The sequence below is a fragment of the Rattus rattus genome, chromosome 6, assembly GCF_011064425.1.
Source record: "Rattus rattus isolate New Zealand chromosome 6, Rrattus_CSIRO_v1, whole genome shotgun sequence".
In the NCBI taxonomy this organism is placed as follows: Eukaryota; Metazoa; Chordata; class Mammalia; order Rodentia; family Muridae; genus Rattus; species Rattus rattus.
Window position 1 is genome coordinate 11,355,305 of NC_046159.1, and position 121,896 is coordinate 11,477,200.

The window sequence follows — 121,896 nt, forward strand, 5'->3', positions numbered from 1 at the left end:
CTCTCTTTTTCCCTCTCCCTCCCTCCCTCCCTCTCCCTCTCCCTTCCTCCCTCTCCCTCCCCCTCCCCCTCCCTCTCCCCTCTCCCTCCCCCCTCTCTGTCTCTCTCTCTCTCCTCTCTGTCTTTCTCTCCCTCCCTCCTCCCTCTGTCTCTCTATCTCTCTCTGTCTATCTCTGTCTCTGTCTCTCTCCCTCCTCTTTGTCTTCTCTCTCTCTCTCTCTCTCTCTCTCTCTCTCTCTCTCTCATTCTCTCTCCTCACTCCCTCTCATCCATCCCCTTTTTCACTCAGATCCTAGCTTCACTTCTCCCTCATTTGTTAATGGTCCATAGCATTCTGGTGACAGTTTCTATTTCAACAACAGAAAACGCTCGTTCTAAACACTGGACTTAAACAAGGCAGGAGAGACCCTTCAGGACCCAGAGCCTCCAAGCCGTTGCCTCCGATGGCACACCATAGCCAGGCCCATGGATAAATGCAGCCTCAGCCAGGAAAGGATAAATGATAGATGATTTGGAAGAAATAAATGACAGGGTTGTTAAAATGTTTTAGGGCAAGGGACATTCGAATAAATGCTACAGGGTGATTTATTTTCCAGAAGGTGTTCCATTCGCTGCTGAAACACACCTATGCTGGAAACATGGCTATAAAAAAAATCTGTGTATAAAAAATTTACACAGCAGCAAGCTGATCCAAGCCTTTCATTTACTGACTCCACCACCCTAGTTCCAAGGGCACACATTTCTACATCCTTTCAGAATGTCAGCATCTGGATGCCCAGAGCTACCTGAGTTCGGGAGGACTCTGGGTCCACACACTAACCTGTTCTGCGTGGGTTAGTATCCTCCTCCAAACTGAATACAGAAATCTTCTCCCAGGCAGTATTGTACAGCTACCAACCACTCTTCATGAGGGCTCCTGGAGTCAAACCTTCAAAGACACTCAATGACAGTATCTTAGCCAGGGTGATGTGGACATCAGAGTTCAGTGTAAAGCGCGAGTACTAACACCTTGCTGAGAAGAGCGGGGTCGAATAAAGCTGAGGAAGGGAGGAAGCGAAGTATGAGCTCATATGCTGCTGAAATGGCCGCAGCCTTGCTAGGAAGCTCAGGCAACGACTCTTCCTACTAGACAGTCTTCCCACAAGACTCTGCTCAGGAAAACAGAAGAAAAGCAGCAGATCTGGTGATGCTGTCCATTCTATCTCATGAGGACCATGAAGCCCCACCTGCCCAGCTTGGTTTCCTGTCCCCCTCTCAGTTGCCAATGGAGAAGATGGAGGCTTTAACTGCCCACTCAGGCTGGTCATCAGTGATGAGCTCCTGTGGCTTCCTAAGGCAGTGGGGCACAAGCTATTCTGGTATGTAGGCTTTGATTCTTCAAAACCTACTTAAATAAGGCTTCCTCCCTGCTAGCCCAAGGACCAAATGTAGGGGAGAAAGATAGCCAGTAGGACAAGGCAGATGTGGACGTGTTTAGAAGTAGTTCTCTGAGGGTCACCAATCGTTACTGTCAGGATACCAGCAGATCAGCTCAGTCCCCAACATTCATGTTGGTGAGCTCACAATGGCTCGCACACCAACTCCAGGGAGACTCAACGCATCTACAGACTCCTCTTCTTCTGCACCCACATCTCACTACAGGCACATACAAAGATAGGTAGTAAAAACATAATAAAATAAATATAATAAAATAAAAGTATAGGCATATTTAACACATCTTCCCTATGTGCCATCAGAGTAGGTGATAGAGGCTTAATACTTTAGCTTCTTGGGTGGCTGAAGCAGGAGGATTGTAGCAGCAATAATAAACAAGTGGGGAGTGGTTCCGGTCACCATGCCACATTAGTGCCAGCTACTCTTGGGTTGCCGGCGGTCTCTCAGCCTCCATGGCTAGCCCCACCAGTGGCCACTCATCTAGTTCCCATGGCAGGTCGCTGCCATGCCAGTCCCATGAAGAGACTGCCTACATCGAAGCTTTTGCTGCTCCCATTCCTAGCAGCCCGGTAAAATCAAAACTCTTGTCATTTATCAGTCAATTTATATCAGTAAATGCCCACCCCACGAAACGTCCACACAATGAACTCAGAGCCAACTGATATTGGTATAAACTGCCCCTCTATATCGAACAAATTTTCCTGTAATTATCCAGCCCTTATAAGATATTCACAGCTACCTATGGCCATTTAAAGCCACACAGATCCGGGTCGTCCTTCTCCTCCTCCATCTTGGTTCTTATCCCTCCTCCCCCTATCTCTCTTGCCTCCCCAAAACTCTGCGCCTGCCTCTCCTTTTCTCTGCCCAATCACAGGTCTTATCTTATCTTGTGCCTGCCCTCACCTGTATATAAACAACAACCCACAGAGGATCATCGTGTTCAGATTCCCCAGGGCTTTAGAATAAGTTCAAGGGCAGCTTAGACAAGCTAGTGAAAACCATTCTCAATCAATCAATCAATCAATCAATCAATCAATAAGAGATTAAAAAAAAGAGCTAGTGATATAGCCAGTAGACTTCCTACCATGCCTCAGGCCCCACATTCCATCTCTACTGATTGAGAGAAAAAGTCATAGTATTTCAGAAGTGTTGAATTCCAGATGTAAATCCATGGGAATAAAAATTCATATGGAACCAACCAAAGGGAAGCTAGAAGTGTCCGAATGCACTGACATTTAGGTACTCACTTTCATCCAGGATTTTAGAGGCCACCTAGCTGACCTATCAGCTCTACTGGAAATGACTTCCAGGTGTCTGGAGCCACAACCATCATGGCTCTCTAAACTGCTTCCAAGAACGCAAAGGGGGTGCAAACTGATTTGAAACCACCAACCCACCACCCACGCCTGTGCGAGTGTCCAGTGACAGACACTCATACTTTGAATACCAAAATGTCCTCCACAGAATATGCTGACTCCAGGCTTTCAGAGTGTGGTTGCTATGAAGGGCCACAGAGACCATTCCCAAAGCTGACACCAGTCTTGTTTTCTCTCACTTGTAAGTTCATTTCCCTTCACCTCATATCATCCTTTTTCTTTACCCCACAATCCCCCTTCGTCCTCCATCCTCAGGAAGCAGGAGTGGAGACTGGCTCTCTCACCCCACATGAATTAGCTCTCTGTCCTTTACTTATCTCACTGTTCTGTGATTGGCTTTCTTGGGCAGAGCAGGCCTGGTGCTGTAACAACAATTAGCCCTAGACAAGCCCTAGCGTCTCCTTAGACAAGTCATTAGATGCCTACTGTGTGCACCAAGGGACCCAGAGTGCTTTGGGTAGGATGAGGAGTGTGTCAGACTCCAAAAGAAGTGGCTGCCCCATTTGCATATAAAAACGCAACTTTACATAGACCTGATGGGGGGATATAAAACTGCCACTTTAGGCTCATCATTTTCTGGGCCTCCTTACGCACGTTCATATTAGTCTCCAGCTCTTTCGATCAAAAAGTAATAGACCAAAAACAAACTAAGAATGCAAGCAATATTTAGATTGCTGTAGAGTGCCTCCATCCTCCTCTCAGTTAATTGACTGAACCAGGAAGCCTAATTAGGACCCCAATCACTTCACACTGGAAAGCAGCCCCTGTACATTAGGACAACCTCATGCTAACTAACACTGCACATTAAGCCTAGATCATGCTCACTAGCAAGAAAATCATTTTTAATGGAAAGAACTTCGTTTTAATGTTCTGTAAATGGGCCATTTATTGGTATACAGAAGGGTCAGAAGAACTAATTAGCGACGGCTTAAGCACATGTAAGTGATGTGGTTTTCCCAGGTTGGCAATTGTGATCCCAAATCCCCAAGCAGAAAACTAAGATGTTGGTGGATAGCAGATCCCAGAGAGCCTGTGGGATTATCCACGGGTTCACGTGCCCCTAAACTCAACTTAAATACCACACTGTGAAAATTAGCTTCGGTAAAGCAAGTTTAGGTCATATTTGTCCTTTTGGTTTCTATGGGATCCTAGAGGCTGAAAGGCTGCTTACTTTTTGAAAATGGGCTCCTCGATATCCTTTCTTCACTTTGTGACCTTCAGGATGAATGCCAGAAAGCAAAATCTTTCCTCTTTAAAAAAAACAAAACATTATCCAGACTTCATGGACAGTCATTATCTGGAGTGATTAATCCATGCTATTCTGTTACTGTTTTCTTGTAACACACTTTACCAAAATTTCTTCACCATGAGACCATCCTAAGCATTTATTTTCTTTCCCCCTACAGTGTTATGAGCAAAGGGAGTAATTTTAGAACTTGAGAGCAAAGCCCCTGAAGACATTAAAAACTAGCTCAAAAATATTGTACAATTGCTTCCGGCAAGTAAGATTTACACCAGTTATAAACATCTGGCTTGCAACTGTATTTACATAATGAACTCACCCTCTGTATTTACCTCCAGAGCACCCTTCCTTCTCCCTCAGGGAGGTTCCAGAGTATAGCTGAGCCATCCAGCCAATATAGGCCATCTGGTCGACCTTTCGGCCTCCCCTCACTTCATGCAAATGGGAAGGGATCTGTTTGCTCCTTAAATCAATCTTTCATGACTGTCATTTTCATTGTTTCCATATAAAGTTATTTCTTTTCTCCAAAATGTATAGGATGCATATGCATATTCTTTAAACAAGATGGTCAGGTTCACCACAGGAAACCCCACTTCTGGCATCAATCTCTATTTCCCTTATGTTGCTGGGATGGGACAGTTTCACCAAAGGCAATTTAGGTTAGGGAAAGATTTATTTCATCTCACACTTCCAGGTAACAGCCCGTCGTTGAGGGACGTGAAGGCAGGAACCACGGAGGAACACCAGTGGTTGGCTTCCTGGTTGTCCCATGCTCAGATAGCTTTTGTATCTCTTTGTTAAAAAAAATGGTACTTCCAACAGAGGCCAGAGTGCCTCCCACATCAGTTATCAAACAATACAGTTGCTCACAGACTTGCCGTCTGGGCAGCTCTTCATCTGAGGTTCTCTCCTCCCACGTGACTCTAGCTTCCACCAGGCTGACAATTACTAAGCAGCCCCACTAGTAGAGAAAAGAGGCAGAGGAAGAAATGACATTTTGTGTCATGTCCCTTGCCTGGCAGACACCAGGCCAAGGACTGTGGCAAATATGAATTAAGAGGTGGCTTGAACCTACAGGATACATTCCATGAGCGCTGGATGACAAATTTGAAGAGATACCAGATCAAGCCCTCTGAAGCCCGGAAAATAAGAGCAAGTCCAAGATACTGAACATTAGCCTACATAATTTAATTTACACTGTTGGGTTATGACTCTGCTTAAGTCTGAGTGTTTTCTTATGCTGGTTCCTCTTTTGGAATATGGAAAATATGTGTCTTTGTTTTTTTAATTTTACAGGAGCCCACAGTTGTAATACCAACATGAGGAATTAGCACAGGGAAGGAAAGGTTATTATAGTTTAACAAGGATGTGTTTATTTGTCAACTCAATGAGAGGTGGACTGTATGCCCAGTTTTCATTGTCAACTTGACACAACCTAGGGTCATCTAGAAGAAGAAACCTCAATTGAGCAATTGCCTAGATCATATCGGCTGACACCCGAGGTTGACCTTCTGCCTCCCCGTACACATGCACATAAGTGCACATGCACACCCTTATGCACACATCCCACATGAGCGTGTGCACGCGCGCGCACACACACACACACACACACACACACACACACACACGTGTATCCTGTAATGGGACAGTATATTATTAGCATTACCCAAGCAGAATAAAGGACAAACGTTGAATTCTAAAATAATCTCAGGCAAATAATTTGGAGCAGAAAGTAGAGATCAGTGGAGGGGTCGGAACAGTTTAACCCTAGTCTCCTTGTCCCCTGCCCTTCGGCTCTGAAGAGTATAACTGCGTATCTACAAGGCAATAAACAGGTTTAATGCTCAACCCTTATCACGTACAAAAATCAGTTACCAGTTTTAGATGTAGGACACACACGAAAGGTCAAGTTAAGCAACCATAGGATAAGGTACAGACGGCCTTTCAAACCTCTAAGTACAGAAAGAAAATGTTAGCAACAAAACCCAAGCCCCATGATGTGAAGTTGCTTCACCATACACAAACTGAAGACTGACTTGGGCTTCTAAACACAACAGGTCTGCTACGCGTATGAAGTCACAGAGACCGTTAGCATGCACAAGACATGCTCGAGTTCAAACCAGACAAGACCCCAGCCCTGTGAAGGGGAAAGGGACAGTAAGTCCCACCTCTACCAAAGAAACTATCATAACTGATACCTGCTGGGAGACGAAAAAATCAGTTTTCTCCAGTAACTTCCACGAGAGGTATCAACCACACTCCAGGGCAGGCCCCAAGCCCAGGGACAGTTAGGCAACACAGAATGTGTGCACTTTTTGTTTTGTTTCCTTTCCTTTTGTTTTGTTTTTATTTTGATTATCAGAATAATTTAATTATAAGGATAATTTTCTTTCTTTTTTGTTACATTTGATTTTCATTTTGTTGTTGTTTTGTGGGGTTATTTGTGGTTGTTTTTGTTTTTTAAGACACAGATAACTAACAAAGTTAGGTGGTAGGGAAGTTCTTGGAAGCATTAGGGAATATAATTAAAATATACTATATGAAAAAAATAAATAAAAGTAGGAATAATAGCTGGTGTTTATTTAAAAACACCTTACTTAAAAGAAGCTATAATTCATCTCAAAATACACAGTTAATAAGACAAATAAAAGAATGCTATCATTTGCCATATGTATTTCTTGAAAGCAATGCTACACAGAGTCAATCAGAGGAAGAAAAAAAAAACCCAACTCAACAGAAACATGACTAAAATGTCATCTTTCGGGGCTGGAGATGCGGCTTGTCAGGTACACAGGCTTAAGGACCCGAGGGCGAATCCACAAAACTCATGTGAAAATCCACGTATGATGTCAGTACCAGCGCTGTGGCCTGTGGAGACAGAGGCCACGCCGAGGTTAGCTGGCTGCCAGCCTAGCTCCAGTGAGAGGCGTGTGTGTGTGTGAGAGGGATAGAGCAGACACTGGCACCCTCTTCTGACCTCTGCACATGTATGTGCACACACATGGGAACACATACCACAGGCACATGCACACATGCATGTGCATCCAATTTCATAAAATAGGAAACACGGGCATCTCGTAGCTGACCTCGAGTGACCCTGTTGATGTAAAAAAAGCTGCCTATCCTTGTGGTGATCAGAAAAAAGGAAAACAAACTCACAAAATTAAAAACCGCCAGGAAATTAGTTTATGAAAAATTTAAATGGCAGTGCCAAAATATGTCGACCTCTTGCACACTGCTGGCAACAATGTAGATTGTTGCAGATCAGGGTGAGAGTTTAGCTTGACGTTAGGAAGGGTGGTGGTATAGAGACAGACACCACACTGAAGCTGAACAGCCCCTAACCACTGTCTAAATTCCCTAAAGAAACTAACCTTCGAGGGAAGGGATTGTACACAAGGCGGTCCCTAACAGCCTCACACAGAAAGTGACCTCACTGCCCCTTAGCGTAGCAATAAATAAGCTGCGATATATTTATGCTGGCTAGCTTTATGTCAACTCGGCACAAGCTAGAGTTATCGGAGAGGAAGAAACTTCAGAGAAGAAAATGCCTCCGTAATATTGGCCTATCCCCAAGCCTGTGGCATATTTCCTTGATGGCTGGGGTGGGAGGGTCTGACCTACTGTAGGTGGTGTGATTCCTGGGTTGGTCTTCCTGAGCTGTGTAAGAAAGCAGACCTAGCAAGCTCTGAAGAGCAAGGCAATAAACACTACTCCTCCATGGCTTTGCTGTGGCCGCTGCCTCCAGGTGAGGTCTTGCCCTGACTTCTCTCAGTGACAGCGTGTAGTTGAGACATGTAAGCTGAAAGGGGTCCCGACCCACACACACCCCAGGGAGACTCTTGTCATGGTGTTTATCACAGCAATAGAAACCCTAAGACCATGTTCACTTGACTAAAATAAAACACAAGAGTAAACATTAATTGACCACTGCCACATAAGCCGATACATGAATCTAACGGTATTGATGACTGGGAAGGCGTATGAGAGAAAATGAGGCCGGGAGGATCCTAAGTCTCATCACCTCTCACTTCTTCCTCCCTCCGGGCCTCTGTGCTGTTCGTTTTCCTCGTTCTTCTTTATTCGGATGACTTTCACTCACTTTTGTGTGCTGTGCATTTCTCAATAACCAAATACCTTCTTAAGGAATCAGAACAAACTTTAAGACTCTTGAAAGAAGAAAAAAAAATCCCAGAAGTACTCTTCAAATACCTCAGTCTGAATTGTTTTAATTGGGTTGAGCCACTGGATATCAGTGCCCCTCGGCAGCGTTCTTTCAACTCAAGTTAAGCGAGGAATAAAAACAGAATCTGGGTTGGGGAAAGCTCTGTGGTTAAGTCCTTCCAAGTGTGAGGAGGAAGCTCCGCATTCCCAGAACCCAACCGGGTGGGGCGGCGAGCCTGAAAGTCCAACCTTACAAGGTGAAACTTTGAGACAGGGGATCCCAAGAGGAAGCAGGCTAGTAAACTAGCCCCACCAATGACCTCTGGATTTGCCTGAGAGATCTTGCTGCCCTCGTCAAATAAGCAGGAAACACAATTAGGATGATTCTAGCGTCATCCCCAGGACTCCACATGTGTGTGTGTACACATGCACTCATACTCACACTGTGTGCCTACTCACAAGCATGTACACATACATACCTACCCGTGACTGTTTGGATATGCTCGGCCCAGGGAGTGGCACTATTAGAAGGTGTGGCCCTGTTGGGGTAGGTGTGGCCCTGTTGGAGTAGGTATGTCACTGTGGGTGTGGGCTTTAAGACCCTCACCCTAGCTGCCCGGATGCCAGTATTCTGCTAGCAGCCTTCATCTGAAGACATAGAATTCTCAGCTCCTCCTGCACCATGTCTGCCTGGATGCTGCCATGTTCCTGCCTCGATGATAATGGACTGAACCTCTGCTCCTGTAAGCCAGCCCCATTAAATGTTGTCCTCTGTAAGACTTGCATTAGTCATGGTGTCTGTTCACAGCAATAAAACCCTAACTAAGAAACCACCCCAGACACATGCATATACACATGCATACATGCACATGCACACTGGGAAGGGACACACAGCATGTTCACTGGCAAGTTCAGATTCAGAGATTTTTAGGAGCAAAAACATGCTCCAGCAGAATCAGTACCGCATCTGCCTGCTTACGACCATGCCCCTCATACTCCATGCATACTACAGTGCATAATAGATATCCAATAAATATCTGCTCAGTGGATGGATGAGATGAACAAACCATGGGACAATAGGCCAAGCTTTCAAATTCCATTTAGATGACCTTCGTGGGCTGAGGGTTGAGACTAGACTACCAGCCGTTCAGCCAGATGCTGGCACACAGGAGAAGGGATGGGAGAACTAAAAACAGTTTCCTGTAAAGAAACGGAATGTCACACTTGAATCACATCACCTTGGCAAGAATGTATTCATGTGACCATGCATAGCTGCAAGGGAGGCTGGGAAAAAAAAAACTCATCTCCAGGTATCCGTGAGTCCTTGTAAACTGACGTGACGTTTTCTGTTCCTCACTGAGAAAGGCAGTGATAGAAAAGTGCAGAACAGAAACACTTCTCTTCCACCTACCCCTAGCCAGCTATTTTCTTTTTACTGTCTCCCTAAGATGCCTTACAATGTGAATTCGCTATTCATGATCTTTCATAAAATTTACTAGCTTTATATTTTAATCTTTCCATACGTGGTGCCATTCTGGATTCTTCATCAGCCTGAAAGCTCCTCTTTTCCCCATTAAACATTTTGAAACCCTTTTCCTGGTTAATACATTCATCGACTTCACTTAATTTAGCCGCGGCTGGACAGTGCTCGTTATGTGGGTGTCATGCAAGCTGCTTATTAATTTCTTCCAAGTTTTTTTTTTCTGAAATCTTGAACTCCGAAAACAGAGACATGGACAAAGGGTGCTGTGCTCCGAGCTGAGATCTGTACTAAGAAATAACAGACTTGGGAGAAGGAAAGCTGAGTTTTAAACTCCTTTATAGATAGTTCTTCCAGATAAATTTCATTTTCCCCCAACGTGTTGTCCTTCCTTGTTTTGCATTTTCTCCCTATGTATTGTCATATGTAGATGTGTGGTCATCCAAGCAGCATCTGCAAACCCAATCCCACCCTCTGTTTCCCTCACAGTTGTAAGCAATTGCTGTTCTTCTTTCTTCCTTCCCTCTTTCTGGTATTTGTTTGTTTGTTTGATTGGTTGGTTGGTTGGTTGGTTGGTTGGTTTTTTTTGTGACTCTCTGGCAACAAATCCCACCACCACCACTGACTCTTCAACTCCCTGTCTCCACTGAATGGTGTGGTTTGTTTGTTTGTTTGTTTGTTTGTTTGTTTGTTTGTTTTTAAGATCGGGACATATCTGAAAACATGGCTGCAATTGTGAAGGAGAAGCTATATGGAATGTTGGTTGAACTCTGTGCTTTGAACCTCACATTTGCTGTTACCTATGACAGGGCGCTTTATGCATGGAGCATGAGGGCGGGGGTTGTGATAGAATCGGATGCTGAACAGCCACGCTTCCTGTTTCAAATGTAAAGAGATCTATAGCTGACATTCCCCTTCTTGTGTGAGGTTCTGGAAACTTCCCCTGTGCCTCTCCTCTAAGCATGGATAAACCCTGATTGACTTATACACTTATGTGATTCAGCCATTTTCACACTTTCCACGACAAGCTTGAATAAAGTTGACAGAGGGAGCACTAATTAGTTAATGATATTTAATTTTGCATATCTGGAGAAGGGCTTCATGGATATTAATGCAAATGTATGTAAAAGTAACCAAATTAATACTGCTGTGATTCTTCTTTTAAAGGGACCAGAGCCAGCCTGTGTGGGAGAACTCTTGTCTTTGTAATCAGTTAACTAAGCCCTCTTACTGCGCAGGCGCACTCCTGGAACCATGGGAGCACCACGTGGAGGACATGCGAGGCTAAGGAAGGAAGATTGCCGTGACTTTAATGGTAGCCTGAGTTACATGGAGATACCCCCTGAAAATAATACTAATTAGCTTTTGATCTTCTGTATAGAGTTGATGAAAGAATTACATACGTGTACAGCAGTGAGAAGCAAAAGACGAAAGCTGTCAACATGCGTGCAGGGAATTATGGGAGATCAGAGGGGGTAACTGAGAGAAGCTGGAGGGAGAAGGAGAGAGAGTGATGTCATCCTATCCTAATTAAAAACATTTTAAAATAAGAATTAGGATGTTTTAAAACATAAACACAAAGATGACACCAAGCCGACAATGTTTTTTTAAAGAACAAATTTTTGAAAAGAGGGCTCATTAGCCCAGAATTACAATGCATCTTGAAACACCTCCAGGATCATGAGGACTGCTTTTGTATCAGGCTCTAGTACAGGAACCACCTCCACCCTACGTTTCCCACAAGACTTGGTCAGCCTGACTTCCTGCGGGCCTAGTTTATACCAGGTTATGTGCACTGAGCCTTCCTGCCCCCACCATCGTCTACCAGATCTACATCCTAAATCCTCAGACTCAGTTACCTCTGATGGTTTGCATAACAAAGAGGGGTAGAAAGGAGTATAAACCAAATAAAGAAGCTTCCGAGAGATCCCAAAAGGCAGCTTGGATAATTTATGATTTATATGGTAATTTATTTAAACATATCCTTCTTGCTAGACAAATAGATTGTTTTCAGAGTGGTTTCTATTACAAAAAAAATAATAATAATGCCGTGTGCTTATGTAAGCACGTGTATTTACCTAAGAGAAATACTTTTTTAAACTGGAGAAGATAGCATCCTGGAGAATGATGTGAATCTGAGAGACTGGATCCGGGCAGATGGAATTACATTTCGGCAGCCTTCTGCTCAACACTCATGTCCCTTCCACACGCACGCACTTCGGTTGCTCTGAGAACTTAATTAATGATGTTGATCGATTAACTGCAAGCAAGAGGGGAGGCAAAAGCCACAAGAACGTCTGGGATACGGTTAGACATTTGCATATTCTTCGCCCAGCAGGGACAGTTGAGGCGCCTCAGGTAATGCTCCAAGAATATAGTTATGTGCGTTAAGAAAAAAAGTCTGAACGGCTTTACAGGTCAAGAGGAGGCCGATGAAAGGGTCTAACAGATTAATAGGCAATAGTATTAGTAGCAGCAAGTGTAGATGGGACTTATGTAGAACTTCCTGTTTAATGTCATCTATAGTAATTTATTGATAATTAAATGTACTTTGGTTTCCTATTAAGTTTACCTTACATGTTCACATATATTTCCAATCTGCCCACATTGATTTGTCCAGTACAGTAGTCTTCTTGGTAAAAAGAAAAACAAATATGTATGAATTTTTCTGAGTGTGTACAGTGCACCAAGACATAATACACATCAGACAAGTTAATCCCCCACACACAACAGTCATGTGAGTATCACATAACCACTTCCCATTCAATAAATGAGAAATCAGAGATTTGGAAATGCCAAGAAACGTCTCAGATATTTCCCATGTAAAAAGCCGGAGATTAGATTTTGAATTAGAGTCCAATTGGCTTCAATTCTTAGCAAACCTTCTTGCTTTTCTTAGTGCTAAAAGTCCCCCCCACCACCACCCCTTACCCAATTGCACGTCGACTCTGCTGTAAGGAGGAGACTAAAGAAAACGTATCTCCAGGCCAGGCCAGTTGAACTTTGAGGGTTATCTTAATGGAGAATACTGACATCAACCCAGGGAGCAAACTGGGAATGAAAGCCACGGGGACCGCCCGGGAATAGCAATCTCAGTAATTAACCATGCAGCACCCTCTGCTTCCTCCTATGAAGTCATTCCCAGGCAAAGCCTTCGGTTGGAATGTGGCAGATTGCAAGTGACTGCCAAATCCAAACACATATTTTAAGTCTATTTAATAGATCAATATAGTAATTCACTCCCAGACCCCAGAAACCACTTGTTGGGACCTGGTGCCTATATAGTCAGATTGAGGTGTACACATTAACCTGGGCAGGAATTATACATACACACACACACACACACACACACACACACACACATGAAAAACAAATGACTTGCATTAAGGATGTTTTAAGGATGTTAAGCCAACTTAAGTTTTTTTTAAGCCAACTTAGATTGTGTGAAAAAAGGAATTACTCATTTCCAAACGATTAGTATTAAATGAGTCATTAGAAAGGCTATGTCTTCAAGGGCTGTCACAAAGGAAAATGTCCCTTCCTCTGCAGAATACACTTCAGCATGTGTAGACACTTCAGAATTCAGCCAGGCAGAGACTATAAGGAAAACCTAATATAAACCAGAGCAAGTCTTTCCTTCTCCTTTTTTCTAAAAACCACTTGTATTTGACAGCGGAAGGATCTCCCAGAGGAAATAGTGGAGAACCTGTTGGTTCTTCACTTAAAGTCGGTGGACGAAACACCCGAAGGGAACAATTTTGCCCCAACTCCCTAGAGAAGCAGACTCAATGGGAAACTAATAATTATTTTCTATCTCTAACTTTGACGACACGAAAACCAAAGTTACGTGCTTATTGGGTCCAACGTTGAATCGGACCGAAGTCTGCTAATTATGTGTTCTGGGACAGCAGCCAAGAGGCCATTACCACAATCCAAAGGGAATTTTTTAAGAAAACGTTTTAGCACGGATCCTCGGGAGCAGGGCCTTGGCACTGTATGGAAATTTTCATTATAGCTGAGAAGAGTGTTGGAGCACTGGGGTAGAAGGCTTCCCACTTGAGATGAGAGATGAGAGGAAGGCGAGCCTGCAGCTTTAATGCTTCACAGTGAAGCCCTGCACAGTCATTCACGTTCATGTCACCGGCCACTCAGTCAACAGTGCGTTATTACCAAGGCCCCTTTTAGATGCTGTCTATCCAATGAGGAAGACGTAGCTCAGGCATGAAAAACGGGAGGAGGGGGAAGAAGGGAAAAACACACAAATAGATCATAATGAGGTACCAAAACCCCACCATTATGCTACAGAAAGTGAGAGGAGGCACACATCACCTGCCATTGACAGGGCTACCGGGATCCCCAGCACATAGTAGAAACATGGGGCCTGGTGGCACATGCCTGTAATCTTGTCACCAGCACAGTGGCATCAGAAAGGTCTCTGAGACTTGTTGCCCAGCCAGTTGGACAGGATTGCTGATTCCAGCTTCAATGAGAGACACCGTCTCAGAAAATGTGGTGGTGCATGATTGAGGGAGATACAGGACACACACACACACACACACACAAACACAATACCAAGCAAACTGACCATGCAACTCTCATCATGACCTAGAGAGAGTGACAAGCACTGTATTCATGACTTCACGTCGTTGGCCTAACATCCTCACTTCCTCGATTTGATGTCATTTAATAACCTGTCTGCTATATTTCTTTGCCGGTGCTGGCTTTTCCACTCCATAGTTGTATCTGTGTGCCCTAAGTAGAAATGGCTGAGCACGGTTTGGCCTGCCGTATTTTGCTCTCAGTCTGCAGGTGCCCACTGTGCTGTGCCTCCTGTAAAGCCAGCCACCATACCAGTTCCAACACACTCTCCAGCCCATCATTTTCTGTTTCTGTGTTTCTATCAGCATCTTCAACAGCCAGCAACAGGACTGGATGAGCTCATCCAATCTGATTCCCCCACAGGACCATTCCGATACGAATCAGCATTTTCATTACCTAAATCTCAACCTTCTGCCCAAACTGCTTGTGCGTATAAGACAATGCATTTCCTGCTGTTTGGAATCCCTGACTCACGCAGGTTGCCTGTGAGCATGTGAAGAAGATAAGGATCAAGACATAATTTTGGTAGCTATTTGGACAGACGGGACAATGTCAACATGGCCTTTCTGTTCTCATTTTTACTAATCTGCCCTGACATATAGATTTTTTTTCTGCTCATTTAACAAATACTCGTTGAGATTTATTTGTGGGCCTTAGGAATCCTGCTGTGGGGATAGGGGAATGTAAGAAAAACACAAAACAGAAGTGTACTGTTGTGGGATGTGATTCAGTTCAGTTAAATAAAGGGGGTGGGTGGGTGAGTGGGTGGGGGGGTGGATGGATGGGTGGATAGACAGATAGATGATAGATGTCAGAGTATATGTGTGTGGTTGGATGTATGGACGAACAGACAGGTGAATGGATAGAAAGGATGGGTAGAATCTTTGAGACTACTAAGAGATCACATTCATTGCAGGCCATAGGTGTGGAATTTTCAGTATTAGAATAGAAGACTGCCCACAAGCTAAGGAAAACTGGTCACCCTTGAATAGGAAGTAGGGATGTGGTCGGCTATTTTTAAAGCAATTCAGTGAAAGGAGTCTCTCAATAAAGTCTTGGTGGAAAGTGGAAAAAGAGCTAGGCATGTTGACACCTGGGAGTGGAGCCTTCTGAACATCAGGGCATGAGAAGGGAAAGACCTCAGTAGACCTGGATTACAGGTGGACTCTACCTGATCGCACAAAACAAAGTGATGTGTGTGTACTCGTGGTAGAGCTGCCAGTCAACGGTGAGGTGCGAGTCCAAGAGAATTCAAATCCGCACTCCTCTGCTTCCAGTCTTCTCTTATGGTACCTCACAGACTCTCCAAGGACATAGCCACCCGTCCTCAGAAAATAAAAATACAAGGACATAGCCACCCGTCCTCAGAAAATAAAAGTAAGAGGCTCAAATCAAACGGAAACACGTACAATAAAACTATACTTACGGTGAACATCTAGAAAAGCAACAGTGAAAGGTAAAAAGAAAATTTAGAGTCAAATTTCATTGCGGGATTTTTCTGTATCCTTTGAGCTTTGGCTCATATCGCTTAAGCTTTGGCAATAATCACGAGCCCCAAATGAAACCAATCAGTGTGATTTCCCTCATGCACAGCCCTGGCACTTAGGACAGTCAGCGGATACTCCGCATGGCCTCAGCGAGGCTGCCTCAAGATTAAGTCAGTGTTTCCCAAGAAAAATAAAAACGAGCAACTTTTCTCGTCGTTTTCAACCTTGTTGACAGTGATCTTGATAATTCACGCCAATGGAAACTTTTAGCCCAAGGAGGGCTGGGCATGAATTAATAGAGCGATTGTTTCAGTGAGCTTTGCAGTCATATTGAATCTATGTTCGTTTCATATGATGTTAGGCAGAATCTACGTGTTTGGCTGGAGTGAATAGCTAAGGTCAGAGGACAAGGCCAGCTCTGTTTCTCTTGGTCATTTTTCTGCTCAAGGAAACATTGTAGCCCTAATGTGTACCAAGTTTCAACAGAAGTCCCTTTTCTTCCTTCCTTTCTTCTTTTAAAACCCTATCCTAAGCAATCCCTCCAAGGACTTCCTCAGAGTTATCTGTAGACGGGAAAGGCAATTCACAATGCAATAAAATTTATAGCTCATAAAATTATGAGTAAGCCGAACGTAAAAAAAGAAAAGTTAAACTAGGTTTAAAATGATTTTTATAATAGCAACCACATGAATTGACACAGAAAATGAGTCGCAAATGTGAGGAACGCAACAGCTAAATGGGTACGTGTCGTCCGGGTGTTAAATGGAGACGTCAGCACGGCCGAAGAGATTCTTGGGAAATAGTCTCTGATTTGTCTCAGCAGAAATGGCCGAAGTGAGGTCAGGGTGGATTTTTTTTGAAACATATTAGCTGGATATTCCTGCAAATAAACAAGCAAGTGTTCTTTTAAAAAATAAAAATGGAAGTGTCTAGAAACTAGAAGGTGAGCTCATGGGAGTCAGCAGCTCAGTCACAGCTGCTTTCGTATCAGAAAAAAAAAAATACAGCAAATAAAAAATTAAACAAAGCCGGGTGGGGGAGGTACATACCTTTAACGCTGGCACTCAGGAGGCAGAGGCCAGCCTGGTCTACGGAGCTAGTTCTAGGATAGCCAAAACCGCACGAGGAAATCGTGCCTCAAAAATAATTAAATGGGCCGGAGGGATAGTTCAGGGGTTATAAACACTTGCTGCTCTTCCAGAGTTCAGAGCTGGGTTCTGACACCCAGTTTCTGCAGCTCACAATTGCCTGTAACTCAAACACCGAGGGACTCCACTCTTTCTTTCCAATTCTATGGGCAGTCAGACAACATGTCGTATTTGCTCACCCGGATGCATACATCTAAGCACACACACACACAAACACACACACACACCCCTTAAAATAAACCTTAAAGAGAAATAAACCATATAAACTTCTTCAGGTTTTAAAAGCAGTAGAGTTCTTTGTGTTCCATGTGTCTGTGCCTCTGTAGACTGACAGAGTTCAGCTGTTACTCCTTGACCACCACCACCAACAACAGCCCCCTGCCCCTTTGCTTGTCATTCCTCACTGGCCTGAAGCTCACTTAGCAGGCTCGGACGGTTGACCAGAAAGCTCTAGGAATCTTCCTGTCTTTGGCTCAAGTGCTTGAACTTCAAAACCATGCCATCATACCTGACTTTTCTTTACTTGGGTTCTGCGGACCACTCAGACTCTCAAGCTTACAAGGCAAGCCCTTTACCCACTGAGCTATGGCCTTACCCCCACAATGCTCACTCGTATAGAGTCGCTAGTATTTACGTCACGTTAGAAGAGCTGTTGGCTTTCCGTTCCTTGCCTACTTATTCTATGTCTGAACCAGTTAGTTTGAAATCACCATAACTATGTTTCTAGGGAAACAACCAGAAGAAGCATAATAGTTACTTTTCTGTAGAGATGAAAAAAAAGAATGCCCTGACAAAAATCAACTTAGAGGAGGAAGGACTGATTTGGGCTCCCTGTTCCAGAGTACCTGGAGCCCATCACAGGGGCAAGGGCACAGAACAGGAAGCTAACAAGTCATATTTTTATACACACGGGAAGCAAGGATATAGAACAGGAAATGGGATGAGGCTCACCAAAGCCCATCCTCGCTGACGTACTTCCTCCTACCAGACTCTGTCTTTTAAAGTTTCTGCAAATGGTGCCACCCACTGGGGGAGATTTGGTCAAACACGTGAGCTAGTGGGTGCTATTTCTCATCCACACCAGCACAACGGGGAAAGGTTTATTTTTGCCTTCTGGTTTCAGAGGTTTCCATAGAGAGCTTGCCCCATTGCTTTAGACTGAGAGGAAGGAAAACAGTGTGAGATGAGGAACATGGGATGTAGTAATTGGCTGCCAACCTCAGGGCAGACGGGGCACAGAAAGAAATAAGAAAGGGGCAGAGACAAGCTGTATTTTGTCACTTCCTGTGACCCTACTCCCTCCAGCTAAGGCCCAACTCCTGATAATCTCTTCCCCCGTGAACATCCATAGGATCTGTGAGGTAAACATGATGCCTATGATCCAATCACATCTCGGCACCTTGAGCTAGGGAGCAACCCCTCAACACATGACCTTGTGAGGGCACTGCCTACCTAAACCATCGAACCATGGATAGAACTAGCTATCACTCCCTCAGAATATAGACTGGTATCTTAGTCGCTGTTCTATTGCTGTGAAAAGACACTATAATCACAGCGAATCTTATAAAGCACATCTTTTAACTGCAGCTGGCTTGTGGCTTCAGTGGTGTAGTTCCCTTTCCTCACTGTGGAGAGCATGGTGGTGCACAGGCAAACATGGAGCTGGAGAGGTAGCTGGGAAATCTACATTTGGATCCATAGGCAGCAGGAAGAGAGAGGCACTGGGCCTGGCTTAGACCTTTGAGAGTCCAAAGCCTACTCCAGTAACACATCCTACAACAAAACTACAAAACAAGGTCACATCTCCCAGTCCTTTCAAGCGGTACCACTCCCTGGTGACCAAGCATACCAGTATATGAGCCTATGGTGGCCATTCTTATTCAGACTGTCACCAAAGGCTAAGGAATATGGAAATCCTATCCAGAACTTTCTGTCTGCCGAGGGGTTTTGCCCCTGATAGGATCCTTGTCTGACTGCACACACTTTTCCAGAATGACCTCAACTGTTCCATTGGCTTTCCTGATCAGCTGGATATTAATGATTCCCAAATGAAGATCATTACCATTCATGTTCTTGTGCCCCGGGCCAAGATATCTATCACTATTTCATCTTCCCATTGGAAACTTTGAGTAGAACATCCAAATTCAAACTAAACATTCAACCACAGCCTGCTTTTTCTTCTAAACTCCCCAACCCTGTTAAAAAATCCTTCCCCAAATCTATGTGGGCCGGGGGAGAGGCCGCAGGAAGTTGAAGTTAGCATTTGTAAATCCCTCTGGTCCAATCCTAGTAAGTTGACATAATTTATACAGCAACATCTACATGTATGGGACGTTTATCTCTCCATTTTGGGCATTTCTGGGTCTCAAGTTCAGTTCTGTTATTTCCTCCATTTTTTTCCTTTTGTTTGAAGTGTGAACTCTTATTTCTAAAGCCCCTCGAAGAAGAAGAGATGAATGGGTAAGGGGGCTTCAGAAACCCACTCCTTTCTTCCTCACTCCGATCCACAAACACCTGAGAGGAAAATCCTCAGCTTGGTGAAAAAGAGGACCATTTTTCAGACACAGAGCCAGACCAGCGTCCCACAGTTATCAGCTTCTAGGTTCAGGTCTTGACGTCGCTGTAAGTGGGATTCCTGGCTTAACCTTTCCCACCTGGCAGACGCTCGTGCTCGTTTAGGCTCGGGTTAAACACCACGTGTCTATGTCCTCAGTCTCAGAACTTATCCTTCTCCAGTCCTGAGCTCTTCGGAAACACCTTCAGCACGGCAGAGGCTATCAGGGAAACCGCTCCTCATGAAGGACCCCGGAACCGTGGTTATCAGTGGGTAAATCAAGCCACTGCACCTCCATCTGACCAACGCGAAGCACGGGCTTTCTGGTCCTTGCAAACCATTCTATCCGGAGCACTTATTTCCCCTATGCTTCCCCATAAGCAACGCTGCTTTCTGTCTTAAAAACCATAACCCCCCTTCCAGTTTCCCTTTGTCACTCACTCTCCACCACTTCCGGCCCCGCCCCTCTCACTCGATCTCCGCCCCCAGCCACCCACTCCCCACCCCACATGGCCACAGCCACTCATAGCTCCTTCTCCACTGGGCAAAGGGCAGCTGTGTCTGATTTTCTGGCCCAGCTGCATCTCATCGTCAGACGTGAAACTTGAAGATGCCTCTTTCTTCCTCCCATCCCCCGATTGTCACTTCGAGGGTCTCAGCACGACGCCTCTTCTGAGCCTCTTGCATACATTTCCAAAGTACTAGACACGGTGAATGTGTCCCCACACCCAGTTTATGTGACACTGGGAATGGAAACCTGGGCTTTGTACATACTAGGTAAGCCCTCTACCAACTGAACTACATCCCCGGCCCTGGAGGTAATCTTACCGCAACTACTCCTGTGTATATAACTTCTTACTGTCCGGCAGAGTGCCTGACACGGGGCAGGCGCTCTCTGCGTGTTGAATTCCGATTCACTCTAAATGGTCTAAACTGAGTGGTTTGTTACCTAAGTTCACGGTGTATGCACGCCAGCCTTATGCTCTCTCGTCTTATACCAAGTTATTACGTAAGGTGCTTGAGGATCTGTTTTATAAAAGGTAACTATGAAAAGCTTCAAGTCTGCATTTTGAGCAGTTGTAGGTCTCCGGAGTAGTCTATATCTATTACAAAAGGAAGCTTATAACTAAGGCTCAGGACAAATCACGGGAGAGGAATCCGGAAGACCGAAAAAGCCAGACGCTTGGGACGCTTGTTGCTAGGTGGTGTCTACTTGACAGGGCAAATGTGCCATGAAATCTCAACGGTATGGTTGCCTGAACAAGGCCAGCATAATGTCCATGTAGAGATGCCAACATGGACAGGGGACATGCTACATGACCCCGCCCTACAAGAAGAGCAGCGGTGCTCAATGGTTCCTGAGAGAGGAAGGATACCTTTTCTTCAGAGAGCACCTTTCACACAGGCAGCCCAATCTTCAGTGGCCAGCCCTAGAAACACGTACAATGCTTAGCGGATGTGGTAGGCCACGTCAACCATGCTAAATGTTGCTGTGGGAGGAGGGGACTCGAAGTTCCTTGATAATTTTGTGATATAAATGTACGCATACAACTCTATGCACACTTGCTATAAATCCATCACAGGGGCCAGAAACGCAGAGCCTTACCAGGCCTGTGAAGCAAATCTCTGTCGCTCCCATAGTCCCCCAGCCGCAGAGAAGACACTGCACCTACTTGTGCATGTCACTTTCCGGTACAAAAGTCTATTTCTGAAATCTGTGTCAGGAGCTAGGCAAGGAGTTATCGAGAGACGCCACGCTCCCCGTTCTAATTTTCTCATTAGTGAAGACGACATCATCGAAAGACTGTCTGCCAACAATCTGATACAAAAAAAAAAAAAGTACATGTGTCCTAAAAAATAATTGCTGTTCGATTGCCACCGAATTATAAGGCTGCCACACAGGTGCACTAATGCGGACCCGGAAGTGTGGGAAACCGCAAGGCTTAGGTAATTATGTGTATTTCAATAAAGACCCTGGAATAAAATCTTCAGAGTTTAAAGAGACAATAAAACCAGGACCAAAGAGCTATTTATAACCATGTATTTTTAAATTTCCTATTCTTTCTTCTATATTTATATATTTTGAAAAGCCGGGAATATTTTTTTTTAACTCCGGCCTCCAGGAAGATAGAGAAGTAATATCTCTTCTTCTGCTTACGACTGTACCCACGGGGGAAGTATGGAAAAGACAGTCAACTAGACAGAACTATGATAATTGCATTTTAAAAAAATAGTTAAATCTTACTTATGCCCTGTGCTTAGTTTATGAATATGAAGACTAGAATTTATAGGCAGATGGGTCTATCAGGACTGTGGGAAAAAAAGATATATTTCTTATAAATTCCCAGTCTTTAGCAAGGGAAATTAGATTCAGATAGTGAATCTTAAATACCATCCAGTCCACAGTCTCTACTCACCGCAGGGAGCAGAGCGCCCTATGAAGTGAGGTTTTATAGCTCAGATTGTAACCGCTGCCGTACAACAAGCTAAAACCGGGTTTCCACAACACTGCATTTGACTAGTTCTGAGTTCGGTTGGTGGACTACAATTTTTATTTTTATTTTTGTAGTCAAATGGCAAGGCCCCTGTGATAGACTTTCACCCTGTTACTGTTGGAATAGAGGCTGTTGAAATAAAAATTGGGCTCACCAAAAAGGGGCCTGGATTTTATTGCCGGGGGGGGGGAGGTTCTAATTAATTCAATTTGTTTAGATCTGTCACCACCCACTTGTCCCAGTTTTATTTCTTTTGCTGTGACAAAAACCTTGACCATCAGCAGCTTAGGGGAAGGAATGGTTTATTTGGCTTATACCTCCACATTAGTCCATCCTTGAGGGAAGTTGGGGCAGGAACTTTAAGCAGAAACATGAAGGAGAGATGCAGGGGGAACTCTGCTGGCTGGCTCGCTCTCTGACTTGCGATCTGGTCTATACTGCGGCTTGTTTTCTGGCTTATTCATTCTCTCTCTCTCCTCTCTCTTCTCTCTCTCTCCTCTCTCTTCTCTCTCTCTTCTCTCTCTCTTCTCTCTCTCTCCTATCTCTCTTCTCTCTCTCTTCTCTCTCTCTTCTCTCTTTGTCTCTCTCTCCTCTCTCTGTCTCTCTCTCTCTCTCTCTCTCTTCTCTCTCTCTTCTCTCTCTCTCTCCCCTCTCTCTCTTCTCTCTCTCTCTCCTGTCTCTCTCTCCCTCCCTCCTCTCCCTCTCTCTCTCTCTCTCTCTCTCTCTCTCCTCTCTCTCTCTCTCTCTCTCTCTCTCTCTCTCTCTCTCTCTCTCTCTCTCTCCCTCCCTCCCTCCCTCCCCTCTCTCTCTCTCTCTTTCCTCTCTCTCTTCTCTCTCTCTCTTCTCTCTGTCTCTTCTCTCTTCTCTCTCTCTCTCCACACATGCTCTTATTTAGCTAACTTTGATACTTAGCCCAGAACCACATTCCTCAGGAATGGTACTGCCCACAATTGGACCCTCCTGGACCAATTAATATTCAAGACACTCGCTCCCAGACATGCCAGTAGGCCACTCTGACCTAAGCCATTCCTTAACCAAGAGTTTAAATATCATTTCAAGACTTTTTAAAGAATATGGCTGAGACTGAGGCTGAGGCTGGGGCTGTGGTTGTGGCTAAGCCTGTGTCTGTGGCTGAGGTTGTGGCTATGTGTAGGTATTTACACGAAAGTGTAGGCGCCTTCAGATTCATAAGGCATCCAAGATCCCCTTGGAGCTGGAGTTATGACCATTGTGAGCTACTGAACATGGGTGCTGGCTACCAAAGTTGGGTCCTTCTCAAAGCAGGGCATATTATTTACTGAAGAGCCATCTTTCTAGCCTCTACATTGTCCTCGTCTACAGCTTCTCCTCCTCCTCCTCTTCCTCCTCCTCCTCCTCCTCCTCCTTACCCTCCTCCTCCTCCTTCTTTTAAGGACTGTTTCCTGAGGGTTGAACTCACACATACTAGGAGAGCACTCCACCTCTGATCTATCTCCTTATCCCTTTATCTGCTTTTTATTTTGAGACAAGAGTCTCACTCCATTGCTCACGTAGGTGTAAAACTCATTCTGGAGCACAGACAAAATTTGCAATCCTACTGCCTCGGGTTACTAGGTAGATTAGACTACAGACTGAAACACCAGTCCAGCGGTATGCTAAATGTTCAAGTGTCTGGTTACGTCACACAGTCCTGCTATCCTAAGGCACTTGACACATAGTGACATTGCTGATAAAATCCAGGGTCAGGCCAAAGCAGAAAACCAGCAGAGATAAGTATGGAATTGTCTCAAATTTCAAAGAACTCATGGTTAACAACATGCACGCACACGAATGGATAATAATGTGTTATGCATTAAATTACAGAATTGCACACAATGCCTTAAGAATAGAAAAGGATAGATTCTCCCTCCCAGCGGCTCCCAGCTGCTCCCAGCTGCCCATAGCCTAAGCTATAAGTGGGATTTGATGCTCTGCTCCCTTCTCTGTGCTGCAGTGTTGTCTGCCTGGAGCTTGTGTGGGTCTTGTGCATGCAGTCACGGCTACTGTGAAGTCATGTCCGGCTGCCCTGTTGTGTGCAGAAGATACTGCTTTTATGTAGTCGTCCACCATCTCTGGCTCTTAAACGCATTCCAGGTCCCCTTCTTCGATGATCGCTGAGTCTTGGGAAGGGAAGGGTATGGTACAACGTCTCACTCAGAGCTGAGTCTTCAGCAGTATGCAGATCCTGGCTGGTCTACCATGCTCCAGTTGGTGGCCACGAACCCCAGGGTAGCATGTGGGTATCAGAATTGTAATTAGCGATGCCTTTTTGTTTTGCTTTTATATATATATATATGTGTGTGTGTGTGTGTGTGTGTGTGTGTGTGTGTGTGTGTGTGTGTATGTGGGGGCACAAAGTTGGATGGAGAGAGAAGAGGGGTGGAGCTAGGAAGGTTTGGGAAAGTGGAAAAGGATATAATCAATACGTACTGCACGGAACTCTCAATCATAAAATAAGAAAAATTTTAAAACATGGAGAGGATCTTAGCAGGACTGGGAGGAAGCACAGCTGTGGTACATACAGCTGTGGCTATTAATGTAACCATAAAAGGCTAACAGCGATTTCATAATCTTCTTAAAACGTACAAGTCCTCACTCCGCACATGTATTTCTGTGGATATGTGCAGGTGACTATCTTATCCCTTACCTAGGAGGTCAGAAGCCAGCTCTGGACACTGGACATTGCTCTCCACCTTGTGACTTCCACACAGGGTCCAAAGACCCAGACATGGTTCCCAGGATTGTATGCTAAGGATCCCTTTCACACTGAGTCATGTCCCCAGTGTTCTCGAATGATTTTATCCATAAAGACGGTGACATACACAATACCCTGCTAAGCATCACTCTCGAGGGCACCTGACACCTGTCATTTGAGCTCACTCAGAACTGAGAACTGGTAAGAAGAGCTGGAGAGAAGTCTCAGTGGTTAAGAGCACTTTCTGCTCTTGCAGAGGACATGGGGGTTTGTTCCCAACACCCATAGTAAAGCTTACAACCGTCTTTAACTCTAGTCTTACGGGATCTAATCTAATGCTCTCTTTTGGGCTCCATTAGCAGTAAAAGTATACATGGTACAAATATATGTAGAAAAATACTCGTATACATAAAATAGATAATTGATGATTGATAGATAGATAGATAGATAGATAGATAGATAGATAGATAGATAATGGATGGATGGATAGATGATAGATAGATAGATAGATAGATAGATAGATAGATAGATAGATAGATAGATGATGGATGGATGGATGTCAGGTGAATAAATAAGGGGGTAGCAGTGGCAGGAAAGGCACACGCAAAGGTGTTTTTCATTATGTCAGTTCTACTTAGCATTCTCCAGCATCCCGATTTGTCTTCTGTGCAAACAGGACCTAGAAAGTTGCTCCAAATTTCCAAAACATCCACCACTTAGAGTCGCTGGGAAATATAGCTACGTCAGCACAAGCCATGACAAGGGCATTTTTGTGTGACACCCATGACATCTCCTCAGACATTCTTATGCTAAACTTCCTCTGTGACTTTCCAAGACTGGCTTTATAAACAACCAGTGTAGCAGACTTCCAAAGAAAAGGTCAGAGCACGGCTCTCACTTAACTCATCCCCCAGTTGTGCAAATGTCCTTTTGCTAATTACTTTGTCTTCAACCCAATAGTGTCATCATCAGACTTCCCTCTGTACCAAAATTCCAGGAAGCCTCATTTCAGAGGAAGTGGTTCTCTTGGCCCTCTTGGAGCTTGTTGAAGTAGGCGGCCTCTGTTGTTCCCATGAAAAATGGGACTTTTTCCAAAGCAAAAGTTTCTACAGCCCATGGTCTGGTCATGGGGCAAAGAATTCCAACATGCTCACCAGAGGACCATGCGAAGGAACAGAACTGTTCTGCTTTGGAAAGGACACCTCTGACACACCTTCTTGGGAGGCAAACTATATCCCCCAGTGAGTAGCTCCTCACGGATATGGCAAACAAGAGAGAAAAGTTTCTTGGGTAGTGTAAGGTTAACTCTCTGTGGTCTCTGTAAACCACAGAAACCACAATGGTTTTAACGAATCCAACTACTTATGATTGGAACGAGCTGAATCTTTTACAGAAAGGTAAATTCATCAGGGTAGAAGCCAGGAGGCATTAAGATTTTCACCAAGGCTGTGTGGCTAGCCCTTCAGTGCCCTGCCATCCGGGTGATTTAGATTCCATACATACATTCTTGAGTCAAAACACCCAAGAATTTTAAAACTTTGTATATCATCATCATCATCATCATCATCATCATCATCATCATCATCATCACATCATCATGAGAGAGAGTGTTTATGTGTGTATGAAGCAGCTATTCAGTCATGCACACCAAGGTACCCCTTCAGAGATACAAGGACTTCTGTGGAACCAATTGTTTTATATGAGTGTTTTTGTGTGAGTTTTATCTGAGTCGTAGGGATTGAACTCAGACCACCAAGCCTGCAAGGCAAATGCCTTTACTCACTGAGCCATACCACCAACCAATGGTGCGAAGGGACAGAGAAGTTTGCATCCCAGAGGGCAGCAAGTAAAGACAATTAAATATAGGAAGGGGCCTGGACAGTACATAGCCTTCGTGGATGCCCCCTGTGGCCTGCTTACGGTAAGTAGACACAGCTCCTCTTTCGTACAGGGAGGGATTCTCTGGTTGTTAAGCTCACAGTGACCTCCTGTAACAGATGGGAGTCATTCTCCCCACAGGCTGCCCTGTGCCCTGGGCAGGCTTCATGGATATTCATTTTCCAAGAATAACCACAGAACATCACTGTTATCTCATGACAGTGCCCAAGATCAGGGGATACACTGTGTGACCATTCTACACAAGCCAAAACAGAACATGGTATCAGTTTTTCTCCCATTGCTGTGATAGAATGACCTAATAACAAGAAACCAAGGGGGAAATGGTTTGTTTTGGTTTGCAGGTCTAGAGGGCAGAGTTCATCATGGAAGGGAAGACTTGGCAACAGACAGGGAAGGCACTGTGGTATGAACAGGAAGACGGTTGGTCACATTGCGCCTGCACAGAAGAAGGAGAGAGAAAACAATACCCCAGTGTCTCCTCAAAGCCCACCCCCAGCAACCCACTTCCTCCAGAAAGGTTCCACCTCCTAAAGGTTCTATAATCTTCCCACAAGTGCAGAGTATTCAAACACATGGTAGAAATTACAACTAAGCAAGAGACAGAGGCTGGGGAGATCAGAACAATCAACCTGTCCGTGGAGACTGCTACCAGAGGTCAAATCAAAACATTTTACTCTGTCCTAATGGGGCAAGTGATAAGACCCAAAGTCCACAGCCTTGATCAATTCTTGGTTGTATACGCCAACATGAAAAGAACTCTTGCTTGTTAACGTTTTACAACCTGACCCAGTAGTTCCACCCACTCGTCTCTGGTCTCCCGGTAGCTAAACCCTCAAATGGTGAGGTGTTCTCATCCACTGCTGCATTTGTGAGCCTGATGGTGTGTTCTTGCTTTCTGACACACCGTTCTCTGGCCTGCGGGGTCAGAATCATGCTTGACTCAAGGTTCCCCAAAGCACGTGTAGTCTGGTTGCTGTGTTCCTGACTGCTGATTACTAACCAGTGAGGCGAATGGCGCCTTCTGAATCTCATTTCCTCAGAGAGGCTGTTCGACAAGTATGGGGTCAACCTAAAGGAAGCGGCGTTTATTCAATATTTTCTCCTTTCATTAGTGAGCTTAAATTACTTCCTTGTGAATTCTGCTTGTTACCTAAATGTACTAGCACTTTTGTTTCCTAATTAACTTTCTTATCAGAATCCCAACCAAAAATAACAAGAAATGTAATCGTGATAAGGTACCCTGCCCCCCTCAAAACAGATTTCCTTCTGTGCTTTATCTCTTGGCTCTGTTCTGGCTTCTTTAATTAAAATATCAGAAATTATTAGCTTCAAATTATTTCTTGATCTAGTGCTCAAATTCCCCAGAAAAAAAAAAAAACTGCTTCTTCTGCCTCCATATTTAAACCTTTATCTGCGTGAGGCAGATGAGCTCCCATACGTATGCAACTGGATTCACGTGATTCAATATAATTTTGGAAGAAGCATCTAATTTGGTCTCTAAGTAATGAGACAAACAAATCAGATGTGGCTGGGCTGAGCATTGAGTGTTTAAACTGCTCAGGTCTTCTCTCCTGGGCTTCCAGACCATCAAAATAAATAGCATTGATGTGCAAAAAGGCTCAAGAAATTTTAGCATGGAGATGTGAAATTCTAGGCGGCCATCTTATTTTTTTTTCACTAGAGGAATAGGGAAAAGAACAACAACAACCCGATTGTTGATAACTCAACAACTTGTGTGAGTCCCAGCGACTCACATGAGTAGTAGTCAAGGAAAAGCAATCATGTTCATTACAGGCTTCATCATAAATGATGAAAAAGCACCCTTACCCTTACATGGTGGCCCTGAGCGGCAGAAGACGGTGGGACATTTGGGGTGTTTCCGAGTTGGAATCTGCTCGCTTCTGGTGGAGCTGTGTGAGAGGTTCACTTTCTTCGAAGTTGTCTGCAACATGATCCCCTTCTGCACAAGGAGGCTTGGCTGCTACAACCACCAGGCAGCCATTCTCAACTTGTGCTTCATTGGAGCCTCCGTCCTTACCCCTGTGTTTATGGGATGGCTCGCGGATAGCAAGTACCTCGGGAGGAGCAAACTGGTTTGCATAGCCTTGTTTCTACATTTCCTAGGTGAGTGTCCCTTACTAACAGTGTTTGGGGGAGGGCACATAGAGGAATATGGCTTTGTTAAGAATTTTTAGTTTTGTTTCCACCCTGTCCTTAGCATAAACTATAACAAAATGTGTCATTTCAATTTATTCCATTCTTTGCATCATTTAGGCTGTTAGTGGATGTATATATTATGTTCCCCAGGGTTTTTAATACTCAGAGCATTGCGATTACTATATTTTATGCTAATTATATCTTTGCATGTCAATCTCCTCTACACCTAACGATGCCCTCACCTCTTTCTCTCTCTGCTTTAACTCAAATTTGTGGCAGACCCTATATGAAACACGGAATTCATCTGCTTCACAACCAGAAGAATTATGCCAAAAAGGTTGTTGAAGTTCGTGTAGAACAACTAAGAAGTGTTTGGCTTTCATAATTAATCATATGGTAATTAGAGTCCACATAAGATATGATTTCTGGGTTTTAAGATGCAGTGATAGATTTAAAAAGAAGTGAATTCAGACAGGACGGTAGGATTATTTACACAAAGGACAAAAAAGGTACAGAAGCTCGGGAGCGCTTGATGAGGTATATAGAGAAAGCTGGTTGATACTGTGTGTGTGTATGTGGGTGTGTGTCTGTGTGCATGTGTGTCTGTGTGTGTTTCTGTGTTTTTGTGTGTTTTTGTGTGTGTGTCTTTCTGTGTGTTTGTTTCTGTGTGTGTGTGTGTGTGTGTGTGTGTGTGTGTGTCTGTGTGTGTGTGTCTGTGTGTGTATGTGTGTGTGTGTGTGTGTGTGTCTGTGTATGTGTATATGTGTGTCTTTGTGTGTCTGTGTGTGTATGTGTCTCTCCATGTGTGTGTGTGCATCTGTGTCTGTGTGTATGTGTGCACACACACACTTGCATATAAGTCAGAGGACAACTCTTGGGAGTAGGTTTTTACCTTACATCTTGTTCTGAGGCAGAGTCTCTGTACTGGCAGGTTTTGTGTGTCAACTTGACTCAGGCTGGAGTTGTCACACAGAAAGGAGCCTCCCTTGAGGAAATGCCTCCATGAGATCCAGCTGTAAGGCATTAGTGATCAAGGAGGGAGGACCCAGCCCCTTGTGGTTGGTGCCATCCTTGGGCTGGTGGTCCTGGGTTCTATAAAAAGCAAGCTGAGTAAGCCAGGGGAAGCAAGCCAGTAAGTAATATCCCCCCATGGCCTCTGCTTCCTGACCTGCTCGAGTTCCAGTCTTGACTTCCTTTGGTGATGAACAGCAAAGTGGAAGTGTAAGCTGAATAAACCCTTTCCTCCCCACCTTGCTTCTTGGTCACGATGATTGTGCAGGAATAGAAATCCTAAGACAGTCTCTCTTGTTTCCTCTAGAGAGACACATATTCCACAGTAGCTTGCCTGTGAGCTTCCAGAGAATTCTCCCACCTCTGCCTCCTTTCTATCTTCACCTAGGAGTACAGAAACTAAGAATGTGTACTGCCACACCCAGCATTTTGCAGGGCTTTGGAATTGCAGGTTGCATAAGGAGCACATTTACCACTAACCCATCTTCCTGGCTATGGTCCATAACCACATGCCGAGCCATTGAGCCATCCTTCCTAGACAAGCATCTGCTAAGGGGAGGATGGAAATAACAGCTGTCAATCATTTGCCTCAGCAAACAGCATCACAGCCACCAAAACTGCTTAAATGGAGACCCCAACGGTCTTGGCACAGTGGTTTAACCTCCAAGGTTCTGAGCTAAAGAACCTGGGCAGTACTGTGCAGGGAGAATCTCCTGTGAAGAGGTTCTCTGTCAGTGGCAGTAAGTGGGAGACAAGTAGGCCTGGGTGAGGCGGCCCTCGCAGGCCTGCTACTGTGTGTCAAGGAGCATTCTGATAAGGAGAAAGAGAAAGCAAGATAAGGAAAGATGAATTCTCCTTGATTGGACTGCATGCCACACCACAGGTATTAGAGTTCATTTTCTTGTTCAGTGTTCTTATTTCTTGAGTCCGAACTCCTGGATAAGTCACCACACTGGGATAGAAAAAGGAGATCTTACCTTTGGAATTTTTCCAAGCAAAAAGGACTAGATCGACTCCCCCTGGGCTCTTGTTCTTAATGGGTTGGTTGGCTTTCTTCTATCTCTCTGTCTCTCTCTCTCTTGTCTCTCTGTGTCTCTCTCTGTCTCTCTCTCTCTCTCTGTCTCTCTCTCTCTCTGTCTCTCTGTCTCTCTCTCTCTCTCTCTCTCTCTGTCTCTCTCTCTGTCTCTCTCTGTCTCTCTCTCTCTCTCTCTCTCTCTCTCTCTGTGTCTCTCTCTCTCTCTCTCTCTCTCTCTCTCTCTCTCTCTCTCTCTCTCTCTCTCTCTCTGTCTCTCTCTCTCTCTCTCTCTCTCTCTCTCTCTCTCTCTCTCTCTCTCTCTCTCGTTCTCTCTGATCTCACTGTCCCACCTTGAGTATTGAAGCCAGGATCCACACATGCTACACAAACCCTCCACCACTGAGCTACATGTCCTCCCATTTTATCCTTCTTACTTTGAGAGAAGGTTTCCCCAAGCATCCCAGACTGTCTTAGAAAGCTACCGTGTGGCTGAATCAGGCCCTGAAATCACAGTCATCCTCCTTTTGCCTCACCTGGAGCTGGGTTTGGCTTTGTTTTCTTACTATGTCACATCCTGCATTTTCCACTCACAACTGCCATGACACTGTAAGCTGTTACTGCACATTAGAGATTCCCACTAATATCCATTTAGATTCTTTTATAAAAGTGAGCATTCTCCTTGACTGTGGCCTATCTGCTGGGCTACCAGCCATCTGTCCCACTCCAGCCCACATACATTTTACCAAAATGACTTCTTGAAAAAGAATGCATACGTATTGCTTCACGTTGCATCCATATTGTTCTATTGTCTAAAAATAAGCCCAAATTTAGCATATCTGAACCTTTATAATTTATATGGAATTTGCTCCCCTGGAAGGGTCTGTGCTCACCTCCAATGACACTGACATCCTCGCTACATCCCTACTTCTCCCTCTTCTATTCGTTTTCCTCTCTGCCTGAAACAGTTAACTCCTTCAAGTATTCGCCCTGTACCTGAGATTTTGAACACTCCTGCTATTTTGCCAAGACCTATGTTTGTTGCCAGTTTCTGAGTTTAGCCACGTTAGCAGACATAGCAATTGCATGGGCTGTGAAGGGAGATGGTTCAGTCAGCGATGTCTGTCATGTGAGCATGAAGAGCTCAGTTCATCCCAGAAGCAGTGTCCAAATACATGACGTGGTGGTGCCCAATTTTAGCAACACTGGGAGATGTAAAAATGCTGCCTGCTATGGTGTCAGAGGCTTTCCCTAGGAAACACTAACGCTCCACCACACACACATATATACTTATTCACTCCAGATAGAGAACCTATGACAAACCAAAGTCATAGTTGCATCAAAATCCAGTTTGGTGAACCGGTGAATTTTTATTGGGGTTACTAACAGGAATGTGGGTGAAAGATTATTTATAGGAGTGGGGATGACTCAAAATAGGGGAACCACCACCACAAAGCCCTCTACAACATGGGAAGGTCTTGAAGCCCACGTTCCTAGAGCTCTTTCCCTGACTTTCAGACAGCTCCAGGGTCAGAGACGGCCCTCTCTGCATCTCTGGTGTCTGTCTCCTCCCTCAGTACATGTTTATTGCCTCTATGACTCTGGGAATAGGACTTGGTGAATCTTCAAATTTTTATCATCCCCTGGTCATGTGAATTTAGTTTACCTCCTAGATCTCCTGACCTCCTCTCTCTCCTAGAAAGAATGTTCCAGTTCAGAGGAAACCATTACACATCACTAGCCTACGTGGCAAGCAACAGGTCACTGAGAGACCCCCATCTCCAAAGTTAAAGTGGGTGGCATCTAAGAGCTAATACCCCCAAAACCCCTGGTCTCTACGTGCAATAAATACACTGACCCTTCTGCTATGCAAGTGCTTTCTGTGTGTCTGCCTTTCTGACCTACCCACTCACTCCTGAATTGTTCCCCTGTGACCTCCCATAAGGTATGACAGCACTCCTTTTCACGAGGCTTGCAGATACAAGCAGACAACTTTTGCAGGGCACAATGTGTCTCATGAAAGAGATAAGTTCTTATCAAATGTATTGCAGATTTATTTGCATTGTTATCACATCAGTTTTTACTGGAGATAGAAGTGAGGTCTTGCTCTAATGAGATCAGAATCTTGTGACATTTTCCCCAGAGGATGGAAAGGGAACATCTTTGTGACTTATTGATACAGGAATATCATGTGGTCTGGAAGTAGATTGGCCTTAAATGGGTGATTACCACATGCACCAACTGAACTGCGCATGCCCTTGGATAACTTGGTACTGCCAAGCCTCACCTCACATTTCTGGGGAAGAAGATCAAATACTAGAGAAACATATTGTTTCACATCTGGCTGACCTTGAAAGAAAACATTTCAAAGCCAGTAACTTAAAGGGTCCACCCTCAGTAAATCAGCCCGCTGCTGAATGACAGTCAAACTCCTGCATTCGTCATTCGTCACATGGTAAAGACGTGTAGCGAAGATGTTAAATGCTGTACCCAATTTGTATTTCTGTAGAACTTCATGTGTTCTTGAGGAACTGACCGCCCATAACAACTTTGCAAAATTTCATATCAAAAATGGCAATATCAGAGTAACCGGACAGAAAAAAATGTAATCAAATGGGCTAAACAACATTAATCGTGTTAAGGAGGTAGCTCAATGTCAGAGAGCAGAATAGGACAGGCCAGAAGGGGCTCTCTGTCAACTGACATCCCGGTGTTAGTTTTGGGGGAACAGTATAGCATATGGAAATGCTTGGCAAGAAATGGACATCTGAGCAAATGATGGGGAAGCAGAGCGATTTCTATTTGAGCACAGTCATCAGCCAGGGGCCACAAGGTAAAAGTGGGGATGATACCCAGGCTTCCCTGTCATTCTGTAGCCCACCTCCTCCCGACTGGTCTGCATGACCCAGGACGCACTCCTGTTCCTACCGCACCACTCCCCGGGTTTCTCATCTCTGAGCCAGAAAGGCTCAGGAATCTGTGTGAGAAAACTGAGTAATAAGGACATACGTGCCCAAAGGGTGTCCTTCAGCTCCTGACCTTTCCTTCCCCCTGAGAGCTAGGACTACGGGTATGCTCTACTCCAGCAAATGTCTTAAGTTTTCGTACAAAACAATTCTGAATCGTTTTAACGTCGTTAAAATTGGACATCATTTCTTTATACATTTTTAGAGGAAAGATGGTTGAAACTGGAAGCAGGGGGGTGGGGAAACAATCCCAGAACCTTTGACTAGTTAAAACATGCAGTAAAGAGAATTCTTTAATATACTCTTTTATACATGAGTTGATTACAAATGAACCAAAAAAAATTTCGTAAGTTGGTTATTTAATTTTCAATTATGTGCGTGGCAGAATGGGGTATGTGCATGGGAGTAAAGCCACAAAGACCACAAGAGGGCACCCGACATCCGCACCCCAGAATTGAACTTGAGTCCCCTCACGAGGGCAGTGCCAGCTGTGAACTGCTGAGCCACTCGGGAAAATGTAAGCCATCCCTGAAATTGCAAAACCAACATCAAGCATGCTAGTAAGACACCCACACAGCCACGGACCTTCCAGAGTGAAGCGCTAATTTGCAATATGCTCTGGTGAGTTTGCATCTGTGCTACAAGCTCTCTCTCTCCTTTTCTCTCCACCAACAGGCACTGCCTTGTTATCAGTGCTTGCTTTTCCCTCGGAGGATTTCTACGGAGGCGCTTCTCCTGCGTCTAACATGCCCATGAGGAAGCGGGCCACGCTGTTTCATGTAGCGCTGCTGACCCTCTGCCTGGGCACAGGAGGAATAAGGGCCGTTGTTCGTCCGCCGGAGGCGTGTGGCCATCGGGAACAGGAGTCAAAGAAGCCAATGTCATTTTGTAACTGGTAAGTGGCATTGGTGAGGATAGAAGACAGAATTACAGCATTCAGTCCTCGTTTAGGTCTTCTCAGTTTGTCATTGGTTGGGCTGGGTGAGTGGCAGTGTGGTGACGTCTGTGATGATGGATCGGTCAGTAGTCATGGTCAAGGTTGGAGCTGTGACTCAGGAGTTTAGGATGCTCTTCTAGAGGACTGCAGTTTGGTTCCTAGCACCCAGCTCCAGCGGTTCACAGCTGCCTATAACTCCAGCTGCAGGGGATCAGTGCCCTCTTCTGACCTCCAAGGGCACATACAAGTATATGCAGATACAGGCATAGACACACACACACACACACACACACACACACACACACACACACACACTGAAACAAACACAACAAAGAAATCCTGATCAGCTATCAACCAGGATCAGCAACCTCCCAAGAAAACCCGATTAATTTCTTCTCCAAGTTGGAAGAAGACACACAGTGGGTTGTGGCAATGAATAGGATACGACCTCTGCACCGAACAGGCCTGGTGGAAGTCTCACCTCTCCTTACCATAAGCGTCTGACCTTGACCGGGTCGTCTTCTCTCTAGTCTGTTCGTGTCTGAAGGCAGTGCTCACACTTTCTCAGCTCTGACTGCTGCAGACAGAGAACTTGGTGCTATAGCTGCAGCTGCTCACCGAAGGGTAGCCATAGTCGTCCTGCTCACGTTGCTACAGATGAGACCAGCAGGGCCGGTGACTCCACAGGCTGGTGTAAAGAGGAGATAACAACGAAGAAAAGAGTGCCTCGGATGTGTTGGAAATCCATCAGGATCCTAATTTCTCCTCATATCACCCCCAACACCTGAAGAGTTGAGTTTTATGACAAGCAAACCATCTTTCTCTGACGCTTGGCAACTCGGCCTGGAGAATAAGAATGTGCGTGCAGGTATGTGTATGTGCATGTGTAGGTGTGTCTATGCACATGTGTCCCCAAGGGGAGCAGAGGCTGACCTCTAGTCTCATTCTTTGGGATCTACCGAGATTTTGAGGTATGGTCTCACATCGTTTTCTGAACCTTCCCGATTATCTAAACTGGATGGTCAGTGAGTTCCAGGAGCAGCCTTTCTGCATGCACCACCCTGGAGCTGGAAATACAAGGGTGCAGCACCACACCAGGCCTTTTACGTGCATACTAGGACTCAAACTCAGGCCCCGATGGTTCCACAGCGAGCGCTCCGCCTACTGCGCCATCTCCCCAGGCTCTGGATGTTTTTAAAGGCACCAGTTTATGTGCTGTGAAAGAGAGAGTCAAGAAACGATCAACATGAAGACACTGTTCGTAGCTTAGCATGGAGTTTCTCTTGGGTCCACACTACTCATTTGTGGGTGTCAAACGTCTATGAGCCGCTGTTAAAGTCCACATGGCACCATTTCACACCTTCCACCTAGGGGAAGGATTAGCTTGTATTTCGGAAAATGCCATTTAGATCCAAAATGTCTCCCCAAAGGCCCGCGGACGGAAGGTTTGGTCCCTGACCTACTGTACCATGGAGAACCTTTACACAGTGGGGCCTCGTAAAAACCAAGTTATGGTTTTGAAGGAGATGCTGGGATCCTGGCTTTTTCCTCATGTTCTTCTTGCTTCTGGGTGAGCACTAGGTGAGCAGCTTTGTTGGGTCATTTGGTTCCAGCCATGGCTCTAAGGTATTGCCTTGCCAGAGGCCCTAACACAATGGGTCAGCCACCAAGGACTAGCTAAAACCCTGGGAGCCTTGACATTATACTGTCCTCATTTTAAGTTGATGACTGAGTACATTTTCTTCATAACAGTTGAAAGCGAACCAGGAAGCATCGAGTTCACTCTGGGTTTGTTTGTCTGTTTGGGCTTTTTTTTGTTGTTAATTTTGGTTTGGTTTGTTTCTCTCTCTCTCTCTCTCTCTCTCTCTCTCTCTCTCTCTCTCTCTGTGTGTGTGTGTGTGTGTGCGTGCGTGTATCAGATTCCCAACACTCTCAAGAAAAGCTATCTCGTCACCACTGTTATTTCACAATAAATCATGGCAGACACCAGCACCAGACAAAAATGTTGAAAAAAAAATCTTAAAAACATTAAATGAGGGGCTGGAGAGATGGCTCGGTGGTTAAAAGTACTCGCTACTCTTCTGAAGGACTCAAGTGCAGTTGCTACCAACACCCACACATGGCTAAAAGTCAGTGATGACTCCACTTCAGGGCTCTGACACCCTCTCCTAGTCTAAGGAGGGTCCATGCAGGCACGAGGTTCATGCATACACGGAAGGAAAACACTTGCACGGTTTTAAAAACTGCACTAAAGAAAAATGTTTAGAGTCAATGTTATCTACGTGCACACAACTGTCCAAGTGAGTTCTTTCTCCTCCTTATCCCCCCCACCTCTCTCTCATATTAATATTACAAAACACTGAAGCCTGTTTTGGATTAAGTCCTAATGTCAGGAAAGGATGCAGTTTATCAAAGGGAGATAGGACGCTCGCTCCCTTGTAGCAATTTTTGCCTCCTTGACCTGCCTGAAGGAGAAAGAAATCCTTTTTCATTCTATTCAGAAGTTTTAATCCTTAATTAGCAACATCATTTTGATTAAATAAGACTCCAGAGGATTAAGACCGGAGAGCGATCAGTTGTTCTGAAAGATAGCTCCAGAGACTGTATTGTACTGTGGTTTTAGTCATTCAGGGCTGTGTTTAATCAAAGTGACATTTCTCGGTGTTGATTACAAAGGGGACATTATATGAATGAACTACTTTCTTTGGGAAACAGAGGGGACTCCCAGTGGACTTGTGCTTTAGGGGTTTGGGTAGGAGGATGGGGACTGGGGCACAATGAATTTCAGGGGGCTGGGAGGAACCAGGCCAGATTTGAGAACAACACATTTAGCAAGTGCTTTCTACTATTGTCTGATTTCATTAAAATCTCTGATGAGAGTAATCAAGCGGTATCTCTGGAGTTTGAAGACCCAGCATCTAGAGAAGTAGATGAAGCATCCTATTACTCTTAGATGTGATTAAACACTGCCTGCTGGGCTCATTTAAGGCTGGACTTCATTGTTTGCATTTTCTCACCTTCTTACTCTAAACATCAAGCTATAGCACAAGTTTGATCATCGTCTACTTAATAAAGTGTGTAGAAAAAAGAATGACACGAATGAGAAATCTGTTCTAGAACATTCTGAATGGGTTGGTGGCAAAATGGACAGACACTCTACAGGCAGTTGGGTAACTCGCTGGCAGGATCGCCTGCCGACTATCACTTGGGAGGGCTATGACTTCCAGCAAGGTGCAAATACCTCAGAGGGACCCGTTTTTGCTTATGCACAGAGTATCCTCACATACCACTGACATTTTTAATTTTAATAGCTGTTACTATTATTGAACAGTAAACACGTCATAGCTAAAAATCCTTCTCTTTTGGCTAGGAAGGAAACTCCATTTAATAGGTAGCCATCGTTAAAATGGACTTTCCGTTAGTTTAATTGTTTCCTTAAAGTCCACAAAATCATCTGTTGCACTGAGTATAGTTCAAGGGTAGAATGGTTCTCCCGATGTTCGTGAGGCCGCAGATTCAATGACCAGTGCCAGAAAAGAAAAATAAAACCCTAAACGCCGCCAACGTTAAAAAAAAGTGATTGATTTCAACAGCACCTTTCCAAAGACAACACGCCCCTTAAGCCTCTAACAACCGAAGTCTGCAGAAAGCCCTGCTTTCAGCGCAGATGTCTGATGTTCATAGCCGTGAGACCTTCAATGAGATGGGCCGTTGCTCTATACCACCCAAAGCTTCCCAGCGATCCTGGTAAGCAGGACAGACCAGAAGTTTTAGGAACTGACAACATTGATTCTGAGTAAGACTGCCAAATGCCCTGGGAAAAGCCACTGCTAGCCAACAGCGCCATCTGGACCAGTCTTCCGCTACGCTGCACCTCACCGGAAGTGCAAGGCTTAATCTCTCTGAAATCGAGATCTGCCAGCATCCTGGTGCACCTATGTACCCAGATCAGAACCCATTTATCTCAGGGATGTCTGGGTTCTGAGGCACGGAGTTCTGAGCCACCACACTGGAGATGATGTAACCGAGTGCCCCTGAGCAGGGTTTTTTTTCTCGAAGCCAAAGGATGGTGGAAAATTAAATCTGTTCATGGCCATAATTTTAAAGCCTGCCACCGTCAGCTTCAAATCGCTGGTCACATTTTTTTTCTACTCATTTTACCTGATAATTTGCATTCTATCTCTATTTCACGGCGTGACGCTTAAGGATTCCTACGGTGAATTAGGCAGAATCAAATCCCAAGCAAGTCATCGGTTCTTGAAAGGGACAGACCATGAATTTATTCCATCCCCCAAGTTTCAGAAATGCGTACCTAAATTGACCCTACATGATGTCTATCGCAGACAGAAATACTCTGAGTTGACATGGACTCAAACGCAGAATCTTTAAGAAGTGTTCTACCAGTTTTTCCAGAAACCGAACCCAAGGGATGAGTTTTACCTTTAGATGCACATTAAAGCTATCCAAGTATTCTTTTGAAATATCCCAATTCCTGGACCCCAGGGCTCTTGGTTATATCAGCTTGACAAAGGACACAAGGAAGGAAATTTGTTTTCTTCATTTTCAAACCAACAGAATCAAGTTAAAAACCACTGGTGAGTGCTTGTCCAGGGGTCAAAGACTTTCCTCGGCTACATGACAACCTAGAGGCCAGCCTAGGCATATAGAGATCTTGTCTCAAAGGAACCAATAAATAAATAAGCAAAAAGTAGGTTCTGTCTGTATTGTTTGGGGGAAACTATGTACATTTTACACTATGTACTATGTAGCAGATAAAAATGGTTATTTACAAGTTAATTATTATATATATTATATATAATTATAATATATATATATATGGAGAGAGAGAGAGAGAGAGAGAGAGAGAGAGAGAGAGAGAGATGTACATTAAGTAGAAAGATCTAGAGTTCAAGGACTGCCTTGGCCATGTACCAAGGGTGAGGTGATTCTGAGCTACACTTGAAACCTTGTTGCAATCCTTTACCAATCCCTTAAAAACGGTAATTCTCAATCCTGACCCCAAACATCCCACATTAGAGATTCCTGAACGGACGGTTGGGCGTTAGGAAAAGAAGGAGCAGGGAGGGAAAATGGAGGGCGATAAACGGAGACTAACAGCAGAGATCCGAGAAAGGGGAAGCTGCTGTTAGTTGATTACATCTACAACGGCTACCTGAGCCTTGGTGCTGACTCATCAAGATGTCCGCATCTCTGCTGGGGAAAACAACTCCCCAACAAGGGCAACAAGGAAGAGCTACAGTGTTTCTCTGTGTTCCTTGCTGCTCCAAATACACACTTGCCAGAATATTCTTTCCAGTATTTCAGGAGACTCAGGATTATGCTAGAACAGTACCACCCACCGGGAAATCAGTGTCCATGTGTTCCAGTGGCCCTTCTGCCTGCCTCTGTCCCATTTGAGGGTCACAAATCTACAAAGTCACCTTCACGTCTTCCAGGGCTGAACACAGTGCTCTCTCTGGGGTCCCCAAGTCATCCGCTCACATTAGGAAGACTGGAAACTTGCGGAAAACTGCTTCCTCGTGTCATAGCTTCTTAGGTTAGTCAAGGCCGCCTTCTAGTTATTCCTGTTAAAAATCACTTAAAGTAAATCTGTCCCTCTAACAAACAGCAAAGCAGCAGTGCGACTTTCAAGTTACCACGAAATAAATTAAGAAAATGTTTAAAACAAAGCCAAAACAACAGCCAAGATTTGTGAGGAGAAGTCCGAGGATCATAACAATATTTTTTAAAACCGCCCGCACGCGCAAGCTTACAATTATTTGCAGTTCCATTCCCATTCTTAAGCGTAGACTAAAGAACTGTGTTCCTGCCGCAGCTTGGCTTTCAATTTCCCTTAATCACGGTATTTGTTTTGCTTTGGTACTTTGCTCTCTGACTTTCAGGGTGAGAGGTGTTTTATACATTCAATTTACTGGTGAACTCTGCGGTGAAATGAGTCTTAATGGTAAGCTCTACGACTGTGGGTTTTCCTTTTCTTTATTTATTTTTTCGCCGGTGATCCACACATAATTTCACCCTTAATTATCTGCGGCTTGTCCCGTCCGTGGAGCAGCCAAGACAAATGTAGAGTGTGTCTGTGCTAACTAATTCTTTCAGAAAATTACACAATCAAATAGGTGGGATGACATTTGCTAAACTACATTTAGTGTTTTATGTGAAATCCCCTCCCACACGTAGATAATTCAGCACTGCCGTTCTTGGGGTTCCGAGCTACCTTTCCCAAGATTTAAATCGTAGGGTATTCTTTTTCATCTTTCTTGACCGTCTTTGGTGAAGTTGGGTGTTTATCAGTTTGTGGCTCTCTGAAGAGCCACTGAAAGTCTCCTTGCATTTTCTCAATTGTGCTTGCTTATCTTTGAGAGGAGACGGCGCTCTACCAAGTGAAAGAAACTCAACACTGCTCTCAGCTCCTACCTCTCAGTTGCTATAGCCACGGTTCAGGAGGACTGCCTGCCACAGCATGGGAGATTAGTCCCAGGCTGAGTGTAGGGACTCTGCCTGGCTGTCTTAGAGAATTGTAACCTGGCACCTCCCCTGTGTTATGACAAATACGTTCTTGTTCATGGGTTGCATTAACCCAATTGGGTTTTCATGGTTTGAGTTCACATTCTGCCAGCCCTTTCCCTCTGTTATCATCAGAAGTCTAATGGCCTATCTTTTTCTTGTTTGTCACATCCTCAGTCAATGTCTTCTGTATTGTCCTTTCCACGTTGTGGCTCTAGTTCTGTGCTAGGACCCTAAGGACCATAAGGACAGAGAAGTAGAGATGTGGAATAAAATGGTGTCAGTGACAATCTACACATGAGAAGCTGAACTGGCACTAGTGAAATAGGCTGTTTTCTTTGGAAGAATAGGGGCCGGAATAAGTAGAATATTTCACAGCACGGATGAGACCTGCAGTGAACTTAAAAGGCAAGACATGACAGGCCAAGGGAGATAAAAAGTCACAGACACAAAAGTGGGTGGGTGCTTCAGAGACGGTACCAGCTTGCGCCTGAGCCATACTCCTGCCCACTCATACATCTCACGCCTAACACCCAACCCCTTCCCTGTGGCACCCCTAGCCAGTTCTCTGTCAACCCATGACCCGTGCCATCTCTTATCTGTGATGCAGACTATCACAATGGCTGTGACTCCATGCCATGCCTCGTCTACAGCCATGGATCCAACACTCCTTTTAACTCCTTTAACTCCTTTTCATTTAAAGTCAGACATGATCAATCCCATGATGACTTTCACCCAAGGACTCCTCCCACCAACTATCTGAGAATAAAATCCCAATAAATTACCATGGCCAACCAAGCCCTACAGGGTCCACTTTATCTCCGGTGTTGTACCCCTTTCTTTCAGACCTGTGCCACAATTCTCGTTTCCTAAATAAGGATTAGAGGGAGAAGGAGCACAGACACTGGCTTAGCACCATATAGACAGCTATTGTTCACCCAAGTCTTTAAAATAATCTTTGTCTAAAAGGTGTGATCTTCATTTTTAAAATTACACTGAATTCCAGGGCGTGTAAGGTCAGATGGGGTATGAGTGATCATCAGAGCTAACTCCAATTCCTGTCTTCTGCCCACCATTTCAAAGAAGAAGGACAATATTTATAATTAACGAGAGCTGGAGCACGTTGATCAAATGTCAAAGCCCGGATGGATAAGGAAATAATAGTGTCATAAAACCGATAACTGCAGAATCCAGGAAAGGGCCACCAAAAGATCACCCAGCCCAGTTCCTGCTTGTAGGCTGCACAGTGACAAATGGCTTTGCTTCCTGGGCCTGAGGCACAGCTACATCAAAGCAGACGGCTCACCTCAGTCCTCCAAGGCTCAGGTCTCTTTCCTGAAGAAAAAGTGGGAAAAAACTCCAGTGAACTCGTGTTCGGCAAAGAATTTTTAGAAAGCCCATTGGAAGCTTGGCCTGTACAAGACAATTAACCTAGTAAGTGGACGCCATCCAGACCATGGCAAGACGATTAAAAGACAAGTCCCAGGCCAAAAGGAAAGAAACGGAAAACTACCTAACTGATAAAGAACTCATTTACAGACATAGAAAGGATTTAAATTCAATGTCAAGAGGAAAAGGCAAGCATTTGAATTTGTGTGTGTGTGTGCTGTGTGTGCAGGTGTACACACTCATGCGTAAGTGTGTGTGAGTGGAAGGCCAATGTGGAGTGTCTTCCTCTGTCATTCTCCGCATGGCTTTTGAAGCAAGGTCTCTTACTAAACATGGTGTTTATGCAATGTCTGCATCAGCTGGCCATCCCAGAACCATGGATCTTCCAGTCTTTGCATCCCAGAACTGGGATTATGAGGATTTGCTGTGCTGGGGTTTTACATGGGAGCTGGAACCTGAACTAGATCCCTGTGTTTGTAGAGTAACTGCATTACCCACTGAATCCTCTTCCCAGCACCAACTTTCTCTCTAGGGGGAGACATATTTGCACAAAAACTTTATCAGAGAAGATATAGAAAGCCAGAACCTACTAGAGGGAGGTGGGTATCATTGACCACAATGAGACACTGAGATAAATCTACAATCCTCAGTGTTGACCATGGTGTAAGTAGATTAGCATTTGCAAGCATGATCACAATGTAAAATGTCACAGGGTCTCAAAAACCATTTGTAAGTTTCTTATACAATTAGATATAGATGTATCATAAACCTCAGCCATTTCACTCTTAGACTTTTACCCACATAAAGTGAATGCCCAAATCTGTACAAACACTTGAACATCAATGTCTATCAACAAATAAGTGGATGCGTAAATGAGAGGTGCTTATATAAGGGACCCTATTTGGTAGGAAGGAATGTCCTGATGGGACAGGATGAGGGGGAGGTGAATGGGGGAGGTGGGGAGGAGATGGGTGTGGACAAGGGTGAGTGTGGATGGAGGAACCAACAGGAAGGCAAATTAGAACAGTGAGTAGAAGTGATTAGGAGGGCACACAGCAACAGAGGCTGGATGAGAGAAGTTAGTAGAGTGTAGATGAAGACGTACAGAAGTGTGTGTGGACATGGAGGAAACAGTGAGGACTAGGTGAGAAACGATCAGGTGTAAACGCGGGTCAGATAGCAATCAGACAGGGTGGATGGAGAAGCCTGAGGGTGGATATGGGAAGGAACAGGGCTGGATAGGACACGGATCGAGGGCTTCGTAGACATGGAGTCAGTGGATACAGAAGCAGATGGGAGGTCTATGGGGAGTGGTTGTTGGTGGGTAGTGTATGAGCGTGGTGGGTAGAAGCTGTTTGGATGGTGGGTCTCAGTGGACGGGGATAGATGAGTGTGAACAGAGGTGTATAGGGAGTGGATAAGAGAAGGTTGGGGTGGATGAGGTATGGACTGGGGCCGTTGAAGTGAGTAGGGATGAATGGAGTTCGTGAAGAACTGGTGGAAGTGGACCGAGGATGAATAGCGTATTAAAAGGATGGTTGCAGGTAGAAGGTGGGCAGATGTGGGTTTGAAGGGATATGGTTGGATTGGGTAAACAGATACTGCATTATGTTGATGGTGGATGGACAGTGGAGTAGGTGTCTGGTAGGGAGGTGTGGATGACCACGTGTGGATGAGTATTGAGGGATGTGCATGCCCAAATAGATGGCAGGTGAACAGCAGACGGGGAACAGGGTGGGATAGAAGAAGGAGGCATGAGTGAACATGGTAGAGAATAGGAAGGGTGTGGGTGGGAGGGTATGGAAAGAAGGCTGGGTGTTGGATGGGAGGTACAGCTGCATGTGCATAGGAGCTCTGCGGGGCAGATGGGCTGGATGAGGGGAATGGCAGACGGAAGGCTAGAGGGATTGTGGACGGAGGGTAAAGGGGTTTGTGAAGGACAAAGGATGATGGGTGTAGGAAACAGGTGAAGGGGAGTGGGCAGGGAGAGATGATTTGCTGGCAGGAGTGGTAGCGGAAAGAAAGTGGTGTGAAGAGAGTACGGGATATATCAGAAGAGTGTGGGGCAGCTAACGGACAGAAGGGGAAGAGAAGCTATGGAGTAGAGGTGAATGAGGTTGGGGGGGGCTTGCTGACAGGAGGTGATGAGAGGGGTGTGGATGAGTGATGGTGAAAGTGTGTGGGTGGGTGTGTTTGAAGGGGCAGATAGAGGGTGTGAATTTATGGTAAGGGTGGTAGGGGTGTGTGAAGGAAGTCTCAGGCAGGGGCATGTGGTTGAAGGGGGTACAGGAGGAAGTGGTAGAGGTATGTGGAGGGAAAGTGGATGGGAAGCTGGGAGGAGAGGGGGAGGGGAAAGGGAGTAGGAGGGATGCAGAAACGGAGAAAGGAACTGGAAAATATCATCCTGAGTGAGGTAACCCAATCACAGAAAAACAAACATGGTATGCACTCATTGATAAGTGGATATTAGCCCAAATGCTCAAATTACCCTACATGCACAGAACACATGAAACTCAAGATGGATGACCAAACTGTGGATGCTTCACTCCTTCTTTAAAAGGGGAACAAGAATACCCTAGGCAGGGAATAGGGAGGCAAAGTTTAAAACAGAGACAGAAGGAACACCCATTCAGAGCCTGCCCCACATGTGGCCCCATACATATACAGCCACCAAATTAGACAAGATGGATGAAGCAAAGAAGTGCAGGCCGACAGGAGCCGGATGTAGCTCGCTCCTGAGAGACACAGCCAGAATACAGCAAATACAGAGGCGAATGCCAGCAGCAAACCACTGAACTGAGAACAGGACCCCCATTGAAGGAATCAGAGAAAGAACTGGAAGAGCTTGAAGGGCTCAAGACCCCATATGAACAACAATGCCAACCAACCAGAGCTTCCAGGGACTAAGCCACTACCTAAAAGACTATACATGGACTGACCCTGGCTCTGACCTCATAGGTAGCAATGAATATCCTAGTAAGAGCACCAGTGGAAGGGGAAGCCCTTGGTCCTGCTAAGACTGAACCCCAGTAAACGGGATTGTTGGGGGGGAGGGTGATAATGGGGGGTGGATGGGGAGGGGAACACCCATTTAGAAAGGAGGGAGGGGTTGGGGGATATTTGCCTGGAAACTGGGAAAGGTAATAACAATTGAAATGTAAATAAGAAATACCCAATTTAATAAAGATGGTGGGAAAAAAAGAAATGGAAGATAAAGGGTGCAGAGAGATAGAGAGTGGGGTACAGAGGAGGAAAGGGAAAGGAGGAAGGGAAGAAGGGGCAGGAAGGGAAAAGAAGATACAGTAATGGGGGGTAACGCAGGGGGCGGGGAATGTGAAAAAGAGGAACCAGGGGTGGATGGGGGATGGGGAGGGGAGGTAGGGGAAGGGAGAGACAGAGAGAAAAGAAGGGCAGAAAAGTGGGAGGAGGGGGGATGGAAAGGAAGGGAGGAAGGAAGGAAAAGATCACTTGGATGTCATGGTGGGGATGCCATGAGGAACTCCCGTGGGTCACACTTCTGTGTAGAGACAAGTCCCTGAATACAGGGGCAACCTGTGACGTTCCTAAAGATGAGGACATAGCTCCTTGCGCCCCCCAATATACACCATAGCGAAGGGAAAAGGATTCTACCCAGTTAATGGGAGTCACTAACCAGTTGCTTTTTAGCTCATCACGGGGGAATTTAGTCATGGAAATGCTAAGCTTTCACTAACAAAGCAAGTATATAAAAGTGTAATTCCATTAGGATTTGCACAACTGATTAATAAATGCTCACATAATAAAAGTTCATAAATGAGGAGGATATCTGTAACTAAATGAATACATTGTATCATATCATATTGCATCATATCATACCCCAACAACAGATTTTTAACTTGGCACGGTAGGATTATAACATTGAATTCTGAGACTGTAGGCTCTGATGCTAAATGCAGATCCCGTGAAAGGTTGGGAGGTAAGAGTGTCTTCCCAGAAATATTTTCCCAAGTCCTAGGTAGGTAACTTTTGTTGATGCTTCTGTTCAAACCTCTCTCTTTTCTTTGACTCAATGCCTAACCTGGGTTTAAACGGGGTAATCCTGAAGTTTCTGTGTTTTCTTCTGTACTTAGAGATATTTTGTTCTTAAACCATAGTCGTTTTCCAGTCTCACGAGGGATCCAAGGGAACAAGGACAGGAAGGTGGTGCTCCTAGGTGTGTGAAACAATGAGGAGAGGTGATGTGTGTGGGAGGGGGGTGCTACCTGGCACCCGTTCTTAGTCCATAAGTGAAATCAGACGCACACGACTAGACTTGACCTCTGGGATTTTTCTTGTCTCTGTGCCCCAGGGCCTCGTGGTCCATGAACCTGAATACCGCTGTTGTCTTTCTGGGAGTCTCAAGCATCCAGCTCTTGGGGTCTGGGGCCGTTATGATCCTGCTTCCTTCTCTGTCCGTGTTCACGGCATCGGTCACTCTTTACATGACGTACTGCGACCTGATCTATGAGCCAGAGAACCGTGAGTCTCTTACCTTCTTAAGTTCCCCGCGATGTCTTTGAAATAACTCTCAGAGCTGCACGCACGAGTCTGCAGTTAGTACACCAGGGAACAGCAGAGCCAGACAATGTCTGCCTTTCCCTTCCCCGTGTGTGGCGACTCCAGTTCCAGTTCTCAGACACTCGCCCACTTTCACAGCCTCGCTGACCCGCTCTGGCAATCACAAAGCACAGCTGTTCTAGAGTTTCATTCATCTATGTCATGGCAAACATTTACATACAGGATACAGTAAAACACATTAAACACTATGTGAATAGTTACAGTTAATACTTTAAAAAAACCCTCTTCTCAGTGCCATCGTTGTTTATAGGTAGCAACAGGTGTTTGTAGAGAGAAAGTGAATCACTTCATCTTAATTTAAATTTGTTTCCTTTTGTTTTGCTAATACTTTTTTGTGATGACAAGTTATCTTGGTATTTTCTTTTCAAATTATTATCTCCCTTTTATTTTTCACCTTCCAACAAGAGTTTCTTCCCTCTCCACTCCTCCTAGTTCCCCTGCAACCTCCCCTTTCCTCCCAGAACCATTCCTCTTCCGAAAAGGGCAGGTCTCCAAGAGATGTCAGCCAGATAGGACAAAACAAGACCCAGTAAGGCAAAGGGAAAACCCCCATATATAGCGTCTGAACAAGGCAAGTCACTAGGAAGTAAAGAATCCCAAGAGCAGGAAAAGAGTGAGAGATGGGGCTGGAGAGATGGCTCAGTGGTTAAGAGCGCTGACCGCTCTTCCAGAGGTCCTGAGTTCGATTCCCAGCAACCACATGGTGGCTCACAGCCATCTGTAATGGGATCTGATGCCCTCTTCTGGTGAGTCTGAAGACAGCCACAATATACTCATATACATGAAAAGAGTGAGAGATACACCTGCCCCCACTGTTGGGAGTCCCACAGGAACAGCAAGCTGACAGCCATAACAGACACACGGAGGAGCTGGTGTAGACCCCTGCGAGCCCTGTGCATACAGTTTCCATCTCTGTGAGCCCATGTGAGCCCTGACTAGTTGGTTTGATTGTTCTCCTGGTGTCCTCCATCCCCTCTGAGTCCTAGAGTCTTTCCTCCTGGGTTTCCCGTTTCCGAATTCTGAGGGAAGGACAGGACAGAGATCTCCAGTTTAGACTCTTTCCACATAATTCTGGCTGTCGGTCTCTGCACCAGCCCTGCCACCCCCAATCTTCTGCCAGAGGAAGCCTCTCTGAGGTCCAGTGGGTACCCATCTATGCACACAGTAGAACACCATTAGCAATTATTTCATTGTTTTCCCCCAGGTCTCTGGGCTCTCTAGTCTCCAGTTCCTGGCCACCCAGACGGTATAGCTAATCAAACGTTGGCCCAGCACATCTTGCAGGCAGGACAGACTGTATAGATGGAGGACTTGGAAACTGGGATGGTGTCCACATTTCTCCTCCCTGATTTGTTTTCTGAGATAAGATCTCATGTTTGGCCTTGACGTCTCTGGGTATTTCATACTCATCTTAAATGCAGATTTTCACACCTCTAACTCCTGGGTACTCGAGTTAGAGGCATGTGACCCTAGGCCTGAATCTGAAATTTATTTATTTTCAAAGATTTTTAAGTTACGTATGATAGACAGACAGGCAGGCAGGCAGAAAGATAGAGACATAGATGGTAGGTTCTGGTACCTCGTGAGTGCAGTTGCCAGAAGAGGCCAGAAGGGGGCATCAGATATCAGATCCCTTGGAGCCTTACAGGCTGATGTGAAAGGCTGGGAACTGAACTCTTAACAGCAGCCAGTATTCTTAGTCACTAAACCATCTCTCAGCTTCTGAGTGTATTTTTAAATGGATACATAAAAATATAAAACATACATATTATGGTATCATGATGTTTCAATATAGATATACATATATTACCTGTAATGTTTAAGTTAGGTTAAACCCATATCATTCCATTATGGTAAAGAAACATTATAAAATTCGCTCACCTCCTACATAAACTAAAGGCAACTATAGGCTCGCAGACACCTCAGAGTCCTGCCCTTTGGAATCCTATGCCCAGAAGTAGATCTTTTACTGTGTAAGAGCATTTCCTGCTGCTTTCCTCAACACTCCTACACTCCCATCCCCAGTGCCTAGGGATTCCTCACATGCTCGCCATGTTCTGCCAGCATTGGGCTTCTTCTCTTACTATTAATTGTGGCAACACTGATGAATGTGAGGTGACCTCATCACGATTTTGGTCAGCATTTCCCAAATGATCAATCATGAAACCTTGCTGATATTTATCAGTCACTTTTATGTACTGTTTGATAAATTATAGCTTCAAATCAGGACATTTGGTTCTAGTCACCGTGAACCTGTACAGGTCTGATATTGACCTTCCTTGCACTAGATGTGTAAGTTACAGTCAGATCCTTCGTTTCACATTTTGCCTTTTTGCCTGTTTTTACACACCTCTCTCTTTTCTCTCTCTCTCTCTCTCTCTCTCTCTCTCTCTCTCTCTCTCTCTCTCTCTCTCTCTCTCTCTCTCTCTCTCTCTTCTTAGCTGTGCCTTGGATGTCATATCCAAGAAACCAAGACACAGTACAAGGTCTTTAAGGGTTTTTGGTTTTTGGTTTTTTTTTTTTTTTTTTTTTGGTTCTTTTTTTTCGGAGCTGGGGACCGAACCCAGGGCCTTGCGCTTCCTAGGCAAGCGCTCTACCACTGAGCCAAATCCCCAACCCCTAAGGTTTTTTTTAAAACTGGTTCCTCTGAGACTTTGATGGCTTTGGGTGTCTAATCTATTTTAGTTCAATTTTTTCATACAGCACGAGGTAAATGTACGAATCCATCTTCTTATCTGGATTTTCATTTTTCCTGCTTACTTTCCTTCTGTGGAACATTTGCATCCCGTCGAGGATCATTCACTGATGATTGGTTCAGGAATTTAATTTCTATTCTTGTTCCAGAACTATGCATTCTCCATCACAGTCGCTTTGTGCTGTGCTTTGAAACCAGAGAATAGTGGGCATCCAAACCTATCTTCCTTTCTCTGGACTACATTGTATCAAGGCACTCATTCTCTTCCATTGCTTTTTAAATTTTTAAATTTCCTTTAAACTTCGCTTTCACCTGACTGGGCAAATTTATTTCTAAATATAAATCATTTTTGAGTGTGTGCTGTGGTTCAAGCTACCACCTCCCTAACTTTCCTTACGAGCCGTCATTGTTAGTATCTAAGCTCACAACGTGTTTTGATCTTTTTATTTACTTTTGATCAGTGCGAGTGTGCACATGTGTGCAGACACCCACGAAGGCCAGAAGAGGGCGTTGGATCCTCTGAGGCTGGAGTTGGAGGCGCCGCTGAGCCTCCAAACACTGCTAAGAACAGAACCAGATCCTGCCCCAGAGCTCAACTGCCGAGCCGTCTCTCCAGCCTGATCATTAATCCTTAATTTTAAAGCCAAACATTTGCTAAATTTACTAATTAGCTCTCACAGGTGTGTGTGTGTGTGTGTGTGTGTGTGTGTGTGTGTGTGTCTGTGTGTGTGTCTGTGGTGTGTGCGTCTGTGTGTCTGTGTATGTAATTGTTCATTAGAATCCCTTATCCAAGAACAATGATGTTTCTACTTGTTTCCTAAAATTCTAGCTGTATTTCTTTGTTTCTTTGTTACTTACTTACTTTAAATCTAATTATGCAAAGCTAGAATGTCCCCACTGCTAATGGCAACATAGGCATCTGTATCCTGTTTCTGACCTACTAAAAAGCCTTCACTCTCCCCTCAGCTGTAAGTTTCCACATATGCTTTCACTATGCTGTGGTACTTTGCCGCTATTCGCAGACTGTCAACTGTCATCATCTTAGGGCTCTACGTTTTGTCAAAATTGCACCATTGCATTGACCATGCCTGTCCATCCGTCCTCCCTCTTTCCCTCCTTCCCTCCCTCCCTCCTCCTTCCCTTCTCCCTTCCTCCCTCCCTCCTTCCTTCTTTCCTCCTTTATCCTCTTAAGGTGATACAAGTTTTTAAGATGTCAAGCCACCCTTGCATTCAGATTTGAATCCCCATTGTTGTGGTATACAGTCTACTTATTGTATGTATTCTTGAATTTGGCTTCCTGGTACTTGCTTAGTGTTTTTGCATCAATATGCAACAGAAATTCTAAAGTGTGGTCTGGTTTTCTTGTAACACCTTTATCAGTTTGGGGCCCCAGGTTAAGGCTGCACCATGCAGAACATTTTGACATTCCTCTGTTAAATTCTTCTATAGAGTTTGCAAATTGCCATTGATTCCTCACTCATTCTTCTTTAACTGCTGGGTAGCATCCTGTAGACATGGGCTTTTCTTTACTAGGAGACTTCTGGTGTGGTCCAAACTCCTCCCTGGTGAGAAGGTTTTTCAGATTATTTATACTTTATGATTCAATCCTAATAGTTTGTGTCTTTCTAAGAGTGTTAACTGTCTGATCTCAGTTACACGATCAGTTCTTACTTGGCTGTTTGCAGTGTTCCCTACCTTGCCCTGTGATGTCACGTGTAGTGTGGATTTCCTGTGTCTTCCTCTTGCAGTTTTGAATCTGGCGCAATTTTCTCCCCCAGCCTTTCATGCTACACAGAAAGGTGTGTTGATTTTTCTGGTATTTACAGGAGCAAAGCATAGTTTCTTTGGTTTTCATTTGTTTGATTGGGTTTGGAGGGGTTCATTTCTTTCTTTGTCTATAATTGTTCTGGTCCATGGGCTCTGCGTCCCTCATCTAACACCTGCTGTAGTTTGTCCTTATTTCTTTAGATCCCTAAATTAGTACTTACTATTTTGCTGAACCTTATGAGTTTTGCCCTGCTCTATTTGTTGCCATGTGTCTCCAGACCTTTTCTAAGTTCTTTTGATTTCTTTTCTAACTGGTTATTCAAGAGAAGCTCGATGGCAGGCAGATCTCTGGGCTACAAAGTAAGTTCTCAAACAACCAGGACTACACAGTGAAACCCTAGAGAGAGAGAGAGAGAGAGAGAGAGAGAGAGAGAGAGAGAGAGAGAGAGAGAGAGAGAGAGACATAGACAGAGACACAGAGACACAGAGAGACACAGGGGTAGAGAGACAGATGGAGACAGAGACACACAGAGAGAAACAGAAAAATAGAGAGGCTTGTCTTGTAGGAACTCCTCATCAGTTCTAATATTTCAATCTTTAGTGTATGTATTTACCCATTATCTATGACAAAAATCCTGTATATTATTTCTAATGTATAATATATATTTTAATTCCATGCACAGGCTTTTGTTTTCCAAAATATAGTTGTATTATCTTTTCTAGGATTTAATGTTTACGATCAAATTCCTCTACTTGGCTCCCTGTTTTAGTAGATTCAGAGCCATGGTGAAATAGCTTTACTCCAGAGTTACACAAGAGTTCACCCATGCTCTCTCTTAGTTTTTCTATTGTGCTTTTTGCCTTTTCGCCTCTGAATCACTGGAAGTTATGTTAGAATAGACTTTAAGAATAAAAACATCTTCTGTCTATATTACTATCAAGTTATTCCAATCTCGTATTAGAAAGTCTTTGACCGTGATTTGACATGTCATCTTCACGGCATGTTCAAGTTTGGACGTCTCTATTGTCCTTTGATCAGTTTTTCCGTTCATCTTGTTCAACCCTGCCTTCTTCCCCCATCTCTACTATTCAGCTACACCAACAACCGCAACTCCATGAGCTGTTTTATTTACTAATGTCAGTCACTGGTGTCACACCACCCTTCACTGTCACTCAGCGAAATCAATGTCACTCACCCATGTGATGTCACTCATCACTGTCCCCAACTGCACCATCCTGCAGTTTATCCTACCAACGTCACTCACCATGGTCACAAACTAGCATCACCCGCAAGCAGCATCCTCCAATGTCACTCAGCACCATTGCTCAGCCATGTCACATGTCACCATTTCTACCATGTGCCTGTGTGGCAGGTGGGAATGGCAGCATTTCTGCCTTGCAGACAAAGCCCCACACACCACATCTCTGGCCCTGGTGCACCCTAAGCTCATCATTTACAGCCCATTTGCCAACTTGTTCAAACTGCCCTTTCATGGCCATAATGAGAGACCACTGTATCTCCTGACACCCAAGAGGGAAAAGGCTCGGGATTGTTATTCTTCACCAGAGGGCAGAAGCAAAGATCTATGAGGCTGAGACGGCTTTCCTATGACTAATGCCCTCCACAGAAGTGAAAACAGAACCCCTGTGTCTCAGAGCTCTGGGGTCCGTCAATCATCACTCCATGGTACACTGCCATCTTCTTAGTTTGGATTTTACTACTGTGAAGAGACACCATGACCAAAGCAACTCTTATAATGGACAACACGGGATTGGGGCTGGCTTGCAGGTTCAGAGGCTCAGTCCTTTATCATCAAGGCAGGAAACATGTCAGGCATGGTGCTGGAGGACCTGAGAATTCTACATCTTCATCCAAAGGAAGCTAGGAACAGACTGTTTCCAGGCAGCTAGGAGGAGGGCCTCCAAGCCCATCCCCACAGTGACGCACTTCATCCAACAATGCCACAGCTACTCCAACTCGGCCCCTCCCTGGACCAAGCATATTCACATCACCACACATGCCCTCCTGGTAACCAGTAAATGGTGTCCATACACAAAATTATGTCTCTGTAGACCCCAAATACCAAACAAATACCAAGCAATGCAAAGTGTAGGCTTTTGGAAATTACGTTGGCATTTTCTGGAATGCCTAATTACCAAACAATAGCAAGGTTTTACGGATATGCATTTACACACAAGTACAGATACATAGAAGAAGGGTTATCTAGGTGGTGTTGCTAGTTGCCTAAAATATACTGGGCCCTGGGTTCAACCCTCATGCACTATGACAGAGAGAAGGGGGGTAGGGAGGGAGAGAGAGAGAGAGAGAGAGAGAGAGAGAGAGAGAGAGAGAGAGAGAGAGAGAGAGAGAGAGAGAGAGAGAGGAGAGGAGGAGGAGGAGGAGGAGGAGGAGGAGGAGGAGGAGGAGGAGGAGGAGGAGGAGGAGGAGGAGACAGACAGATAACACTAACATGGGACACATTTGCTATCCCAAGATTTCAAATCCTAAGCTGACCCGTTTACACGATGAGCCTCTGACTCAAACAAACACAACAAACAAGCACACACACATATATCCCATACTTCAGTTAAACATCTTCAGAACAATTCAGCATCTGTCCGTTTACTCCCCACTACCCTACTTGAAAAATACGTTTAGCCGAATAATGTAATATGTTCCTTCAAGTTCTTACAGATCCATAAAATCAACTGCAATTCTAGCCAACTTAGTGGAGCCCACAAATTTCATATTTTATCATACGACAGGGTGATTCCTTTCTGCTTATTAAGAAGAAAACGATTTCATATGCTTCAAGAAAACAATCAGCCTAGACACTCGGTGGCTTACTCAGGAGAGCCTCTCTCTACACAACGGCTCCATGACAGTTGGGGCTTCGCTTCTTCATTGAGTGGTTTCGTCTGTGTTTTCTGCCATGCTGGTCACCCAATGAGGGTGAAGTAAAGCTCTATCCTTCCCCAGCAGAGGATATAATCCTTATTTTGGCTTCTTCCTCTCTGATGACTAAATTGGAAATCTCTCTAAGCTATAATTCAAAGCCATGGGTGACCTTAAAGAAGTGATTTTTTTTCCTATGCTACCTTTTATCTTAAGGTAACTTTTCAAAGGTAGACCATGCGTTCCGTTATGTTTCGCTGTCGAGCCCGCCCTTCATTTGCATTTCTTCCCACTGCCATAATTTTGAAAACTGGCAGGTGACCAAAGGAGAAAAAAAATATGCCTCCACCATAGAGAGTGCAATGTAGGCGGATTTTTTATTATTATAATTAAGTACCATAGATATTCATGATTAGATCAAGGTCAGAGGAGCAGAACATCAGAGCCAAGGACTTAGAGGTACAAAGAATAGAAAAATGGCTTCCTAAAAGTTTTTTTTTCCAATAGTAATAGCTGCGGTCTTTCGGTTTTGCAATAAAACATTTAAAATGGCTCATCCGATTTATTTTAGAATGTGAATCCCTGCTATGTGTGTGTGTCCTGAGCCTTTAAGCCAGAATTCTACATCTCAGCTGAATTTTCCTTCCAGACTCGTGTGTGTGTGTGTGTGTGTGTGTGTGTGTGTGTGTGTGTGTGTTGTATGTGTGCTTCTTGTTCCCCCACTCCCCAAATCCCCTTTCTCCTCTGGGTACCCAAAAACAATCTCAGAATTGTAATGACAGTGGAATTTTCTTTAAAGGTTGACTCTCTAAGGCACACAGTCATTTGGACAGTAGATGTGAGCTTTCTCTTAACCCTAATGGATTCATCCATAAAGACAGTATGTAATGTATGTGTAGGTAATTTCAGCAGGGGGACTACAGTGATGGGACCAGCTGCCAGGCCCTGGCAGACACACCCACTCACAGCTCCCTTTTCAGAATGGCCTGTTGAGACTCCCCAGCCCATTGGTTTAGGGCTCCGTCTTGCTATGTTCCTTCCCTCTTATACATACAGCACACCCTGTCTTTCACCTACATATCCTCTGTCTTATATCTACAACATATCCCTGTCTTACATCTACAGCTCATCCCTGTCTTATACCTACAGCATACCCCTGTTATAGACCTACAGTGTACCCTGTCTCATGCCTACAACACACCCTGTCTCATGCCTACAGCCTACCCTGTCTCATGCCTACAGCGTACCCTGTCTTATGCCTACAGCACACCCTGTTTGTCTCATACCTACAGCACATCCTTGCCTTTGGTTCTCCTCTTCAATTTTTCTAATCATTCCCCCACTTTGATATCCTAATGATAACAGAAGCCCAGAATTCTTTTCAAGAACCAAGTCTCTTCTTTATGCTTGTCTCTCTCTTCCAGTATCCCCAGGCCATGACTTGAGTGGTACCCATGGGCCTCTCTCCCAGCCTTGAAAAGCACATCATTCCTTTCCATTTAACTTTTGGGTTTAGTTATCCAGCATTGTCTCAAATGTTGCCCCAACTCAACTCCTAGTTCACCCAGCTACAAATGTACCTCTCTCTTCCCTCTCTCTCCCCTCTCTCTCTCTCTCTCTCTCTCTCTCTCTCTCTCTCTCTCTCTCTCTCTCTCTGCCTCTATTGTCTTTCTGTCTTTCTCTGACTCTTTCTTTCTCGTCTTACCATGTAGCCCTGGTTGGCCTGGAACTCACTATATATACTAGAGCGTCCTTGAACTCACACAGAGCCACCTCCCTTTACCTCTCAGTGCTGGAATTAAAGGCATGCGCCACCATGTCCAGCTCAGGCCAAGCTCTTTTCTCCTTCGTGATGTCACCAACACCCCACTGTTTAAAAGGAAACGTGGTCAACCTCCAGTCGACACACTTTCTCCCACGCCTTCCCTTCAGACATCAAAGATTCTGTCAATTGCTGAAAACACAGTGAGTTCTATCTGTGTCTCTTCACCTCTACTACAGTCCTGCCCACAACCCCACTCTCTCCTGTCTGGCCCCCCAGATTCCTATCTCATCCCCTGAAACCAATCACCCATTGGGTTCAAGGGTCACCCTTTCGTTTCCTGCTTATTTTTTCCGTTCTAAGAACCAAACTCAAATCCTCTTACACATCAGGTGAGCCTTCTCTGACATAGTCACAAACAGGCGACAGACTAGACTTTTACCCAATTCATTTAATTTTTTAAAAATATAACAAGATGAAAACTATCACATTGAAGTCAGAAGACCAAAAAAAAAAAAAAAAAAAAAAAAAAAAAAGAAAAGAAAAGCCCAAAAGGAATCCTATAAAAACACCAAACCAGAAGCCATAATATAAGCCTAGAAGACCTGCTGTAGACCCCGGCAAGTCTGATGCTGCCACAGTCCCTGTGGGTTCATGCAAACCTTGTTCCAGTTGCCATAGCAGGCCTTGTTTACTTGGTGTCCTTCATCCTCTCTCCCTTTCCCACCAAGCTCCCTGAGCTTTGAAGGGAGACATCCCACTTAGGGCTGAGTGTTCTAAGGTCCTAGAGTCACTTCCCATTACTGTATACTTTTCCACTTACAACCTCTTAATGGCTTCCAACACTCCTGGGAGGGACTGTACGTTTCTCCCCTGCTCTGTGTACTGTGGTCTCTGGCCATACTTCAGCCCTTACCTTCTCACCAGGTTCTTCTCGTCAGTTCCTCCTACCTCAGAGCCTTTATGGCTGCTCACATCGTTCCAGCTCACAGCTACTTCATGCTCTGCCTCACTGCGCCCTCCAGGTCCTGTTATTGGCTCCCAGCCACCATTCCTCAGCACGTTCACCTCAGGAGACCTCTGCGAGCCTATAGCACTGGATACTTTGTATCCACTGCATTTTCTTCTTCCAAGAAAGTTTCCCGCTTGCAATGTCTCCAAGACCACAAAGACGACTTGGGGGTTTGTAAGCCTTGCTCTCTGCCACGATGCCAGAGACAAAGACAGCCCCTGACTCACAGTAAATATGTTGAATCGATGGCCATTTCCTCATGTCTTGGCATGCATTGGGCACTTTTCTGTGTCAGCAGGACGGTTAGAAATTACTGTCAGTTATTCATTTGATGTATGCTGGGCCACTTGGGTTTCATGTTTTGTCTCACTGTGTCAGATATAGTTTCCTTGCACTGAACTTAGTTTTCAAAATACCTCACAACCCGGTCCACAGAACGACACTGCTGGCCTGAGGATTGTTGCTGCTATGCAAGAAAAGGAGTACAGAAGTCGCTATGTGCAGAAAATTATAGAACGTTACATTGATGTCTGATAGAGCTAACAATAAGCCATCAGGTTATACCTTCTGATGTCTTTTTTATATTTACTTTTTTAGCGTATTTCACAAACATGTGGTAGTCATACTAGAGCTTTTTCTCTGCTTTCTAAAATAGGATCTCATAAACCTGCTTCTACCTTCGAAGTGCAGGGATTAAGGGGATCTAGGCGAATTTTTTAAAACTGATTTGTTAAAGATTAGTTTATTTTTTAATTTTGTCTAAACATGTGTGGGGATGGGATATGCACACGTGTGTGCAGGTGCCCTCAGACACCAGAAGAGGGCAGCAGACTCTGTAGAACTGGAGTCACATGCAGTTCTGAGTCACTCGTGAGTGCTGGGGACTTAACTCAGGTCCTCTGGAAGAACACTAAGTGCGCTTAACCCTTGAACCATCTCTCTATTCCCCAAACTGATTTCTGACAACATTTAGGAAGCACCAATCTAAGCTAACTTTCCTTAGAAATAACATTGTAGCAGCGTTTAATTGTTTGTGAAGATTGCAAGTATATAGCACATATTAGAAGCAAATTCAACTTTCTCTCTCCACAAACCATGCCTCCTTCACAGTAAAGTCATAGTGTGTGTAATACAGATATTAATACAAGACCCTGAATTTATAAATATGAAGAAAATGTCTTTAGGAACTAATGGCTAGCCTCCTATACGTAATCGTTCTTTAATGGTAAACCCAGAGTGATTTGGATCAAAGTAAATCATAGCTCTGCTTTCTACATAGCACTGTTTGTCCCCCAAGAGTTGATCAGTGTTTTAGTTGCCATTCCTGCTCCTGTGAGAAAACCCCCATGGCCAAAAGCAAATTGAGGAAGAAATGGTTTGTCTCAGTTTCCAGGCCACCATAACACGACATTACTGAGAGAACTCAGGGCAGGAACCGGGAGGCAGGAACTGGAGAAGAGGCCCTGGAGGGGTGCTGCTTACTGACTTGCAACTGATGGTTTTCTTAGCTTGTTTTCTTACAGCACTTGGGATCACCAGCCCAGGGGTGATGCCACCCACAGCAAACTGGTCCCTCCCACACCAATCAAGCAATGTTCCACAGGCCAATCTAGAAGGGGCATTACCTCAGTGGAAGTTTCCTCTTCCCAGATGACTCTAGCCACCAAACACAAACCACAGCCAGCACAAGCCACCAAAAGTCTGAGCTGAGTCGAAACTCAAACAAGAATGTAAGAATATTTCAAGGTTAAGGTTAATATGGTCACCTAGCCCAGGCTTGCCCCTGTCCAACCTCTAGACTTCATCAGCACACATCCAGTTTTAGTTTGACTGAAACCAAGTAACTCACAGAAACACCTAGAAACATCTTGTGACTGAACAGCTCGCGCTATGGTAATGAAGCACTTTTTGAATCTTCTCAGCTTCACCAATCCTGGGCCTTCCTTGGCGCTTGGTAACAGTGCCAAGCAAGAGTTGAGAAGGATCTGAGCCTCTCCCCTGTCAGCAATTATCCCGCTGCTCTCTTCCACGTGACCTAAAGACACTTCACAGAGGCCACCAGAGAGCCACAAGTATAATCATTCTTGGTCACTACCAATTTAGGCTGGATTTGATTCAGTGACTTGAGGTGAAAGGGTGCATATTCAATTACCAGGCCCCCAGCTCCTCAATTAATCAAAGGCTGACATAATCAGCCTATTACAAGTCTTACGGAAAAGATCAGATGGGATCAATATCGCCAACTTTATAATCGTAGGAGGAAATGTTGATAAGTATTCCTTATTTAAATATAGCAACCAGTAGTTTGTTGCACTTAAATAATTTTTGCTTGGCATTCCTCCTACCGGGAATTTTTATGGTAAATTTGGGCACCATAAAATGACACTCGACTTATTTGAAGTGTCTCTGGATGACTTACTGAAATGCAAATGTCTTCTTCACATGTATCATACCAAATTTGGTGTCTATAATTCGTGGAAGGTTTTGGTCTGGTCAAAGGGAGTAGTGTGAAAAAGTTTCCCAATCAAGGTGGCACAGCTGGACTACACACTATGGGTGTCTTCCCTGTCACAAGAGCAGGGACTCCTAAGAGAGACAAAGAAAATGTGTAATGTCATCGTAGAAGAGGTATCAGGGAGGTTCACATAGCTGACTGGGCAGATGCTAACATCTAAGCTAACGCAACATTTCTATGATGTCCTCTATGTCAACCGGGAGGAAACTACTGGAAAAGCCAACTAACGCAGCCTGAAGTTTTAGTAACATCGTCAACATTCATAAAGACATTTAAAGAGTTAGACCTTTAATTTTATGACTGGAAATTCAGGTGTGGAATCAAAGAAAAGAACACATCTGCCTTTATCTTTGTGTCAAAATAAAAAAAAAAATCAACTGCTACCTGACAAGTAAAACGAGGATTATTTATATTTTACAGAATAGCCCTGGTTCCTGAGTAAAAGATGTAAAAGAAAGTCCAGGTTCTCTTATTCATTAATGAGCAAAGTCAGAGACTTCTAAGAGACTCTGAAATTCTCTGCGCTGGTGCCATATTTGTCACACGACTTCCTTCTAATGTGTCACCATTGATCTTACCTTTTTTCATTTTCTACATCAGCTGTCAGGCACCACCCTGGGCTGGTCATCAGGAGCCGTCCTGTCAGCAGCTCCTTTTTAATCCAACCCCTCAGGGGTGGATGCCCTCTAAGCCACTTTTACTACCCTTTGTCCTTAGGAGTCAGTTCTCTCTTCCTGTCTGCGAGGGCTGAGAGGCCACCTGTGCGCTAACATATGCCATCTCCAATGCTCTGCAGATTGTTCCCTCCTGACGGTCTCCAGGGCGTTTGCTAGGGTCCTGAAAACACGCTGCCTGCTGTACTGCCATCTTGGGCGAGCTGGATCAAGTTGGTTAGCCCGTGCCATGGCAAAACAAGGTGTTTGCCACAGTGAACTCCAGGAGGAAGAGACAGAAAATGACTTCTCGGCCCTTTTGTCTCTCTTCGGCTTCCAGCTCATATACAGAATGTGCCTTACACAGGTAAGGATGGCGGCCAACACACGACAACAACGACAGGGCAACTTTGTGTATTTCCATTTTGTAGCAGATATTTTTTTTACCGGGATAAAATACGGGACAAAAGCAACTTGAGGAGGAGGGGGTCTGTTTGGGGCTCACAGTTTGAGGGGATGCTGTCTGTGGCGGTGAGCAAGGAGCAACAGCTTGGGGGATATGGCCCTATCACAGTCCACAGACAGGAAGTGACGCTGGCCCCAGGAAACCCACCCACTCCATCAAGGCTCCACAACCTGCCCAAACACCGCCACCACCTGGACACGAAGTGTTCAAGCAGATGAGTGTTTAGAGGAGACATTCCACGTTCAAGCTACAACCTCTTTTCTGAACAATTCAGCCTCTAGTGTTAAGAGCTCAGCAGGTTCTCAGGAGCCCCTAGACAGGACCAGTTCTGCAGAACTGTCTAAGGCTGGCCAGTGGCTTGGGTTAGTGTCTCGGAGAACACAGCCCTAAGGTTTAGAATCTTCATGACAATCCCAGACCCAGAGGTGATTCCCAAGCACAGATTTCGCCTCCCCCTTCATCAAACCTTTAGAAAGCATCCCTAAGGCGCCAACTGCGTCCACCTTCAGTAACTCTTCAAGTGCGAGTACTAATGAGGACGCGATTCTCTTCCTGCTCACATACAAGCCTTCTGGGATTCAGTCCTTGCGCCGGGAGGAAATCAAAGAGAAAGCACTAAGCCCAGAGTGTCTTTTGTAGATATATGTGATTTTTTTAAAACGAATTAATGTAATTACGGTCAAGTTATTTACGGAGCAGAATGGTTATGAAAGTCTTTGAGCAAACTTAGGGACTTTCTCAATGGCTACCCCAACCCCATCTTAGAACTTAGAAAGCTAATGAGTGAGTCGTGCGCCTCAATCACGGGACGATAGAGATGGAGAAAAAATAGCTTGTCTAACCCCAGCTTCGTGTGCTGAAGAAGAGATGTGCACAGAAAGTTAAACGACTTAAGGATAAGACGCTAAGGTGACCTGTCAGCTAACAGCCATGAGAGAAAATGAAAGAGGCCCGCCACTCTCAAAATAGCCCATGCCTGTCCCTAGAAACCCCGGGTGAAGAGGTAAATAAGAAAAGTCCCCGGTAGGCTCGTGTGTTTGAACATTTGGTCCCCGGGGAAGACAGTGTCTGTGGAGTCAGCCTTGCTGGAGGAATTACGTCACTGGAGACAGGTTTTGAGGGTTCACAGCCTCATTCCACTTTCCTGTGTGTGGGTGAACCTGTGGTCAGACAGCTTCCTGCTCCTTCCACCATGCCTGGATTCCTAGCCCTCGATGACTGTTACAGACAGTGCCTCTGGAGTCCTAAGTTAAAATAAACCTTCTCTTTCTAAGATAACTTTTGCTCCTGGTGTTTTACCACAGCAAAAGTTAAGTTTAAAAAAAATGGACCTAGCAAACTTCTGCCTCCAAGCCAGGCTCAGCCCATGACCTATGACTAAAATATGTATTATTATTGCGTGTGCACGAGCGCATGGTGTAGGAGGGGATACAGGGTGGCTCGGTGCTCTTCCAGAAGTCAGAGGACAACCGAAGTCGGCTTTGTTCTTCCCCCTTTATTTGGGATCTGGGGCTCGAACTCAGGTCACTAGATTTGTGCGGCAAGCACCTCTATCCTTAGAACCATCTCTTGGTTCTCTTTTCATTTTCGTGTGGAGAGCAAGTTATGATGGTTTGAATATTTTGCCTCATTGGGGAGATAACAAGAGAGGTCTGTGCTGCTTGAAGAGCATATGGAAGTTAACGTTTAATGTCCACAAAAAGTTGCGTCAGAGCACCGCCGTGCCCGCTGGTTTGCCGTGTCTGGGGCTGCTCATATTTAAAGGTGGCAGAACTGAAAAGCTCTCAATGAACCCTGTGTGGACCTGATCCACGTCCACTGATCCCTTACAGAAAGGTTTCCTCACTCCTGCTCCAAACAGTGCATGGAAGCTATGCAGGCTGGGAATCCTCCTGATTGTACCCCTAGGAGCAAGCACCAGAACGAGACTCAGCAGAGCCCCCTGCATGTACAGGGGCATTGCTAGAAAGGCCCCTAGACATGAGAAAATAATGGTGACCAACTTCCTAGCTCTAGACCAAGTCACTCATCGGTCCATAGTTGCTTTTAAAGTGTTCTGTGCCAAGAGCACAGGCTCCAAACTCTTTGTCTCCCTGGTGAAGTGGTATTGTATTTCTCTCCACTTGGTGTGGACCTTTTTTGCATTTCAGTAAACTCTATCATATATATATATATATATATATATATATATATATATATATCCACACTTTATGTTACCTGCTCTTGTCCCCTCCCATCTGCCTCTGACTCCCTCTTCCCATCTAGTGCTCATCTCCTTTTCTCTTTCTCGCTCTACACACACACACACACACACACACAGACTCACACTCACACACAACATACACACATGCACACACTCACATACAACACACAAACATGTACACACTCTCACATGCCCATACACACATTCATACATAGACACAGACACACACACACACACACACACACACAAACACGTACACACATAAACATACAGACACAGACTCAAACACACACACCACACACAGACACACATACACCTAATGCACACACACACACACATATATATAAATACTCTCACACACCCATACACATACTCATCACATACTCACACATGCACACAGACACACATACATACACACACAGCATACATACTCACACATGCACACAGACACACAAGTAGAGAAAAATTTGCTAAGCTAAATTGTAAGGAAACAGTTGCCCAATTTAATGAAGAAAAATACCTCAAGTATTTAATGTTCACCAGAGCTTCTTAAAGATGACTTCCAAATATCTACATTGATTTGATGCAGGGAGATGGGCGCCTGCCATGGCCTGTGTTTGGAGGTCAAAGACACCACCCAGGAGTCAGTTGTTACCACATAGATTTCAGTCGAGCCATCTCACCAACTTACCTTCTGAATATCTACTCTAATCTTCACAGAGAGAGTGCACAGCCACTGGGATTGTCACAAGCCAGAGGCTTAGAACCTCAGTGTAATGGCACATGGCACACTGGGGAGGCTGAAGCACGAGGATTACTGTGGGTTCAATGCCAGCCTGGGCTACAGAGTGAACGCAAGGCTAGCCTGGATACCTGCATACTTTGAGACCTTGTCGTTAAAATTAATAAACGTCTAAGGTCCTGGTGAATAGAAGATTAAGTAACTGTGAACTGATTAGCATCTGAGAGCATGGTTGCCCACACTCAAGGCTGGTAGCAAAACCCTTCGCCATTATCCACAACACCTCCCTTACACTTGACTGAGTACCCTTGATACAGACTCCGTAGGTACCAAGATTATATGGAACGGTGTTTTGCTGGAAATTAAAAGAAAATGCTAGAGCATACTTCTCCAGATTGGCCAAGGAAATCCCCACCAGGACAGGTTGAGGCAAGACTTTTTCCGCCAGGTGAAATAATCATTAATACAAAAGGAATCAAAGCGCCAGGAATAAAACATCCCAGAATTCCATGTTTTAGATTTAGTAGCAATAATTGACCTTCAGGTCCACGCCATATATTTAAAATATGTTGATATTAAGGCCGACAAGGTTGCCGTTTGACATTCGAGCCTCTCAAAGGTGAGAATGAATCCCTATTGACAGCAGTTACTGCTGAACACTCAGAGGCCTGCGGGAAATAAAAGGATTTAAAGTTTTAGAAGGGGGAGGATTTCAGAACTTGAGGCAGGAACGACTTCAAGCTTTCAGGGCACCACAGCCTTTCCCTGGATTAGGCAATATATTAATATCGCTTCACTAAAGATTAATGACACATTTGCAACATTATTAAGTTAACAGGTTCCGGTGTCTGTGATTCATGCCTTCATGCCGATAATAACTTAATTCTGATTAACAATAATTCTCATTCGAAATCGTAACAGGAACCTGCTCTGATGCTGGGCTTACACTTAAACTTACTCCACTGCCAGCACTTTTTAAACAGCATATTGTTCGTTTTCCCTCTGATAGCCTCTCTCTCTCTCTCTCTCTCTCTCTCTCTCTCTCTCTCTCTCTCTCTGTGTGTGTGTGTGTGTGTGTGTGTGTGTGTGTGTGTGTGTGTGTGTGTGATAATTTTGTGGAAGCAAAGCAGAAATAGCTAACACACCCTTTTATCCTCACCTTCTGTATTGGACTAAAGCAACCCTTGTTTATTATCCTAAGGATTACATTAAAGAGCAAGACAAACGACCAATGGGGTGTGTTTTTTGTAGACAAGGTGAGCTATGTGAAAACGTGATTCAGCCCTATGTCTGAGCAGATGGCATAGCAAGAAATGCCTTTTGTCATTGGTCAGCGTGTTAACAGCTGCCCAGACTCTGTTGCTCTGCCTTGGAGCCTCCCGGTTTGTACAGCCAACTAGAGAGACGAGGTCGGCGTGAAGCCATGTGGGTGTTGGAGCAGAGTGACTCCCCCGGGATGCTGGGAAAGCATCTCTCCCCTCGGCTCTAGTACTGTATGAAAAGCAGTGTGTAAAATGCATCCCCTGAGGAAGAGACGTGTGAGTCTTTGCCCTGTGCCTCTCTCGGTGGCTTTGTGTGCTCTTGGGGCCCAAAGGCATCTTATGTGCCACTAAGGCCACTTAGAATCATGAAGCGATGTCCCTGTCATGTGTGATGAGTATGTCTTGGTTCTGATCTGTCGACCCACTGGAGGCTTGTCCTACAGGAAGAGACCAGAAGTTGGTGTGATAGATGTGGTTAGCATGAATATTTCCTTAAATACGGAAAAGTCGTCGCGGTCCATTGAGACTGTGAGGTAGAGCAAAGGACATTTTTAAAATTCTGTCATCGTTTGAGTTAACATAGAGACCTGTTCCCCACAGGTTCTGGAGAGGTTGAATAGTGCATCAGTCACCTTTCTCATCGATGTGACAAACTATCCAACACAAACCACTTAAAGGAGGAAGGGTTCGCTTTGGCTCCCAGTTCAAGAAGGGCCACAGAGTTATGACATAGACGACTTGAAGTGCTTGGTCACATCGCATCTGTAGTCAGGACACTTAGAGCAAGCAGGTAGGATACCAAACCTCAAAGCGTGCCCCATCTCTTCAGAGTTCCACAGTCACCCGCACAACACCACATACTGGGGATCAAGTGTCCAAGCACATATTCCTTGGGGGACAGGACATTACACATGGAAACCACAACTATTAGCACGTCAGAGTCAGCTTAGAAAGTAATCGATAGGGCTGAGGAGAGATGGCCCAGCTGTAAAGAGCACCGGCGGCTCCTGCAGGGTACCTGGGTTCAACTTCCGGCACCCACATGGTGCCTCCCAACCAGGATCCAGAGGGATCCTATGCCCTCTTCTGGTTTCTGTTGGTACTGCATGCACAGAGTACACAAAGCACATAAAATACACATACAACAAAGGGTTGAATAAAACCATCTAAAAGGGAGCCACAAACACTGAGAATTTGGTCCTGTTTTCCCTCTTGTTACTTAGCTGAGGTTAGAAGCAAAGCCCATGTGGGAAGCTCACGGAGATAGCCCTCAGCAGGTAATGTGTCTCCCCATCAGTCCCTTCTCAGGTAAAAAGAAAACCCTATTTTGTCACCAGACCAGATGTCCTTTAGAAATTCTAGGCTAGCCCTTCTTTTCTGCTTCCTTGGAGTGAAGAACGGACACCTTTCCTATACTCTGGTGTTTTTTGCTAGAACGTGCATGAAATCATCATCCGGGGGATCTAAGCGACTTGACTCCATACCCGTGGGCTCGCTAACAAAGCTCGAGAAACGTATGAAGGTGAACAGAAGTCAGAACCAAGTGCACATGGACAGTGGACTGGACAGAGGGGTGTATGCGGCCACAGGTCCTCTCTCAGCTCATTGTTGGATCTTGAAAAGCTGAGTGACATCTGTGTCGCTGTCTCAGAGTGTGCAGGAGAGGGGAGGCATCTGACAATGTATAGTCCCGTCAAAGTTAAGCCACTGCCTCAGTGCCTAACTCTCCTCTTCCTCAAATGCAGATTCCTTCGGGATATTATCTTCAGACCATGCATTCCAACAGGAGCTTGGGCGGAGTCCCTCTGCCAATTGCGCTAATGAACGCCATCAGCCTTCTGCCCTTATTGACTCTGGGTCCATTTATGGATTTCTTCAGCAACTGTCTACTTCCCTCTAAGAGAGACGGACCGTTCTTGTCAGCGTGCATTAGTAAGTACAACGGAGGATTCTGAGGGTCTTGTTGCAACTTAGACAACACCCATCCCCCCCCCAAAAAAAAAGACTGTTAAACTAGCTACATGCTCCCGGCTTTTCCAATTTTCAGAAAAATTTAATAATAAATGTATGAGTGGCACCATCCAGGTTTACTCAGGCATCAACGTGGTCTCTTCAATCCTTTCAGGCCTCTTCAGAAGTCAGTCATGCTCCAAATACCACTAAACAGACTTTCCTTCAGGAGGGCAGGCCTCACTCCAGAATCTGTCCCTAACGTGTTCCTAAACCAAGAAGGTGCTTAGTGAGTCTCAAAAATTAATGGTCTTAATTTCCGAACCAGTAACAAAATTTATTAAAAATTAGTACTGTGAGCACGGAGATATGGCTCTGAAGCACTCGCCGTACATGAATAAAGCCACGGGTTCTGTCTCTGGCTCTGAAAGAGAAAAATTAATTCTCTAATTCACGGCCCCCGTATAGTAATTCTTCAGATAGTAAGGAGTATAGCAATGATTTTCAGGGGTTTCTCAAAGTGAAACAATTTAAGATAGCTTCCTTAGGACACACATATTAAGCCATAAAATAAAATCATCCAGTTAATGGAGAAAAGGCAGCATAGTCGATTCTGATGGGTCTGTTCTCCAAACCCTGTATAGTAAGACACTGGCAGGGAACCACAGGGCAAGTGTAACAGTGTAGCCCGGGCATTTTCTGCCACTGAACTGAGACTGCGTGACTTTGAAAGGCACACCTGAGCTCTTCTGCCTGCACCTTGCTCACTTTGAATTTCATTGAGAGGAATAACATACGTGAATTTTGGGTTGCCTCCTCATTATATGAGACTTGGAAGCATGCGGCATGCCAGGGGTGCCCAGAATGGATACTCAGTAGAAGCCTTACAAATGTTAGTGATCCCGGGCCATTTTCAGGGCACATCACTTGTCCACTGATTGATAGATAGAAAGATAGATAGATAGATAGATAGATAGATAGATAGATAGATAGATAGATAGATAGATAGATAAGCAAGCAAGCCTAACTGGAAACTCTTGGAAAACATCACGCAAGGCAAACAAAAGTGATAGTTGATAGACACATGATTCCCTTGAAAGAGTCAAGGATCAGACTGCAGACTTCTTTTTCTGCCTGGTTGAGCTGTTCTGTCTCTCCTTAAAGACCAGAGGCTGGGGCATTCTGGCCATATACCCACCCTTCCTGATGTTTTCTGTACAGGAGGCACGGCTTCCTCCATGCTTCCTCAAACCCCTGGGCACAATCCTGTTGCAACAAAGTGTTTGGTCTCGGTTAGAACTCAAGGTGACTAAAACCATCCCTGACAGAGACCTACGGTTCACAAGTTTCCAGAATTTATTCTCCACAGGTAGGCCTGCCACTATTGCAATAGCATGAAGCAAGATACAAATCCTGAGCATTTAGCAAAATACGAATCCTAATAATTATTCTTTTTAACAATCTCTGAGTTTCAAAATGCTTCCTTGGTCTTCTAATGCAGAAATCCAAGAAAGCAGTATTATTTAGAAAATGCCCTGGATTCTCCTCTGAACTTTGGAGGCACAAATGAAAGTACATAGAACCTTGTAGGTTTGACTTTTGGGGACTCACTATTGAAACAGAATTTAAAAAAAGTCTATGTCGAGGGTCCATGGCTGTTACAAAATGTCAAAAGCCCTGGCAGTTTTATACAAGTATCATGAAACTTCCAAGGCAGAGCAACTGAATTGATACATAAAAGTTTTTCACCTGTCCTGTAGGGAAGAAGGCAAACAGCCCAGCTACAACAGCTTAATTAGAAATCCTTCCCTAGAATGAAGCCTCCTAGGTTCAGAATAAATTTGCTCAACTTTCTCTATGACGTATTTGAAGTCGTGGCCATTCTCGAGGAGAGAGGTGACATAATTGTCTAGCCCGTCATTTGATGCTGTTGGTGAGCTGAACTATTCCCCTGCCAAATGAGTAAGAGACAGATTGGGCCGGAGAAAAGAAAGCTAGACTCACTTCAAAGGAAATGAAGCTTTGCTCCGCTGGGGATGTGAATTCAGTTGTTTCCTAAGCCAGACTCCATTCATTCATTCATTTGCATACATGTTCATTCATTTACATACTTGTTCATTTATTTGCATAATGTTTTGCTCTGGGAATATAAACATATAATAATATGCATCTTTTAAACTAGATATCTGGGTGGGCTTTCCATATTCTGCTTATGATTATGGAAGATTAACAAGTTTCACCAGGACATGAAAGCCAAACCAAGGGTACTTTCTGATACAGATTTGCATAATTGAGTCCTTCTAATACTAAAATTTCCTTCCCCTTTGAACTCAAAGGCCTGAAAATATCAGTGAAGTATACAGGTATATAAATTATGAATGGGCATGTATTTATGAGTTCCTAGTTTGATCGTGGGCACCGTCATATATATATATATATATATATATATATATATATATATATATATATATATGTAAATACATTTAGATAATAAACCTTAAACATACCAAAGCTCACCCCAGCAGTGTCATCTGAATTCAGGTGTTCTAACTCTGTGGTCATTACACCATGATTATTATTGTTATCATCAGAATTATTAATATTATTCCATTATTCAGCTATGTGTGGTTGTCACAGAACACATGTTAAATTATCAGCATTAACGATTTGGAATCTTTGCTGCTGTGTTCAGTTAGCAGGGGAAAGTAAATTAACTGCTTCCCTGCTAGTGAAGTTCTTTGAAAGTGTGACAAAATATCGGACCAAAGGAGGAGGGGATTATTTTGTCTCATGCCTGGAGGGGATGTAGTCCTCTGGAACAAATAAGGTACAGTGACTGGAGAACTCGGCATCAGGTCATACAGCATCACACAAAAGCAGGGAGAAGGGATGCTGGCATTCAACTCATTTTCTTCATACTCAGCCTCCAGCCCATGGAGGGGTGTTGCCACATTAGTGTATCCCCTAGTTGTCTCTAACTGCCATCATGGCGTAGCCTGGACCACACAGGAGAAGGCTCTGATCATATCTGTCTTCTGCCTTGACTACTGATTGATGTAGGCAGGCACTGTCCACTGTGGGCAGAACCACCCTTAGGCAGGTAGTCCTGGCTTGTATAAAGAAAGCTCGCAAGGAGCAGCCTTGGCTGAGCCAGCAAGCATCATGTCCCCATGGCTTCAGCTTTGGGTTCCTTGCCCAATATCCCACAGTGAAAACCTGTGGCATGGAGTGTCAGCCATGTAAAACCCTTCCTCTACCCGATTGCTTTCGTGTGTTGTTTTTCAAAGCAACTAGAATAGGGTGGGTGTAAGACATCCATTTCAGACATGCCCAGAGATCCGTTTCCAATAAGATTTCAGATGTCGTAGAGTTGAACATTATCCCATGACTTCTCTCGCTGCTACAGTCAGTAGCTGTTTCGTGCCCCATCCTACTCCTGACAAAATTAAGTTCCTCCCACTTCAGGAACCATCATGTTCAGTCGAAGTGGATGGCAAAGACAATGACAATGTCTGGGAGGTAGGATCACAGCCCAGGCTCCTGAGAGATTGGGGAGATCTCAGCTAGCTGGTCAAACCTGAAATTTAATAAGTCATTTGCTTTACCTAGAACACATACAATGCAATGAAAACGATTTCTATTTTACAACATAAACTGTTGAATTCATCAGCAAATAAAACCATGAAGCATGTCAGTCATTAAAAATATCTCTCGGGTTGGGGATGTGGCTTAGATGGAGAGCTTGTCTGGTGTGCACAAAGCCCTGTTTTGGCCCTGAGCACATTGTAAACCAGCCATGGTTATGCCTGCCTGTAGCCCTAGAACTCAAAGGTGTAAGCAAGATAAACAATTCAAGGTCATCTTCAGCTACAGAGTGAGTTTGAGGCCAGCTTGGGGGATACATGAGAAGACACCATCAGGACAAACAAACAGCAGCAGAAGGACAGACAGACAAACAACAAAGCAAAACACCTCTATACCTTCCAGAGCTAAGCCAAGCAAAGCGCTCATGTGCTCCCAGTATTTCTAGATTCTATTCCCTAAGAGTACCTATGCACGGATGTATCTACTTAAAGGTCAACCTTAGTTTACCAAAATTCTAAAGTTGGTAATACCACCTGTCGTGTGTAGCCGTGCTTTTGATTCACGGTGCAAAGTTATTTGCACTGTGAGTATTTCTTTCCTATGCATTGACTACATAAAGTCCATTCCTATAACCTGTGGCATTCAGTATCGAGTACTGACAAACCCCAGTATTAATCTGATCAAATGAGCCCAATTAGGATTACTGACAACTCTCAGACAAAGCCCGATCACGGAATTCTCTTGGCTTTGAGGTATCATTTAAGTCAAAACGTAGTCAGACAAGATAAATTCCAATGCTCAAGTCAGGTCTACTCTAAAACAACCTGGAAATTCTGACTGTGCTGAAAGCTGGTTGTAATACAGTTCAGCAAAGCGTTGGTCCCTTTATGAATGACCAGTACCTTCCAGTGTGCCGTCTAATTGGCTGTCACATGATGTTTCCATTGCAAAGGGAATGATGGTCAACCTAAAATCAAAGTCCCAGCTCCAGTAACTTTAACTGAAAGTACAGTTAGGTCTGACAAGATTACATTTCCCCCCTCCTCCTTCCTCTCTTCTGCTTTTAAACAAGTACGTGTTATTACAGTCTTGGATGTCCTTGAACTTGTGACTTACAGCATTCCTCCCACCTCAGCCACGAGCACTGGGAATACACACATGAGAGATTATGCCTGGTTGGGCTTACTCCTTTCCATGAGGTTTTCAAAATGATGGTTTTCCCAAGAAAAATGCTACACGCCCAATGCAAATGATATAATAGAACAAACTGTGCACGTAGGTAAAGGGGTCTCTTTCATAGTCGGCCATTAATCTTCTTAGGCATTCAATTGTTTAACAAAGGCACGTTAATACCCTCAGGTCTCAATGCAACATAAAATGGGAGTTAAGTTTGGAGTGAAGTAGGTGGACACTCTGAAGCGATAACCGATGCCTCCTAGAGAGCAGTGCTTGGGCCTGCTCTGGTTAAAGCGATGATCTGTTCCACATGCAAAAACTAAGAGAGAACTGAGAGGCCCATCTCCTGAAACGAGATCAGTGGTCCAAAGAGAAACCATGCAGCGGAGGGCGGTTCCACCCAAACATGGAAGCAGGCGACAGCAAAACCAATAAAAGTTTGCAAACGCAGGCCGGTGTTTGAGAGTTTACTTTTTGCACACCACATGCTTGCAACCCTTGGAGGCCAGGAGAGGACATCGGATGCCCTGGAACAGATGGTTGTGAGCCACCATGTGGGTGCTGGGAATCGAATCCTGACCATCGGCAAGATCCAGGAGCACTGTTAAGCACTGAGTCCTCTCTCTAGCTACAACACACACCATTGTAATAGTGGGAGTATCTTCCCCCGAGGCAGCAAGCACACGACAGTGAGGCCGTTGTCAGGTTCACATTCTGTCCTGGAAAGCCGCTAGATCTGGGGACAATGTGCTAGCCTTTCCATAGAATGTCACAGCTCTGGGAAAGCACGGTGCTCGCTTCGGCAGCACATTGGAGTGAAAAGTACGGAACGTCAGACACATACATCAGACTCCCCACGGTCACTCCATAGTCCTCCTAGTGGATAAGCTCAGCCAACACCTTCAAAATACTAATACGTCCATTATTTATTGATAGATTTTTGCCTTGATGTATGACAGTAAACCAAGGGTTAATTCCGGAATGAATTCCAACTTTCTTCTATTTCACTGCGCCCTAGTTTTGAAAAGTGTCGCATGCCAAGACAGTAATGTAAATTATGAGAACCCCGAGATGCTTACGGGCTTGTCCGCAGTCACACAGCCAACATTAAGGCATAGATTATTTGGTGTCTCTTCCGGAACAGCATGCTCAATCTTCTAAATACAGATCTACAGCAACTTTAAAGTGTGCACATTCTGATCAATGACCCTCTGCTCTGGTTGTGTTGGGATCTCGCCCACATTTAATTTAAAAAAAATTAAACTCGGGTCGGAACCAAACTTTAAATTTTTTTAAGTCTTTTTTCACTGGCCTGAGTCTGAAGCAGCGAATGCAGGCTTTTAGATCCTCCGTGGACAACCACCTGTGTCCCGGATCACCTAAGCAATGTGTGTTATAGTTTAAATGGGCTCATCCTCTCTGGAAGTCGCATTTGAAATTTAACTCCCAAGGGGACAGTTTTGGGATGTACGGATGGCGACCAGTGACCGAGGCATGAACGGAATTCTATGTCCCTAATCAAGGATCCAGTGGGAGAACAGTGTCCCTTTTGCCTTCTGACTTATACTCTGTGGCGTCACAGAATTCATCTTCTTCAGAGGACGTAACTAAAATTTAAGGCCCCACCTTGGACCAAACAGCAAACTCCCTAACCTTTAAACCTGAGAAAATAAATGCCCTCTCTTTATAAAACGCCTACTGAAGGTGTTTTGCCTCAGCAGAGTACAAGGAGTTTTCGAAACTTTGAATTTTGAACGTGATTCATTAAAAGGTTGTAAAAAAATTTTTTTTCGCCTGTTACACACATTGCGGGCTGTGCGTTTATTGCGGGCCGTGCATTTATCACGGGCCGTGCATTTATTGCTGGCCATTACAGAAAACCCAAACCGCAGACCTGGCCTAACAAATTGGCAGACACACTACAAACTTTCTCAGGCAAATGATAAACCTTTTGACAGAACAACTGGTGGTCTCCCAGCCAAGGAACAGCAACCCTGCTTCCCCTGAGATGAGGTGAGGTCTGGGTGGTGTGGCTACAGACCAGACCGAGTGATACGCAGTACCCAGTGTATGCGGATTTCCGTCTAGATTGCTTAACATGAAAGGCATCTCAGAAGACACTCCTAGAAGTCGAATTCTAAACCAGGTACCTGTTGAGGTATCGCATCAAAGCGGCTCTACGCTCCTGGCCCGTGCATGCACCTCCTCTGCACCTGCCTAAGAGCTCTGGATTCACGAATGAAAGTCATATACACGCCGGCTTATTTTTAATATCCCCGTAAGCAGCACAGTGGAAGGACGTACCCAAACCTCCCCGCAGCTAACACACGATCCCCTCTGATATCTCTGGATTATTACTTGCTAACTCTATATTTTATCTTTGCTACCCTGAATCCTGCTGGGCAATCCCTTCTGGGGTCACTTTCCCCTTTGCACCTATGTTTCGGCCGTTTTTCCCTCCTGCGTGTTCCCAGCTTGGCCCATCTCCAATGCTCTGGTCATGCCGGAATCCCTCATCCCTCTCTCCTGCATTTCTTGCCGGGGAATCCTGAAAGTCCCGCCTCTGTCTCCCTGCCCAGCCATTGGCCCCTGGCAACTTAATTTCCTAGTCAGAGCGGACTGAGGGCAGGGACCCTCAGCCCAGCCTTGCAGTTCCTGGGTGATTTCCTGGGAGCTGAATTAACACAAATAGCACTGGAACCAATCCCTAACAAGTACCTACCTCTCTGTGGCGGGTCTGAACCAGGGCCTCCCACATACTAAGCCTATGTTCTACCACTGAGCGATGTCTTCAAGCTGCAAATTACAATGAGAAATCGACTCAACCCTCATTCCTATTTTAATGACTTGACCTCCTAAGAAAGAAGGCTTTGCTAAGATGTTTTAAAATTACACATTATTGCATCCTGGCAAAGAATTTTTCAACCATTATACAGTTGGTCCCGGCAAGTTCAATTAAAAAGAAATCTATTACCATTTCTTTTCTTTTATTGAAAATAGTATTTTTTTCTCACATAATGTATTCTGATTATGGCTCCCCTCCCCCTACTCCCCCCAGTTCCTCTCCGTCTCCCCTCCTATCTGGATCCATCCCCTTTCTGGATCTCGTTAGAAAAACAAAAACAAGTTCCTAAGGGACGCTAATAAAGTAAAACAAAATTAAATATAATACGATAAGCTCCATCACACCAGAACTGGACAAGACAAACAAACAGAAAAGAGCCAAAGAGAAGGCACAAAATCAAAGATCTGCTCACTCACACACTTAGGGATCGCATAAAAACACTAAGCTAGAAGGCATGATGTATACACCTGGTCCACACAAAATCAGGGGCCTGCTCACTGCCTCACCTAGGGCAGGATAAAAACACTAAGCTAGAGGCATGATGTGTACAGCTGGTCCAGGCGTTGCTTTAGGAGTCCTCCATTGTCTGCCTAAACCTCTGTCTCATTTTTCAGAGTCCTTTTCATCATGTTGGGTAGGGACTTGGAGATGTTGTTTAGAGTCCTGATTATTCCTCTGGGTTAACTTTCTGAATAATGTCTGACTTGTGACTATTAAAAAAAAAAAGAACTCATCCTTCCTTATGTTTTTCCATATTTCACTTTTGAATTGCTATTGAGCAGATAGATGTTGAACATTCCCAAGACAGTTCAGTTTGTATTTCAAAATTCTTCTTCAAGCGTCTATAGTCTTGAGATCTTTGTCTGCTTGGTTGGTTCTCAGTCGATGGATTGGTTAGTTGGCTACATGGTTAGGAAACCAGTTGGTTAGGTAGTTGGTTGGTTTCTTAGTTGGTTAGTTGGTCATTTGCCTGGCTAATGGTTGACTGGTTGAGTTTTGTTGATTTAATCCCTCCTTTACTTCCTGGTTTTCTGTCTAATGTGGATAGAGTGTGTGCGTACACAGATGACATTTATCCAATGTCATTGAATCATGGGAATTCTCACTCTCCAGAAAAGACAGGAGATGGGGAGTGGCGAGGGTATTCCACTATGGAGAGAAAACTCATTTTATGTCTTGTTTCCAGAAACCCCTAATGCTCAGAGTAAGGTATGCAGGATGGAGGGACTTGCTGTTCAGAATCCTAATATTCACTCTCATCCTTCCACCCCAAGTCCAAGGCCACCGTATGTAAATATGGAGAGTTATCCCCAGTCCCTTGTCAGAGGAAGAACGGAGACATGAGTTCTCACCTGCCCTTTATGGTAGAAATGGAACTTTGAGAAATATGGATATGTGTGTGTGTTGTGTGTGTATGTATGAATGTGGGTAATATGTATATGTATGTGTGTTGTGTATGTATGTATGTGTGTATTACATATATGTGTATAGTATGTATGTGTGTGATATGTCTATGTATCTAGTATGTATATGTATGTATGTGGTGTGTATAGTATATATATGCATGTGTGTTGTGTGTATATGTATGGGTATAATATGTACATGTGTGGTATATAATATATATGTATGTATTGTGTATATGTATGTGTATAATATGTATGTGTGTGGTGTGTGTAGGATGTATATGTATATGTGTGGTGTGTGTAGTATGTATATGTATGAGTGGTATGTACATGTATATATATAGTTATTATATGTTCGTGTGTTGTGTGTGTATGTCTGTGTATAATATATATGTGTGTGTGTGTATGGAGCATATACATCTGTGTGTGGTGGAGTATACACCCATGCGTGTACATGTGGAGGCCACAGTCGTGTATCATGTGGTTTAGTCAGTCAATCTCCGTCCCATTTGTTGCATTGCTGAAGAATTTCACACAATTGTGCAATGCATAGCGATCCAATCGACCTCCATTTTCTAATTCTTCCTCTAAGCAGGGTCACAACTTTTCAGTCCAAATTTCATGTGCCTTTCTGTTTAAACCCAGAGTCCACTTACTGATGTTTGTATAGATTGTGGGGCCATCTAATGGAGCACGGATCGTTTCTCCAGAGCTGCAGGACTGAAGAAAACTGACTTTCCATAAAATAAAATGAAATAAAATAAAATAAACAACAATGCTGGTGTGGCTGAAGGAGAGGGAAACAATTTTTGCCATTGGTACAGGCACGACAGTAGTAGGTATGAAGAATCCTCAAAAAGTTAAAGATTCATCACCCATGTGACCACAAGCTAGGCCACACGTTGGCATACACCCAAAGGACTCTCTGCCCTGCTGCAGACATACTTTCTCAGCTCTGTCCGTCCTTCTCCTGTTCACCATATCCATGAAATGGAAACTTCCTGCACGCCCTTCAAGTGAAGGATGGATAACGAGAATTCGGTACATATACGACATGGAATATTACACAGCTATAAAGGAAACCTAAATGAGGCTGGGTCTCTCTGAATCAGAAGCTTGTGGGTTTGTGGGCTGAAGTCTGTTGAACCATGTTGACTAGGTTGGGCAGCCAATGAGCTCACAGTGTCTGTCTGTCACCTCAAATGCTGGGGACACACTTACACATGACCAGGTTCCACTTTTCAGGGGATCCTGGGGACTCAATCTCGGGTCCTTTGCTTTCATGGCAAATGCTAAGCCACCTACCTACCCTTCTTTACCTTTTTCATTAGCAGTTTCTAGTCCTCAATTCCATATTGAGGTGCAAAGACCAGAAACATCTTTTGGAACTTATCTATGACTCTGCATTTGGGATACTGAGGCAGGAATTCCCACAAATTTGATGCCAGTCTGGGTACAGTGTGAAAGTTTGTTTCTTAATAAATAATGGGAAGTTACCTTTAACTAGGATTCTATGTATGGATTAAAAAGTCTATTGCAATGACTTCCGAAATCATCACCATTTGTGACCCAGCGTCTTTATAATGTTAACAGGACAATAGCTTGTGTAAATGTCCCTACAAAGTTAGCATTTCTGGGCCTTGCAGCTCAGGACGATAAGCTTAAGCAGCAAACGTAAGGCCCAGGAAAGAGTGGACTGAGCAAAATGGAGTGACTTCAGCCCTTCTGGAAGCACCCAGAAAGTCAAGGAATAAGGAATGTGTGTGACTAGTTGTTAGTGTGTGTTCGTTAGTGTGTGTCCGTGTGCTTTAGTGTGTGACCAAGCCTCTTTTCATTTTCTTCTCTCCTGCAGTTGCTGGTAACATTTGTGCAGCTTTCTCTGTGGCAGTGGCTGGCTTCCTAGAAATACACAGAAAACTTGACCAGGAGCAGTCTCCTTCAGGCAAACTTTCCTCTGTTTCCTCCATGGCCTGCGTCTACCTGGTTCCACAGTACGTGCTGCTTGGAGTGTCTGAGGTCCTGGTAAACCCAGCGGGTGAGTAGCATTATCAGTGAATGCTTTGAGAGGAGCACCACCCCTGGTCTGCATCCCCAAAGATGCTCAAGAAAGCTGTTTTCACCCTCATTAAAACATGTCTCAATTTTCTTTGTTCTTCTACTTATAATCAACTATTCTGTCTGGATATAGAAAAAGGGACTCCCAGTGAATGTGATTGTTGGGGGGAGGGCAGCAATGGGGGGAGGATGGGGAGGGGAACATGCATAAAGAAGGGGAGGGGGAGGGATTAGGGGGATGTTTGCCCGGAAACTGGGAAAGGGAATAACACTCGAAATGTAAATAACAAATACTCAAGTTAATGAAAAAAAAAAAAGTCATCCCCTGACCTCCACAATCATGCCCCCTTACGTATCTGTGTATGTTGTGTATATGCATGCTATGTATATTGGTTTTGTCAGGGCAGAAAATGTGTGTTACTGCCAACACGTTATTTCTTGATGAGTTTAATGTAGGCAAACATTTTGGGATAGAGAAACAAAGGACTTACAACAATTTTCATGAGTTGGTAGCACCCGAATCATGAAAATAATTGCCATGCTCTGTTAAGGACTTTTTTGGGGTAGTTTTTAGTTCAGCTATTAAGAGGCACTGTATCACTTTAAAAGAGATGAAGAAAGTACAATCTTTCCTGACATTGATCTTTTTGTTTTCTCTAAATTTCTACTGGGTTCTCCATGGCTTAAACACAACAAGAGAATGGACCATGTGCAAAAGTGAGAGAATTTTGAGCAGTCAGCCTTTTCCCCCTTGGGAATAGCTAGGTTTATTATTAATGCACCATCTATGGACATAAATCCAAACAGCCCCCTGCCACAAGAGGAAAGTTGAAAAAACATGAACAAAAAGAGCCTATGCTATGGAGTCAGAAATCCTGTGCCATGCCATCTGTGCTTTGGTACCCAGAAGGGAGTATGAGACTCTTCAAGGTTTTCAAAGCTTAGTGGGGAGTCCAGGGTCATTTTGCGAGGACTCCAGTGTTCTTTTTGGTAGAAACTATGGATATGGAGTACATTTCTCAATCCCTGTGCCAGAGATATATTAAACTAACTCTTGAGTTCCATCTCATGACTTCAATAAAGGAACAAAATCCTAAAAAAAAAAAAGAAAAGAAAGAAAAGAAAAGGGACTCAAGCTAACCTGATTAAAGCCAAGACCCCTTTGGTCAGACAGAAAAGAACCTGGAAGACCATGAACTGTATAGACCACTATGTGAAAATTCACACTCCATAACCCCTCCCTCCCTCCTTCTCTCCCTCCCTCCCTCCCTCCCTCTAACTCAAGCACACTCACAACTGCACCCCTCCAGAAGTGGTTCATGGACTTGGAGAGTGTATAAACATGCAAATGAGATGAGAATTTGATGCAATTTACCTAATAACTCAATGTCTTCAAATTAAATTACCCTAGATTAAGTGTAATCACCAGTATTTCATAAGGCATGTTAAATTATGTTTATTAAATATCAGAAGTTTCTAGATTATCTTGATTGCTTATATTGATTAGACTATTTGCCTCATACTGTATCATAATATTTCAAGAACTCCCTGCAATGTAGTCATGTGTGTCCTTGTGTGTCTGCACACTGACCAGAGTTACCTGGAAAGCACATCTAGAGTTTGACCTTCCTCGTGGTTCCTCACAAAGTGATAGCTACATGGAAGCTAACCCACATTACACTTTACTGAGGATATTTTTACATGCTTTAATTAAAGAAATATATGTGTTATGATTTTCCAGGTATGCTTGCCTATGTATGTGCACTGTGTGCATGCAATGTCTTTGGGTGCCAGAAGAGGGCATCTGATCCCCTAGAACCAGGGCTACAAATGGCTGTGAGCCACCATGTGGTACAGGAAATCAAACCCCGGTACTCTAGAGAACTACCAGTATCCTTAACCACTGAGCCATCTCTCCAGTCCCAGTCACTATCTTCATATATCCAATGTCACCTGCTTAGCACCATTTTATACCTAAATATCCTAAATTAAAATCCCAATAATTTCATTTTGCCTAAAATCTTTAACAAGTCTGTGTTATTTCAAACTTGTTTAGGTATATATTTAGTAAATTTATGTCCACACGCATGCAATGTGCACACACATGAATCCAGAGCACTTAACTTAAAAAGTTTAAATAAATTAACGGAATGTGTCTAACCGGAGTCATGAACATATTCACATTTCTTTTCCATTCTGTTAAAGCATTTTTTGTAGTTAATGCCTATAAATTTGGAATGAATAATTTTATATTTAATATATTTAGCATATTGAAACATATATCACTAATAAATATTCACCAAAACAATGATTTATGCATTTTATTTCATTAGGTTGCAGTTAAAGTCTATTCACGACAAGAACTTGATTGGAGTCCTGCGTTATGAGGGACTGAGGAGATTCTAAAAAGAATGGGTTAACTCCTGTGATCATATTTAATTATCTATATGCATGAATATTTAAAAATTAAAGAAGTGAGAAAAACTACTAAAATATAAAACTAGAGTTTTTACTTCTTTTTAATTTGAAGTTTGAGATAGATGAAAATATTGAATTTCAGAGGGTTTTACTGAGCAAATGATGACATTCAGTGACAGGAAATATTGGATTTTTTGGTTTGTGTTTTTGTTTGACTTTTAATTGCTTATTTTATTCATTCATATTTCAAATGTTATGGCACTTCCCGGTTTCCCTTCCATGAACCCACGATCCCCTCCCCTTCCCCCTGCCTCTATGATAGTGCTTTCCCACCTGCCTACCCTCTCCTCCCTCAGAGCCCTAGCATTCCCCCACCCTGGATAATCCAGTCTCCACAGGACCTAGGGGCTCCCCTCCCCGTGATGCCCAATAAGGCAATCCTCTGTTACGTATCTAACTGGAGTCATGGGTCCATGGTTGGTGGTTTAGTCTCTGGGAGCTTTGGGGTGTCTGGTTGGTTGGTATGGTTGTTCTTCCTATGGGGTTGCAAACCTCTTCAGCTCCTAACTATTCCATTGGGGTCCCCATGCTCAGTCTGATGGCTGGCTGCATGCATCCACATCCGTATTGGTCAAGCTCTGGCAGAGCCTCTCAGGGGTCAGGTATGCCAGTTTCCTCTAGGCAAGCACTTCTTGGTATCAGCCATAGTGTCTGGGTTTGGTATCTGCAAATGGGATGGCTCACTCCACAGACATCAGGGGAGTTCTTCTGCCCTACAAAGATATGTGGTGCCCTGGGGATGTCCTTCCAGACAAAGGTAGGGAAAAGAACACTTTCAAACCGGGTTTTAATGGTAGCAGTATCTTCTCCAGATAACTTACATGCCTAAAAACTTTTGAGTCACCACCAATAAGGAAAGCACAAAAAGGAAGTCAAGACAAAAACATATCAAAACAGTGTGATTGTGGAACTCACAGCTTTGTGAGTTGTTCAGGAGTAGAAAGAAAGCAGGAGAGATAGAGGGTGGAGGGGAGCACACAGAGGGGACTGTAACACAACTGCAGTCACTAAGTCAGGGTGTGGTCAGGAAACCTTTTATAAAGTGGCCACTAGATAGCTTGCAGTCCAATCTCTATATTAGTTGATCAAGTATTTATTGTGGTACATATTAAGCTATAGACAACGTACCATGAAGGATATGCCCATGCCTTAATACAACTTGATATACATGGGTGCCAACCTGGACACTTTGCCACCATAACTCTCCTATCCCTAGATGGGTTCAAGGCATGGCATGAACGAATTGGAAATTAATACAGCATGGAAGACATCAGCGGGGAACGGACAAAGAAACCGCGATTTGGGAGAATCGAAGTACAGCTGCCAAGGGCTAACGCAAGTGGTTCTGCAGACAGCGAGGGTGGGAATAACGAACACGATTGGCAGGTGACAGCATTCAGGAGAAGTCGCGGTTAGCGCGATACCATGAGATTCCAGGGCGAAATCTTCAGGGATAAGGACAGAAGGATGCTCTACGGGTCCAACGGTGTAAGCTCCATTTCGGGGATTGTGGTCTTTTTATACATTCCGAACTGATTCTCATCAAACACAATAAACACATTTTCAACTGCTCCAGAAAAACTGGAGTAAAAATAAAGAATTCCAGCAATGAGTTCCCAGTCGCAGGTGCCTCAGGAAGGTGGCTATGTCTCCATATGCTACAGGAGCACACGCGCTGCAAGCGTCGTCGCAAACCATCGCCCGCGGCTCTCCGGAGACACGGTTTTAGCTCTCGTTGGCAAGAAGACCAGTTTCTGTGCACACTTTGAGTATTTTGTTTTAAACTGGGTCTCCCTAGTACAGTGGTTATTTTGGAGAAGTGGCTGACTTGTTGATAATATCTGCACCATAATGGGCTACAAGAAGCATCTTGGAGCCCGAAAGCGTAAGTTGATGATCGCTAACATTGAGCAAGATCAGAACGTGCAATTAGGCACCCGAGGTTTGGAGATCTGAAGGCTTGAAACGCTAAGTCCTATAAAAGGGAACTGGAGGCTTTCGGGGAAAAAATGAGTAAAACGACACCAAAGAAAGATTAACCAGCAGGCAGAGAGCTGGCAAAGTGCGCTCATGAATTATACACCACACCAGAAGCTCTAGCAAGAGAAAAGCACGGGATTAATAATTAAGTAGCAGAGTGATCATGGTCTCCCGCGCCGTGCTTCTTCCCAGGGAAAAGGGATCAGCCCACTTATTCTTCCGGGATTCGTCTCCCAGTGTTCATGGAGAGCAGGAGTTCAGAAGCCATTGTAACTGAAATCAATTCTCTCCAGAGCTCCATACACACATGGGAACCTTCCTAAAAGTGCGAGAAGGATCCTGATGGTGACTCGTACTGCACACAACATCGGGAGAGCCTGGACTTCTTATTAGCTGCAGTTTGCTATATACCAACGTCATTGTCCTCATCCCCAGCCAGTGTCTGTTCAGGTGAGGGCCGGGGTAACTTCGTACATTCTGCTGTCAGCCCTCGTGGAGCTTAAATCAGAGAAGGAAGGGACACCTCTTCTCATCTCATGCCCACCTTCCAGTAGCTTTCTTGGAGCGTAGACAGGAGCTGCCCTAAATGTTTATTGGATGAAGAAATAAAGGCAAGTGGGAGACACACAGTAAATAAACCGGAAATGTTGTGCATTAGTAAGTTCATTCGAGGCGCTGGACAAGAGCTGCCAAGGTGGTTCTGCAGGTGAACGTCCTAGCCAAGCCTGACGACCCAGTTCAATCTTGCCAGCTAAGGGGAGGAGGAAGGAACTGAGCCCAGAAAGCTGTCCTCTGATGTCCACACAAATGCCGTGGCCCCTGTGCCCACTGATACATATTAAGGATGATTATACAGTTGGGGGTGGGGGGTGCTGTGCTGGGCACATACGTGGTTTTTCTAGGGAAGAATACATGTAAGCCAGTTGTGGGCATTTCTCAAGAGGCCATAAAAAACATGACTTTCTTCTCATCGACAAGACAAGGAAGTGTTCAGCTTTCCTAGTTCTTTCATTGTCTATTATCTTTTCATTTTAAAATGAGTTTTAATATTAATTGATGTTCTCACTGTAGGAAAACTCTCAAAGCACAGAAGGAGAACAAGAAGAAAACGTAGAAACCCAATAGTTCAACCACTGAGTGTTAAGTTGGTTAATGTCATCTTACGTATTGTTTTTATCTGCTGAGTAAAAACAGTAGACTTTAGCAAGATGGGCTCCATGCTGCAGCCTCAACAAATACAACCGGGTCAAATGTCCCATATCTGCTCTGGTTTCTATGCCGTCTCCCTTCCTCTGATGTAATTTTGAGGCAACTCTCAGATACCATTGTGTAGCAAATATCAAATGTTTTATCAAGAATAATTTAACACAGCTATAATAGTCCTATATAATATATATTTAGATGTTATGTATTTACAAATATTATATGTATTTACATAACAAATACATATATACATTTAATCCATTCCTAGTTTCGGGAAAGATTGCTAATTTTTCAAAAAAATTCCTCCTGGCTTTTCCTAATCACCACCATCATGACTGGGAATACAGAGATATCCATTCCAGAGAGCCAATGCCTACACTATTCCTCCTTTTAGAATACCTCCCCTAAAATGGGGTGATCCGATTTCCTTTCTTTAAAACACTGCCACCAAAGCCAACTTAGGGGATGAAAAGATATGTTTTGGCTTACAGCCCACCATGATAAGAATCAACGCAGTAACTCACAGTTAGCCCCTAAAAAAGCAGTGTTTGCTTGCCCGATTGCTTGAACAGCCAGAATCACCTGTTTGTGGATGGTCCCGTCACACTGTTTGGAGCCTTCCTGCATCCATTAATAGCCGAGTGGTCCTTACTGGCCAATCTGGTTTAGGTAATTCCTCAGTTGAGGCCCCTCCTCTAAGATGGCTTTAGCCTATGGCGTATTGACAATGTAGGCTAACCAGGACATGGGCAATGTATGTAAATGGCTTTGTACAGTGCCTTGTGCAGTAGGATAGATATAGTTTATGATATTTGTAAATATACCTATATATTTAAAAGACAAGTATCGCTAACCTTAACGCAAATGCTTTCAATTGGTCAAAGTACAGAGAGCAGCAGCAACCGGTGGGACGCTCTGCCACAAATGGGACATCTGTGTCACATCCCTCCCAAGGCTCAGGGACCACTGTGAAGAGGGGGTGGAAAGTCTGTAAGAGCTGGAAGTTGAAGAGGGCCAAAGAGGAAGGGTCTTCTAGACAACAGGACCACTGCTCTCATGAGCTCATGGTGGCTGTGACTGCCTGCACAAAACCCGCTCGTGATCAAATATGTCAACATTCTAGCATAGAATGGGAAGGAATTCATATGTCTAAGTCCCTACCCCTAACAGAGGAGGACTTCTGGGAAATGGAGAATCAGTCTCCTTCAAAGCTGTGGTTCTTGGTGGGTCAACCATGCTCCAATGGATGGCTCTCCAATGGTTGGTGCTGAATGCAGGAGTCTACGCAGTACACAAACTGGAGGTGACAAGTTACTAAAAAACCAAAAAAAATAAAAAAATAAAAAAGAAGATATGAAGATGGAGGAATGGGTAGGTAAGTAAGTGGGGTGTATCTGGAAGGAGTTATGTATTATATGAAATTCCCACACAATTAATAGAAAGTATTAAAAACAAAAATAAAGGTCGTTAGACTTATTTAATACATAAGAGGTAGTCGATCAGGTATCACCACATCTCCCTATGTATGAGTATCGATAATATTCCCATTTCAATGAGGAAGATGCTGATTAATCGACTTGCATATGCTCATAGGGCCAACGTTTTAGAGCACTCTTATTTAACTCCAGAAACCTTGTGCAAAAGCTCTATGATAAATTCAAGTTTCCGTAGGCCATGGTGTCCCAGGCAGAGATTTCATGACAGAGGTGATATCCAGAACAGGTTGCACCTTGATACAAATATGTCCTCTCAACTACCAAGAAATCTTGGTAGCTTCACGGGACTTCATCCTGTCCTATTTTATTCCCTGATTTTATCTGTAAATTACATCATAACCTGCCTGGACACTAACCTTAAAATACTCCAACCTGGGAATTTTGTTCATTGGTAAATTTGATGCATGATCAGTATTCTTTGGGACATGGTCTATGAAAGTGATTTATGTGAAGTCCTAAATCCTGGCCTCTTGTTCCCCTAGTCTCCACGGTGACACGCAGAGTTGTTCCAAGCACCTTCAGAGGAGCGTCCATGATGTGTCTGACCCTGTTCCATGGATCCGCCTATTTCGCCGGGGCACTGCTGATAGAGTTGGTTTATCTCATCTCAGAAGGTAAGCGCTCTCTCATCGTACGCTTATGTATACTGAGCTGATGACTAGAGAGCTGGGAGACGAAACCATAAAGTCTTTTTATTTTTAATTGATCCACTTTTGCAATTAAGATAGAATTAAGATATGAAGTAGACTCTTGCTATATTCATTAATTTCTGGGAATTGTTTTTCTTTTGATAGGAGAAGGTAATTACAGAATGTCACTTCCCATGAGACAGTGTCGGCTGTCCTTTGAAAGCACATTTTAAAGCTAATGGGTTATCATATTTGCATTAGGTCTCATGGTGAGGCCATATTCAATAACGCCCGGTAGCTATTGCAGGCAACGTGGTGAAGAGTTAGCACCTGCATACATGTAGGATTGATGGGTACCCCATGGCCTACTTTGCTCTTGATTGGCCCCAAATTTTATCTATGAAACTGAGGAGACATCATGAGGTTGCTAACATAAGATCTAGAAATTTTCCCAGTAGAAATTTTGGACAAAGAATAAGAAATATGAAAAATTCAGAAGCAAATGTTAAAGTACTCTAGTTTTAGGCTGGCCTGTGGGTGGAAAGAGCAGGCAAGATGGAAGTCAGAGTTGGAGATGACAGGGAAACGCCTTTACCGTTTTTAAGTCTGCCCATCTTAAAATATTATCTTAAAAATGTCACCCTTCCTTAGATTTTTGTCTTAGTTGGCTTTTTCTCACTTTAAGGAGAAACCATTAACTTATTCTTTTCTACTTTCAAAAATGTCATTGGTGGCACACTCCAAATAGGGTAAGGAGAGGAGGGATTCATGTGATCTCTTGAACGAAGAGTTTCAGTGTATATGCTCTCAGACTATACAGAAAATAGCCCCCCCAGTGACAAATTCAAAATCTCCATTCAAGCAGTACTTATCACGTGTTTCAGGAGCTGTGTGAGGTATTGGGGTGCCAGCACCAGCAAAATAAACACTCCCTCAAGCTTCTAGAAAACTCCTGGTAATTCAAGGAAACACTGACATCAAGAACAATTCATATGGCAGGTTTGGGAAAACCTACCAGTTTTAATTGGTTAGGCGGCAAGGATACCCTTTAAATATCTGAGAACGTTGAGTAAAAGCATATATGAGACACTTATCAAGAGCCCTGTCACACAGAATGGTGTGCAATATTGTTATGATTCTCAGAGAACTCAATTCTAAACCGACAGCATTTACCTCTGGAACTTACGGTGTTTAACCTCTAATGGTCAGTTTCCCCAAGGTAAAGTACACGTTTTCAAGATTTTATAAATGATCTTAAGCCCCTCCAAATCTGCCACTAAAATACTTTAGGTGCTAAACATGTTTCCTTATGTTATGTTACTTAATGAAAATAATTCCAAAAGTTGGCTTTAAAAGATTTCTACAAGGATATCTTCTACAAAGATTTCTACAAGATGGCCCAGTGAAGCCCAGTGAAGGGGCTTGCTGCCTGCCAACCCTGGCAACCAGAATTCATTCCATCCCCAGGTCACACACAATGGAAGGGTGAGAACGGGACAGTTCTTAATGTGGCACTACGACAGACACACAGAAGAAGTAAATATATAAATCGGTGCACGGAGGGAGTGTTATAATCAGATCTCATCTGATACATGCTAGAAGAACCACCAAGTCAAATGGTATCACCAGCCTATGTCTTATGTAAATTGGAACTGTCCTTCCTGCCTTAGGCATCTTACTCAGAGTTAGATCAAACTTCCTAAATTCTCCTCTAGATTCCTGCATTGTATCCACTAGCCACAACTTTAGTGATACCACTGAACCCAAGTTCATTTGATCACTACTATCTATCAAAGGGGGCTCACCAGACAGAAGGTGGGATATAGAATGGGGAAAAGGGGGGGCTAGAGAGATGGCTCAGTGGTTAAGAGCACCGACTGCTCTTCCTGAGGTCCTGAGTTCAAATCCCAGCAACCACATGGTGGCTCACAGCCATCTGTAATGAGATCTGATGCCTTCTTCTGTGTGTCTGAAGGCAGCTACAGTGTACTCATATACAATAAAATAAAATCTTTTAAAAAAAAGAATGGGGAAAAAAACATCAACAAGAAAAAACAAAAAACAAAACAAAGCAAACAACACACACACACACCACACACACACACTCACACACACATACACTCACACACACTCACACACACATACACACACATACACACACACACACACACACACACACACACACACACACACACACACACACACACACCAAACTATCTCCGTAAGCCAGCAAAACTGAGCTTTATAGAGCAACATCACAAGACTGTCTCAGCAGAGCACTGCACTCCATTGGAGCTGATGACCGCTTCTAAACAGCCAAACTAACACTGCCTTTTGCCAGAAGAGGCAAAATCCCCAGCCTCCTGTGCACTGGGATTACAGCTGTGCACCACCCTTCCCAATTTAGGCAGAGTCAGGGACTGAGCCCATGGCCTCCCGTCCACCAGGCAAGCACTCTGCCAAGTAGTATGTCCTCAGTTGGGTACCTTCACTTTCTCATTTGCATTCACTTATTTGGTATGTGTTTATGTGTACATATGTGTGGAGGTGGGTCATGTGCCAAACGGTGTGTGCTCTCTCTGCCATGCGGATTCTGAGAATCAAACTTGGGTCTAGGGCTTAGTGGCAAGTGCTTCTACCCACTGAGTCCTCTCTCGGGTTCCCACCTTCTGCCTTTCTGATCATTGCTTTACTCTAAAAGAACGCACAATCAAACAACCATAAGAAGCACAAAGGACAAGCCTGAGAGGAACCCACAACTACGGATATCTCATTTTCAAGGATGGAGCACCCAGTTCATTGGAGAATCACAAAATGAGGAACTCTCAAGCCCCCACACTCACCATGCCAAGGGTTCACCATTTTGGCTGGGGCTCTGTGAGGCGGGCAAGGTTGGCTGAATGGTTAACATTGTTGGATACAGTCTCTCCACCGGCCCAAGGGTGGACGCCTGTGACCTGGCTCAGAGCCCGTGATTGGTGGTTTTCTGTTAGTCGCTTTCATTGGAGTCATTTCATTGACACAAACTTTGACACCACTCCCCTGCTAGGAGTCATACGTCGCATAAATTAATATTTAAGATATGAGTTGCCCACCATGGAAAACAAAGGTTTTCCACTCTCTTAAGACATTTAGGGACAAAAATATCTACCAGGAAGTGGGTCTGTCAAATTCTTCAGCACGGTTGTTCCCGCAAACATCTCTTTTTGTATATTAATTTAAAAAGAAAACTGCTGCATACACATTGCATGATACGCTTTTTCTCTCAGCCCTGTTGCCCCTACAATGGCCATTTCTTACCCATATTCCTTCCCTTTTGGACATTCACAGGGATATTATTTGCTTAGTAAGCTTGATTTGCTTAATATGAGATCCTCAGCTGCAAACATTCCCATGCAGATGACAGAACTCCGCCCTTCTGTATGACTGACGAGCGCACCACCGTGTGCAGAACACTGCATTTTCTCTACGCATCGCCCTGTTGCACACCTAACTTATTTACACAACTTGGCCGTGGTGAGCCTACAGTAGACATTGATGTACGAGTGTCTCTGTGCTGGGCTTGGAGTCCCTTGGGCAAAGATGAAGGAGTGATAGAGCTTGGTCACATGGTTGATCGAGTGTTAGTTGTCTTGAGAAACCTCCATGCCGGTCTCCACTGCAAGTGAGCTCATTTACCTTCCCACCAGCAATGGACAGGAGTTCGTGTTGCCGGCTATGTTGGTTTGAATCAGAATGGCCTCCGTAGGCTTGTATATTTGAATTATTGGTCATCAGGGAGTGGTGCTATTTGAGAAGGATTGAGAGGTGTGGTCTTGAAACCAACACCAGGCCAGTCTCCCTCTCCTTCTCCCCTCCCTCCCCCGCCCTCCCTCTCCTAGTCGCCATCCTCTCCTTCTCCCTCTGTCAGCCTTCAGATTAATCCAGAGCTCTCATCTACTGCTCCAGCACAGTGTGGCCACCATAGCCTCGATCATGATGCTAATGGACGAAACCTCTGAACCTTTAAGCAAGTCCCCAATGAAATGATGTGTGTGTGTGTGTGTGTGTGTGTGTGTGTGTGTGTGTGTGTTGCCTTGGACCTTGTGTCTCTTCATAGAAATAAAACAATAACTAAGACAGCCACATCCCCATTATACAGTCTACATTGCAGGTTTCTTGGTGAACGACATTCTGACGAGGGTTAGAGATGAACGCTCACCATAGTCTAGATTTGTAGCTCTCCAGTGGTTGCTGAGGTTAAAAGTCTCTCCCCGTGTCTCTTGGTCATTTGTAGTTCATCTTTTGCAAACTGTTCATTTCATTAGGGCCACTTTTAATTGAATTGTCTTCTCCTTTAGTTTTTTTTTTAATTCCTCACATATTCTCGATATCAACCCTCTGTCAGATGCATAGCTACCGAAGACCTTTTCCCAGGCTCTAGGTCACCTTTTTGCTCCTTTAATGTCTTCTTCCTTGCAGAAAGACTTGACATGAAAATCTCAATTGTCACTGATAATTGTCAGTAAAATCTGTCGTTTTAATTTCATTGTCAGATTTATTATAAAGCTTTCGTGTAGGCCATAATGTTATCCTTGTTTTTTTTAAATACTATAATTAAAGAAGGGGGGAGGAAAGTGCGACAGGCATCTCAGCTTGTGTCTGAAGGAGACCTGGTTCCCTCAGCAAGTCCAGATCATTTAACATGCTAAGCAATGTAGAAGGAAGTCTACAAAACTTGATAAAGACATCTTTAATTCCTACTATGTAACCTCTGTCTGCCAGTGCACCCATGAAATAATACTGATCCTATCTTAGATGGAGTAGAAGGTGGAGAAACATGCCATGGATATAATGGGCAAGGTTTTGGTGACCTTAAAAGATTGGTTACCAAGGACACTTACCAAATTGGGCTCTGAGGTCGGACAGTCTCTAAGCATGTATTGACATTGCCACCATTTAAACCGGCAATTAGCTAATTCACTTTCTTCTTTCCCAAGCTCTCGTTTTCTGTTCATAATAAAGTTGGACAGCATGGAGAATCGTGTCCCAAAAAATTAGAATCTTTCAGTTGGATGATACCTGGTGTCCGCAGCAAATCTAGCCTTGTGCCGAAACCAGAAACTGAGTCACCCCCTCGTATTGTGGAGACATCTGTGCGTGGGGAGAGAGTTCTGGTTCCCTCCTTTTGATAAGTGTATTTCACAGACTAAACCTGACTTCTTACCATGCACTCTGATAAGTATTCAGGGAAACTGTGTGAGATAAGCTGTAGGGTCAGACCACCTCCATCCAAATAGAGAGTCTCCCTTCATGTTCTGCTTCCAGCATCATACAAATAATTCATTACTCTGTCCTGAGAATGAGTAACCAGTTCTACTGCTCAATAAACATGTCCGTCGCCACCCTCTTCTGTTGGATAGAAAAGTCGTCTCTTGTTCCGCTCTGTAGCTCCTGTTCTATCCCTGTCAGTCAGCATCTACTAAGCAACCATTTGTCAACATCTGCAAAACGCCGTTTCCGAATACAAGCACAACACTCAAAACTGGGCACCTACAGGCTGTTCACCTGTCTTCTCTGTCTGCCTATGTCCACCAGCACATAGCAAGTGTGCTGAGATCTCAGGAGTTACATCATGCTTGGGGTCAATTAAAACCTAATACTCCTCCATTAAGTTTTGGCAGTTGCTCTCCATTAAGCTCCACTCGTCGGGTTTTCCCCCACCCTAATTAAATAGAGGATGTTATCCTCCTTGTTAATAAGTGTCAACCCATCATGCTGAAGAAATAGACATTTGTGGAACTTGATTCTGTCACCCAGTGAATAGCTGATCTTCCTTGTGTTGTCTGCCGGTTTGGTAAGCAAGCCCCTCGACTTTTCCCCGGTAATTGATTCAGTTGTAGAATTGGACAGACCTGAAAATAGAGCCTCGTGGATAATTCCCACAAACTTCATGGCAAGTTAATGACAACCAACTCAATCCTCCCCTTGTGGGTCTAATCAGTTCCCAGCTCACCTAATTACGTTCCTTCCACCCACATCCTCTTCCCACCCTAAACGACATCAAATGGAGGTTTTGTCATGCTTACATTTCTGTTTGTGACAACCCCCTTACCCATCATAACATAATTCAAGAAAGGAAATGAGCTTTGTTTAAATGATCTGTTCTTGTGATCCTATTCTGGCTTACAGTGACTAATTAGTGTCCCCCAGAGGGAATGGCTCTTTGACCACAAATATCACTTTGGGTAAGTCACTATCCCTCTAAGACTGTTTCCTCTTAATTAAAAATGGCCAATGCTTTTCACTCTCCTTGGAGATGGTTATAGGATGAAATTAAATGAAGCATTTCGAAATTCCAACACCAGGGTTTAGTTTCAAATACAAAACCGCCGTCACACGCTGTAACAGTGCCTTCTCTGGGAACTAGGTAAGCCAAGTCAGTCACGTGTGTTCAGACGACTTCGTGGGATGGGACTGACCAGAATAACTTGGTGATTGGTGCTAGATAGCTGACACCCTCTCCGGGTTCCACGGGGCCATTTACAGCATTTGCAACCTTTAGGAATCTGTGTCAGTCGTGGGGACGTGGGGGGGAATAGATCAGCTATCACAGCCTCACGGCTCCAAGCTACATTAGTCATTTTTAGCACAGTGGTGGAGGAATGGTGTGAACGCGGTAAATTCAAAGGATTTCTCAAAACTCAACTGTGCAGCGAGATAGCTGTTAGAGTGACATTTTCAGTACAAGTGAGAAATCTGATCCTTCTGGGATCGCTCACTCAGAGCGTTTTAAAGGAGAAGACACGAGACTAAACCCGTCCTCCTACACTAATCACTCCAGGAATGGTTTCTCTAAAAAGCAGCGATGCTAATAGAAGGCAGCGGTAAGTCAGTCAAACCGCCTGTGTCAACTCCATCCCATTAGGAGCAAGATCAATTTCCTCAGACACCCGACTCCGAACTCACCTTTTGACAAAAATAACAAAATAGAAATTCAGGAGGAAATGACATCTCAGTTACAGAGTTACAGGTGCCTGGAAAAAAAAAAACGGGGAAATTGGGCAGAATGAAGAGGTCAGACTTCGAGCCCCTCCTGCCCCCTTGGTCTCACCTCCTCCAGTTTCAAGGAAAAGTACAAAGAGTTTGACTGTTTAATTCAAATCAAGACCCATTTTAAATTAAAAATGAGATCTTTTTAAATTCTCATTTAAATATCTACAAGAATTGAGGGCACTGACAGCCGTGTCAGCATGAATCACGGAGTCGCTCTTGAAAAAGGAATTTGCAGTTACAGGGAACTTGAAAGATGAAAATACTTTCTCTGGGTGGAAAAGTATTCAACTGAATTTCCTGGGTCCGTGTCTTTTCCTGAGAGATGTATTTCTTCCAGCCCGGGTCTATAACTGAACTTTTGGTTATGTACGTGTTTTAAAGATCATAGATTCATAGACCCCAAATGCTGCCCCGGAAGCCACCTGTGGTCAGGACCACGTCTGAGTGGTCAAGCCCTCTGTAGCTTCACAGGTAAGCTCTGCTCACGCCCCTCAGTGAAAATGAGGCACAGGATAGTTCAGATGTGACATGTTATGAAACCCGAATGCAGTCTGCTGTACATCCTCAACCTTAGATCCCTCCTCCCAAACCACCATGCTCCCCGGGAATGTTTAAGTTCATAGTGGTACCAAGGAGGAGCCCAAATCACCCATCAGTCAGTCACTAACCATCACTATTGAAATACAGGAAACATAGGGAAGGGAATACAATATCCTCTTTTTATTTTGTGGTATGGTATGTGTATGTGTGCATACATGTGTGTATGTGTGCATGTGTGCATGTGGGTAGAAGTCCAAGGACAATCTCAGGTGCTAGTTCTCATCTTCCACCTTGTATGGGGTGGGGTCTCTTCGTTGGTCCCTGGTGTGTTTACCATGTTTCTGCAACTCTGTCTCCAAGTCCCATCACCGCACCAAATGCCCTACAGAAACAGACAAACATGGTTATGCCTAGATTTTCAGTGTGTTCTTGGCCATTCAAACTCAGGTCGTCACACTTGCACAAGTTCTTTACCCACTGAGTCATCTTCATAGCCTTAAGTTTTGTTTCTCTCTTCTTTTTCCTTTTCTTTTCCTTTTTTTTTTTTTTTTTTTTTTTTTTTTTTTTTGAGCTTGAGTCATTCCTTTTTAAATTTCCTTCCACGGCTTTTCCGAGAGCTATAGGAAAACAGTAGCACGACTCCCAAGTTGATACAAACATGTTCTATATAAACAAAGGGAAGGACTTCTGTCATGAAGATTGCTGCAGTTTGAATGAGGTTCCAATGTCTTCCAGGTCAGCGGCAAGGTGTATGTTAGATGAGGTTTGCTGTAGTCTTTCAAGAATCCTTTAGGAAAGAAAGCATCCGAGATACCAAACAAAGAAAGAAAACACCTCAGTTCTCACTTTCTACCTGAGTCTCAGATGCATCTCTGAATAAGGTGGCATGAAGCAGTCACTTTAGTCACCTGAGTGACTTGGACTCATAGCATAAGTGACACCTCTTCTGCCTAGCAAATGCACAGAACAGGGTGGAGGCAGAGAAATGTGAATCTTTGGGGTAAGAGAAGCTGGAAATGGTTCTGAAGCCAAGACTAGAAGAGTCTGTGGTTTTCTGCATGGTGAGCGAAGCCCTGATCTACTCCTGGTTAACAGTTCCTACGACGGGGCCTCATGGAAGTGAATCATTGGTTTCATGAAAGGAGTCTATAAATTCTAGAAAGCTGAAAACATGATATGCAGCAATAGAGAGACTGATAGAACATTGAGGAGTTGTACAGGGGTCCAATCATTTGGGACCTTTGGCTGACAGTCTAAATGTACTAAATCATAGGACACTGTGTGAATGACGCCTCTACTGGTATTTAAAGGTTTCTGTGGGTGTTGTATGATTTTAAACAGGGGGAATAGATGCATTCAGAAGAAGGAGAAGGACACAAAATAATCCATACAAATAAAGATATTAATGAAGTAGAGAGAGAGGCAGGAGACACAGCTCTGTTCTGGAGACAGGACTCACATCGCTTGGGGATGGTTTTGGAAATCAGTAGGTGCAGGAGGGAGGCAAGGGAATTACAGAAACACCAGCTGCCTAGGAACTCACTGGATGGGAAAAAGACTTGGAAGGAAAGTACGCTGCAACATTTAACACGTTACGTTTGGAATCCTAGAATATCATCTAGATAGCAACAGCCAACAGTTAAAAAAGAAAGACTTTGACTAGGTATGGAAATACAAAAATATTTGGCGCAAAAATAACATTTCAAGCCACAAGGCTGAATGAAATTACCAAGTGTGAACATGAAGAATGAGGGGGGAGAATCCTGAGGCTCGGAGACTAGATTTGAAGTATTCAAGAAGATGATGAGATAGGAGGGTCTGTTGAAGAATTCTGAGGAAAGACAGCCTTCCCTGGTATGTTAGTGCATTAGAGGTAGCATTGTATATGCATGTGTGCATGCATACATGAGTATATGTGTGTGCGTGTGTGTATGTGTGTGCATGGTGTGTGTACATGTCTGTGTGCATGCACATGTATGTGTACATGCATATATGTGCACATGCATACCTAAGTACGTGTATGCGAATATGTATGATATAGATAAGTATGTAGCGAATGTGGATATGTGTGCATGTATGTATATTTCTTTCACTAGACCTAAGAGGTTATCTCCAGTGTATCATGTCTTCAAATGCTACCATGAAAGCAAACAGGATGGGAAGGAGCTCTTGATGTCTAGGTGCTACACCATAGTCTCTCACAGCATCCATAGGAACCCTCTCCGTGGTGGGGGTGAGAACTAGACTGACGTGGGCTGCAGAGTATCTAGGGAGGCATGGAAACAAAGGGACTCTTTTGAAGGACTTAGGACTGAGAAGATTTGAGAGATAAGGGACAGCTAGAAGGGGATATGGGTGGTGTCAGATTCAGCAAATCAAAATACCGCACAGGGGATTAAATCTTAATCTTAGATACAAAGTGAATAAACTGTTTAGTGTATGTCCCCATACACAACTGGGGACATAAATGTGCAAACCATGACCCATACAAAATTGAAGTCATACTTACCCTAAAGTAGAAGACTCCCGGTCCCAAAGCTCAACCGAGAAGTCCTTGTTTCTAAGGGAATCTCAGGTACAGGCTCTGGCTGCTGTTTTTTCTATGGGTGAATGTGACAGATGAGCACAGCCAGTGTCGGGAGAGAAGGAAACCCTTACCAGAGAAAGCTGAAGCTCCGAGGAGGAGGGAATGGAGACCCAGCCAGGCCCCAACACCAAGAGCTGGACTTCCTCCCAGGAAGAAGGCTCAGGAGAGGCCTGAGAAAGCAGGCAGGAATGCAAGCAGGCACCACCCCCATCTTCTTTATGAAACTCGCAGCAAGCCGCCTATGGCAGACACGGGCCGAAAGGGGAGAAACTCCACCCTCCAATTAGTGTGAAGAAATAAGTTTTTTTCTTGTAAATATTTGAAAGAGGAAACTTTTTTTTGCAAAAAAATTAAAGTCTGTAAAGAATACTCTTAGTGACTTGAGCTGCAAGAAAGGACAGACTTCACAAATGAGCAGCCACTAGACAAAAGAAACTTGGTATCTGGAACTAGGGAGGAAGATGGCTCAGTGGCTAAGAACGGGTACTGCTCTTACAGAGGCATGAGGTTCACTCCCAGCTGTGAGCCCAGGTTGGTAGCAAAGGAATTTAACTTGGGCCGTTGGATGTCTGACGGCTCTGTACTTGTGGGCAAATACCCACCCATAGACCGATAATTAAAAATAACATAAATAAATCTTTAAAAATTACATTTTGTTCCACCCATGAAAGTACTTGAATTTAGCATTTTGTTATTTTTAGAAACTCGAGGATTGATTTATTAATTCAGTCTACAAATACATATCGGGTGCCTACTGTGTGCAAGGACTGGATAGATGGTGAATTAATAATGCCCAGGCTGATGTTTAATTAACAAGAAGAACCTTACAGAAATATTTGACACTCAAATTAATATCAGATATATTCATTTGACTAATGCTATTACAATTACAGTTCATAGCTAATGGCATTATCGGGCTATTATCACAAAGTATTACCTCTCTTCTGAAACTCATTTCCATGATAATTCATTGAAATCATCAAGAGAACACACTATCTTGATGGGTTTTCCCTCCTGACGCTCTTGAGGAGAATGAACCCACCCTCGTAAGAGAGCCAGTTATGTCAAACACCGTCCGGGTCCTTCTCCCTGCCTGCTCAGGTGAACAATGCCTCGTGATTCCTCTAACAATTCTGAAAGACACGGCGTCCCTTCCCGGAAACAGCAACTCGACTTCATTTTTATCCACAATTCCCAAGAACTGGAAATGCAAATTGAAGTTGAAACGCAGGAGAAGTGGAAATCGGGGTTGAGCCGAGCGTGGATCTGAGGCCGATTTCAGTTCATCTGTTCACTCGACAAATATTGATTCTGTCTCCTTTATTTGACTTTAGGCAAACAGCTCAGCCCTTCTGAGCCTCTGTTTCCTTGTCAGTAAATTAAAGGAAATAATAATTTGAGTCTCTACTAGATATCTCTGAAAGAAATGATAGAAAAGTCAAAGTTAGAATACAGTTGTTGGGTATTATTTCCTTCAGGTATCATGAAAATTAATGTGTTTTAAAAATTAACTCAGGTAGGCGAGCTATGAATCTCAAATGAAGCATTTAAATCAGGTTACTGAAAGGAGAAAGGAAAGAAATTAACATTTATTAAGTGTCAGTTATATGCAGGCCTTGCTGTACGCATTCCACACAGATATTATTTCACTAAATCTCCACAAGCCTTTCGGGGCAGATATTTGTAGCCCCAACATACATAAGAAGAAAATGAGCTCAGGTACACACGAGTTGCCAGGATCATAGCCGGGGGAACTTCCAATTCCAAAGCTCTCTTCTCTGCCCTGGGTTTATTTCCCAGGGTGCAGAAGCTGGAGAATCCACCTTGGAGAATGGCTTGTACATTCCTTTAAGTGTGTGTTTCTTGAAAATGGACACACAATACACACACACACAGAGACAGACACACACACAGACACACATATAGACACACACACACACACAGACACACACACACACAGGGGTGGGGGTCGGCCAGAGGGGTAGAGGGACAGTGTACCTAAAATGCATCAGGGTATACACCCATTTCCATTTATCTCAACAGTCACAGACACCTGGTCGCTCCCCAGTCCTATCAAATAACTTTTTAAAGATAATAATTAAGTCTTAGAGAAATAATTAGTCATGACACACAACTGCCTTTTGAAGCCATTCCAAAGGACGTATAGCAAAAGTTTTCAGTTCCCTTGCCTTCCTAACGAACCAGTAGCTAATACAAGGGGGATCACGGCAACGTCCCTGGGAATGGACAGGGATTGGTTTACAATCTAAAGGCATGGGAGGTAGCATATAAAATTATGCCATGTGCGTTTGAGGTGTTCTGTGGTTTCTTTGAAGTTAAACCTCACTGGAGCTAGGGACTTTAGACCTTGGAACTATCTTCTTCTGGTGGCAGTGGAGGGGACACTGGAGCTTCTGTCAGAACAGGGCAGCTTTATGATTAACACATGCGTTCTAAGGTGCAGCTTCAAGCCTGCTAATGACCCAGGTGCAGATGGCAAACACCCAGCACTGGGTCATTTGATTAATCACAGATGATTTTGGCAGAGTTTGATTTTTCCGGTGTTCTGCTGTAAACACCGTGTATGTATAACTAAGTCCACTCATAAAGGAGGGGGTGGCTGGGGTTGAAAATACGGTGTCTAAGAAGGTTGGCCGGGTGACTCAGCAGGTTAGGACACTTGCTATTCTTCCCGGAGACCTGAGTTAGTCCCCAACACCCATGTCAAGACTGACTGTGACTCCAACTCCAGGGATCTGCCATCCTCATCTGGTCTCTGTGGGTCCCCTCCCCACACATACACTGAAAATAGTGTTTCACATCTAAAGTTGATGGGCAAATTATTCACATGAATTGTCTTCTAATAACTTTTTTGTGCACATAAGTAGGTCCTAAAGATCATGTGTGTATAGATAGCAGGAGAATAGGATTCTAGAGACGCACTGCCAAGTCAACGCAGGCTCATCCGGTCCTTTCTTTTCCCTTCCCCATAAATAACACTGTGAGTGCCAGGGTCTTTGGTGGGCACCATTACAAAAATGAAAGAAAACATTGAAAGCCCACATTTACCAACTGTTTGGACGGGATACTTTATGGTGTGTGGTGTGCATGAACACCATTCCTTTCTTGTAGAATGTTAAGACTGGTACCAGGTTTCCGTGTCGCAAACGTTACCGAGGTGAGCCTGTTTGTGCGTCCCTTAAGAACATCTCTGACTCTCTCCTAAGTGTGGACTCCTAGAAATGGGATCATTCGTCAGTGATGCTGAAGGTCTAGATGTAAGACCTCCTCAGATGACTGTATTGATCAATCATGATGGCATCGGATGATACTCATTGTCACCTAGGGTCACACCATTTTGTAAAGTTTCTCTATTGACTTCTCTATCCAGCTTCTAGTGCTCTCCAACCTCAGAGCTGTTTCTCCACGCAGGCCCCAGGCCTGAGTTCCTCCCTCCTCCCAGGAAGAGCACAGCAGGTATTGGGAACCAGCTGCCAATCAAAGGGCACAGAACTTCCCTTCCTGTAAACCATATAGGGAAGGACACCTCCTCTGCCCTGTGCCCCCAAGCCCTCCTCAGAGCCCCCGTCCTGTTGCTGTCTGTCTTTCCCTCTATGGCGTTAACGAATCTTTTAATAAATCTCCTTCTAGCAATCCACATTGGTGTCCCACTTAAACCCCAAACCTAAAACTTTCACTTAGTTATTAATTTCACCTGCCCTCCATAGTTTGATTTTTGCCAATTGAACTAGCAAAAGATTAACTTCCATTGTTACATTTGGATTGCGTAGCTGAAAACTTTAATATCCTTGGAGCATCGGTACTGTATTTCTCTGTCACAAAGCTTTGAGTCGAGTTCTTTGTTCATCTTTCTTGTTTCATTTTTGCTGCTCTCCTGAGATAACTACAAAGAGAAGCCTAATTCTTTTCCTTATATTACTTATGCGTATGATCATTTAGTCACATTCGTCGCGAAGATTTTTCTAGTTCTGGCTGAATAGTTTGCTTCTAGAGATGCTTGCCTCACTGGACCACTGACCTACACACTCCTACCCATTGAGCAGTTTCCATGGCGACCATTATTGCTGCGTTCATCTTTGGCTGTGGGATATGCATGGCTAAACTTTTTCTTCTTAGCGCACATGAGCCCATGTGGAGGTCAACACCTTCTAGACCCCGTCTCACCTTCCACCCTAGTCAGTAGGATGTCTCTCTCTGTCCTGTTGCACATTCCAAGGTAGCTGGCCTGCCAACCAGGACACTCTCCTGCCTCAGCCTCCCCGTCACCTGTAGTAGAACCAGGATTGTGGATGTATGACACCACACACAGCTTTTTTAATCTGGGATTCTTGGCTGCAACCATAGCATTCTGATGGCCAGGCTCACACGATGGGCACATTTACCCTCCGTGCCATTTCCCATGCCCATGTGGTTGAGCATTGCTTTTAATCTTCTCACCCACATGAGCTTCACTTGGATTTCAAGGGAAATATACAATTTGCTTAAAATAACCAATATTTACTGTGTTACTCCTTATATGTTAGGGAAAACCAGCTAAACAACCCCACTGCTCTACGATAATCCACTAAATTGACTTGGTCTATGGTGTGGATGCTCAGTTCCTAGGTGATGTCAGGAGCTGCTTCGGGACGTCTGTGGCTCTGGCTTCCCTTGGCTGCCTCTCATTCTGGGCTTCCCGGCACCTTCCCTTTAGCTGTTGTGATTTTGTAATACAGATTTCATATCCGATGTTTCTAATCGTCTTTGATTTATGACTACTCTCGATTTGTTGGTTCCACGTTCTTTGTGATTTTACTTATAGATAAATTTTAGAATTGTCTTATCTATTTCCCCCAGTCATCTGATCTTACTCTTTCTTAATCTTCTACCTGGCTCCCTTTATTTAAACAAAATAAGTAAAGTTAAACTTTTGGGGAAAAAAGTATAAATTCCACTGATGTGGAATAAAGTTACTTTTTAAAAATTCTGTCGAGTCACTGAGGACCAAATATGAGGCCTTATAGCATGCTAGGCTGGCACGTTAAGAACCACCCTCGGCTCTTGGAACATTTCAGTCTGTTCAATAGTTGTTAATTCCCTTCAGCAATGTCTTGTTTGCTTTATTTGTGCACTAAGCATTTCTAGTTAAATATACTATAAGATTTTTTTTTCTTTCTGCGTGCCGTAAACTGACTCATTCTCTCTCATTACAACCTGCTGAAACGTTGCTGCCCATCCACGCTGAGATGGCTTTTGTTTGCGCCTGCTCAAAAGTCCTCGAATTTTCTTAGTAAATTTAAGGGTGTTTTGATCAATCTCCAATGAACTTTTCAGCAAAATAATCACATCTTCAAACAAATATGATGTTTTACAGTTTTAGGACGGTGCGCAATGGAAAAAGACAACAAGTGGGCGCAGAAGCGCACGTGACAGCGCATGGGCGCGCATGGCTGCGTGCATGGACGCCTGTATGGCGGCTCACAGGGCGGCGCGCGTGGTGCGTGGGCTTGTGAACGTAGAAGACAACTTCTCAGAGGTGGTCCAAGCCTTTCACCTTGTTGGGACAGAGCCTCTTGTTCTTCTCTACTGCTGTGCAGCATACATACTCCAGGCTATCTATCTAACTTGGGAGCTTCCGGCTGCTTCTCCTGGCTCTGCCCCCCCCCCTCAGAAACGCTGGGATAACGGGAGTGCACCGCCATCTTCATTTTTTTAACCAGGTTAAAGATTGACCCTCAGGATTCCATGGCATGAGCTTTGACATGGAGCCATCCCTCCAGCCCCTGGATATATAAAAGTTTTTGTAAAACCGGAAATACAGTTTTACATTTTTTACTTTAATTCATTTTTTTCTAGAGTAACAATGCCACCAGAAGACTTTCACACTTCTCCTCGCTACAAATATGGATCTGTCAGAATCTCCTCGTAAGTGTGTCTGTGAGCTCATAAAGTCGTAAGCTTTGTCATAGGTAATCTTTCTTCCCGCATTTGCACAAAACACATTTAATTGTGTTCAATAATTCCTGGGCAGCTCTCAATATCACCTTAGGATTCACCGCTGTTAGATATTTAATTAATATGTCTTCAGCATGAAATCACATGTAAACAACATAGAATAAACAGTGCTTGACAGAACAATGAACCTCCTGTTATGTTCCGGATGAGTCCAGAGAAAAACTCCAGTTATTCCATAACGAGGAGGGAGTTCATCAGGACCCTAATGCCTCTTTTGATTGGCAGTGAATAGCATGTACACCTATGGAGTATGATGAGGCTTTATTACGTGCTGACATGGTAGGATGCACAAGTCAAGCTCATCAACAGCCCATCTCATACGTACTTATATCTCTGTGCTAGAATACTGCATGCACATCCACCCAGTGAACAATGTCTAACTATCGAATTCATTACTATTAATTACAGCATCAAGTCACTCAACCATCTCTATGACTTATCCTTCCAAACTGGAATTCTTCCTTCTTGACCAACGTCTCCCCTTTTTCTGCCTTTTCTTTTCCTCCCAAACCTTTGTTAACCACCACATCGTTCTTGATGTTATTCCTTGGTTTTACATGGGAGGGTTTCGTACGTCAGTGAGGTGGTGTGATGTCTGTCTCTCAGTCCTTGGTTTATTTTACTTAGTACCATGCCCTTCAGAGTCATCCCTCCTGGTGCAAATAAGAGAGTTTTCTCCTCTTTAAAGGCAGAATGGCTTTTCATTGTGAATCCGTCTTCACGGTCCTTCTTACATTATGTGTAGTTTGGTGGATATTATGTCTTGGAAATCATAATTAGCACTGTGAGGAACAGGAGAGTGCAGCCAGCTCTTCAACATATTGATTTCAGTTCCCGGGATACCACCCAGTGGGCAGACTGGAATTCTAGTGCAGTGTTTCAGTGGACTTCGTAGTGCTGTCCATTACAGTCGCACTAACTTCCTTTCCCACCAACAGCGTGGAGTCCTCGCTCCTCGGGTCCCTATCAGCACATGTGATCTCCCCTCTTTTCCACACAGTCATTCTCATGGAAGAGAAGTACCATTCGATTTTGCCTTTAATTTTATTTATTTATTTATTTGGTAATTAGTAATTTAGTAAATTACTGTTGTAATTAGTAATTAGTAAGTATCTGTTGGCTGTTGTTTATTCTTTAGGGAAAAAGGGTTTGTTCAGGTCCTTTGTCCACTTTCAAGCACGCTATTTTCTCATCAGTTGGTATTTTTAGTTCCTCATGTATTCTGAATATCAATTCCTTACCTGATACGTTATTTGGAGTTTTGTTCACCTGGTTTGTGTATTGTCACTTCGTTTTTGGTAATTATGTTTTGTTGGTGTTTTTAAGTGATTTCTGGCATTTCCCATGTTTTCATCTATTCACTTTATAACTTGAAGACGACTGTTCAGGGTCTTGACCCCTTTTGACCTGATTTTGTATTCAGCACTATTTGACTTTTCTCTGTTGTAGTTCAGTTTCTCAGCAGGTATCAATGACACGATGTGTTCTCGATACTTTTATAGGAAACCTTTTGGTTATGAATGCATAAATGCACTCCCACCTCTATTCCGTTCTCAGCTTCCTCATCCACTTGTCCAACAATCCCATTCTGCTTTGCTTACTATAGTTTTGTGGCTTATTTTGAATCAGGTATCGTAACGAATACAGCCTTCTTTGTACTCACGATTGGATTAGCTACTGGAGGTCTTCTGTCCTTCCATGCTAACTTTAGGACATTATTTCCCCCCATTTTGTGAGAAACATCATTGAAATCTTGACGAGGACTCTAGTGTCTCGCTTGAATATTGTTCTTTGTAACCTTGTCTCCTCCCTGTTGGCCTTTAACAATCCTCATTTCTCCTTGACTCAATTTTGACAAAAGGAGGTTTTCTAATGTCACCATCTTGTCTCCACAAGTGTTCTGACCCCAACGGAGGGCACTTGGGTACCACTGAGCGTCCCTCTGCTCTCTGCATCCCTGTTACAGGTCCTGACAGGGTTGTCAATCTTCTCTAGCTTGCTGTGTTCTCCCTCATCGGTCATTGGCTTTTAGAACTGAAATTAGACGCACATATTTTTCTGTATCAACTTCTTCAACGTTCATCGAATCCCTTCTGGCTTCTTCACATAACGTTCTCCAATGTTAATCTTGCATGGTTGGTTCATTTGCTTTTATTTTCACATTAAAGGTAAAAAAAAACATGTATGATTTTAAAAGTGCCACCATGGCGCTCACATCCATACCCCTAAATGTTAAGATGCTCTTTTTTCTGTGTAAAAGTGGGAGTTTCCTGCACTTTCTCTCACGGTTCTGTGGCTGTAGGCTTGATTTGCCTGAACCCGTTGGCTGTCTGAGAGCAGTTTCTTCAGTTTCTAGGTCTGCTTGGTTATTATTTGGGGTCCTATAAATGGTCCATTCCTTGAGAAAAACGCATTGTAATATTTATTAATCCTTATCAGCAGCATAACCCTCATCCGCCATCAAGGCAGAGCCCTTTGTTCCACTACATGCACAAGGCTTGGTGGCCGCACACTTCTGGGCCTTCTCCTGTCTCCGCCTCTCCTCTCACTGTAGGGGTGTGGGGTTGTGATGTCCCTGGTGACACCCAGCTTTACACTGGCGCTGCACTTGGGGTGGTTACCCTGCAAGTGTTTTACCTGTTGAGCCTTCTCCCAGCCCACACTGTGCTTGTTATTAGGGCAAAAGAATCACCTCCATATCCCTCTGGGTGATTTTCACTGTGAATGCACCTCAGCTTCTGATCACTGCTTTCCTTTTTTTTTCTTTTAAATGTAATGGTTTCCTCTTTGTATTCCCATTATTGTCATTTTAAGCTTTTACCTTCTGTCTCTTGCAAGCAACAGTCACAATACGTGTTGTAGCAGTGTTTCTTATGCCCATATTGGGCCCTCCCTTTTTTTCCTATTTACTCATTCTCAAAGGAAGAGATTTATGGAGACAGGCAGTTTGCCAGTTGAGCCATGTGAGAACCATGTGCTACATTCTACAGTTAAAGCACCCCCCACTTAAACCCAAGCCACCCCCAAGAAGCTGGCTGCTGAGCTGGAGAGAGACCTTACATGCACCATTCTTGAGCTCCCAGATCCCATCCTGATCAGAAAGAAGGTCTGTAGCGTGGCCTATAGATTGAAGTACGCATGGGCACCCAAGAACCCATACGTTAGCATGTGGCATTTCTGGGATGTCAACTACCCTTTATGTGGCCCATCCCATTTATTCTTGTCCTGTGGATCATAGGTTTGCTCTTCCGAGCACAGAAAGAGACAGCTCAGTACTGAACAGCAGTTGTGGTGTATCCATGAGGACACCTCCTTGTTCCAAAAACAAGAAAGGAAGAGGAGGGGACAGGGGAGGAAGAAAGGGAAGGATCTTAGTTTCCTTCCCTGTTGCTGAGACAAAACAATGGCCAAACACAGCTTATGGGAGGGAGAGGTTTACTTCAGCTCTCGGTCACACTCCATTGATGAGGTGAGCTAACCCAGGGCCTGGAGGCAGAGAGTGTGGAGAAGCTATGCTCACTGACGTGCCATGGCTTGCCCAGTTCTTGTTCTTATGCCATCCAGGACAAGCGGCCCAAAGATAGCACTACCCGGTGTGCTCGGCGCTCTTACAACTATTAGTGATTAAAAAGATGCCTCATAGCCAAACCCACACTTGACGGCTCCTCACTTGACTCTCCCTCCAGACAGGTGACTCCACTTTGTATCACGTTGACAGAAACTAACCAGCATGGGGAAGAAGAATGGAAGGGAGGAAGGGAGGAAAGGAGACAGGGAGGAAGAAAGAGGGAGAGAGGGAGGGAAGGAAACCGTGAGGGAGGGAAGAGGGAGGGAAGGAGAGGGGATGGAGGGAGGGAAGGAAGGAGATAGGGACCGAGGGAGGGAAGAAGAAGAGAGGACACCGATAATCCAATAGTTATGTGAGAGAGTAACGTATATATCAAAGATACCTTGATGTCTGCATTTGAAGCTCACTCTATTACCTTATACTCATCCCATTGGTGAAGCGACCTCCTGCTGTTCCCAAAATAGAATACATGGCTGACATTGGCACTTGAAACTGAACCTGTGGTAACAGGCATCAAAGTTTCAGTCTCTTGTACTCACTACCTGACATGGAGGACACAGGTTGACAGACACAACCAGACCATGTAGGGGTGGGAGCTGGGCTCTGAAATAGCTTAAACCAGCTAGGTCTATGGTGGCAGCACATAGCCATGGTGGCCTCTGGTTTGGATGCAGAAGAGGATATGGTTGGTTTCTTGGAATCGCCTCAATCTTTGGCAGGAAAGTGAAATCTGTTGGGCCAAGGCTATGGCAGAATGTAGCTGGTTCATCCAAACAGAGCCAGTCATTTAAGTGTTTATGCTTTCCCAGTGGGTGAGAAGTCTAACAAGCACCAGAACATATCCAGGTCAGACTTTGGAGCCCTTTGAAACCCAAAGACGAGGGAGAAAATGAAATCTTGGTTCTTATGGTACAGAGCCTGTGACTAGAGAGGAATAATTTTATTTTTCCGTCTTATGAGTAGCGCTGCTCTTTGGAGCACAAGTGTGTTATGCTATGTGCTTCACATTCAAATTCCCAAGCTTCATTTTTGCTGAGAATTATCCCAAGAATCTCATTTGCCTTGAGAGGGAGTCTTAGAATTTGGGGAGGGGCCTTTTATGAATGAGGTGCTGGGGGAAGAGTCTGAGGCAAGCTCTTCCCAAGGCAGCGTCCAGATCTCTTCAATTCCTCTGCTGAGTGCTAATGGTAGTGGCTGCTTCTGGTATCAACAAAGACTATCGATGTGCTCCGGTAAGCACGGAGCAGAAGCTGAGTGGTGGGTCACTTTCCGGCCCAGGGCCTACAAGAATCAACCTGCAACATAGAGTAACAGTGTAGAGGAGTCTGTAGTCCCTTTGTCTCTGAAACGGCCACGATCACTGCAGATAAACAGCAACATTGTAACGAGTGCAAAGGAAGTCTAATACTCCGGAATAGTTACCATTTTCCTCACTAATTCAGAAACTTCTCTTAAGCAACTTGGAGTGACTGCCTCTTGGTACCCAAAATCTTCTCTAAAATTGGTTTCAGTGAGCAACTAAGCTGAGGTTAGCAAGCGCTATCTAGGGAGATGCTGAACAATATCAAATGGTTTTAAACATTCTCTTACCTCTGTGGTACAATGATTCCTATTGACCAGCTTGATAAATGACTAAAGCAAGTACCTAGGTTCTCGGTGACCATTCCCGAGTACCACATTATAAGAAGCCACCAGACTCTTGTGACAGTCTTCCTCCTGTTCACTTCCTGCTCTCCTACACCGTGTGCCTGAGAAATTTCCTGAGCGCCCTTTTTGATCCAAAATCTTCACTTTGTCTCCCTTTGCAAGGATGCTCCTGACTTCAATCAGCTCCTAGAAATGTCAGATGAAAAATGGCCCAGATGTGAATTACGACAATAAAAGTTTATAAGCTACTAAAATAAAGTTATAGCGCTAAGAGCTGAGTCAACTGACGATGGTAAATGGGACATTTTACAGCCGGTCCTGAGATAATGATTTAAAAAAAAACCAGCACACAGAACATGAAGAGGTCCAAATCTAGTATAAGGTACCCAACTCCTGTGTGAGCAAGGAGGCAGGGAGGTGATGGCCTGATACCTATGGAGGTGTGGGGTCCTTTAGTACCCAACCCTTCCCAGCCACTAGCTCTTTGATTCTTGTAAGAGCACACTGAGGAAGGTATTGCTGTCATCCTTCTTGAGTGGAGAAACTGAGGCTTAAGCCTTCAATTTATTTGTTCAGTCACAAACAGTATTCAATAACACATGATATTGGACTTCCAAAGTCTGCCTTAAGCCCAGGCACTTTGTACACCTTCCTACACCCAATGTGATCCCCACTATTGAAACACACATATTAAGTAAACCAACCTTTAGCTCTTGGGAAGGCTGCCCAACCTGAGGCTTGACTTCGTCCCAAGCTGCCAGTCCAGGACAGGGACACGGTGGCGCTAACCATAAAGGTCAGCTTTATCCAGCATGTTAAGTCAGAACACGTAGGGAAACCGTGAGGCTCTGTGTACATCAGCGTTAGTTTAAAAGGGCAGGTGCTTGAAACATGTAAGCAGACAGAGAGCAAGGCCTAATGAGGTCAGTTTCTAGCACCAGCTACTCAAGGAGGGCAAGGGAGGATGACACATTCAAGGACTGTGTGGACCACACAGTGAGTTCAAGGCTAGCCCAGAAACTTTGGGAGAACCTCAAAATTAAAAAAGAAAGAAAGAAAGAAAGAGAGAGAGAGAGAGAGAGAGAGAGAGAGAAAGAGAGAGAGAAAGAAAGAAAGAAAGAAAGCCAGCCTGCCTAAGTATATAGGTTATTGGTACAGAATCTGCTTCGCATGAGCAAGACCCTAAGTTCAATCCTCAGAACCAGACACTAGGTAGGTAGGTAGGTAGGTAGGTAGGTAGGTAGGTAGGTAGGTAGGTAGGTAGGTAGAAAGACAGATAGATAGATAGATAGATAGATAGATAGATAGATAGATAGATAGATAGACAGACATTTAGATAAATAAATACAAAATAATTAGGAATTAGAATAGGAAATGCAGCAATCTCGCATTTTTTTCATTAACCCCGTTTACAAAATGTTTAGGGAATAATTTTGACATTTCCACTTATTTCCTCTAACGTCTTGGTAATGTGTCCTCCCTTCCGTGTCCCCCACATTCCTGTATCCACGTCACAGTGATTTTTATCCATGCCCGCTGTGTCCCCAATGACAGATGGAAGTGTGCTGCCCTGCCCAGGGGACTTGGTTCTGTCTCCTGAAAGGCTGGTATTTGCTGTAATTGCAAAATCTCTTAGAAATATGATGTTTTACCTCTAAAGATATTTCAAAATTTATATTCTTCTCCCTCATTTGACTTTGTTATAATATAAAGATAGTCTTTTCAATTACTTATTATGGGCCAAAATTCATGCTCCAAGAAGAATTAATGTCATGTTAATTCTCGGGCTTCATGAGCTGCGTGCAAGCCTCCTACTCCAGCCAGAGAAACACGATGATAAAATGGTATAATCGCACGACACGTGAAGTGCAAGAGTGAGGTGGAAAGGATGGAAAAATGATTGGGATATTAATTCAAGAGAAAAAGAAAATAGCACCATTTGATTGAGCTTAGTGAGGTAGCTTAGGTCTTCTGAAAATCAGTGGGGTGTTAGCCTGCCGTTTTCTTGACCTACACTCCAACTTCCCCTTTCAAGTACAGCTGAGTATTTAGTTCCTATACATGCAGAGAGACAGACAGACAGACAGGCAGAGAGAAAGACAGGGACAGAGACAGAGGCAGAGACAGAGAGGGAGAAAACAGAGACACAGAGACAGAGATAGGCAGAGAGAGATAGAGAGACAGAGACAGACAGAGAGAGACAGGCAGAGATACAGAGAGACAGACATAGAAATACTGAAAAAGCAGAGAGAAACGGGGCTATGTTATTCGTTCCGAAACACCAGGAACATGCTCGGTGCGGCCTCTCACATTCATACGAAGGCAACATCGTGTCAAAATAGCGATGGAACCAGGCATTTCCCTTACAGTGGTATATAAATTAGTAACTTGGAGAAAGGGTGGAGAGATGGCTCAGTGGTTAAGAGCACTGGCTGCTTTTCCAGAGGAACCAGCTTTGGTTCCCAGAACCCATAGTAGCTCACAGCTGTTTGTAACTCAAACCCCAGGGGTTCCAGTGCCCTTTTCTGGCATTTGAGAGTACTGCATGCACAAGGCACACAGATATACATATATGCAACACACACACACATACACACACACACACACACACACACACACACACACACAATCTTGATGGTGATGATGGTGATGATGATGATGATGATGATGATGATAAATTTAATGAAATGGGAAAGCAGAACCTTTAAAACAGCTCTAAACTCAATTTCTTTAAGATAGCATATAGCACTGTAGTACAGACTGAACTCAGACTCCTGAAAGTCTGCTGCCTCAGCCCCATGAGCACTGGGAGGGATTCTAGGTGCGTGCCCTATCAACATCAACTTTTATTCATGGGGTTTGAGGAGGTCATGGACACAAGCTGATTCCATGGTTGGAACGAGAGCATGTCCCATAGGTGAAGAACAGCCTTATTTGATTTTATTTTTAGCAATTGTATTAGTGATTAAACCCCTCTGCGGTGGTTTATCTTTTTTTAATTTATTTTATTTAATTCTTTGAGAATCTCACACATCACATTTTGACCATATCCACCACTCCTTCCTTCCCCCAACTCTTCCTGGATCCATCCCCTCCTCCCCAGCTCTCAACTATATGCCCTTCCCCCTCCCCTGTTTGTTTTTCAGCAAACTGAAAGCCACAGCTCACAGGCAAAGATCAGCTGACTGTGGGGAGCCCAGGCCCAATTAATAAAGTCATAGCACAACCTGTATACCTAAGACTCAGGAAACATTGTGAAAAGAGAGAGCAGAAAGGATTTTAAGAGCCAAAAGACCAGGATATTTTTTGTAAGATAGTCTCTTTTAGAAAGAAGTAAGAGGAAGAGATAGAGGAGACAAAGAGAGAGGGAAGAGAGAAAGAGAGAGGGAGAGGAAGAGAGAAAGAGAGAGGGAGAGGGAGAGAGATGGAGAGGAAGAGAGGAAGAGAGAGGGAGAGGAAGAGAGAAAGAGAGAGGGAGAGGAAGAGAAGAGAGAGGGAAAGGAAGAGAGAGGAGAGAGGAAGAGAGGAAGAGAGGAAGAGAAGGAGAGAGACAGTTAAATAGAAAGTGGTGCAATTAATCCTAGGAAGTGCCTTACCTAGGATGTCAGCCTAAAGCAGAAAGTTTAATTCAAATATGACCTGAAAGTGTATACTCACCAGGCAAAGGCCAAGGGATACCTTCTGGTTCCAGAAGCATCCTATAGTATGTGCAGAGCCCAGTGCTGATGGTCAAGGTTTTCAGTACAGAGATGGATTGCTGGAATCCCAGACCGTCTTCCCTAACACCTTAGATGCTGTGTCTCTAAGAGGGCAGGGAATGGCCACACCCTGGCATCCCAACTTTGAGCGAGAATGGGCTCCTGTTCTCTAACACCAAACAGTATCAGCTTCTCTAGCCACTCAGAACTGTGGTTGCATAGATTTTCCTGCAAAGATAGATTTCCCTTTAATTCCACAATACTAGACTGTATTTCTGGTTTCAGAGTATTGACTAAAATTGGGTGCTACGTTTATAGCATGCATATTGTATTTATGTAGTATGTTGAATAGCAATGTATCAATATTCATTGAGGATGGCGGTATAGATGCTTCAGTTGGTAAAATGCTTGCCATGGTACTGTGAGAACTTGAAGTTCAGGGTTCTAGGACTCATACAAGAAGGAAGACATGTGGTGGTACATGCTTTTAATCCCAGGAATGGTGAGGTGACAGGCAGAGACAGGCAGACTCCTTAGAAGCTCTTAGGCTAGCCTGGCCCATATGGCAGAGTTCCAGGCCAATAAGACCTCTTTTGAACAAGGCTGGAAGGGACCCAAAGATCGACACTCAAGGTCTTCCTATGACCATATTACACAAACTCTGCATACATGTGTTTGTACCCAGTACACAGGAACGTGCACACCTATGCACACATGCAAAAAAGCATACAATGAACACAGATTGGCTTGGAAATAGAAAAGAGGAAAAGGAGCACAGCAAAAAACAAAAACAAAGTAGCAAATCCCAAGTAACATCGTAAATACTCAGACTGACAATATAAGGAAATGAAGGCTCTCTGTTGGGTATTTGTCTTACTGTAATAATTATTTACCAGGTCCAGAGAGATACCTGCATCAATCAAAAAATTAATGTTATCTATCCAGTAGGTTCAGTGACATGATCTTAAGAGATCCCTGGATCCACTCCATTATTTAAAATGGGTGACAGCCTTCGTGTACACAGATCATCTGACCCATCTTACAATTAGAATGTTCAGAAGACAATCTCATCATAGAAAATGGTGTTCAGTCGTCATTATGTATTTATTCCATGTGTTGTGCACAGAACTAAGGACAGCCACAAGAATAAATGAGACAAGAAGAGATGGGGGAAATTACTACCACAATCAAGGTTACCTTTGCAACCCAGGGAAAGGTTTTGCTACTGTTTAAGCCTGCCATGTTGGGGTGTGTTACTTATCATTTTTCCATTAATTCCTGAATTAAATGAATTTTGGCAGTGAAATTTCAGATGAGCTTTCTCACACTGATAACATTACTGAGGCGAATGATGCTCCACACGACCTGTGGGATGATAAAATATTCACGGAAACTTGCAACTCTGCAGCTGAGTGACAATTACATGTTTGCTCCAAACAGGCAATTGGTTTCCAAACACATTAAACAAAGGCAATTTGGAGAGCTTCTTCTTCGTGTTGGCATCCTTGACGCTGTTGAACATCCTGGGACTCTGGAGGGTTTTGCCGAGGTAAGTATGTGGGAAGGGGAACAATTTCTGACTCTGTGATATATGGGTCTGAGACTCCTGAGTGAGCCAACAGGACCCCATACGCCATGACAAGAACTAGCATCTGGCAGAAAAGTAGTGGATTATTCTTCACCCTAGACTTCCCCTTTTCACCAATTTTCACCCCAAATGAGTGCTTTATTCCATTCTAAAACATGCTATGGTGACAAGGTGATTTTCTTTGTCTACCATAGTGCTATCTTAGCGTTACAAGTGGCCATATGGATAAGTCATCACCGTTAAAAACAAGGTCAACAGATGACAACCCTTTAGAGACTCACCTAAACAGGCAAAATAAATGTAATGTCATCTTCCTTGTGCATGATCTCACATGTCTTACAATTAGCCTCTGTCTTAGTTAGGGTTTTTCTGCTGTGAACAGACACCATGACCAAGGCAAGTCTTATAAAAGGGACTGGGACTGACTTATAGGTTCAAAGGTTCAGTACATTATTATCAAAGTGGGAACATGGTAGCATCCAGTCAGGCATGATGCAGGAGGAGCTGAGAGTTCTGTGTCTTTATCTAAAGGCTGCTAGACTGACTTCCAGGTACGCAGCTAGGGTAAGGATCTTAAGCCCTCACCCACAGTGACACACCTACTCTAAGAATGCCACACTTCCTATTAGTGCCACTCCCTGGCTCCCATAGGATTATTCAAACATAAGATGGAGGCCATACCTAAGCATAGAATAATGCAAAATACATTTAGTCCAACTTCCAGAGTCCCTATAGTCTATAGCAGTCTCAACAATATTAAAGTAGAAACTTCAAGGTCTCATCTAAGATTCATCCAATCACTTAACTATAATTCCCAAAGCAAGGCAGGAAAGCAGCTGGGCAAACTCCAAATTCTGCATGGCCAGTTCTGATGTCAAAGTGTCTTCAGATCTCCAACTCCTTTTTCATCTTTGTTGACTGCAATGAACTTCTTTTTCCTGAGCCAGTTTCTCTCTGTGAGCAGCTCTCCTCAGCAGATAGCCCATGGCTCTGGTTTCTCTGTCCCAGGCTGGCCTTGAACTCAGAGATCTGCTTGGCTTTATCTTCTGTGATTAAAGGTGTTTACAACCATGCATGGACCTAAATTTAGCTGGGTAGGATCTTGCCCCAAAGTCCCACTCCCGTAATCTGCTATCTGCTCTCTCCTAGAACACAAGATTAAGCTCAGTTTCGCTTCCTGGTTCCTTTTAATACTCAAACCATATGTTTTATATTTTTCCTTTGTCAGCTTGCTACACTTGTTTAAAATGATCTTCATAAGGCTTAGCCAGAGAACAAAGTCTATGATGAACATTTCTGAAACTTCCTTTGTTAATGCTGGCCTTGTCAACTAAAAGCAAATTGCTTCTGGTGGTCCTTATGGACAGGTACTGAGAAGAAGGCATTTGGTAGATCAATAGCTGCATACCAGGTACCAGAAAATGTGTTAATTTTCTCAAGAAATGAAACTACATCTAGTACAGCAGCTGGAATCAGAATTAGTACCTGATTTAGTTTTCATAGTCAACTGTCATTCTCCATGATCCATCTGTCTTCTGCACTGGTCAGATTGGAGAATTAAAGGGAGATGTGAGAACCAACACCCCTGCATCTTTCAAGTCCTTGATATGGCAGTAATTTCTGCAACTAATCTGAGTCTCTCATCTTAACCTCAGGCAGACTCTGCAGACAAGGGCAAAAAGTAGCTAAATTCTTCACCAAAATATCACAAAAACAGTCTTTGGGCCACATATTGAAATTTTCCACCGAAACCTCTTGGGCCAGGTCCACACAATTCAGATCACTCTCAGTAGCAAAGTTTTCCATATTCCTATCATGATAGCTCATTAAGCCCCATTTAAAGCATTCCACTACTTTCCAAATCCAAAGTCCCCAAATCAACATTCGTCTAAACAAAAGCACGGTCAGGTCTATCACAGCATTACCCCACTCCTGGTACCAACTTCTGTCTTAGGGTTTTACTGATGTGAACAGACACCATAACCAAGGAAAGTCTTATAAAAGACAGATTTAATTGGGACTGACTTACAGGTTCAGAGGTTCAGTCCATTATCATCAAGGTGGGAACATGGCAGCATCCAGGAAGGCATGGTGCAGGCTGAGCTGAGAGTTCTATGTCTTCATCTGAAGGCTGCTAGTAGAAGACTGATTTCCAGGCAGCTAGGATGAGGGTCTTAAAGCCCACACCCACACTGACACACCTCCGACAACAGGGCCACACCTCCTAACGGTGCTACTTCCTGAACCAAGCATATGCAAGCTATCACACCTCTGTAAAAGACTCTCTAATGGTGGATGTGGTTTCCATTAACTCAATGTCTGTTTGCCAAAGAAGCTCCATGAGACCAGCACCTGTGTATCATCTGTTCCCTTCCATCCGTGATTGTCCTGCCTTTCTCTCCTGCTTTCTCTCTCTCTCTCTCTCTCTCATCTCTGTCTCTGTCTCTCTGTCTGTCTGTCTGTCTCTCTCTCTCTCTCTCTCTCTCTCTCTCTCTCTCTCTCTCTCTGACATACTCTCGCTATCTACAGAGAGCAAACTGTTAGTCTTTACACATGTCAATCACAGCAGTGTATCAACAGCTGGGTTTAAGTGAAAACACTCCGAAAGAGGGAATCTCCATGTGAGCTACATCACAGGAACTAGTTTTACTGTCCTCACCTGCCTCCATTTACCAAATGCATTTATCTGCAACTCGCTGCCACCTCTCCCTTGCCCAAACCAGTCCTGTATGCGTCTACCAAACAAATGTCTTTTTGGGCCAGCATTCAGGTGACAGATGGGTGTGGCAAACCGGAAGCTTGCTGAGCTGAAACTCAACTTGTGCTCCGTGTCATCCAATGGCCCTGATGAGCTGCTGGACCATTGTGGCATACACTGAACCCTAAAACCTGAATAGCCCCTTCAAGATGAGTCTTTCTTACCCTCCGAGGCACACAAGTTCTGCCTCTCTCACACAGTCTGTTATCTCTCTAAAGTTCAGGCTCTCCAATTGCCAATGAAACTAGAAAATCAGAGAGTCTTATAGGAAGTCCAACATGTAATCTTTCCCTCCATGCCCTCTCTCCAGTCATGAAAGTTGAGCCCATCTGTCAGTTTGTTCAGTCCTGTACTGACTCTCCCTTTTTTGTAGAGAAAAATTTTTTGTTTTGTTTTCCTCTGTGTGTAGCTTTGGCTGCCCTGGAACTCACTCTGTAGAGCAGGCTAACCTCAGACTCACAGAGATCCTCCTGTCTTTGATTCCCGAGTGCTGGGATTAAATGCATGCACTGCCACAACCTGGCTGTAGGCTCTCCAGTTATTACATCATGATCTTTCTGTGAGAATTTACCTATGTCCTTCACAACAGTTATGCCCGGAATCTGAGCTGTCGAGTTCTGTTCTACTGTGCATAAGCAGTATAAACATCAACGCACTCCTTAACCTAGTTAGGCTTAGGTGACTTCACTGTGTCACAAGGTTGCTTGAAGTTGAGTAAATGCTCAAAAATATTAGCAATACTAAAAGTGCCTACCAATTTGGCCTTACACGCCCCCTTTCTTCTTATCTTGTACTTACGTCGAGATATGGTCCAGTGAACCATGAGTATAATTGAGCTCAATCAAGTGAGTCTTACTTGGGAATCCAAATTTATCAGCTCATTATGCATGCATGCATGCATTCAAACCACATGGTAAGCACCGTTCCAGGCACCAAAGAGACAAATTGAACCAATCTAAAGTATTCGAATATCTGCAGTTACTGAGTGAGAGCTTGAGGTGGGTGGAAAGGGGTCAAGGATAAAAATGACCACAGCAGAGATGAGAGCAAGCAAAGATGGGGGCTAAGCACGACAGCAGCCTTGGTTCAGAAAAGTCTAATTCTGTCTGAGTCCTACGCAAGTCATAAGGTCATTGATTTTCATTTGAACTTGAATATTCTAGCCTGTAAAATGGGAACAATCCCTCCCTCCCAGGGTGGCATGGTCTGAGAAGATGTTTGAGTAGACATTTTTAGATGAGTAGACGCTTTTAAAAGGTGGCCATGAACTCCTTCTTTAACAATGATCTCAGCACCAACATCATGGTAAGTCTAACACGGTACAGTACAGCACTATTTACAGCACATCTGGTAAACTTTCAGGGTCCAAGCAGCCATGAGTCCCACAGCCAATATGATTTCAGGGTTTCTCTCATGGACAGTATAGAAGAGACTCACCGGTGGTTATAGGAGAGCACCGTTCTGCTGGCTACGATGGTGTGAGCATATCCTATAATCCCAGCATTTAAGAGGCTAAGGCCAGAGAATTCCCCCAGTTCAAAGAAGCCTAGACTACCTAGCAAATCCCAAGAGAGCTTGGACCACATGGCATGTCCTTGTCTTGATAACAAGAGAGCACCATCTACAGGTCCCTATGGGAGCCTTACTTACTATGCCCTAAATAGCACTCTGCTGTCCTTGTACAAAGACTGCACTGGTGAGCCTCCTAAATAATGATCTCTGCCGTGCCAGTGTCTAGGAGCCCATCATAAAAGGTAGGCAAGCACGGGAGGAAAGCCCTTGATTTATCAAGCCATCTACGTCTGCTGCTAAGGAAAGCTTTCTTTCTCTCTCTCTTTCAGATATTGTAATCTAAATCATTTTAATGCCCAGAGCACCCATGGAAATAATTGTGAAGAAACTCTTCTCCTCTCTGAAAAGTCTCTCAAGTTTTATGGCAGTACACAGGAAACATCTTCGAGTATCGATCTTCGGGAGACAGCCTTCTGAGACTGGACTTGGTTCTCTCGCGAGCGTCGCTGCTCACTATTTTCTTCCTTGGTTCAACACTTCATACGTTTCCCTGGGAAAGTCAACATAAAGGAAGGCATACTTTGTTTACAAAGAACAATTCCCACCCTTCCAATGAACTATTAAGACTTTTAATGATATACTACGCTCTCGAGCTAATAAAATGACTTCAAAGTCTTGGTGATTACTCTATGACCAGAAAAGCAATCATTTTCCATGACAACGTGCAAGATTTATTTATAATTTTAATGTCATTACAAGCTAAGAAACACTATGTTTCTATTTTTCCTTTCTGTATATTCAGTAAGGCTTCATTGAATTCTAGGCATTGTAAATCATAAATAATATAAGTCTGGGTAGATAACGAATATGTATATATAATTCTGCTATATTTGACCTTGGCATTCCACTAAAATATATCTTGATTAAGAAATTTTCTTCAGAATTTAAAAGCAATGATACTAAAACAGAGGTAGTTTGGTTTGGTTTCATTTGGTCTTATTAGGTTTGGGACAAGGTCTCATCTTAACCATGTAACAGAGGATAACCAAAGAACTGGAATTACAGGCAGATGCATCTAGGCTAGACTGTTGTTGCTGTCATCATCGTCATCATCACCATCACCACCATCACCACTCACCACCACCACCATCATTATTGAATAAGGTTAATGCCCTGTCCCTTTATCACAATTTGTCTCAGTATCTTAGGAAGTTTGGTTTTGAGCTTCCTGTTCAGGTGATTTTCTTCTCCCCACACTGCCTGTCTCGTTTACTCTAACCCAGTTCTTCCATACTGGCGCCCAGTTACTGAAGGTTCTCCTGGGCACCCTCCATTGGCTTCCGCTCCCAAACTGTGCTAGACTGGGTAAGACCTTTTCTTAACGTGTTCACTGCAAGAGATTGACTGAGCGCCTCTCTCGCCGATCCATCCACTATTTAGAGCCCGGAGTAAGAAATGTAGCTAACTTGATTAGGTTACAATGTCCATTTTTAAATGCTCTTACAGCTGTAAAAACACCAGGTGTTTTTCTTGTTGGGGGCATTTGTTGTTTGCTCCTTTGTTTGGTGGACAAGTTTAAAAACTTAGCTCTTACAGGCAGAAATTCTTCCCCACAACTTTTTCCAATCCTTTGTTTTGCATAAACCCCTGGCAAAACTATAGGAGCCGAGCCTGCTGCTCTCACAACTTTCCTTGCTGGGAAAGGTTAAACGCCAAGCTTGCAGTTTTGGGCTTAATGAACACCCCAAAGGAACCTCATTAATGCAGCGTCTAGTGCACTGGTCTCATAACGAACATCCCGAAGACCAAGAAAGTTCCAAATGCCTGATCTTGGTGTAAATGAAAAGCCATCGCGTGTGCTCTTGCTGTTAGAAAAGGAGCGGGATGGCTTTGGCCCTTCCCCAAATTCCCCTTCATCCCCTTAATTTCTACATTGTAATGGGGGAGAAAAGTGTTCATTACGCTTTCGCTCTTCCTTTGCGATGAGAGATCTGCAGAAATTATAAAAATTGACCCAAAGCAAGCAGCAGAAGAGCTGAGAACTCGCAGGTTGGCGCTGACACTTGTGATTAGCTAAATTGCAGTAACTGTACATGCTTCGGTTCGGAACAGGGTGCATTCACACGGCAGTTTCTTCTCTAGCGCCTGGCGACATTATCGCTGAGCACCTGGAGTAGTTTAGGCATTAAGTGTAATTGGTTTCGCTTTACATAAATCCGGAGCTTTGTAAATAAGCGGAGCGTTTCAGCCTCTATATAACACCAATTAACTTAAAGGGATGCCTTGTTTGCAGAAACCTGCTGCGTTCGGTACTGTATTTCTCCCATAATGTGCTCAATGGCAGCAAAGTCCTGGGTCCCTGCAGCGTTGCATCGGCTCCAGTCACTTCCTCCAAGGGCCTCTCCCAGCCACTCTCTCTCTCTCTCTCCAGCTCACAAAGCGACTGGAAGGCTAAAGGAAGCCGGTCTTCCCTAAGAAGCACCCCCTATGCTGGATTTCTGGGCAATATTGAAACTTGAATGGAAGTCATTGGAAAATCTTTTCTGCGACCCAAGAGCACACAGGTCTGACCCCAGCTGGTTCTGTCAGCTAATGACAGGGACATCTCTTTCTCCTTTTTTTCCCCTGAGAATTATTCAGTGCAGCCCTAAATCGGACATTGTGCCTGTGCACAATCTTTAAACGTGTTTTTATTGTATATGTTTACCAGTAAAAGTTTTCCCATCATAGTACCTTGTTTCTTAACAGGAAAACAACAACCCCGACCGATATCTGGAGGGAAAAATAACTCGGATCTGGAAGAGGGTAGAGTTTTCTCCCAAGCTTTTTGGCCATTTCCCCTTATTATCTCTCTACTCCACTTACTCCCTTGTCTGAAGTATCCCCTCCAGTATTCGAGTTCTAACATTCATCCCGCCGTTGCCAACCCAGAGTTCTCAGCACTTTGTGGAGCTCTGGAGATTGATAAACAGGTAAGAACACTTTCTGTGAGAACCTGAGTTTGACTCACAGAACCCGAAAGAAAAAAGCTTGGTCCGACCACGCATGCCCAGCAGTGATGGGCAGAGACAGGCAGAAGGGGATATTCTCAGCTTGTGCCACCAGCATAGCTGACAAGGTGGGCTTCAGATTCAGTGAGAGACTCTGTCTGAAGGGACTACATGGGAGAGTAACAAGGCAAGACACCCAGCATCCTCCTTGTGCCTCTCTGCACACGGGCATGCGCAGACACAAACACAAGTGTGCACCACACTCATTAACTTTTTTTTTTTTTTTTTTTTTTGGTTTTTTTTTTTGGAGGGGGGGACCGAACCCAGGATATTTTTTCTAGGCCAGCGGTTTTCCACTTCCCCAAACCCGCCGTAGCGCTTTTTTTTTTTTTTTTTTTTTTTTCGGAGCTGGGGACCTAATTAGGGCTTTGCGCTTTTACCACTGAGCAAATCCCCAACCCCTATTAACTTTTAAAGTATTTTTATCATTTAAGAGAATAATGGCATCACCAAATAGCAGCCCTTTATTCCATTAAAAATGTCATTAATATTTTGATTAACAAATCGAACCCCTGTGGAGAATGGCTAGGATCTGTGGGTCTGAGAAAAACCATCAGTAATGATGGGCCCAGCGACTGCCATATACCATCTCCACCACAAGGAAAGCCAGAATGTGATCCCCAGTCTTTACTCAGACTTTCGAGTAAAGGCCTCAAATCAAACCATCCCCACCACTCATGTAAAAGCCAGGGACTGCAGTGTACAGCTATGAACTCAGTGCAGACAGCAGACACACATGGACTGCTAGAGACCACTGGCCATCCTGCCCTGCTGAATCATAGAGACCCAGGCTTAGTGACTGACACTGTCTCAGAAACGTCATATAGAGAGCAATCAAGCAAGTCACCTAGCTTCAACTTTGGTCCACCATATCTGTGACCTATACACAAACATGCATGTGCAACACACACGCACACACACACACAAATACATACATACATACATACATACATACATACATACATACATACATACATACAAATGAATAAATAAAAACAAATTTTGAGCAGATTTTCACAGACAACTCACTATACCATTGTTCTCCAGTGAACTGTGTTCACAATCGACACTTGATATCAACAACATTAGCTCGGCCCACACGGATGAAGCACTCTCACTGTCTAAAGGGAACAAGAAGGAGAAGAATCATCACCCAGGGGCAGAGATTGTAACAAAACATTTTCCTCAGTCAGAACTCCCGGTGGATCCTTACGCTGCCCTCATGTGGACGCCACAGTCAAGTGCACCCCACTGAAAGATTCTTCCAATGACAGTGGGAGCCGGGATCTCTTTCAGAAGTGTCCCTTCAGCTTTGTCATCAAAACCGTCTGGATGTTAGGACCATGCTGGGTTCTAAATAGCCTTAGAGAAAGGCACCTTGGATGATCGATAATTTCGAAGATTCCTGTGTGACTTGCTAAGTGCACAGCACTGTCCTGCTTCTTGGTGTGTTTACGTAGCAGTCGGAGTGACCGTAGGCTTTTAGGTAGTCTCAGGGGAGTTAATAACGGACTGTGAGCTGTCTCACCTGGGCGCAAGGAACTAAACTCCAGTCTAAGTGAACAGCATGTATGTTCTTAAGTGCTGGACCTCCAGCCCCCCAAATTCACACATAGCATCCATCACAGACGCCTTGGAATCCTCCTCTTAGCTGTGACTCCATCTCCTGGATGGAACCCAGGCCGTTCTCAGGCTTACAAAACCACAAGTGGCCGAGCTTATACAGACACAGCAGCAAGTCCACAGCCTATGACAAGCGTCTATTACCACGGTAACGGCAAGGCAACAATTCTGTAATTCTATCCCAAATAAACACGGGGTGGGGGGTGTCCACGGGAGGTAAGAATTTGGCTAAAACAAGGGGCACCCTCTTGTCTTGCCTTGCCCTCCAAGACAGTACAGAAGAAACGCACATGTCGTAACGACAGTTTGCAGTTCCCA

General features: G+C 44.1%; 1 protein-coding gene across 1 annotated transcript; it reads left to right on the forward strand.

The window, feature by feature from the left end:
* Nucleotides 1-28,372: 28,372 nt before the first annotated feature.
* Nucleotides 28,373-117,395, forward strand: Slc15a5 (solute carrier family 15 member 5). Its single transcript, XM_032907323.1, has 9 exons — nucleotides 28,373-28,715; nucleotides 34,413-34,632; nucleotides 46,916-47,085; nucleotides 60,628-60,851; nucleotides 66,903-67,089; nucleotides 77,969-78,151; nucleotides 85,811-85,942; nucleotides 112,488-112,596; nucleotides 117,235-117,395. Exons 1-9 carry the CDS (start codon nucleotides 28,373-28,375, stop codon nucleotides 117,380-117,382), a joined length of 1,716 nt encoding a protein of 571 aa, XP_032763214.1. The 3' UTR covers nucleotides 117,383-117,395.
* Nucleotides 117,396-121,896: the final 4,501 nt, after the last annotated feature.

Coding starts and splice junctions, on each gene's coding strand:
- Slc15a5 (XM_032907323.1), top strand. CDS start 28,373: ATGTTCATTACAGGCTTCATCATAAATGATGAAAAAGCACCCTTACCC. Junction 60,852..66,902: donor ACAGAATGTGCCTTACACAG/GTAAGGATGGCG, acceptor CCTCAAATGCAG/ATTCCTTCGGGATATTATCT. Junction 67,090..77,968: donor GTTCTTGTCAGCGTGCATTA/GTAAGTACAACG, acceptor TCTCTCCTGCAG/TTGCTGGTAACATTTGTGCA.